At 33.5% G+C, this 144179-nt stretch overlaps 1 protein-coding gene across 1 annotated transcript; it reads right to left on the bottom strand.

Annotated features, from left to right (window-relative positions):
• Positions 1-59163: 59163 nt before the first annotated feature.
• On the bottom strand, positions 59164-128828 carry LOC149415842 (uncharacterized). Its single transcript, XM_089641739.1, has 8 exons — positions 128691-128828; positions 125580-125628; positions 71183-71335; positions 70497-70643; positions 69692-69802; positions 65154-69236; positions 64176-64700; positions 59164-59222 (listed from the first exon to the last, which is right to left on the bottom strand). Exons 3-8 carry the CDS (start codon positions 71316-71318, stop codon positions 59164-59166), a joined length of 5061 nt encoding a protein of 1686 aa, XP_089497865.1. The 5' UTR covers positions 71319-71335; positions 125580-125628; positions 128691-128828.
• Between the last annotated feature and the right edge of the window lie 15351 nt (positions 128829-144179).

Genomic DNA, 144179 nt, shown 5'->3' with positions numbered 1-144179 from the left:
ACTAGCGAGCTATGGACGACATACACACAAGGCGTCATGAACACACTCCGAGTACAGTACAACCACGCATACAGAGCGTATTGATTATTTTTATTTATTCTTTATTCATTTTATTTTTATGTATTAACCTAAATGTAAACTTTTATGGCAGGCAGAGCATTGCACACACCGCTCTGTCCAGCTGAAATTAAAAAAAAAAAAATTATGTCATTTATAGGCTTTTTCACCATATTTTGCATTTACTTCTTGAATTGTCTAGGCAAATATACAGGATGATTAATTAATTATTTTTTTGATCAATTATTTCTTTCATCCGGTAAAATTTTAATTAATGTCTTCGAAATAATATAATAAAAACAGCAAATATGACGTCTTGATTGTCTAAATGTTCCTTAAAAACCCCAAATGGATTCCTTGAATTAACCATTAGAACTTACCAATAACTATTACAACTAACACTATTCCACTCGCTAACAAAATACTCGATAAATGTAAGAAAACTGAATCCGATCTAGCCAACATACCTTCAACTGTTTATAATTGTAAAGCAGATGAGATTCAAACTACGACTAATGAAATAATGAAAATGATAGATGAACTCAAGACATCGAATGCTTGTGGGTCAGATAAAGTGTCAACAAATTTGCTAAAAGTGTTGAAACCACTTATAGCTAGTACTATTGAATTTATCTGTAATCTTAGTTTCAAATCAGGCATATTTCCGAACCACTTAAAAGAATCAATTGTCATACTGATTCACAAAAATGGAGACAAATCGGATTTACAAAATTATCGGCCTATATCTCTACTAAATTCAATCTCAAAAATTATTGAGAAAATCGTCAAAAATCGTCTTAGCCTCTACCTAGAAAAACATAAGATCCTTTCTAAGAACCAATTTGGCTTTCGACCTGGTTTAGGAACAGAAGATGCTATTGCTAAGCTGACTGATATTATTTCCAATAATATTGACCAGGGAGTTAAGTCCATCGCTCTCTTCCTTGATCTGGTAAAAGCTTTTGATACCATCTCGGATAAAATACTTCTTAAAAAACTACAGGCCATCGGCATTCAGGGACAGCTATTCAAATGGATGGATAGTTACTTAACGAACAGATATCAAAAAGTTAAAATTAATGATACTGTTAGAGATCCCGCCCTTATAGAATTTGGTGTACCGCAAGGGAGTACCCTAGGACCACTTCTGTTCAGTATTTATATAAATGATTTGTGTAACAGTAATCCCTCCAATCACATTATAACATTTGCGGATGATACTGTCTTAATATTTGAAGGAAGAAACTGGAATGCTGTACACAACAAAGCAGAAGACGGTATTAATCAGCTTAAATATTGGTTAGATTTTAATCTTTTGACTCTCAATTCAGAAAAAACAAAATTTATACGATTTAGTGCGACAGAAGCGGGCCAATCCAAAGAATTATACAATATTTTCATACATAAATGCATCGAATTAACTATCTGTAATTGCTATAAATTAGAATGCGTGAACAGTATAAAATATCTCGGTATTGTTATCGACAAACATCTTAGATGGGACGGACATATAGACCTTGTGACTACTAAGGTTAGAAAGCTGACGCATATCTTTATGCCAATTAGAAATATCCTATGTCAAAAAGATTTAAGACTCATTTACAACGCTATGTGTGGGTCACTATTAGACTATGCATCATTAGGCTGGGGTGGATGCGCAAAAATGGTTTTAGACCACTTAGCAAAGGCCCAAAAATCCTTACTAAGGGTAATCATGAAAAAACCTTTTAGGTACAACAGCGATTCACTATTTGAAGAGTTACGAGTTCTAGATGTCAGACAATTATACATGAGGAAAATAATTTTGAACACTCATAAAAAACGTCATCTCTACCCATCTATCGACCACTCTCATGACACCCGACACTCACGGAGGAATCCAATCGTACCACCCACAACCAAATCTTCACTCGCTCAAAGACATTTTTCATTCCTAGGCCCAAAACTTTACAACTTTATACCTGATGCTTGGAAAAAGGAAAGCATAGGTGCTTTTCGTAAATCGATCAGTCTGGCTTCACCAATTAGGGAGAAAAGAGTGTGAACTCACATTTTTCCAAAAATAAAACAAACGAAATATCAAACACATTAAGAAAACAAGAAAATAAACAAAACTAAACAAACCAAACAACAAGTTAACATCAGTTAACTTTATAACTTTTTGCTTTTAATCTTTTATAATAATATTTTTTTAATGTATCATTATTTTTTAGTTATACATATACAGGGTGTCCGGAAACTCGTAGTACAAGCGGGAAACTGGTGAATCTACATCACATTTGGAGTCGATTTTGTAGTATATTTTTTTTTGATTTGAGCTTTCGTTATCGAGTAAATCGAGTTAGAAGTTGATTTTTTTTTTTTAATCAAATTTTTATAAATTATTACTGAAGATCAAAGTACCCAACTAATTAAAACTATTTGAAAGTAAAACAAATGCAGAAACTCGGATTTGAAGCATTATTTTGAAATCACCCTTCATTTAATCCGGTGTAATCATAAAATATTTCTGCTCTGCAGGGTTAAAACATATGTTGTTCAACCCCAAACACCAGAAAAAACTTTAACCCTAAAATAGCCGAAAAATATATATATTTTTTTTTTGTGAAAATGCTCAAATCAAAAAAGTTTATGTTTATTTGGGTTCCCCATGTGGTGTAGATTCTCCAGTTTCCCGCTTGTACTACGATTTTCCGGACATTTTTTTTTTTTTTAGTTATGTATATATTATATTACTTTTCTTTTTTGTTTTTATTCTTACAAAATATGTATGCGTGCATGAATACTAATTCAATTTTGACTGTCCTAAAACGGGAATTCCTCCTAGTTGGGCAGTCAAAGTATTTTTTTTATGTATATGTACATGTGTCATTGTATCGGCTGCCCCAACGCTCGTAAGATTACCACGAGATCTGCTACAAAAAAGGGCAAATCGGAAGTAGACCCTCAACCTGCTACAACATATGCTTCAATGGCATCATCTGTTCCAGATCCATCGGTTCCGATGTTCGGCCCATCTAAACCGAAGAAGATGTCAACTCCCGTTGCCCAACCTACCGATACTATAACATCGAAGACTGCAGAAACCGATACAGCAGAATCCAAATCGGAAACAGAAGCCTATACCTCCACTTCGGCTAACCCCAATTGGCGCCGAGTCACGCATAGAAAAAAAGACGACCAGTACTTCATGGTACCGCGACTGAGCATAAAGGCCTCATAGCCGTTGAAAGGCGCAAGTATATTCATGCCTGGCAATTCGATGTCAACACTACGGTCGAGGATATTGTAAATTTCCTTCTCAATATAAACAAAGAAATTGTTTACGATGTTGTCAAATTGACAGCCAAAGCTGACTACGCCTCTTTCCGGATTGGAGTCCCGGAATCGAAGCTTTTATTTTTTATGGACCCGAACATATGGCCAAATCATGTTGCATTCAATGAGTGGTTTTTTCGGAGAAACGTTGCAACCAATGATAAAACGAAACACTCTAAGAGTGAGAAGTAATTCTAACCTCTCTATCTATTACCAAAACGTTCGAGGGCTAAATACGAAATTGGCAGTATTTAAAAACAACCTATTTGCTCGAGATAGCTTAGATTTAATAGCAATCACTGAATCGTGGCTGAAACCAAGTGTGCATAATTCAGAGCTATTTCCAGAAAATTATGTTGTCTTTCGTCGTGACCGCCTCACACGAGCGGGGGGTGTCGTCCTGGCTGTTCGTGCTGATTCTGTAACCCATGCTGAGAGGATTTCTTCAATGGACCTCCCCGACACTGAATCCCTGTGGGTGAAGCTATCCTTGAAATCTTCAACTGTTTTCGTATGTGTGATATATGTGCCACCTCGTTCTTCAACTTCGTTATACTACAACATGTTCGAAAAAATAGAAAGTAATTATAATCTTCTCAGTGACAAAAATATCTTAATATTAGGTGATTTGAACCTCCCTTCCTGTAACTCCAATATTGTGAACATGTTTAACTATTTTAAATGTTTCTACGGTTTGCAAGAATATAACTTGATATGTAATGATTATAATAACACTCTGGACATAGTTTTATGTAATGCCAAGGATCTTATAAAGTGTGTTGAGAAATGTCATGACCCTATTACAAACGAGGACAAGCACCACCCTGCTTTGTCTATAAGTATTAGTGAAACTCACACAGGTGTTGCAAATTCATGTCTAAACCCAAGTCCAATAGAAGTTCCCTCCTATCATGGAGCTAGAACCATAAACGCATGGAGATTCAACAAAGGAAATTTCCACTTATTATATGAATTGCTTTCTGAATGCTCATGGCAACCGGTCTGCCAAAGTTCAACAGATATAAATGCATTATGTACAAATTTTTACAATTCAATTTACAATATATTCGACAAGTGTATACCCATTTCCACACCTCGCACTACGGCACACAGAGTATATCCTAAGTGGTACACCAATAGTATTATTTCAAATATTAAAATTAAACATATTTTTCATAAGCGATGGAAAAAAACACGTCACAACTTGGACTATGCTAGTTTTTCAGCCTATCGCTCCATCGTAAAACATGAAATCAGTGAAGCTTTTAAAAATCATTTAACTTCAATGGAAGAAAAATTATCTATCGATCCCAAACAGTTTTGGAAGTACATTAAGGATCTAAAAAAATCCAACAACTCATTTAAGTCTATGATTCTTGACGGAGAGGAATTGACTACTGATGATAAAATCGCAAATAGTTTTGCGACCTTTTTTTCATCTGTTTACAAAAATGTCCAACCAACTCTCAATATTGACTCTACCCTTCACACTGTACAGATTGGGCCCTCATTCGACCTGGTCAGTATTTCAGAAAAAGATGTTAAGGAGGCACTCTCAAATTTAAAGAAACCTCACTCCATCGGTCCTGACAATATTCCAACATTTATACTAAAGGGTTGTTCCGACCTTTTAATACCACCATTATGTCATCTCTTCAATGTTTGCCTAAAAAACGGGATTCTCCCAGACATCTGGAGATTAACTAAAATAACCCCTATCTACAAGAAGGGAGATAAACGGGATATCCGGAATTATCGACCAGTTGCCGTTCTATGTTCCATCATGAAAATATTCGAGAAAATTCTACATAAATATATACTTAATCACGTTAATCCAATTCTTGATGACCGTCAATATGGTTTTAGACCCCAGATGTCAGTAACATCAAACCTCTTATGCATCTCAGATTTCTTATCACAAACTCTCGACAATCGGGGACAGGTGGATGTTGCTTATTTCGACCTGGAAAAAGCATTCGACAAGGTTGACATCGACATTCTTCTAAATAAGCTAGCTTCATTTGGTTTTTCCAAAAGACTACTCTGTTTTTTTGCTTCATATTTTCGAAATCGTAGACAGTTTGTTTATTATAAGGGTTCCAGTTCTTTGGAATTCACAGTTTTTTCTGGAGTTCCTCAGGGGTCTATCCTTGGACCACTTCTGTTTCTGATTTTTATCAACGATATTGGTTCAGTCATCACACATTCGCTGTATTTACTATTTGCAGATGACTTGAAACTATATCGTTCAATAAAAAACCATCTTGACTGTATTCTCCTTCAACGTGACATTGACTGCGTCTCAAACTGGGCCAAAATAAATGGCTTGAACTTCAGTACACCCAAGTGCAATATCGTCTCGTATACAAGATCAAAGAAACCGCATTTATTTGAATATACAATCAATGAAATTATTCTCCAACACCTAAATCAAATCAAAGATCTAGGAGTTATTTACGACAGCAAACTAACCTTTCACCAACACATCGATGATTTAATAAGCAGAGGATACAGGCTTCTCGGCTTCGTAATTAGAAACTCATATCCGTTTCGTAACACAAAAACACTGACGTTATTATATAACACACTAGTCCTAAGTGTACTTGAATCAAACTCGATCATCTGGGCTCCACATGAATTAACATACACTTTACGCATTGAAAGAGTCCATAAAAAATTTTTAAGGTTTTTATTCTCGCGGCTCTATGGACGTTACCCTTGGCTTTACCCATCGATTTATATATTAGGCATGACCAATTACCACTCCCTAGAGACACGTAGAGGTATTGCTTTGCTTAAATATTTTTTCCAACTAATAAACGGTCACTTATCTAATAATGAGATACTGGCCCAATTAAATTTTTTTGTACCAGAGTCTCACTCTCGAGGACGTCATCACAATCTTCTATATAGTAGAGCAAGCCGCACTAATTTATTAATGAACTCACCTGTGGGGAGAGCTACGTGCTTTTTGAATGCGGTAGATAAGAAATTAGATTTATTTTTTGTGTCCTATAGCGCATTTACGAGATTTTTGGCATTGCATATACACTGCATAAATGGTACAATTATAACGTCTTAGGCTTTATTACCTGTAATTGTTATAAATAAATGTACAAATTATATACATAAATAAATAAATAAATCATCACCTGTACTCAATAAAATAAATAAATAAATAAAAGTATGAGATGATAAATTAAACAACTTGGGTAAAACGGTGTTATGAAACAATATTTCAAAAGTAAAGAAATAGACTAAAAGTTATTGTTGAATTTGTAGGTAATATATTTTATAAATTTGTTTTGGATACGTTCTATACTATCTATGTAAAGTTTATTTTGTGGATTCCAAATAGGCGATGCATATTCCAGTGTACTTCTGACTAATGCGAAATATAAAATTACAATTCTAGGCGGATTATTGAATATTTTACTTACACGTAGCATGAATTTATAGTAATAGTGCATTTGAATGACAACGAATTTGTAAGCGTTTCATATGACGTTAAATTTATAAAATCTACATACTGAATAAATAATACAAATAAGTTTCGTACCTTCTTCAAATTATTAAGAAATACTCAATAGTTGAATATTCCTAATGGAGATTTGAAATCTCATAATATTTTTCCTTATTCCGTGAAGTCATTCTTCAATAGAATGAAAAATTAAAATAATCCATCCCCGCGGATATCAAAACCTGGAGACTAAACCATTACCGATTATAATATTAATATGTCTTTCACATAAAATACACACATAACCTTAAAATACATTCAACCTTAAGATTCTTTATGGAGCGCCCACTGGGTGCTTTTTCAGTACTGTAAAATGATCATTTTTTGTTCATAAATAACCTTCCCAACTTATTATTTGACAGAATGCCATTTTTTACTTATACTAAACTCTAAATGTTCCTTAAAAACGCCAAATTTATTCCATGACTTAACCATTAATATTAAGTAGTAGGCTACCTTTACACTTGTAAGTTTTTTCCTGTAAGTTGCTCACGTAAGCGACTTACGACAAATTTACCAATGTAAACGACACCATAAGTCACTTACCGTAATTTTTACCAAATTACGGAAGTTTTTCTTACGTAAGTTTTTGACAGGTCTAATCGCTCACGCGGGAATTTACGGGTCTCTCACAGCTTATCAAAACAGATTGATAAGTTGAGTCGCTTACCGTGAGTTTTGACGTCACTGTCGGGATGGTAAAACAGAAATCTGCAACATCGACAGTAAGATCCCGTTGCTCCTCGCCCCTCGGGACTTGTTTACTTGACATTTGGCATTTCGCTGTTTCACCCATTTCTAGTTCAGTTCACGTATCATAGTTGGTAATTGGTAAAAATGCCCAATAAACGAGCCGACGCGAAGAATTGGAGTAAGGACGAAACAAAGCAGCTGATAGACATTTTTGAAAGTCTTCCTCTGTTATGGGATTACCAAAGGGCAGACTATAAAGATAGGAATGCACGAAGCAATTCTCTTGCGTCAGTTGCAGAAGTGTTTTCAACAACGCCGGAAGAAGTAAATAGAAAATTACATAATTTAAAGGGACAATTTCTGCACGAACTGAGGAAGATAAAATGTAAGAAGAGTGGCAGCGGGTTAGATGATCTGTACACTTCCCCTTGGAGTTACTTCGAAATGTTGAAGTTCCTGGACATAAGCTCCGGTACACACGCAACAGACACATTGGTAAGAACATTTTTATTACATTATTTTAGTGTTTACATATTTATGTTCAAGTTTAATTCTGGGGGTTAATACTAGAAGTGCTCATGTCAGTTTTGGATTTAGGTACCAGAAAGTAGTCTAATAAAAACCTCCCTTAATTTGAATGCTATGAATATGTCAGGTGCTCTGTTTTTACGCCAAAAATCGATAAATAATCTTCATCCCTGGGCGATTAAGAAAATTGACACAGGCACTTATAGTAAAGCCCCAGAACTCTACATTGGGAAATATTCTCTGAATTCGTCGTCCACTTGTGGGTAGATGGTATAATAATTATGATATGTTAAAGTTCTTGGACAGGGATATCGGTACAGAAACAACTAACACATTGTATGGACATTTTTATTTATAAAGTTTAGTATACATATTCATGTTCACGGTTAATTATTAATCATTAATGAAGTAGACTGCGGGGAAACGGTGTGATTAGCATCTGTTAGTTATGTAGCGTAGGTTAGACACGTTGGTATTGCCATGCCAATTCTCCCTCAAGAGAAACGAAATATTCGCTAAATTCATCTCGAATTATTTGTCCACTTGCAGGTGGATTATTATTTCCATGCCTTTGTTCTAAAGGAAAAAAATGACAGTAATGAAGTCATAGACAATTTTATTTTCGTAAAGTTGACAGTAAGTATTTCAAATTAATTTACATATAGTATGTTGGTATTTTTTTGTAATCATTTCATTTGCAAGGGCTCCCGCCAGGGAGTAAATTGATAGAAGTATAAAATATATAATTATTCGAAGAAAACTTCTTCAGAAAGGTTTTCACTTTGTGATGGCATTATTTATTTTAGTAAAAAGACAAATAACTTTGTTTACATCACTTTATTTGTACACAATCAACATGTTTCGTGAACAATGTTCACTTCTTCAGGATCAAACGTATACATAACTTAAAAATTAAATATAGATTACATATGGGCGGAAAGAGAAGAGCTTAAATTTCTTAGATTTAAATTTGACATTGATAGGTTATAAAATAGATTTCAATATATTCAGTAAAGATACGTACACCGATACTGTTATACATAATTCATCAAATCATCCTTTCACTCAGATACTCGCGGCCTTTCACTCTATGGTTAATAGATTAGTTACGATTCCTTTGTCTGTTCCTAATTTTACTTTGGAATTAAATCTCACTAAACAAATAGCAGTTAATAATGGTAATTCTACTAAACTAGTGGATCAAATACTTAATAAAAAGAATAAACAGAAATTCTTAAAACTATATATCTACCCTTTTTCTAAACATAATAATAATCAATGGCGAATAATTCTATTTGTTAATAACGATATGTCGAAAATAATTAGCAAAAGCATTTCCGGTAATATACAACCAGCATTTTATGCAAATAACAAATTTAAAAAATTCATCCTTGACAACAAAGACAGCGACATCAAAACAAAAAAGTCGGGCGTTTATAAACTCGATTGTAAAGATTGTAATAGCTTTTATATAGGTAAAACAAATAGAAAGTTTGAAGTAAGGAACATCTCAGGGCATTGAATGGGAATAGCGAGTCTGAGTTCGCAGATCATTTAATAAACAATTATCATTATTTTGACAAACACCATGGACTTAAAATATTGCATACAGGCTATAAAGGATCACAGATAAATAAGTTAGGGATTTTAGAAATAATAAAAAATGTTAATAATAAGGCAGACATAATTAATAAACAGCAAATTTTTGTAAACCCTCTTTTGAACCTTTTCCAACTTAACCGTTCTTTCCCTGCTAATGGCTTTGAAATCCCTAATTGATAAACTTTCCCCACTTTTACCCCTCTCCCTCCCTTCTGTCCTTTCTGACAATATGTAATCTATATTTAATTTTTAAGTTTAGTATACGTTTGATCCCGAAGAAGTGAACATTGTTCACGAAACATGTTGATTGTGTACAAATAAAGTGATGTAAACAAAGTTATTTGTCTTTTTATTAAAATAAAATATTTCTCATAGCGATGATAGGGACTGACATACCAAGAAGAATATAATCTTTACAAAGTATTCTGCTAATAATAATTACACAAGTGCGACAATATAAGTGATGTCAGTTTATTACAAGATATGTTGAGGGGTGTGGGAGGGATGGGGGATATAGGTATAGGATAAAGAGACGTAGGACGGGAGTAGATGGGAAGGAAGATTGTGTTGTCCCTTTTGGTGATGGGCAGGACACATTAACACTATCGAAAAATTTCGACTCTTATCGTCAAAACGAATACTTAGTTATTTAATTTTTTTATTTAAAATGAACAGTAACTGATTTGAGTCCTCTGAAATAGTATCGTTGATAAATTATCTGGTTACTAGTAGATCAATTAGAATCATATTATTGTAACAATACTGTCACTAATGCTGAACAAAATTTTCTAATTTATCGCCTGCGTAGATAAAGAAATGATAATTTTGATATCAATGATGAATGAAGTCTGTTATCGTTTAAAAAATGCGTAAAAATATGTTTAACGTATAAGAATCAAAAGATTATTAATAAAGCATACTTTATTCATTATATGTATGTTTTGATATTGATAAAATCACCGTAACATTTTTTATTTGGAAAACTACAGTTTATAGATATATATGTGTAATTTCCCTGAGAAATTAATGATTGATTATATTACTACACTAACACATTATAGCTTAATTAAATAATTCTACAGAACAGCTAATACATTTTATTTAAAATAACAACTAGAATTACCCCCTTATGCATGTAGGTACTTTGGTTTATTTGTAAAAATAATAAATTTTAATCACCTTTTTAATTCACTTTAAAGGTGAACTTACGTAGGTAGTACATCAAGTTGAATATATGTTTGTAACTCACTAACACTACACAGGCTTTATATTTTTATCACAAAGAACTTTAACAAGCAATATTTTAGAGACACGAAATGATATAATTTAACTAATTTGGGGTGTCGTGGTGGACAAAAAACAAAATATTTATGTAGGGTGGAACAATACGTTCTAAAAATTATTAATAATAACAATAGTAATGAAAATAATAATTAATCTCCGTCAGTACAGGGTGTTCAAGTAGTCGAACCGATCGACAAACAGAATTACCTACCGTCTGTAGCCCTCCGCGATTCTGATAAATTCCACAATAACTTATGAAATGAGATTAGAACGACATGCCAACTATAGGGGCAGAAAGCTTGCGATTGGTTCCTGGAATGCGCGATCCCTTAACAACAAACTAGAGGTGGTGGACGATATTTTCATATGAGACCAAAAACTCCATATCCTTACTGTCACAGAAACTTGTCACAAGAACGGTGATTCGTACTCAACTAAGAGACTCCGAGCTTTAGGGTATGTGGTTCTTGAAGAAGCCCGACCTAGTGGGGACCTACCATCAAACAATATCTCACATGTGAATCACGGGGGTGTCGCGATAATAGCCCACCAGGATTACGGCTAAACAAAGTAGCTCTCTTTTTTGTTGTTTGTTTTTGGGGTGTTATGCCGTGTTGCGCTAACTCCTTCTTTAGCCGACGTTTCGGACAGCGTTGCAGTGTCCATCATCAGGGCAGATCCGGTAGATCCGAAGATTATGGAGGCAATTGAAATCTACAAAAATCCATTTAATATCAATAGAGACGACGGAGCTAAGCTCAACAGCTCTTGGTATCCGGTAATTGACGGCTACACCAAAGCTAAACGCAAATAACATGTCTAAGTATACTCCAATACCATATAATAATACAATATAAAACCATTGCATTTATACCTTGATACTGGGTACATTTAATCTAATCAATCGGTTTTCTAATTCTAGAATTCGCCACAAGATGGCGCCACTTCCGTTGGCATTTCGCACTTGGACGGGACCCAGGCTAACATAAATACTGAGCTTTCAGAATTCGCCACAAGATGTCGCCACTTCCGTTGGCATTTCGCACTTGGATGGGCCCAGGCCACAAATAAATAAGCACAAACTCGACAACCAAAATTCACACATCTTCGGATCTACCGGATCTGCCCTGATGATGGACACTGCAACGCTGTCCGAAACGTCGGCTAAAGAAGGAGTTAGCGCAACACGGCATAACACCCCAAAAACAAACAACAAAAATGCTTTTGGCCGTGAGAATCTAAAAACTTACCAAAGTAGCTCTCGGTACATTTAACACGTTTGAGTATATTGGATGCAGGGTTTCTTCTTCAGGAACGTCGTTCATGTTGTGCACCCTTTATAGGCCCGGATCGAAACCAATGTCTGTCAAATTTTATAATGAGTTTTCACAGTTTTTGGAACTTTCAGTCGGACTCTCCGACGCACTCATTATTAGAGGCGACATCAATATTCGTCTTGAGCGCGTGACATCACCAAACACTGTTAAATTCTTAGAACTATTAGCCAGCTTTGGATGCCACCAATGGGTTGACGTCCCAACTCATGATGCTGGTGGTACATTAGATGTACTAATTTAAAAAAAAACAGTGATCCACCGCTTTCAGCAGATATTCGTGATATAGGACTGTCAGACCATCAGCTTGTTTGCACTGATATATATTTTAACCCGCCTAAAGTACCATAATATACAACAATTGTATCAAAGGAATGGCGTAAATTTAGCCTTAAAGATTTTCTGGAAGAGTTAAAGACCTCTCTCTTATGTACACCCAATGTTTGGAAGAGTTACAGACCTCTCTCTTATGTACACCCAATGTTTGGGAAACAAAGAATGTTTGGGAGACAAAGGAAAGATAATGTTAAATAAGTGTTAATCTCAAGTGACCTACCAGGTAAGTATTGTACTGTATATTTTCTCCATAAGTAGTTAGTAATAACATAGATCATTGTAGAAATGTATTATAAGTTTGGACAGCGCCCTTGAGGTGATTTTGCAGAAAAACGACGCTACACAAGTCATCCAATTTTTTTTTTTTTTTTACTCTTTTCCGATTTTATGTCCGGGTTAAATTTTCCCCATAGGAAAAACTAAACCCTTCCACACACTTTTCCACAAATGATCATCTAGTCAATCAACATTATGCAAGTGCATTACATAAGCAAAATAAATACAAGAACAACACGTCAACTCACGAGAGATCAAATGGGAAAATAATTCACCGACTCCAGATATTTTCATATCAGAGGGTTCGGCTCGGTAGAACTCCTAACAGGGCCTATAAATCCTACTGATCCCTCAACATAAATATTTAAAAAATATTTCGTTATCCTACATGTATTCAAAATGACCGACTTTTGCATCTTTATAAATAAATTTTTTGATAGATCTAATACGCCTAACTTTTTAATGAGAGAGCTAGGTATAATGCCAGTAGTACATTAATATTATTAATTTCGGCGACCATGACGTTTCCCGCGTGGCCGTGAGCGAAATGTCAAACTCTAAGCCAATGAGATCTGTTATTTTTTTCTAAAAGAAAACGGAGTTGGGCGTGTCGGTTTCAAATGGGTTTCAAGGCCAGACCCATAAATAAACCACCCACTATCATCGACATCTTCGGGCTTTTTGTACGTAGCATATTGGTCTTCAAATTAACCATAAATATGTGAAGAAAAAAATTTGCGCGCAACAAAAATACGTCACACACCATCGACGAGGATAAAGGAAACTAAAAAAAGGGGCGACCACAGACAATATAATTTTCATTCGTAGCCTACCCCATTCATTATCATAAAATATTATTTAAAAATGTTTAAAATTTCGAAATATTCCATCACAACATGAAAAATCTATATGACAAAGTGCTGTCCTGCAAAAATGAGCTTTAAGTATCATTCTTTACTGCTCATTTTCACAGAACAGCGCAGGTCTGGTAAATTCTTGTTCCAAGATGAACAATAAATCTGTCTTAAAAATAATCTAAGATGACTTGAAATTTGAAATCCTCTAAATAAAGGATTTGATTTAAAATCATTTTTTAAGAAAGGGTCGTTACAAAGAATTCGAACAATTGATCAAATTTCAATGTTCATTTGAAGGTTGTGTGAAAGTCCTACTCAAATGATGTTATTATATCATTATAGCCTAGTAGCTTGACAGACAACGTGAAAATTAACTTTCAAATTTGAAGAGTTATTAAAATTCTCCGAAACAACCCGTCATTTAGATTATCAAATATGAAATATGAAGATGTGCTTTTTACGACGTAATCGAATTTTGACATTTCTCTGACTTTAACATTAAAATGAAACACACCGTATTTTTTATTTCGTTTACATTTATACGTATATATTAGGATATTATATTTAAGATCATCATTGGTGATGTATTCTTTATCAGAAAAAAGAATTTCTTGGTCCTGATAAAAAGGGAGAACGATTCTTGTATGTCTTACATAAACTATTTTACTAATGCATTTTTGTTGGTAAATGAATAATAAATACTGTACTACTACTAGGAGAAGCATACTTATCGTACACAGTAAAATTAAAGTAGAAATTATAATGTTCTTAAAAGACAAGGTTCATGAAAATTATAATAATTGTCTATGACTTCATTATTGTCTATGCATAACCTGTATATTTTCTGACAAGTGCTTTCTTCTCCGACAGTCTTTCTTCCTGTTTCCACACTCCCTGTTTATCCCGCCCTGTTAAACTTATTATACCGTGCATGTGATGGTTATTGGTAATAAATAATACTTTTAAATCCATTGCTATTCATTTTGGTAGCGGCCGTTCCCTCCAGTTTAGTTAGTGAATCATCGGGCGTTTTGTCACAGCAGAATGTTTTAAACTGTCAATATGACATCAACCTATTAAATGATAAGTATTTCAAATGCATTTTATTAAAATGATAACAAATATACGGATAACAGTTGTTTAATCACAGGTGGATTACAACGGAATGGCGCTAGAAATAGACAGTAAATAAATAAAGAGTTTTCCCAAGATAAACCACGTTTCTCTCAACCTTTGTCATAACTTCAAGGTTTTCTATTGTGAATTTTTGTTACGACTTGAGAAGCCAAATTTTAAAAACTGAATTCCGTTACAAATTTGTTCTGTTTCAGGGTTAAAGTAATTACCAAAGCAGACCATGGATCTACTGAAGCCAGATACTATATCCATCAAGACGGAACCAGGGCTCCAGGAAGAAGGTGGAGGTGAAATTGCATTTTCGGATTTAGATTTCGACCTCCCAGCTGTAACGACGGAATCCTTGCAATATGCGGAGAGTAGTTGCATTGCATACATGTAAAATATAGAACTTTAAATACGGATGTCCGAAATCCATGTCTGTTTTGAAATGTCGTGCAAACAGGACATATACTTGTTTCATTCTCTCTTTTAATGAGGTTTTTTGGGTATTTACCCTCAAATGCGTCTTTGCCGAAAACTTCCAAAATACAGCACTATTTTAAAATAACTATACAGTTCACAATAAGTTGTCGGTTGCTCTATTTTCCACTAATTTTATTGGAACATGATGTAAATAACACGTATTTTTTAAACGTTAAAAATTCATAAATATTGATTTAGAAAACACTATCCCATTGACCTACAACTCCCTACTTAAGGTGCTCTAGAGCAGGGTTTTTCTTTCTTGTTGAATCTGTCCCTCAAGTGGACGTCAGTGGTCGTTTTTATCTGATATTGACCTATAAAACTTTCATCCGAATTCCAGCTTTTATGGTATCTTTATTTGTTATAAAATAGTTTATAGTTTTTTAATTTAAAAAAAAAAATCGTTTTACATCAATGGTACGAAGATACATGGCTGTCCTTATGTGGACGCAATTGGACCAGTTCTCTTCGGGCGTCGAATACTCAACTTAACACATCGCCCTTGATATTATTTTTGATAAATACCGTGCTACAAAAAACCAAAAATCATAATTTTATTGATTACATTGATATCCACCCTTGGTGTATACTAATTAAGACTGTAAGGGCAGCCAAAATTAAACTCTCACCTGGCGCCGTTTGGTTCAGGGCTGGCCATTCAAAGATACATTCTATTTATTCTCCTTTTTTATTCCAGGAAGCATTAATGTGGAAACAGTTACCATAAACGCGGATCTTGGATCTCCACAAGATGAAGCCGGCCTTACTTATATGAAAATTGACATAGACCTGCCGGATGTTAAAGAGGAATGCTTGGAACGCTTTGGAAGAATTACCAAGGAAGCAGGTAAAACCAATATTCATCGTAAACTTGAAAAATTGGGCATTTCCTATTTTTTTAACGTTTCTACGAACTTACTTCGCTTATTTACTCTATGTTTAACTGAATCATTTTCATCCATGTTATTTTTCAAATTTGTTGACAGATCTTCGGACGAATTTTGTGGAAAAAGGATTCACTCCTCTCAACCGCAACTACTCCATCTCTCCTAAGTCAAATTTTGCCATGAATTTTCAAAAGCGAAATTCAAACGTACACATGCAGATTCACAGTGGAGATAAACCTTTTTCATGTTCCGTGTGCAACTATGCGTGTCGTCAAAAGGGTCAGCTGAAGAGGCATAAGCTGACTCACAGTGGAGAAAAAGCACTTTCATGTTCGGAGTGTGACTATGCATGTAATCAACAGGATAAACTAAAGAGACACATGCTGATTCACAGTGGAGAAAAACCTTTTTCTTGTTCCGTGTGCAACTATGCGTGTCGTCGAAAGGGTCAGCTGAAGAACCACATGCTGACTCAGAGTGGAGTTAAACCTTTTTTCATGTTCCTTGTGCAACTATGCATGTTATCAAAAAAGCAAATTAACGGGACACATGCTGACTCACAGTGAAGAAAAACCTTTTTCATGTTCCGTGTGCAAATATGCGTGCTGTCGAAAGGATCAACTAAAGATTCACATGCACACTCACAGTGGAGAAAAACCTTTTTCATGTTCCGTGTGCAACTATGCATGTTATCGAAAGAGCGACCTCACGAGCCACATGCTGACTCACAGTGGAGAAAAACCTTTTTCATGTCCCGTGTGTAACTATGCATGCTATCGAAAGAGTGACCTAACGAGCCACATGCTGACTCACAGTGGAGAAAAACCTTTTTCATGTTCCGTGTGCAACTATGCATGTTATCAAAAGTGCAACCTAACGAGCCACATGCTGACTCACAGTGAAGAAAAACCTTTTTCATGTTCCGTGTGCAACTATGCATGTTATCAAAAGTGCAACCTAACGAGCCACATGCTGACTCACAATGAAGAAAAACCTTTTTCATGTTCCGTGTGCAAATATGCGAGCTGTCGAAAGGGTCAGCTGATGAGGCACATGCTGACTCACAGTGGAGAAAAAGTATTTTCATGTTTGGAGTGTGACTATGCATGTATTCGACAGGATAAACTAAAGATACACATGCTGATTCACAGTGGAAAAAAACCTTTTTCATGTTCCGTGTGCAACTATGCTTGTTATCAAAAGTGCCACCTAACGAGCCACATGCTGACTCACAGTGAAGAAAAACCTTTTTCATGTTCTGTGTGCAAATATGCGTGCTGTCGAAAGGGTCAGCTGAAGAGGCACATGCTGACTCACAGTCAAGAAAAAGTACTTTCACGTTCGGAGTGTGATTGTGCATGTAATCAAGAGGATTAACTAAAGAGACACATTCTGATTCACAGTGGAGAAAAACCTTTTTCATGTTCCGTATGCAACTATGCATGTTATCAAAAGTGCCACCAACGAGCCACATGCTGACTCACAGTGAAGAAAAACCTTTTTCATGTCCCGTGTGTAACTATGCGTTTCGTCAAAAGGGTCAGCTGAAGAAGCACATGCTGACTCACAGTGGAGAAAAAGCACTTTCGTGTTCGGAGTTTAACTATGCAAGTAATCAACACGGTAACCTGAAGACACACATGCAGAATCACAGTACAGAAAAAGTACTTTCATGTTCGGAGTGTGACTACGCATGTAATCAACAGGATAAACTAAAGAGACATATGCTGATTCACAGTTGAGAAAAACCTTTTTTCATGTTCCGAGTGCAACTATGCATATTATCGAAAGTGCGACCTAACGAGCCACATGCTGACTCACAGTGTAGAAAAACCTTTTTCATGTTCCGTGTGCAAATATGCGTGCTGTCGTAAGGGTCATCTGAGGAGGCACATGCTGACTCACAGTGGAAAAAACCTCTGCGACTTTACAAGTTATCATCATGGTAACCTAAAGACACACATGCTGACTCACAGTGGAGAAAAACCTTTTTCACGTTCCGTGTGCAACTATGCATGTTATCGAAAGTGCGACCTAACGAGCCACATGCTGACTCACAGTGGAGGAAAACATTTTTCATGTTCAAAACGCCCATCTTTAAGGCCCACTTGCTGACTCACTGTGGCGAAAAACCTGTTTTATGTTCCTTAAGTCCACATATTAATGTTTTAAAAGGCAATCTGAAGCGCAAGCTGATTCAGTGCGGAGAAAAACCTTTTCTTGTTCCTTGTTCATCTATGGATGTTCTCAAAAAGCCACATGCTGACTCACAGTTTTTTTTTTTTTTTTTTTTTTTTTTTTTTCTTTATTCATAAAAATGTAATACAGGTTTTTTACATGCTTTTCGACTACCACACTAGACACATGCCCGTATTATGGTTGTCGAAATTTGTGTATAATTATATAAATGTAATACATGATTCATTCAGTTGTAAAATAGGTATAGGTTAGATAGGTTTAACTGAAAATAAGAAAGCGATGAAAATAAAGATAAATTAAATAATTATTTTAAAAAGAAATTTTAAACAGAATTGAAATGAAAAAAAAAGAATTATAAAGCAAATGAACTTATTTAATGATGTCAGGTATTCTTTAAAATAGTTTTTTCCCTTCATAAATAACCAATACTGAATATATAATATTATGTACATGATCACATACAGGAAAAGAATTGGAGTAGCTGAATCTTGTAAACATAAAGATAAAAATAAAAATAAGTTAGGATACAAATAAAAATAATAGATAATGCTAGGGATAATAGAAATAAAAATAAAAATAATCGCATCAGCGTAAAATAAAGTTTTTGTTGAAAGTTAATTTAGAGATAAAATTTTTACTCGAAAAATAAGGAGAAAATAGTTTCATTTTAAAATATCAGAGACAAATCGTAATCAGTCAAATCAATGGAACTTTTTCCTGTCTGCCCAGGTAGTAAGTTCTCGAGCGGTTGAAGTACCTAGTGGCTGTGTTTACCAAATAATTCTCTTAGGTACAAGGTGCGATATCCGCAAGGTAAACAAAAGAGACAATTTTCTAGAACGCACTAGTAGCTGCTGCTAAAATTCTATAGTTTGGCAGTCAATTTAGAAGTGTAATTATATGATTTGAATAAATAATAAAATTCATTATTTTACACATATTCACATATATTTTGAAATTCGTGTAAGTAGTATGACATAATTATCTTTTTTTTCACATAATTCGTACATTAAAGTTTAAAATAAATCAAATCTTTTACAATGCGATTCAGAACAAATTTACAGAAATCGAAAGGTAATAAATATTTTGACCATAACAAATTATACATCTTTTATTTACTGGAAACTCTCTGGTGAAACATCATGTCTATAACTAAAATTTATTTTGTAAATAGTTTTCGTGAAGAATGTTAACACAAGGAACAAAGAAAGTATCCAGTCTAAGAGTCTCTTCGAGAAAATGCATAAATGCATATGAAACAAACGAGTCTTCACTGTAAGTGTGCAGGTATTTGTTCAAATCTCTCTTTTGAGAACATGAATAATTGCAGCCAGAAAACGAAAAAGTTTTTTCTTAGCTGTGAGTAAGCAAGTTTCTCTTCAAGGTACACTATTGATAACTTGCAAAGTTGCACTCGGAACAAGAAAAAATGTTTTTCTCCTCTGTGGGTCAGCATGTGATCCATCAAATGTCCAATATTTCCAATAAGAGGTGTTATTTTTAATAACCCGCTATTTCGGTAGATATTACTTTTGAAGCTGTCTTTTTTGACATTTGACAGGTAGAAACTAAGCCATTAATAAAAATGGAATGATACACGCTTCAACAACGGGTCCTTGAAATGCGTGAAAATGATCCGGAATTCCATCGAAAAATCATCTTGAGTGATTAGGCCCGATTCCACTTCGGTGGCTTCGTCAACAAGCAAAATTGTCGCATCTGGGGCTCGTAAAATCCAAGAGTAATTTTTGAAAAGGCTTTCTATCTCTATCCTCAACGTGTGACTGTTTGGTGCGGTTTATAGTCCGGAGGAGTCAGTGGACCTTTTCGAAAATGAGGCTGGAGCAACAGTTACGGTGAATGGATTCCGCTATCGAGAGATGATTAATGTTTTTTAATGGCCGGAATGGGATGGTATTGAACTGGACAACGTTTACTTTCAACAATACGGCGCTACGTGCCACACAAGCAACGAAACCATTGATCTTTTACGATTAAATATCAAAATAACAACTTTTATTGGAAAACCCGTTATATCTTACACAGGGGTAAGATAGCCTTTCCTAGAAACTGAATATGTGCACTTGGAACATTAAAAAGGTATGTCGCCACTGTGAGTCAGCATGTGTGTCTTCAGGTTACCATGATGATAACTTGTAAAGTCGCAGAGGTTTTTTCCACCGTGAGTCAGCATGTGCCTCCTCAGATGACCCTTACGACAGCACGCATATTTGCACACGGAACATGAAAAAGGTTTTTCTACACAACAGAACCGACAAAATTTACCTTTTATAATTTTTTTAAATTTTTTACTTATTGAAAATTGTTGTCGAAATGCCTTCATGCAATCATAAATTTCGTTACTTTTCGTCTAACTTTACCAACCGCATTTGGCGTTGTTCGCCGTTCACTGATGGCATCGCCATTGCAATGAAAAGTTAATGTTAAATAAATTACTTTCCTTTGTTTGAGGTGATAAAATACCAAAATATGTCTTAAAAGAAAGGGTGTTTTCTGATGACCGGATATTCATCAAAATGACAACTCAACAAACATATAAAAATGGTTAGTTATGAAACAAAAACTAGGTTGAATAAGTTACATATGTAACTATATATAGGTTGCATATGTAACTATTAAGCCTTGTTATTATTTAAAGTTTATTTTAGTTATTAAAGTGTGTTGAATAGTCATTTTAAGGAGTTTTTACAAAACCATTTCTTACCAATTATTATATTGTAAGAAATAATCAATGTATAAAGAATTGGGCTTTTCAATTTACCTTCATTTCCATGATTGAATTTTTTTTTTTTTTTTTTTTTTAAAGAAAGACAAACATTCCCAGGTTACGAATAACCCAACAATGTTTGAAAATCTCCTACTACCACCACAGAAAGCCGAAAATGTTGCTTGTGTTGTGATGGAGGACTTAGCCAGCCGAGGAATCGAACACGCGACGCTCGGGTGAGACCCAAGCGCTATGCCCACTCAACCACTGACCGGTCTATTACATGATTACTCATTTGTATATTATAAAATTAAAATTAATATGTTATTTTGAAATAATAATACATAGTTGTTTAAAATATGTTAAAATAATGCCATTAATCAATAATCAAAGGATCTCTATCTTTAAACAAAACAACGAAATAATATGTTCCTCCACATCATTGAACGGATTTAAACTTATGACACACATAGTTCAATTTTAAGAAATCTTCTTGAAATTAATGTATATTGCTTACTTACATTACAGAAAATAGGAAAAAATGTAACACCCATTTGTACATGGGATTTCATCAACATATTTAAAATTGTAAATATTATAGTTTTAACTACAAATCTAACAAATCTTATTATTCTTAATTCAACTTTATGCTGTATATTTACTGTGGTACTCTGTACCTACCTACGGGCCGCGAGGTGCGGGGAGCACCTGAGCGGTAGTCTGTATTGTCATTCGGTATTCTGTAGTCTCACAGATAACAATCAATGAACGATCTCTGTAAATATTTAACCAGCCTTACGTATTGTAACCAACCCTGAATCCAAGTTCCTTTATGTGAACCTACAGGATACTACAGTGGCGACGAGGAAACTTAGTCATTAATTATAATAAAACAGTGGCGAAGTTTAAAAGAATTTACGCGGCAAGCGGGCGTGTTGTTAAAGTTGAAGAAATTCGGAAAGTTTTTTGTTGTTTGTTTTTGGGGTGTTATGCCGTGTTGCGCTAACTCCTTCTTTAGCCGACGTTTCGGACAGCGTTGCCGTGTCCATCATCAGGGCAGATCCGGTAGATCCGAAGATGTGCCCTACCGGATCTGCCCTGATGATGGACACTGCAACGCTGTCCGAAACGTCGGCTAAAGAAGGAGTTAGCGCAATACGGCATAACACCCCAAAAACAAACAACAAAAATACTTTTGGCCGTGAGAATCTAAAAACTTACCCAGATTCGGGGAGTATTCACGTAATGGCGTCAGTGCACTTTTAAATGTTACGGACGGGGAGTCTTGCAACATTGAACGAACAGGATCGTAGAATCTTTGAAAGATAAGATTGCAAAGAATTCAGCGGGGAGCTGAATTGCGAAAACTGGAATCGTAAAATTTGTACGAGATAATCACGCGGGAGCGGGGTTATCGAGAAGAGGCTAAATATTCAGAGGGGAGCTGTATTATTTTAACCCATAAGCAGCCGGGGCTGAACAAGCAGCAGTACAGCTGGGAGCTGTATTGGATCAAGGAGCAGCTGGGAGCGGATTAGTGAGTCCAGCAGGGAGCTATCCTTGGGAGCGGCCGAGAGCTATTCTTGGAAGCGGCCGAGAGCTAAGAAGGAAGATCAGCAAGCAGCAGGGAGTGGATTGTCAGAACCCTGACAAGACCAGGATCACCAGAACCAGAGCTTCAGCAACATTAGACTTGAGTTAAGTCCTTAGATTAAGTTTTGTGTGGATAATTTGTTTTTATTGTTGTAATTTTTTTTAAATCATGGCTCAAATCAAGCCATTGGAGACCTTCATTCACAAAACAGATTGTTTCGGGGCTTTTAAGGCAAGATTGGAGAATTACTTCATTTAATATGATGAGAAAATTACTGCCGAAAAGAAACGTGCTATATTTTTGAACGCTTTGAAGAAGGAAACTTTTAATTAAAAAATTAAATATTGCAATATTATTATGTCAAAACAAGGCGTGGAGAAAACAACAAAATTAGTTTTAGTTTAGCTAAATAGCTATAAAATACATGTTTTTCCATTTCCGGTAACACAAATACTTACTTCTCACTATTGTCTATCTGCTAAAAGTCTTTTGTTAATAAAATTTGAGTATTAAGTGAGTCCCTATTTTAAATATAATTAGAAACATCTGTTCATAAGCGCAGCTTCATGATAAAGTGAAGAAGTGACATTTTTTAGATCTTTGTTTTCAGTACCTCCTCGAATGAATTAATTAAAATACATTTATAGACTATGACTTATTATGTCTTTGTTATTTACACAACCTTACTTGGTGGACACACATGCTTTCGTCTTCTTTAAATCGTTTCTTTATGTTTCTAAGCGCTAATTTTACATAGCATTTAAATTTATCATCCCATATGTTGCATCCGAAACTGTTTCCGAATTACAGTTTCAGATAAACATGAATAATGGACTGTAAATGAATTTGTAAGGAAATAAATTATGTTTGTTGGAATTGGATGATCATACTTGTAGAGATGAAAGAAGAAAAAAATGGAGGCCAATCACTGCCCACGAAGAAGCATACATAATATTAATGTTAGATCAAGCACAACACAATCACATGAGTTCCACCGCGATAGCTCGATGTAATAATTGTGGCCATAACACAACGAATGCATAAGAACTTTAAATAAAGGTAAATATTATACACATCATAAACTTTAACGACTTGCTTCCAATTTTTGTTCTGGTCTTTCCCAAACAAATGCACTCGAAATTTGCAAATTGTTGATGTCATTATTCTTAATTTAAAATCCTCAATCATTAAGGAGATGGTTGGATGTGGGATCTAGGAACTGGATCTGATCTGTGAACTGACATTCCGGTAAGAACTATGCATATTGTCATTTTAATACTCAACACCATGCTTGTGATAGTTGTTGATAAGTTCTGATACAGATTGTTTATATTATGTAGTTCACAGTAAAACAACACAGATATTTTCTAGTCAATTATTTTGCATGCTGAAATACGCAACTAGATGCGCTCAAGTTATTTCATGACATAAGTTGCAATTCTAGTTTCACGTATTAACATAGTTTTATGCAACAAAACTAGAATCTAACTAGACATTATGGCACAACTCACTAATGCAACTAATTGTGTAGTGTAAAAATATGAAGCAACTAGGACAGAGTTTATTTATGCGAACTGGTGTAGTAAAAGCATGTCAGCTGAGCGGACGTATAAAGGCTATTGTTTTAAAATTTAAGCGCTAATTGTCAAAACCAGTAGATTCCTTTACCCTAGTTAGTAGATAGATGATCACTGTGCTCAATTATATTTGTATGTTTGCATAGCGCGGTTTTTATGAAAGATATTCTTAATGGTGATGTGTTAGTTTAGGTATTATCAGCCTTGGAAATTCGGCGCCTGGAGCGGACTGCTCCAATTGCGGCCGCATAGGGCCGGCCCTGCGTCTAAGTGTTTTTTTTTAATACTTAACATCATAAAGAAAATCTTTCAACACCTTCTTTAAAATGTATTTTGTGTTCATATTCTTGTATTTTTGTGCAGGGTCAAATAAATTTATCTATTCTCTAATTAGCTATTAAGTTGTCACAGTATGACAGAAATCCTGGGTTAGTTTCCCATTGCGACCGTAACTTTTTATTTTTCTGTGTCTTGTTCTGTTTCATGTTTTGTTTAGACTTATTATTATTATCTTCTACTTCAATGATAAATCAATGCTTTTAATTTTTTTTATTCGTTTATTTTTCCCAATTTTTACATTAATTACATACAATATTATATAAATCAATAATGTTTACATATTGATTTCTAGAGTTCAGGAAACTTTCTATCCACATTTAAGCATTATCTATAATTCCTATTTTGTTAAGCTTGTACAGTAGCCTGGAGCACGGATGTATGAAAAAAAAATTTGAATTCAGAGTTCTAAGAGGGGTGGATTTGTGCCTTATGTTAAAATAAAAATACGTGGGATTTTTCATTTCATTTAATTAAGATCTTCTGCCTCCGCAGTGACCCCAAAAATTGAAAATTAGGGTAAAAAAGTTAAAAGTTTATAGGGCAATACAATATGATTAATTTAGAGGTAAGTAGGTGTTAAATGATAAACAATATATATTAAGATGTTTATTAAAGCATCGCTCTAAAAAAAAATTGAAACATAATTATACATTTATTATTTAGGTTTAAAATCCTTTTAGTTTAAGATTTAGGTATTTTGTTCCGCGATTCCAGCCTGGCATCACCTAGCCGCGACTTTCTTGTACACTGAGAAATGGAAGCTTCTGTCGTAGTCTTTACAGCTCTTGAAATTTGAAACAAACTTGAAAAATTATACATTTATTATTGAGGTTTAAAATCCTTTTTAGTTTCAAATTTAGGCATTATGTTCCGCGATTCCAGCTTGGCATTTATGGCACCTAGTCGCCACTTTCTTGTGCACTGAAAAATGGAAGCTTCTGTCGTATTCTTTATAGCTCTTTCAACAGCTTGAGTATGGCAGGGAAGCCTTATAAACAATAGTTCACTTTCGCCACCAGATTCCACGATATTCTGAATTTCCTGGTCCGATAAGTTTTTCAAAATCGGTGGTTCGGTGAAGTTTTCCTGCCAATTTATTAAATCAATATATGTAGAAGCATTGAAATCTATCAATGGCACTTGAAACATTCTAGGTGTTGGAGGTTGAGCAGTACTGCGTGCCTTTAGTATGCGGCGGGCTGCCAGCTCTCTAACATGTTTTTTATCATCTGTTATCATCGCAAGTAGAATCCCTTCAGGATGCCCAAAGTAGCCGTTTCTTTGGATAACAGGATCTATAATTTTTTTGGATAACAGGAGTTTCTGGCAGGTATCTGGAGGCCTTAATGATATGGAACAGATGACGCGTGCCATCTTTGCATGATGGTTTATTTTTAATTGAGAACCAAGACGGTGCGTAAACTTTGACCACAAAAGTAGCCAGAGTTTTCAAATTTTCAGATGGTTCTTCAGTAGATACATACAAACGTAGTATTCGGTTAGCACGCGTGATCCAACGGGCATGTGATAGTTTTCCTGGAGATTTATTGCCTAGGTCTTCTGGAAATTCACCTGAAATTACCGCCGAGACAATTTTATGCAAGTACTGTTGGTCTGAACTCAGATCTTTGGCCTTTTCTGGTAGCATTTGACCTTCGATGCGTTAAAATTTTTTTAACAGGCAGCTTTTCACAGGTTTCCAGTGATTTTCCCAGTGGACCAATATAAGATTTAGGTCCCGAAGTACACCCATCGAGATGAAGAAACAGATGTCTCAAAGGCAGTTCGTTCATGTGAAGCAAACAAATTATCCACTGAAGTGGTTTTTGTAGCTTTTTCTCTAGCCGTCTTATAATTCCAGCATACTTTCCAGTATTTACATTAGTACCATCGCAACCAATTGCCATAATTCTATCTTGGGAAACTTCTTTATTTAACAGAAACCCTGTTATCGCGGTTTCTATTCCTTTTGCTGTCCCAACATCAGGTACCACGTATCCCATGTAAATGGATCCCGGCTCTTGAATTAGTGAGATATGTTCCTCCACAACCATAGTCCTGTAGCATTTACCGCCCTTTTAACAATATTCAAAGTTTTGTCTTTTTTCCCGCCAAAGTATAAGGCCAAGAGCTCTGTAATTGTTGCATTTTCCGTTATTTTTTCTCTAGTTTTAGTTCTCTCTCTTCGTAACTTGTGCCGATTAATGACCTCAACATCAGACCCAATGTCGAACAAAACAGATGATGCTATTGCTGCTGCTGCTCTGTCAGATACTCCATACCTATCACATGTCTTCGATAACGTAGGAAAATTAAGCGTCGATTTTTTTTATTTTCTTTTTAATAACGCCTTTGATCATGGAGCTATCAGATTTTTCTGTCTCTGATGATGTCGCTGAAGAAATACTAGCATTTAAATCAGCTAATGTTGAAGTGCTTAAGGATGTGTTACGGCGATTCTCTCGTTCATGGTTCTTTTTTAGAGTTTTTTACATGTTTTTTGTAGCAGTTGCGTCGATTCCGCTGATTACCATTATCCGAGACGTTCTTTGATCGGTCAAAAAACTTTGCTCTCGTTTAGGAACCTTTTTTATCCTTAGGACAGATACATTGAGCGAATTCTTTGAACTTGCATGCTGAAATATCAAAAAGTATCTTACTTCTTTGCTGAAAACTATTTGACTCGTCCGGGGAGAGCCTCTTGATAAATTTGAGTAGATTTTTGCACTTTAGATGATATGCTTTCAACATTTGAATGATCCTTGTTCGCGTCACTGTAGGAATAAATGCCGTTTGCCATATATTTTCAATTCTCGACGTTACTATGTCTGCTATCTCGCCAAAAATTGGTTCTTTTGCAGTTTCTAATTGCAATTTCAGTTGATGTCTCGTCCACTCATAGTATTTCACTACATCTTCATAAGTAGGTAGAACGTTTTCTTTCATCTCACAAACATCACCAAATAGAGGACATTTGAATACACTCCGAGTTCTTTGCATGGTTGCAACGAAAGATTATCGAACGTATTTTTAACGATAAACGAGCGTGCGACTGATCCGAGCCACGAACGATAGAGCACTGACGACGCGCGACTCGAGACGCGACAAGTGCAAGCAAGCTCAGTATCACCTCCCGCGCTTCCTCTCTCCCCTTATTTAAATTATAACACAAATTCGAACTTCTTTTTATTTTGTGTCAAATCTATATTATACCAAGTAAACTTTCTTGATAAAAATAGGTAGGTATGTTTATTCAAAAATATAGTACATAAACATTACTTCAAATTAGAGTGTAAAACCGATTATTTTCATAAATTCGATGCCGTTGCGGAGGCAGTTACCCTAAACCAAATGGTATAATATTTTACATGGCTTAAATTAAACCTAAAAGGCACCAAATTTTGACTCTTACATTACCATCCAGTGAAAAAAAAGATTTCACTCCACCCTAATGCATATATAAATAAATCACTCACGTGAGCACGTGTCTACTGTCTCCAAATATAAGGTTAGGTATACGTCAAATATAGGTTATGTAAGTAACAAAGATAATAATTAGTCATAGATTATGAAGCTTATTTCTATTATTTGATTCCAGTACAGCGTAGGGCACAATCGAAGAATCATCGATGATTAATTAACTCGATCTTTTTGATCATCGTAAAATTTCGATTCATTACGACGTAAAACACGATTCTGTCAAAAATCTTTACACAGTCTGAGACAATCGAAATTCCCTCAAAAGCGTAAATCGATTCCCAATTCGGAGAAACGTACAAAATAACTCGAATTGCTTGAAAAACGTAATATTATTCCCGTAGTACATTGTGTTACTTACTACCTATGATTTTAAATCCAACGGGAACTGAGAATTAGTGATGGGAATGATCGAAATATTTATATAATCGATTTTTTTTAACCGAAACAACAAAAGAATCGAATGATCCATTCGAATGAATCGCTCGGAGTGCGGGAGCAATAGCTACGGACAGTGGCAAAAAATTTTCCGTCGGGGGGGTGTGGGTAGGATTCGAAAATAGAAACTCGAATATCAAGACTATTCCTATCGTAAAAAAAATTGTTTGCATATTCCGGTTGTAATTTATTTTCATTAGTATAGCAATATTTTTGGTAAGCAGGTACTAGCGAAATTTCAATTACTAATTTTCATTCCTGGCAATGATTGATTCCCTTGTTGTCTGCTAGCAACATTGGTATTATTCCTGTTAGCCACGAATTTCAAATATGTATGCATATGCAATTAACATTTTTATAAATAATTAATAAGATTCGAATATCTACATACGTACAATTAAAATAAATTATTATACAAGTTTTTTAAATACAAAGAAAAATATTTTCTGAATTTCTTTACGTTATTTAGGTGGGTAGGACAGGTACTGTAAATAAGTCCGAATTATTTTTGGTTTTTGGGGAATTTCTCTTTTTTCGAAATGCACCTATCTGTCTATAAAATTATTCCAAGCTTACCCTCTTGTCACTGTTGCGTCAATATTAATAAAATCACATTATTTTATGTTATTTCACTTGAAGCTGCTATTACAACGCTGATTTATAATGAGATCTGGAAAAAAAGGTCCGTGGTGTGGGAATTCTTCACCAAATCCTCTGATAAAGTCGTATACTGTAAATTGTGTAAAAAAGACTTGAAATATTTAGGGAATACTACAAATTTAATGGAGCATTTGAAAAGAAAACATCCTTTAGGTCTTCTAAACGCGGCAGACCAAGATGATAACAACAGACCACGTTCATCATCCTCACGTTTGCCTCCTCCTGTTCCCCACACAAGTGCTGGTGCCTCTACGTCTACAAGTGCTGGTGCCTCTACGCCTACAAGTGCTGGTGCCTCTACGTCTACAAGCGATGTTTCTATTCCTACAAATGCAGCTGCTTCTACATCAACCTCATCCATTCCACAAACCTCTACGGCTAAGAGACTTAGGCAAATGCGACTCCACGGTTCCGAGAAAGAATCTGGGTTATCGGATGCAGAGAAGACGTCGATAGACAATGCCCTTATCGAAATGATAGTGGTAGACTACCAACCGCTATCCATAGTCGAAAACAGTGGTTTATTAAAGTATTCGTTCAAAATGAACCCGCTGTATGTACCTCCAAGTCGTAAGTTGCTGACTTCTACCTTACTTGTAAACCGCTATAAAGAATTTCACAATATAACTAAATCGATGATTGAAAAGGTTGACGACTTAGCAATCACAACAGATTTGTGGTCTTCCGATAGTAACAAATCGTATATTACAGTTACCGGACACTGCATCTACAGTAATAAACTATATGCTCCTGTATTAGCTACAAGAGAGGTTAGAGAAGTTCACACCGGCGAAAATATTGCAATAGAAATAACACGCATTTTGAACGAGTGGAACATTCTGGAAAAAGTTATTACCGTGGTGTCGGACAATGCGGCCAACATGAAAAATGCCATTAAAGACCATCTTAATAAATCACATCTAGGCTGTGTCGCCCATACATTAAATTTATGTGTTAAAGATGCACTGGAAGCAGATGCTTCAATAGTACAATTGTTAAAAAAATGCAAAGCATTGGTGTCATTTTTTAAACATAGTGTATTTGCTACTGATAAATTAAGAAAAATGCAGCAGCAAATGGGTCTTCCAGAACTGAAGATAAAACAAGACGTGAGTACGCGGTGGAATTCATCTCTTATTATGATAAGTATACTCAATGAGCTGAAATTGCCACTGTCAGCTGTGCTGTCGTCCCTCCCACGAGCACCTGATTCATTAGACGCCTCTGATTGGAATGTAATTAATGACCTTATACCAAATTTAAAACCAATAGAAGGCGTCACCGAAGTATTATCTGGTGAGAAATACCCCACAATTTCAATGATTATTCCACTGTACGTTGGTCTCCATCTTTCTGTATCAAGAATGACCACCACAACCTTGATTGGCTCCTCTCTGCAGATGACACTCGGTGATTCTTTAGAGAGACGTTTGGGACCAATTGAAAACAATGAATTCGTTATCAAAGCTACGTTTTTGGACCCGCGATTCAAGAAAATAGGATTTAGATCCAAACATCATGCGTTGGCTGCTCAGAAGTTGGTGGAAGGTGAGCTTCAAGTACTCATCAGATCCGGATCATCAATCGAAGCTGACATTGAGTGCGAACCAACTTCACATTAATTGATTCTGTTAACAAAGCATCCGCTTGGTCAAACTACGATACTCAAAGGGCAAGCAAAATCAATGTATTTGACCCCAGTACCTCCGGCCAAACCATTATCAGAGAGTATTTAAAAATGAAATACCCCCGCGCAACGAAAACCCGATGATATTTTGGGAAAAGGAAGAAAGATCCTTTCCAGAACTTCACCAATTACAAAAAAAGTATCTATGTATTCCTGCAACCTCAGTTCCTTCGGAACGAGTATTTTCAAAGGCCGGACGACTCACAAATCAACGGAGAAATCGTTTGTGCCCCAAAAATTTAGACAACATGATTTTCCTGAACAGCAACATAAATTTGTGTAACTAATACTATTCATCTGAAGCAATACTTGCTGCAATAATAATATATAAAATATATTATTATTGGTACATCAGTTTTCAAAAATATTTAACTTTTTTCCTAAATTTTTGTAATGTTCTTTTGAAATTATTGTTTTATTTGTTATAAAACGTTAGGTATGCTCATGTTATGTTATTAAAATGTCATATTAACACACAAAATTAAAATTAGGTACATAATATTGTACTTGTATTGTTATTTATCTTCTCTAATATGATCTATTTCAGTGTTATGTTTTGTCAATTACTAAAATGCTTTTATTGTATTGGAGTCTGTTCTTATTATGAAAAAACTGTTCCACTGTTATTTTTTTATTTTTTTTCAACCTGTGTACCTATGTAGAGCACATCAAGCTTGTTTAATGTTATATCTTATTATTGTGTGTTTGTTAAGTTTTATCTTTCAAACCAATATCTTATTATTGTGTGTTTATTAAGTTTTATCTTTCAAACCAGTACAGTCTGCAACCTGGCAGGCAACGGACGCGTCTAACTGTACGTTAGTCGCACTAACACGTTGAGACCCAAATACAAAACAGGATAAATAAAACGTTGCGATGGAGGAAGAAGTTGATCCGCATGACTACATATCCAAAGCTAAGAAAGAAATTGCTGAAATGACCGCATTATTCGATGAATCAAGAATCACAAAAGAAACAAAAATAGAAATCTCGAAAAAAATGAGCTCTATTATGGAAAATATTTCGCATATGGCGATAGACCTAGCAAAACTGAAAGAAAAAAATACAATGCTGAAGGAAATGCTAAAAACTAAAAATGAAAGAGTAACGTACGCGTCAGCAGTAAAAACCAACTATCACCAAGAAGAGATTGAAGAAAAAAACTTTCCAATTATAATAACTTCATTAAATACGAACCAAAATCAAGACCAACTTAAGGAAACAATACAAAATAAAATTAAAATATCTGCTCTGGGCATCGGAGTAAACAGCATGAAAAAAATAACTAACAACAGATTAATTATAACTTGCCCTAAAAAAGAAGATGCAACCAAACTGAAAAATGAAATAAACAAAATGTCAAAAAAGACATTACGGCAGAAGAAATACAAAGAAAAAAACCGTGTGTAATATTCAAAGGAATACAAACAAATTACACAAAAGAAGAATTTTTAACAGACTTAAGACTCCAAAATGATGACATTAAAACAATGACAGATCAAAATCCTGATATATTTCAGGTGAAAGCTATCACCGACAGCAAAATAAATAAGTCCCACAATATAATTGTCGAAAAAAATGGAAACATGAGAGATTACCTTATAAGAAAAAAACGTGTCAACTTAGGATTCTTGAGGATATATGTTGAAGACTGCTACCCTTTAACGCAATGCTACCACTGTCTAAGATTTGGCCATACTGCACATAAATGCCTAGATAAAATAAAGGATCCAAGATGTATGCACTGCGCCGGAGACCACCAATACCGGGAATGCAAATCTCTGGACTGCCCCCCCAAATGTGCCAACTGCTGGGATTCTAATCAAAAGAAACATCCCTACGGATCACCTACCAAATAGTATAGCATGTAAGTTTAGAAATTATATGTTAAAAGTTGCCAAACAAAAAATTGATTACAATGCAGAATAAATTAACTATTTTAAATAAAATCAATAATTTAAATATTCAGCCTCACGGCATAGTGTTAAACAAGCCATTTACAAATCACGAGTCACTGCCGATTGCTTATCAGCGGCGGCACTCTTATTTTAAATATATTCAGACGACAATAAACAAAAATAATAATAGAGGTGTTGCAGTACTCATTCTGACGAAATTCATTATTGTTAATATTTTAGATTACCCAATAATTCTTACAAACTGCATTCAAATTGAAATAAATATAAAAATGACATATGTAAACCTACCTTTCAATCATTACTCAAATAAATACTTAGGTATAGTAACCAGAGAGGTTGTAAGAAATTATCATATTAATAGCACAGAATTTGAACTAATTATTTTCTAAAATATTGCTGTAATTATCTAGAAGAAGATAATGAAGTAGATTTTTTAAGAACTAACGATCTACAACAGTGGATAAATATTAAAAAAAGTGATGTAGGGGAATTAATTTATATTCATGTAAATATCAGATCATTATGTAAGAATTGGGATGTTTTACATGTTTATTTAAGAAATTGTTGGGAGCGTATAGATATTTTAATGATTAGCGAAACAAATATACAAACTGACCAAATTAATATGTATGAGATTCCGGGCTATTCAAATTACAACTATTGTCGTAATAATAAATCAGGTGGGGGCATATCGCTATATATATACGTTAGGTACAGTAACGGGCTTAAACAAGTGGACTCGCTATCAGCGTGTGTAATGTGTATGCGAGATTTCCATAGCAGATCACTATATGACAGCCGTTAATATTTTTTTTTTTTTTTTTTTTTTTCTTTATTCATGAAATATTAATGTGTACAGTTTTTACATGCTTTTCGACTACCACACTAGACACACGCCCGTATTATGGTAGTCGAAATTTATATACATAGGTTTATATAATTATATAAATGTAATATTTGATAACTTGTTAATCTAAGTATTTTTTTTTTACATGCAATGTATGTGTATAATAGGTGACACTTTTACTGGTTCCCAGTTCAGTAGATTGCTCAAGTGTACATCAACCGTATTTTAAACTGTTGATATTAATGAGATAAAATGAACACAATCAGCAAATAAATAGGTTACTTTACTTGTTAAAATAATGAAAATAAAGTAGAAATTATGAAAATGAACTTATTGAAATAATGAAAATAAAGATTAATTAATTAATTATTAAACTTTTTTCTTTACAGAATTGAATGAAAAAACAAAAATGACTAATAAAGAAAATAAAATGAGCTTAATTTAATTTAATGATGGCAGGCATTCCTTGAAAAAGTTCCTTCCCTTTATAAATAACCAATTTTGAACACTTATGACATACAAATTGTGAGTTTTTGATTTTCTGATATCAATACTCAGCGAGTTGAATATTTTGGGAGCAATATAAGAAAACTGCCGCTGGGCGAAAGCTGTTTTCGTTTGGGGAATTTTACAATTTAGGTGTGACGAGTAACGGGTGTTAATTTTTTGTTGTGTTTTATTCACCAAGTCATTTTTCCGTATGTATATGAGAATGGTCTTAACATATAATTGTCGAATATCTAATATTCTGAGTTTTCTAAAAAGTGGTTCTGATGGGTTTGTTGGCTTACATTTGAATATTATCCTTAGTAACAGTTTTTGAATTAAAACCATGGGATGAAGAATCGTTTTTGCACAACCTCCCCATCCCACTATACCATATGTAGTAATTGATTGAAAAAGTGCAAAGTATACACATCTTAGTGTTTGTAGGTTAAGGATAGATCTGAGAGAGTAGAAAAAGTAGCATAATTTGCGAAGCCTTTCTGTTGTAGAATTTATATGGGCCTCCCATCGCAGTTGATTGTCTATAATGACCCCCAAGTACTTAATTTCGTTTGATATTATAAGGTTATCGCATGAACAATTTTTGTGAGGTGATGTAGCCATGTTGAATTTCTGTGAACATGAATGTATGGTAAGTTTATGATAGTTTTGAGGGAGATTAGGTTTGCGTATGGAAAAAAGTAAGTATTTAGTTTTCTCAATATTTAGAGTGAGGAGGTTGGAATCTAACCAGTGTTTTATTTCATTTATACCATGATTTGCTTTTTCAAATGTTGAATTCAAATTTTCATCTGCAAATATTATAACCGTATCATCGGCAAAAGATATTATAGTGCCACCAGTATCCAAATTGCATAACGAGTTAATGTATATTAGAAACAGAAGTGGGCCCAACACACTGCCTTGGGGCACGCCATATGTGATTGGCAAACTTGTACTTCTATACTCTTTAGCGGAGTTAATAATAGTTGACTGGGACCTATTTGTTAGATAGCTCTCAAACCATTTAAGAGGAACACCTTTTATTCCTATCTGTGAGAGTTTTTTCAAAAGTATGTGGTGAGATACAGTGTCAAAGGCTTTAGCCAGATCCAAGAATACAGCGAGGGGCTTGCGACTTTTATCGAGGTTATCAGAAATTAATTTAGTAAAAGCTGCAATTGCATCTGATGCACTAAGACCTTTGCGGAAGCCGTATTGGTTTTTTGACAGGATTTTATTTTCTTCGAGAAACTTGTAGAGCCTTTGTTTTACTGTTTTTTCGATTATTTTAGAGATTGGACTCAGTAGAGATATTGGTCTATAGTTATTGACGATTGATCTGTCCCCTGATTTAAAGATAGGAATAATTGTTGAATGTTTTAGAGTGTTTGGGAAAAGGCCAGTTCGAAAACTTAGATTTGTGATGTATACAAGGGGCTTAGCAATGATTGGTTTAAGGTGTTTAATTAGTTTAGTGGATATATTGTCAACTCCCGTGGAGTGTGTATTTTTGAGTGAATTGATGATTTCAGTGATTTCTTGTTCTGTTGTTAGTGTGAGATTGAAAGGGTCATAGCTCAGATTATCGAGAAAGATAGTATTTGCAAGATTATTTTCAGACTTGCTATTTCTTTTTAAAATATTATTTGCTAGATCCGATCCGATTGTAGAGAAGAATTGGTTGAAGTGATTTGCGATTGTTTCTGAATTTTCGGTTGCATTTAGTGTTTTATTTGTGATGGTTATTTTATTTATGGGTGTGGTAATTTTGTCGGTGTAGCATATTTCTTTGACAATGTTCCAGATTTTTTTATTATCATTCGCAGCTTCCTCTATCTGTTTCCTATAATAATCTTCTCTGGCCGTACAGGTTATTTTTTTACAGGCATTTCTGTATCTTTTATAAAATAAGAGAGATTCGTAATCAGTGGGGTTATTTTTACAATATTTATGAAGTTTATCACGTTTGCGGATACAGTGTAAAATACCAGTAGTTATCCAAGGTTTTAGTTTAATTGTACGACTACTTTGATTGTTGTGTGTGTGGGATGTGGCATTTTTCAGATGCTTATGTAGGATGTTGATGAGAGATTCACACGCTAAGTTTGGATCGCTAATTTTGTAGAAATTTGACCAGTTTTCATTGGAAACCAGTTTGAAGAGAGTGTCATAAGAAATTTTCTTTAGTTGTATAGTGGATGCTGGTAATTTTTGAATTTTATGAGAAATGGAGGTGATAGTAGCGTAGTGATCTGTCACAGTGCACTGATATATGAGAGATTTGATATTTAGCTTACATTTGACAAAGACGTGGTCTATGCAACTGGCGGATAACTCTGAGACACGAGTAGGGGCTGTAATAGCTGGGATAAATCCTTGAAGAGTTAATAAATTTATGTAGTCGTTTGCTTGGGGATGCATTGTATTTATAATATTAATATTTAGGTCACCAATAATTAGAACATTTTCATGATCTCTAATACATGCCAGAAACTGATTAAGCGAGTTTAAAAATGGTGTTATATTGGAAGTACTCGGTGATCGGTATATAGTTAGAACAGTAACGCTATTTTCTATTTCAAGTTTAAGACAATTTGAGTGAGTTATTGTGATTTCCTTTATAGAGTATTGTATATGATTTTTTATGTATATAATAACGCCATCATTTTGTAATTGGTTATTCTGAGTACTGTATTGATTATAGTTTTTTTATGTTTTTAGGAATATAGTTATCTCTGATCCAGCATTCGCTCAGAATAATCAAGTCAAAGTCTGAGTCAAGTTCTGTAAGTAGTATCATTAGTTCATTGAAATTTTTGTTCATGCTTCTGATATTCATGGAAAATATTTTTAGGTTGGATTTATTTAGGGTTTTTTGAACTTCTACAGAACTACTTGTTTCGATACAAGGAATCTGCGACAAATTGTCTAAAATATTATTTATATTATCTTCCATTTTTTAAATTGGTGTAGGGTGTTGGTAGCTAAACTTTGGATGAAGACTAGAAGCTGAACAAAACTTGGCGAGCAATTTAGAAAACAAGTTGTATGTAGAGTTTTTACTGTTGGCAATGTTAGAAAATAATGTTGATGTTTCAAAGCAATAGAAATAGGAATAGTATCTTTTACCGGATTCTTGATTCTGACACTAGTACAATATATGTGATACCTCAAAACAAGTACAATAAAAAAAAAATAATACGATACAATAAAAGTTTTACACATGATAATTTTAGAACTATAATTGTGATGAATTTGGTGAGAGTAGTGCCAGTGTCTCCGCATTAGAAACACGAATTGCAGGTGTTCCGATATCTCTACGTACGTAGATCTGCCCTGATTTGATCCACGAATACTTAAAAAAAATTTCCTTTGTAGCTTTGCGGGCCAGGTACCACAAGTGGTTAGCACGAAATGTCAGGTGTTCCGCAACGTAGACTGGTGAGCTTGGTCCGGCAATCCCTAAGTTCAGAGTGTTGAGCTTCTCCTCGGGACTGGATGCTTGTTTGTGGAAGGCTTTTATATCCGATAGTAATTGTTCTCGATCGCGATTCGAGGTCAGTTTAAAAACAATAGGTCCATTTTTGTGTTTTTGTGTCCTGTAGGACGCTTCAATGTTTGAAGTATTTACTTTTGATTGAATGGTTTGGCATATATTGTGGAATATATTTTTCAAACTTTCTCCCTTTATTTCGGGTATTCCCCTCACCTCTATATTTTTGGCTCTTGCCGACCTTTCGACATTTTCAAGCTGGCCTTCTAGTAGGTCAATTCGGGATTCTAAAGAGGAATTTTGTTTTGTTAACACCATATTTTTATCTTCTAACTCCCGCACGCGGAGGAGAATATCTTCATACTGTTTGCTCATGAAGGTTATTGTATCCAGTATTTTATTATTTTGTAAGATGATTGCATTTTGACTTTTCAGGATTTCGCTGTTCTCCGATCCAATGGGTTTATCACAACTGATATCGTAAACCGGTGACTGCGCCTGGGAAGAAGTGCCAACCGCTACGGTTGCGCACTTCTTGCATTTAATTTGAGTGCGCCGTTCCATTGTCAGTCGTCGATAAGCGGTTTCTGTGATTCCACCGCAGAGAAGATGGTATGCTCCTTTACATACTAGGCATACAAATGTAGTTCCCGTCGATTCGGGACATGCTAAGCAGTTAGGCATAGTTAGAAGATTTTTAATATTTTTAATTTATTCAATTTTCGATGGATTCTCTGGGCCTTGAACGCGCCCCGCAACTTAACAGTCGTGCGTTAGAGATTAAATAAAATAAAAATAAAATATAAAAATTTTAGTTGGTTTGGTTGGGGCTCGAACGTACGCCGTTGATATAACTTTCAGCGTGACCGATTTATCCAGTGAACCACTTCCGAGTTATGAGTAGGCGAGATAATAGATCTTCATATATTGTAATTCAGCTTGAGAGATGACAGTGCTGTTTTTGCTAAATCTTTCACTTTCAATATTTGATAGTTTTACTTTTATATTAATAGAATTGGATTTAAAACTGGGTGATTTAACACTGTTACACTTAGCAAAAAAACAAAATTGAGCACTTTTGATGTAGTTTGAACGTAATCTTGAAAACAATTAATTTTGACAGTTCCGTATTATTTAAATTCGTACACTTTTAATGGAATGCAATGTAGAATTTAACTTATTAATCACGTAGATTGTGGATTTTTAAAGTCTTTATCGTTTGATCACTTAAATATATAGGTTTGATTACTTTTTACTGCAATTTTTATAAATTTAACAGAGCTCAGCAGTTGTTGACAATAGCGTGCACTTGTCTCTGTTAGGGCAAGTCTACCAACATACGACTGATGTATTTGGTTATCCGTCCTGGTGCCGGTAGTAAGGTTTACCTCCAGCTCGTGGGATACAATCCATGTTAGGGCAAGTCTACCAATATACGACTGATGTATTAGGTTATCCGTCCTGGTGCCGGTAGTAAGGTTGACCTCCTGCTCGTGCAGAGGCGGATTAACTGTTGAGAGCGCCCTAGGCAAGCACCTCATCGGCGCCCCTCTAGCGACCACATATTATAAATTTTAACAAGTACCTAAAGTAGCCGAATTTGTAGTTAGGTGGGTTTTACGTGAAAATAAAAATTTCGTGGGAGGGGGGGGGGGGGTGGCTAGAGAATTTCAAGAAAATAAAATTTGTCCCGAAAAAAAATTCATGGGGGGGGGGGGTGGCTAGAGAATTTTTTAAAATTGATGTTTTTACGTGGAAATTATGTTTTTAACTTGACTCCCAGTCGCCTTTTAGATTTTTTCAGCGCCGATTCTCGTTCTGAGTAGCCTAAATGGCGATATATCGCCCTCGTTGGCAACACTGCCAGCTATCTTATTTTTACATACCAAGTTTCATCACAATCGGTTCAGTAGTTTTTTTGCATGAAGAAGTAACATATACCTATACAAACACACACATATACACTTTCGCAGTTATAATATTAATAGGGATAATCAATAAAACATAAAAAATTTAAATGATCAATTATTTATGTAAAGGAATAAGTACTCACTAATAAGTACCTACCTAGAAATGCCTAGGATCCCTTTTTGTTTAAATTACGAATTTTATTTTATGCACTTTTCAAATGTCACTTATGTGTTGTCTTGGTTACACTTAAACAGCATTTATTTATGAACAGCATTGTGTACTCGCTATGTGGCTGACTGAGTGACTAATAAAAATAATGTAATTTTTTAATATAAAAAAGGACGACAAATAAACTTTAAATGTCGTTTCTTTGTACTTCAGAGCAACGCATTGTTTTATTTGTCTTATAAAACGATATTTTTAGTGAAGAAAAATGGAAAAGTTACGATTCACATTTACAGTGTTAGCAGCATTGGGTGGAAAAACCGGTGTGAACTGCATAACTTCAATCGAGTCACCCGATGAACATTTATTTGATATTCCTGATGATTTGAAACTTGCAAGAAAACACACCGCCATAACAACTACGGACGTTTTTACTAAAATTCAGAATTCTCTAAAGAAAAAACATCAAACACGGAAAATATTTATTAACCGGTATTTCAATGGAAGATGCTCCAAGGAACTAGCATCATTGATCCCCTCGGCACCGGTGCATAGTCGGGAAACACACCAAACGCGCGCCCAACATATGTACTCGGTTGACATTTGTCATGTGACAAATGTCAAACGGGTTGCTTCTACGACTCGTTATTGTGTTCAACAGCTCGGCTGTGGAACGATTTGCCGGGCTCTGTGTTTCCTCCTTCCTACAACATGGGTCTCTTCAAGACCCACGTTCACTCCTTCCTCTCCTCAAAAAGACCCTCCACACAGCATCTTCAAAAATGACAGAGGCCCTGAGGGAAATTATTTTCCTCAGAGCCTCTTGTGTTGGGTTAATGTAAAAAAAATATAGGAATTACCTTAACTTTTGAGTTTTAACTTTAAGTTTTAATTTTAACTGAATTTGAGGAAAATTTACTTAGATGAAGGTGGGAATTTACAATTTGGTGAACAATACCTGGACGAAATTAAACATGATACGAGACTTTCTGAAAATAATAATAGTAAGGGTGGTGAAAATAAAAATCTAGGAAAAACAGCAGAAAGATTTTTACTCGAAAAGTTTTCAGGAAAAACATCAAGTGTTAACCAATGGATCAATGATTTATTTATTTATTGTTTGAAACACTTACAGAGTGTTAACTTATTAAATTATTACATTAATATTATTGCGTGGGAATGTGCACAGATATTAACACTCCAATTAAAAATGTTCACAGCATGCGTAAACAAGGTTCAGTTGTTACTAGGCGAAGATGCTAGTAGTGAGAAAAAACAGAAATAATAATAATCAAAAAGAAATATAAAACATGAATATAAAACATGAATATAAAACATGAAATATAAAATATAGTGAGTGTACAGAGAAAGATGAGGAAGAAAAAAAGGAGAATAATAAAGCTAATAACTGTTATTAACAAATTATAACTGTTCTCCATGACATATTATGGTAGAAGATTGTTAATTTGTTTTTTAAAATGTGCGAGACTGTTTGCGAATATATTTATAAGGTCGCATTCAACTGTGTTGTACAGACGACACATTCGAGACAGTGGATTGAAGTATGCAATATTGTTATTAATTATTTCAATATGGAATATATTTTGACTCCTTAAATTAGGTATGTCTATTAGGAACTTTAATATGTATTTATATGTATATATTTTTTTAACCTTACTTATTCACATTTCTTTGTACATATAATTTATAATAGAAAATAGTATATAATAACATAATATAAAATAACAAATTGTATGTAATAACATAATAAGAAAACAAGAAATGAAAACCCACTAAGGCACTGCCTGACTTACTTATAATACCAGTGATGTGTACATCAAATTTATGATTTTGAGAATGAATGTACACGTTTCGAGAAATTAAAGGAGACAGAAAAAATTGAGGTTTTAAAGTATTTACTTGAAAAACAGTGCCTAGATTGGTACACTCGTATGTTAATAAAATGTACATTAAACGCACGATGAGCAATATGGAAAACATTTTTTTGTGAAACATACGGAAACAAAGGTTGGTCACAAGTTAAATATGCATTTGCATTTAAATTTCAAGCAGGTTAATTACGGGAATTAAATTTAAAAATTGGTATATACTAATCACAAAAAAAATTAAACATCTCTGCGTCTACATTTTTGTTTTGCGAAGTTGTCAATAACATCGTCATAGTTTAAAGAGAGCAGTAATTTGGATTCAATGTTAAGTATGGCTAACGAATTTAATCTCCTGTCTGTCATGGTTGAGCGAAGATAATTTTTCACTCTCTTTAGACAGGAAAAACTCCGCTCGCCACTGCAATTGCTGACTGCCGTCGATACGCACATTTTTAAGGCTATGTCAATGTTTGGATAAATTGTTTCAAGTTCTTTTTTTCTTAGAACCTGTAAAATCGCTTTGGTTGTTCGGGGCAGATCTCCATCTCGAGCTATCGTTCTTAAATAAGAACGTAGATGGATACATTCATCAACAAAGCACTTTTCTAAATCACTAGAATATATTGTTACTAACATACTAGCACTATTTTGAACTTCTTCGGTGTTCAAATTGACCAAATTGCTTAAAAACGAAAATTTGGTATAAAAATTGCTGTACGCATCTCGTCTCTTTTGAAGTTCAACGACAAGTCTGTCTATAATTACTAAATATACTGTCACTCTAAATGTTTCCCGACCAGATAATGAAAAAGTAATATCTTCGGCAGATTCATCTGCTGTGAGTTTTCTCTTCCGTATCCTCTTGATGTCCTTTTCATATTCTCTGACTAATGCGAATTCTAAGGCTTGCTCTTCATATTTATTAAAATTTTCCCTTTCTGAAGAAATTATTAGAATCAGACTGTCATACATTTGAATAACTGTACAAATATCAATATCAACGGACTGTAATTTTTTATTGGTTTTATTCATGTGAACTAAAATAAAACCCCCTAAACACGATCATGAAAGCAGTTTCTAGTCGTTCTAATTTCAATCTTATGTCTTTAGCTTCACATACAACAGAACGTTTTTCCTCTGTATTGCTCTCGATAGCAATTAAAGCATTGCAAATTTCTGGAAATGACTCTTTCAAACTTTTGCAAGCATCTGCTCGAGCTGACCAGCGTGTGTCAGATGGATTTTTGACAGTAGTTTTATTTTTTTTATCATTACCTAGGATTATTTGTGCTTGTAGAGTTTGCCATCTTTGAGTTGAAGCTGTAAAAAATGTGTAGATTTCTTGAAGGAGACCAAAGAACCAACAAGCTTCTTGAGCGCATTCAGCGGCACATTCACCCACTAGGTTAAGCGAATGTGCAGAGCATGGTATATATTCTGCTAGGGGACATATTTCTTTTATTTTGGCCTGTAATCCATTGTAAATGCCTGACATATTTGCGGCATTATCATACGACTGGCCTCTACAGTCTAATATATTAATTTCAATCATGTCCAATGTTTTAATAATAGCATTTGCTATGTCTTGTGATTTGTGACCGACATTTGCGATAAACTTAAGAAAACGTTCAACGGGCGTACCGTCGGTTTGAATGTATCGGATCACGAAAGTTAATTGGTCAATGTGGGAAATATCTGGTGTTGAATCCACTATTATTGAATAATATTTTGTTATCTTGATTTCATGTTTTATTTGTGTTAATATTTTGTTTGCAATCAATTCAATAAATTCGTCACACGTTGTAGAACTTAAGTAATTGGTATATCCCTTTCCCTTGCCGCCATATTGAGCAATATGTTTACTTAAAAACGGATCAAACTCCGCTATGAGTTCCAGCGTCATTAAGTAATTTCCGTTATGAAGAGAGCCAAGTTTTTCGTCATGTCCTCTAAAAGGTAAACCACGCGATGCTAAAGATTTTACAGTGGCAACCACTCGTTTTAAAACTTCACGCCAATAAGTCATCTCTTGTAGAAATTGAGCGGCGAGCTCATGATCGACACGACCGTCAATGTTAGATCTACGTAGCAAGCTCAAAATACATGTTTTATGTTCACATGAGTTTTCGTGGCTTTCTAATCTATTCGATGCGTTCTTTCAATCATTAAAACCAACATCTTGTTTTCCAAAACTAGTTCCACCACCGAATAATAAACAAGGTCCACAATAAACTTTACCTGTGCTTGGAGAGTAAATAAGCCATTTCCTTGGAAGTTTTTCTCTATTTAACAACTTTCTTTCAAACATTGTTTTTGTTAAAAAACGTGAGATTTTATCTTCATATATTCTCTTACTCAATGAAAAATCTGCATTTTGATTTTGATTAAATCCATTAATTGCAATGTATTCTTGTGTTTCGTTATTGATATCCCACTTGACTGGGTCACATCCCACGATAAACAGTCTATTTTGCGACTGCCTCACAACTTCTACGGCTGACGGAGTAGGCAGCATGGACAAATCGTGTTGTTTAGAACTAGTAGGAATTTCACATTGAATAGACTCGGTAGAAGACGCACTGTGAATTGCGTTAGAAAATTCCGAATCATCACTTTTTAATTTAGAAAAAAATGTCTCAATATTTTTTTATTTTATTTTATTTTTATTTTTTTTATTTATTATTTAACATTATAAATGATAACAATATGCATATGTTTCGTATGCTTTATAATATTTTGATTTTTTTCTTCTTTTTCCTTAGCCTTCCTTTTATAAGCTGCACCACTAGGTTTCTTCTTCAATTCACTCATTATTTGGGTAATGAACTAAAACGCAATGTACTAATTAATTCACACAAATACCGCTGCGAGTACGTAATCAATAGAAGCGCGCGTAACCGGCGACATCCAAGCTGAAAGTGATGAGTGTGACTGTCACCCCGTCATCCGTTCGGAAGTCGGGTGCCGGCCGCTTATCCCCTGCCCCCGCTGCGCCCTTTGCCCTGCAATCTAGCAACGCCCGCGAACGAATCCACGAGCGAGCGGTCTTCTATTAAAAAATCATGCGATGGAGGCATGGAGGAAAAATCAAGAAGGCGAGTATGCTTTGGAAGCTCTGCATCTATACAGAAGTAAATAATCTTTTATATTGTGTAAGCAGGTGCATATTTACTTACAAAATTAAGTTTATATATTTTCATTTATTATTATTCAGTTACAAAGGGGCGCCCGCCGGCGCCCCTTTGTAACCTAGGCACGTGCCCCTAGGCACGTGCCTACTTTGCCTTAGGGTTAATCCGCCACTGCGCTCGTGGGATACATTCCATGTTAGGGCAAGTCTACCAATATACGACTGATGTATTAGGTTATCTCTCCTGGCTGGTGCCGGTAGTAAGGTTGACCTCCTGCTCGTGGGATACATTCCATGTTTGGGCAAGTCTACCAATATACGACTGATGTATTAGGTTATCTCTCCTGGCTGGTGCCGGTAGTAAGGTTGACCTCCAGCTCGTGGGATACATTCCATGTTAGGGCAAGTCTACCAATATACGACTGATGTATTAGGTTATCTCTCCTGGCTGGTGCCGGTAGTAAGGTTGACCTCCAGCTCGTGGGATACATTCCATGTTTGGGCAAGTCTACCAATATACGACTGATGTATTAGGTTATCTCTCCTGGCTGGTGCCGGTAGTAAGGTTGACCTCCAGCTCGTGGGATACATTCCATGTTAGGGCAAGTCTACCAATATACGACTGATGTATAAGGTTATCCGTCCTGGTGCCGGTAGTAAAGTTGACCTCCTGCTCGTGGGATACATTCCATGTTAGGGCAAGTCTACCAATATACGACTGATGTATTAGGTTATCCGTCCTGGTGCCGGTAGTAAGGTTTACCTCCAGCTCATGAGATACATTCCACGTTAGGGCAAGTCTACCAATATACGACTGATGTATTAGGTTATCCGTCCTGGTGCCGGTAGTAAAGTTGACCTCCTGCTCGTGGGATACATTCCATGTTAGGGCAAGTCTACCAATATACGACTGATGTATTAGGTTATCCGTCCTGGTGCCGGTAGTAAGGTTTACCTCCAGCTCATGAGATACATTCCATGTTAGGGCAAGTCTACCAATATACGACTGATGTATTAGGTTATCCGTCCTGGTGCCGGTAGTAAGGTTGACCTCCTGCTCGTGGGATACATTCCATGTTAGGGCAAGTCTACCAATATACGACTGATGTATTAGGTTATCCGTCCTGGTGCCGGTAGTAAGGTTTACCTCCAGCTCATGAGATACATTCCATGTTAGGGCAAGTCTACCAATATACGACTGATGTATTAGGTTATCCGTCCTGGTGCCGGTAGTAAGGTTGACCTCCTGCTCGTGGGATACATTCCATGTTAGAGCAAGTCTACCAACATACGACTGATGTATTAGGTTATCCGTCCTGGTGCCGGTAGTAAGGTTGACCTCCTGCTCGTGGGATACATTCCATGTTAGCGCAAGTCTACCAATATACGACTGATGTATTAGGTTATCTCTCCTGGCTGGTGCCGGTAGTAAGGTTTACCTCCAGCTCGTGGGATACAATCCATGTTAGGTCAAGTCTACCAATATACGACTGATGTATTAGGTTATCCGTCCTGGTGCCGGTAATAAGGTTGACCTCCAGCTCGTGGGATACATTCCATGTTAGGGCAAGTCTACCAACAAACGACTGATGTATTAGGTTATCCGTCCTGGTGCCGGTAGTAAGGTTTACCTCCAGCTCGTGGGATACATTCCATGTTAGGGCAAGTCTACCATTATACGACTGATATATTGGGTTATCCGTCCTGGTGCCGGTAGTAAGGTTGACCTCCTGCTCGTGGGATACATTCCATGTAAGGGCAATTCTACCAATATACGACTGATGTATTAGGTTATCTCTCCTGGCTGGTGCCGGTAGTAAGGTTGACCTCCAGCTCGTGGGATACATTCCATGTTAGGGCAAGTCTACCAACAAACGACTGATGTATTAGGTTATCCGTCCTGGTGCCGGTAGTAAGGTTGACCTCCTGCTCGTGGGATACATTCCATGTTAGAGCAAGTCTACCAACATACGACTGATGTATAAGGTTATCCGTCCTGGTGCCGGTAGTAAGGTTTACCTCCAGCTCGTGGGATACATTCCATGTTAGGGCAAGTCTACCAATATACGACTGATGTATTGGGTTATCCGTCTTGGTGCCGGTAGTAAGGTTAACCTCCTGCTCGTGGGATACATTCCATGTTAGGGCAAGTCTACCAATATACGACCGATGTATTAGGTTATCTCTCCTGGCTGGTGCCGGTAGTAAGGTTAACCTCCTGCTCGTGGGATACATTCCATGTTAGGGCAAGTCTACCAATATACGACTGATGTATTAGGTTATCTCTCCTGGCTGGTGCCGGTAGTAAGGTTGACCTCCTGCTCGTGAGATACATTCCATGTTAGGGCAAGTCTACCAATATACGACTGATGTATTAGGTTATCTCTCCTGGCTGGTGCCGGTAGTAAGGTTGACCTCCAGCTCGTGGGATACATTCCATGTTAGGGCAAGTCTACCAATATACGACTGATGTATTAGGTTATCTCTCCTGGCTGGTGCCGGTAGTAAGGTTGACCTCCAGCTCGTGGGATACATTCCATGTTAGGGCAAGTCTACCAACAAACGACTGATGTATTAGGTTATCCGTCCTGGTGCCGGTAGTAAGGTTGACCTCCTGCTCGTGGGATACATTCCATGTTAGAGCAAGTCTACCAACATACGACTGATGTATAAGGTTATCCGTCCTGGTGCCGGTAGTAAGGTTTACCTCCAGCTCGTGGGATACATTCCATGTTAGGGCAAGTCTACCAATATACGACTGATGTATTGGGTTATCCGTCTTGGTGCCGGTAGTAAGGTTAACCTCCTGCTCGTGGGATACATTCCATGTTAGGGCAAGTCTACCAATATACGACTGATGTATTAGGTTATCTCTCCTGGCTGGTGCCGGTAGTAAGGTTGACCTCCAGCTCGTGGGATACATTCCATGTTAGGGCAAGTCTACCAACAAACGACTGATGTATTGGGTTATCCGTCTTGGTGCCGGTAGTAAGGTTAACCTCCTGCTCGTGGGATACATTCCATGTTAGGGCAAGTCTACCAATATACGACTGATGTATTAGGTTATCTCTCCTGGCTGGTGCCGGTAGTAAGGTTGACCTCCTGCTCGTGAGATACATTCCATGTTAGGGCAAGTCTACCAATATACGACTGATGTATTGGGTTATCCGTCCTGGTGCCGGTAGTAAGGTTGACCTCCTGCTCGTGGGATACATTCCATGTTAGGGCAAGTCTACCAACATACGACTGATGTATTAGGTTATCCGTCCTGGTGCCGGTAGTAAGGTTGACCTCCAGCTCTTGGGATACATTCCATGTTAGGGCAAGTCTACCAATATACGACTGATGTATTAGGTTATCCCTCCTGGTGCCGGTAGTAAGGTTGACCTCCTGCTCGTGGGATACATTCCATGTTAGGGCAAGTCTACCAATATACGACTGATGTATTAGGTTATCCGTCCTGGTGCCGGTAGTAAGGTTGACCTCCTGCTCGTGGGATACATTCCATGTTAGGGCAAGTCTACCAACATACGACTGATGTATTAGGTTATCCGTCCTGGTGCCGGTAGTAAGGTTGACTTCCAGCTCTTGGGATACATTCCATGTTAGGGCAAGTCTACCAATATACGACTGATGTATTAGGTTATCCCTCCTGGTGCCGGTAGTAAGGTTGACCTCCAGCTCGTGGGATACATTCCATGTTAGGGCAAGTCTACCAATATACGACTGATGTATTAGGTTATCCGTCCTGGTGCCGGTAGTAAGGTTGACCTCCAGCTCTTGGGATACATTCCATGTTAGGGCAAGTCTACCAATATACGACTGATGTATTGGGTTATCCGTCCTGGTGCCGGTAGTAAGGTTGACCTCCTGCTCGTGGGATACATTCCATGTTAGGGCAAGTCTACCAACATACGACTGATGTATTAGGTTATCCGTCCTGGTGCCGGTAGTAAGGTTGACCTCCAGCTCTTGGGATACATTCCATGTCAGGGCAAGTCTACCAATATACGACTGATGTATTAGGTTATCCCTCCTGGTGCCGGTAGTAAGGTTGACCTCCTGCTCGTGGGATACATTCCATGTTAGGGCAAGTCTACCAATATACGACTGATGTATTAGGTTATCCGTCCTGGTGCCGGTAGTAAGGTTGACCTCCTGCTCGTGGGATACATTCCATGTTAGGGCAAGTCTACCAACATACGACTGATGTATTAGGTTATCCGTCCTGGTGCCGGTAGTAAGGTTGACCTCCAGCTCTTGGGATACATTCCATGTTAGGGCAAGTCTACCAATATACGACTGATGTATTAGGTTATCCCTCCTGGTGCCGGTAGTAAGGTTGACCTCCAGCTCGTGGGATACATTCCATGTTAGGGCAAGTCTACCAATATACGACTGATGTATTAGGTTATCCCTCCTGGTGCCGGTAGTAAGGTTGACCTCCAGCTCGTGGGATACATTCCATGTTAGGGCAAGTCTACCAATATACGACTGATGTATTAGGTTATCCGTCCTGGTGCCGGTAGTAAGGTTGACCTCCTGCTCGTGGGATACATTCCATGTTAGGGCAAGTCTACCAACATACGACTGATGTATTAGGTTATCCGTCCTGGTGCCGGTAGTAAGGTTGACCTCCAGCTCTTGGGATACATTCCATGTTAGGGCAAGTCTACCAATATACGACTGATGTATTGGGTTATCCGTCCTGGTGCCGGTAGTAAGGTTGACCTCCTGCTCGTGGGATACATTCCATGTTAGGGCAAGTCTACCAACATACGACTGATGTATTAGGTTATCCGTCCTGGTGCCGGTAGTAAGGTTGACCTCCAGCTCTTGGGATACATTCCATGTTAGGGCAAGTCTACCAATATACGACTGATGTATTAGGTTATCCCTCCTGGTGCCGGTAGTAAGGTTGACCTCCAACTCGTGGGATACATTCCATGTTAGGGCAAATCTACCAATTTGGATGTCTGTGGTTGCGATCTACATATTCTTAAAAAACCTGTATTTTTATCAAATGTTTTCGAAGACTGCGAATATTATGAATGAAACCGGTTCGGCAGGTTTCAGATATTATGTCTGGTTAAAACGTATTGGTTATTAGTAGAGTGAAAATAATACTCCATTATATCTTCAGGCATATTATAACTTATTCTAATTTTGAAAAAGACGATAATTTTTTTTTTAAATATTACTACTAGAATTTTCTTCACACAATCATTTTCAATACTGAAAATGACATTTAAATTCTAACCCAATTTGAGTTCCTTGAACGTGTAAATTTTCACGCAGGAATAACTAACGCACGTAAATCCAATTAGCACTGTACCATTTACTGTAAAACAATTTGATATTCTCGTTATAAACTACGTTAGGTGACTTAGCAGGGTGCCCGGGTTCACGGGGTGAGGTTTGGCTAGGTCTTACTAGGTGCACATACGTCTGCCTACTGACTGTTTGGCGAGAGACTGATTGAGGGAGACCCTTTAATCTCTCTAGCAGAACTATCTCGCCCTGCACCGCAGACAATTGGATTCATAGTCCGTCACTTCTGGTCACACTGATAGATGCCTACCCACCCTTCATATTGTTTTTCTTCTGACAATTTACTTTCCTCCTACCCTTAAAAGGAACCTCCACACAGCATCGCCAAAAGACGATGTACTTAGTGGTAATTATTTTTAAAAAATCTTGCCTTTTTTACTATGCAAATATAATGAAATATAAAATAAAAAATTCAGTTATTAAAAAAACTCTTTCGATGGGTTTAAATTTGATTTTCAAAAAAACCGATTTACGTTGAAACACAAATTCGTCGTTAATAAATTTAAAATTCCGACACAAAAAACGCCTTTTTAAAGATGTTTAATTTTTTAATTTATATTTCACCAAAACATAGAAGTATGGGAAAGATAAAATTTTTAATTATTACCATTGGCACACAAAAAATTGTCAAAGTTGTCTCTGGAATGGTGAAAATTCCACGTTTTAATGGCCTATATTATTTCCTAATTAAAACCCAAATAAATAAATCAACACATATCTGTACTAGATATTTTCTGTACCTACTAGTCTCAAGTGAACCACTAGTCTCAAGTGAACCACTAGTCTCAAGTGAACCACTAGTCTCAAGTGAACCACTAGTCTCAAGTGAACCACTAGTCTCAAGTGAACCACTAGTCTCAAGTGAACCACTAGTCTCAAGTGAACCACTAGTCTCAAGTGAACCACTAGTCTCAAGTGAACCACTAGTCTCAAGTGAACCACTAGTCTCAAGTGAACCACTAGTCTCAAGTGAACCACTAGTCTCAAGTGAACCACTAGTCTCAAGTGAACCACTAGTCTCAAGTGAACCACTAGTCTCAAGTGAACCACTAGTCTCAAGTGAACCACTAGTCTCAAGTGAACCACTAGTCTCAAGTGAACCACTAGTCTCAAGAAATACACTTTTTGATTAGAAAAATAATTAATGATTATTACATTATTTTTTTTTTAACCTTTAGTACTTATACTACATATATCTTTTTAGTAATTCTTTATTCAGAACTTTTTTACACATAATACTTTTAATATTTAAACTACAATTAAATAAATAATGTTAAAATAAACATGACTATGTATTAAGTTCCTGTGTGGGAAGTTTCGACCTATTTCTAGACTTGTAATACTGAAAGCAAATGTCTGTAATAATAATCCTGGACTAAGCATTAGTGCCATTCTGTATGTATGGCATTGAAGTCAAATCTAGGGTGAGAGGAAATTGCCTGGCAGCCATCTTGTATGACTAACTTGACGGACCGCCCGACTGCTACCGTTCACATTTGCATCGTTTATTCTCCTTACACTCCTTTCTTCGCTCATTCACTCTACATGCCTAAACCATCTAAGCGTCCCTTTCTTGACCTTACTCATTACGCTTACATCAGCCTTGCACTCTTTGCGGATCTCCACATATCTCACACATACGCCTTAGGGATCTCATTTCAACAGCATTCAGTCTACTTTAATCCTTTCTCTGCCAGTTCCATACATCAGGGTAGGTGCCAGCACTCCATTGTGGACTGCGTTCAGTCCTCCATGAATGGAGTTCCCTGCATTTCCCCTTGTTTCAATATCTCTGTCAGCCTTCCCATCTCTCTAGAACATACTTCCTAAATACACAAACTCTCCAAGTATTCCTCAGCAACAACTATATTGCACACTGTTTTCGTACTCTCTCTTTCAAACACCATGACTTTAGACTTACTTACATTCATCATTAACTGATTCTTCATACATACTTGGTTCACCCTAGACACGAGAGACTGTAGATCTTCCATACTGTTAGCAATCAGCACCGCATCATCAGCATACAACAGGCAATATACTTTCAGATTACTCAAATGAATTGTTGTTAATGCAGTTATAACGGATTATGAATTTTGGGATATTCGATGAGACAAGGATTGGGATATTATGTCATTAAAGTTGTTTAGAAGGTTTTGGCATTTTTCTCACATCTTCCCCCTCATCCCGAGGCTTCAAATTGTTCTCGAGTAGCTCCTTCCAGGGCTTTTAGATATGACCAATGCACCACCTGCCGATGTCCTTATAAGCATTTCTATTTCCTGTGAACATACTTACCTGGATACACAAACTCGTCCACTTGTTCCAAATATCTGATCAAAACAGATTTCCACTATCCAAACCTTTACCCCCAGTAGGGCTACAAGAGGTCATTAGACAGGACGTCATTAGCAATAAAACTATTTTTATTTCTCATTAAGATATTTGTTTTTATTTAATAAAACTAAAAAGCATATAATCTCATACATCTTAGATCTAGTATTATGTTTTTATTAAAAGGAATATAATCTTGTACATCTTGGATCAAGTACTACTCTTGTATTAAAATGCATATAATCTTGTACATTTGGATCAAGTACTACTCTTGTATTAAAATGCATATAATCTTGGATCAAGTACTAATTTGATATTAAAAGCTTTTGCTTGTGTAGAAGATGAGTGTACTTCATGTTATCTTTAAGGTGGTGGGATCAGTAAGGTTCACAAAGTAACAATTTATATAATATTATAATTATTAACAGGAAACGAAATGAAATTTGAATGATTTATAACTAATTTAAATTGTTAAAATCGAGGTTTAGCATTTCACTATTTTCTCCTCCAAAACCGATTTTACAATTTTTTTTCACTATATATATTAGAGAAAATTTTCCTATGTCTGTACGTTTTGCTTTTTTAAAAAATACGTTGCCAAATTTGTATACTAAATGTCTGTTGATGGCTTAAGAATGCTTTGTGTATAGGAGATTGTTTATAATACGTACTTTTATATAGTAGAAAGATATTGAAGTTTATTCGTATTATTGATATTAACACATTCGCTGCCGGGAGCTTTCGTTACATTTAAATGACATATTATGATTGGTCCGCCCATGGGAGTGATTGGCACTGAACAGGTTAAAGAGAGGCGAATCAAGGAAAAGTTAGAATTATTTATTACACAATATCAAGAGCAGAGGAAATTAACTGGCATTGTCGAAACCAAGATCTCTCTCTCTCTCTCTCTCTGAACTTAAATTATAACTAAAGAAAATAATGACAAAGCGCAGAAAAAAAGAAAGTATTAGACAAAGAAAGGTAACACAATGTTCAAACAATTTGTAAGTTATTGGCAGTTAACAATATTAATGTGCTTATAGAAGTGGTCTAAAGAATAATATAATTAGCATATGCATTACCAACAGCTGTTAATGGCAGAATTGTGGCCAGACACAAGCTTGTATTATTGGGACTATATATAATACCAAGTTGGTATCAACGATGCGTGAAAACAACATTGACTTCAGGGCTGTCCAACTGATTATTTACACTTTTAAATAACCATGCAACATCAATTTATATTCTCCTTACTTCATTAAAACAAACTCATTAAAGCAAAGCAACAATAATATAATGATAATGTAAACAAAATTACAAAATTGGAAATAAACACTTTTTTAGAAATAATTTGTTCTTAGCTCTTTCAATGGTAACTAATGTATATGATAACTAAAACAATGAAACAATGGTACCTAATGTATGTGCTGACTAAAACAATGAAACAATGGTACCTAATGTAGGTGCTGACTATAACAATGAAACAATGGTACCTAATGTATGTGCTGACTAAAACGATGAAACAATGGTACCTAATGTAGGTGCTGACTATAACAATGAAACAATGGTACCTAATGTAGGTGCTGACTATAACAATGAAACAATGGTACCTAATGTATGTGCTGACTATAATGATGAAACAATGGTACCTAATATATGTGCTGACTATAACAATGAAACAATGGTACCTAATGTATGTGCTGACTATAATAATGAAACAATGGTACCTAATATATGTGCTGACTATAACAATGAAACAATGGTACCTAATGTAGGTGCTGACTATAACAATGAAACAATGGTACCTAATGTATGTGCTGACTATAATAATGAAACAATGGTACCTAATATATGTGCTGACTATAACAATGAAACAATGGTACCTAATGTATGTGCTGACTATAATAATGAAACAATGGTACCTAATATATGTGCTGACTATAACAATGAAACAATGGTACCTAATGTATGTGCTGACTATAATTCAAGCTTTAGACAAAGACACTACCAATACCATGTTATTAAAGCATTCAACAGTGTAAAACTTGAAATCAAAATTGAGGAAAATAAAAATAAATTCACACACAAAATTACAAAATGGATTAAAGAACAAAAAAGACAATATTACCAAAATGTCATAGCATAAAATAAAAATAAAACCTACACGTAACATACAAAACCAATATAAACACACATCACTCACAAACACACAAGATTAGGTATATTTTAAATGTATTATTTTCTCTATGTATTATGTAGATTATATGTTCATATTATAAAATGAAGGCCTCAGCACGGGCAAGCCACCCAGTGAGGTCAACATTACTGGAAAACTTACCAAATAAAATAGAATAAAATAAACAATGAAACAATGGTACCTTATGTATGTGCTGACTATAACAATGAAACAATAGTACCTTATGTATGTGCTGACTATAACAATGAAACAATGGTACCTTATGTATGTGCTGACTATAACAATGAAACAATAGTACCTTATGTATGTGCTGACTATAACAATGAAACAATGGTACCTTATGTATGTGCTGACTATAACAATGAAACAATGGTACCTTATGTATGTGCTGACTATAACAATGAAACAATGGTACCTTATGTATGTGCTGACAATAACAATGAAACAATGGTACCTTATGTATGTGCTGACTATAACAATGAAACAATGGTACCTTATGTATTTGCTGACTATAACAATGATCCTATTTTTTTATTATACATATGACTCTATTACTAACTATTGTAATTGAGTTACATAATTATATAACTCTATTACAATAATATAAGCATTTCAAGAAAAAAAATTCTGTCAATAGTATTTACGTTTCAATAATATTATTTCCGTTTTAGGGTCATATTTGACCGGGAATCCATAGTTTATAAAAGTATTTATATATTGTTTCTATAATGCGGAAATGCTTTTGCATCAGTAGTTCGATAAAGGATGAGGGCACCGGTAAAGGCCCTATTATTACCTTTTATCCAAATTATAATGTTCTTTTTGAAATTTATTTTAGTATCACATTTTTTTTGTTTTCTCGAAAAGTATTGTACAATCTTGTTGCAAAGTACCTAAAATTTATTTTTCCGAAAGCAATGCATTACAGGAATTTGGAGTAAATATTTGCTATTGTTTCAAGTACAGCGAGTATTTAAAATTGTTGTGTAGTATTTATGTTGGTATTATTAATTCTTATTTCGCGCCGCTATCATAACAATCGTTTTTACTTTATAATACATAGTAAAAAAATAAGAAAGAAAATCATCGGAACCCGTGAAGTCCAGCCAACACTTGGGCAATGACTGAAGGTAGCTCTGTCCCTCCACTTAGTAGATGACGTTTAAGTGTGAAATCTCACTAATTCCACATATTTACCCAAGTAATTACTTCTTGATTGCTCACAAAATAGAAAGACAATCTTAGTGAACTTAATATAAAAAGTGTGATATCACCGGGAATGTCAAACGATGTTATTGTCATTTGCTCTAAATAAATAAACACTAGAAACTTTATGCTGTGAACAGGAATCAAACAATTTAATCCTTTGCCATTACTTGTTCATATCTTTGCGTAAATAATTATACAAAAACACTGTCGAAATCATCCGCAATGATGGAATGCAATCATGCAAGACCCAAATACATGACAACGAAAATTTATACTGCAAGACATGTAATTTTTATTTCTTTTGTTGTCATATAACTGAAATCAATTTTCGCAAGATGAATAAAAACTATAAACAAAGTTTCAAGTGCCCATCTTGCAAAGAAAATAATAAAACTTCTCAACAAACAAATGAGCTGACAGAGACATCTGTGAACGAAACCCTACAACATAATGAAATACCGGACGGTAACGATAAAATTAATTTAATAACTAACCAATTAAACAAAAACTTCAAAAGCTTCCAAGAGATGTCTCTAAAAATTTATTCACTACTCGAAAATTTTCAACAAGAAATTAAAAGTCAAATTAGAAACGTAGATAAAAACATTAATGAACTTAAGCATGTAACAAAAAAAGTGGAGAATTCCTTAACAAATTTAACACCTTTAAACAGTAATCAATCCTTATGGAGCCTAAACAAATCAACTTCCCATAGTGAAAAGTAACATTTCTTTACATCAACAAGCAGATCTCGTAATGCAATCGAAAACAAATCTAAAATACTCATTTTAGGAGATTAGAGTGGAAGACAAATGAGACGAAGTATTGAAAGAAAAAAAATTCAGCTTGACTAAAGACTTTAATCTGTTCCTCCACAGCCTGCGTCAAGTCCTTCCTCAGCCACCGCATCAGCTTCTTCAAGCGCTTGCAGAGTTCCGCCAATGATTCTCCAGACTCACATGTTATTGTTCGGTTGTAATGATTCAAATTTAAATTGGGGAACAGTTTGGTACTCTCCACTTTAAGCCTATTCTTTTGGATAAATTTCTTTAGCGAGGTCAATTCACACTAATTCTCTTGTAGTATTTGCATCCTGAAAAGCATCTTTAATTCGATTTCCGAAAAACCTCTAAAAGAACATTTAAAAACAATGGCAGCATTTTCTGGTTACTCTAGTTTGTTCACCTTATACCGAAAGATCTTTTTAAGGTCGTCTTGATTATTAACTTGTTCATGAACATGATAATTATTGTTCCAGTTTAAGAATTTAAAAAGATTACTAAATTCTTTGCCGCTTTTGGCCCAATCCGTAACTCCTCCTATATTTTCACTTGCATCATTAATCAAGGCTTATGAAAATATCCTTGCAAATAATTATTTAATAAAATGTAAAGATGACGTAACAAGAGAAGTTATAGTTCAACACAAAATAAATATTAAATCAAATAAAACACTTTGTTTATTAACCACGACTTTTTTATTATTACATCTACCGGTTTCGCTACGGTCGAGCTTCATCAGGATGTGAAATATAACTAAAAACTAAGACAGAGGTGATGCATATTTATAGGAAAACAGAGGGAGACAGAATATAATACATTATAAAAGTGGGAGGAGTCAAATATTACATAGGCATAGTGAATTAAAGATATATAAATTACAAAAAAACATTTTTACATTAATTATACATATAATAATACATTTTAAAGACATAAGAATAAACATAAACATATTATTAAGGAGTGGAATGGATTGTGGGAAACAAGTTAAATATAGGACTATAGAATGTGTTTTTTTGAAAGTTTGTTGCCTGTTGTATGCTGATGATGCGGTGTTGATTGCTAACAGTATGGAAGATCTACAGTCTCTCGTGTCTAGGATGAACCAAGTATGTATGAAGAATGAGTTAATGATGAATGTAAGTAAGTCTAAAGTCACGGTGTTTGAAAGAGAGAGTAGGAAAACAGTGTGCAATATAGTTGTTGCTGAGGAATACTTGTCGCAGGTGGATGAGTTTGTGTATTTAGGAAGTATGTTCTAGAGAGATGGGAAGGCTGACAGAGATATTGAAACAAGGGGAAATGCAGGGAACTCCATTCATGGAGGACTGAACGCAGTTGGCGCTAACTAAACATTGTCCAAAGAAGCCAAGCTAGCAGTCCGCAATGGAGTGCTGGTACCTACCCTGATGTATGGAACTGGCAGAGAAAGGATTAAAGTAGACTGAATGCTGAGAAATGAGATCCCTGAGGCGTATGAGTGGTAAAACCATGTATGATCATATGAGAAATGTGGATATCCGCAAAGAGTGCAAGGCTGATGCAAGTGTAATGAGTAAGATTAAGAAAAGGACGCTTATGGGTATGTAGAGCGAATGAGCAAAGAAAGGAGTCTAAGGAGAATATATGATGCGAATGGTAGCAGAAGTCGGGGTCGCCCGAGGAAGACACGGCACGATCAAGTGAATCAGATACTCGAGTCGGGCCATGTCAAGCAGAATAATAGAAGAGTATGTATGAATGTAGTTTATACCGTCTCCCTGGAATGTCACCGACTTCTTCTGAATTGTATATCCTCCCCTTTCTTCATACATTGGCTGAACATTCCCAAATGTGATAATCTGAGTGTCCCTTTCTCTATCTTATTCATCGGCCTACCATTCCTTTGTGATATGCGCACGTCTCAGTGATCAACATGTGCCACGTCACTCTCTACATGCCCGAACCATCAACACCAGTATTACCAAGAATAACACCAGAATGATGTGTTTCATCCCTCCCGCAACATTGGGGCCAACAGGTCAGTTTTATTTGAAATGGGTGTAGGTCACATTTCTAGAGATCATATTGTGTTCAGTGTGCTATGCTGTGTTTTTATTGCTAAATAAATGTCTTATTAAATATGGGAACTGCAATTGTTAGACCTTCGTAGCAGAGCGGTAAACTCTTTGGCTCCGACCCGGCGTGAACAAATACAATACTTTCCAGAGTTGCTGGAGCCATTTCAAGCAATGTTTCACCAGGGCGATACTGAGAGTATCTACCGCTCTGCGAGGTACAACTTATGTTTATTTTTAATGAATTCATTTCTTTAAATAGATCCACTTTCTGATCTCTTCTAATTGTAAATGAAATTATTTTTAAAATACACGTTTAGTTACCTTTATTGTCAATATTACTTCATGTTTGTATATTAAATATAATTATTATATTTGTGTCTGTGGATTTAATTTGACTATAATTTTATTTAGTTAGCCAAGTTGTCCAAAGCTGTGGTTGCCCGTCCCAGTCCCAGTGTGTTCCTCTATTCCTGGATATCATCATTGGATACTGATGTATTGAATAGCATGCTCCCCAAGCACTTATGTCGCCTTTGGGGATGCTGTGTGGAGGCTTGACCACCTGCTCCACTCTCACGTGACGCCTGTGCTCCAAAGATTACAATTCCATTAGAGGTACTACAAGACTACAGTAACTTACATGACTGTTATACAGTAACTTACATGACTGTAGTCTTGTATTGGAAAACGGGATTAACAAAGGCACAACTTGCACCAAATACATAAATGTAATAAAACACACATTTCTATTTATTCATGAATATGTATTAAAGAACAGGCATTACAACAGTTACAGTAATACATAACAAACATAAGTATAAACAAGTTACAAACTAAACAGAAATGAGTTATTACAAACATCAATAATGATGTGGTTTTTTTTATTTTATTTATTTTTTATTAAAACATAGATACTTTATTTATTTATTTATTAACACTCTTTATCGGGGCTTTTACATAAGAATATTATTAATTGTACATAACTGAATTGCTTCATTAACAACATTTTATATTTGTTTAAAGATAAATTGAAGATGTCCACTGACTTGGTATAATTGTTACCCTGCATTAGTATTCTGGGCAACGAGGAATACATGTGGTAGTTAGTCCCAGAATTTCTGCACTGAAATAAATCCTGACTTCTAGTATTACGTTGTGGAATTATCAATTCTAGCAATACCGGACTATCAACTAAATCATTTAGAATTTTATATAGAAATACCAAGTCAGTGAAAATTCTTCTGTCTGACAATTTGAGAATATTCATATAATTTAACAGAGTGTTGTAGTTCAACATAATTGCTGGAAAACCCATTTTAAAATTTATAAAACATAAGAATTTGTTTTGTATTCTTTCAACAGCTTGTACATGTATATTATAATGTGGGTTCCAGACAGGAGAATTGTACCCAAGTTGACTTCTTATTGACTTGAAAAGAAAATGATGAAAACATAAATAACATTTTGAAAAGTCTTAGAATAATATATAATTGTAAGTTAATACAAATGAATTGTTTCAGTGCGCCAAGTCTTCAGTAAGTTCACCAATTGTTTGTTTTGGGCACAGTTTTTAATTTCAGCAGGTAACATATTAAAACAACTGGGAATCATATACTTTAACGTTCTTTGTCCATATTTATTTGTATGCTTAGGTACAATAAGTCCTTCATTAAAGTTAAAACGAGTATTATGATTGTGTTCTAGCCTGTTTATTAATAAAGGGTTATTTCTGTGCTGAAATATAATTTTGTACCACAGAATTGCTCTCACTGAAACAATTTTGAGAATTATGGAATATTATTCCTTTCTTTGTATAAATTTTTTTCAGCTAATAATTTAACCAATGAATTTAGCACGGATTGAACATGGTCCATATTAGTTTTACAGGAAAATCTGTTATTCCATACCTTATAACAGATTCAGCTAGAGATAAATAAATTATTCAAAGTGTTGTTAGTTGTGAACAAACTTTGTTTATTTGTATATCTCACTTGAAAAAGCAATCAATATTGACACCTAAATAAACATATTCTTTAACTAGTTCCATATTTTCACATGTACACATTGCAGGAATACCATCGTGTAAGCAATCTGAGGTATGGGTCTTTATTTCAGGTATAAAATATACCTTAACATTAGGGGATCTTATTTGTAACCATTTAGTTTTTTTGGCATTTATGATTAAGCCAGAGTCATGAGACCATTTTAAGAGTTCAATGTAGTCTTTTTGTAAAAGGTCTATACAAGTTTGCAAATCACTGCTAGAAATCACTAAAGCAGAATCATCCGCATATACAAAGTGCTTTACATGTCTGAAAATGTATTTAATAAAAGATACGTAAATAATGTACAGAATTGGACCCAATATGGAACCTTGAGGAACGCCGGCTAAAACTTTTTTTTTTGCTTAAAGAGTTTAAGAGATTTAATTTCATGCATCGGTTGTTTAAGTAATTTTCAAAAAGTTTTAGTAATTTTCCTCTTATTCCTATAATTTGTAGTATTTGAAGTAATTTAGCATGATCAATAGTATTTGAGTAATCTATAAATAAGACTATTTACAGTTGAATGCATTATTTAGCAATTCTTTTGAAACGATTAGTATCTATTATAGAAACGATTAGTAATTTCCTAGTGATGGTAAGACACTAATTGGTCTGTAGTTACCCAATACAGAATATATATATAGGTCTTATAATACTACATCTTAAGTGATGGGGAATTGATTCTATTTATTAAATGGGTTATCTAAGATTAAAATATGTTTTTTAATATCTTTCATCGTGATATTATCAATTCCTGGAGAAGAACTCTTCATTTAATACTTTCTATATCCACCGCTGTTGGCCTCGGTTGCTTTGAGGCATCTTTTCTGGTTCAAATTCAATTGGTTGGAAGAATATCATTATCAAGAATTCAACGGGCGATTTAGCCATTTGAGAAGTGTCTGTTGTGTTTGCATTACAGAGACTATACTGTTACTGAAACTAAATTTAAGTTATTAAATACAATTTGCCTCAATAATAATATTCACATCAGATGTAGGATAGGTACTCTTATAAAGATACAGATCCATTCATGTATTGAACAAATACAAATAAACAACATAAATCAATAAATAGTTTTCATAGAACAATAGTATTAACAGAAGAGGGACTAATATAATACATTATATAAAACACCTGTTGTCTGTGTGTGTGTCTGTGCTTTACCTACCAATAATACTTGTGTGTTTTGCTTGCTCAAATAACGCATCCATACCAAGTACTTATAACTTATAACAAGGGTTCTTACGTCTGTTTGAATTCAATTGTTTCAACTTATTAAGTCGTGTCGCGGTCTCTCAGCGAACACAAACAGTGTTAATCACGGTGCGATCATTCAAATCAATAAAAGTGAAAGAAAACAACAAGAAACGCTCAAATTACCTCACGATGGTGAAGTGCAAGAAATAAGGACAGTGAATTATACAGCGACTGTGGTTTCCACAAATTGCCATAACATTCCTGTAGGTAAGGAATGGATTTGTGCTAACTGCCACCGAGATAATAATGCAAATATAAACATCACTCAAGAGCACAAGACGAGCAGCAAGAAAATATTACAGAAATTAAGCAAATTCTAAATTAACATTATAAGACATGGAGACACTGACTTATCTAACAAATGGGATGAACTACATATAGAGTTAGGGAAAAAACTAAAAGAAAATAAACTTAACTAAAATACCTAGAATACCGGATACAAGAGATTGAACAAGCGGACAAAAATTGTAACGTCGAAATATTTGGTCTTGAGATGAAAAAACACGAAAATATTGGAAAAACCGTCAAAAGAATGGCAGAGAAATTGAACTTAAATAATGAAAACATTGAAAAAGTGTGGAGACTTTACGAAAGAACAAACTCCAAAGCAGCAAACGTAATTATTAAATCGAGACGAATGGAAAACTCCACTGACGAACAATGACAAAATGGAAATAACGGCAGAATATGAAAAGTGATATAAAGGAATATATTTAATATAAATAACAAAACACGTTTCAAGTCTATTTGATCAGTTATTAAATCCACGCCATGGAAGATTCAACACTATTTGAAACACATACAATTGTCAACCAAATGTATTGTTCCATTAACATAAACATATTGGATAGTAAAAAGAGTGTAATTACAGAATATCTAAATGTACTCAGTGAAAATGCTTTAGAAAGTGTGACTCATATTGCAATACGTAACCGCTACAACACTATTGTAACTAATCAAATCATTATGTAACAATAGGTACTTCAAAAAGATTTACACTCAATTAATACCTTTGTATATTGAAAAATTGTAAAAATTACAGATTTCTTACAATCAAACTGAATAAAGGTCTGTCTGTAACTCTGCTTCAATGAACTCTACAACTCGGATTTGCTTTGAATTTAGGTGTCATTTTCTAAATTGGAACTCATTGTGTACCATTTTAGTATCACCCTGGCGAAAGAGCACCATTCAACATCGAAACTTTGCTTGAAATGGCTTTAGCTGTGTTTGGTGACCAGACCTGAATGCTATAATATACTTCCCCTCCCCACTATACTCTCACTGTTGGGACTCTTGTGCGATACTCACTTGATTATAATTACCATAACTGACTACCAAAAAAAACTAAACTTTCATGCACACAAAACAGCGCGTTTTATAAAGGGCAAAAACTTTATAATAACCTACCAAATGTCATAAAGGAATCCACAAGCCTTAGCACTTTTCGTAGGACATGTGCTTTATATGTAAAAAATAATTTTTGATTGTTGAACTCACCAATATTATTTTAGTCACCTAGATATCTTATATAATATAATTTTGTGTATTTATCTTTTTCTTTTAAAATGTAATTGTTTTTTGTATTTTTTTTATATTTTTTTTTTTTTTTTTTTTTTTTTAAAAGAAAGACAAACATTCCCGGGTTACGAATAACCCAACAATGTTTGAAAATCTCCTACTACCACCACAGAAAGCCGAAAATGTTGCTTGTGTTGTGATGGAGGACTTAGCCAGCCGAGGAATCGAACACGCGACACTCGGGTGAGACCCAAGCGCTTTGCCCACTCAACCACTGACCGGTCATGAAAAAAATTGCGTACATCTAAATAAAGATTCAAAAACAAAAACAAAATAACACGGGCATTAGCCTAGTATGACTACCATAACACAGGCATTAGCCTAGTATGGTAGTTGAAAATTGTAATGTTTAAAAAAAAAATCTGTAAAATATTTTAAAAAAATGTTATTCTTCTTTAAATTTGAAATTCGGATATTTTTTTTTAAATTCGGATAAATTTTTCTCTATTAGACTTTCTTTAACGGTTGCTCCTTTATTTACTAAAACCTCCACTACAGACCAATAACCCCACCTAATAGCCGCACTAAGACCTATACCACCATCTGCATTAACATCCACTCCCCACTCCAGCAGCAGCTGCACCTTATCCAAGTTCTCTCTCCACAATGCCTTAGTTAGTGCCGTCTCTCCCATCCAGTCTACCCTGTGAGGGTCCGCCCCCTGCTGCAGGAGGTATTCTACTACCTCGAAAGATCCCCATGCTGCCGCCTCAAGTAGTGCAGTCTCATCCTTCCTAGTTGTATAGTGGATGTCAGCACCCTTTTCAACGAGATATTTTACAGTTGGTAAGTCTCTACCCCGGGCCGCATGCATCAGAACAGACCTGTTGTATCTATTGCCTGTAGGAATTTCTGCTCCGCGCTCCTCCACCAAGTACTTTACTGTATTCAGATTACCCCCCCTAGCAGCTCTATGTAAAGGAGTCATCTCCTCCCTATCCCTCTGTTCCATCCATTCAGTAAAGGGAACAACAGTTTGCTCCACGAGTACTTTAACCATATCGAGGTGGCAAAACTCTGCAGCATGGTGAAGGGCAGTTTCCCTATTAAAACTATATCCGCCTATGTTCAATAATAAACAATAACGTTCAACATTATTTTCTAATTCCTCTAACAATATTTTTTTAACTAATTCAATATTTTTTCGCATAACAGCATAACCAAATTGTTTAATTACTGATTTAACTTTTTTTACTCTATTAATTATTCCTGAGATAAAACTTGAGGTAATAACTTGACAAAATAAATTAATAACATTGGGTTCTATCTCGATTTCTTCATTTAATTTGATACAAAATAATTTTGTTAAAAATAACTCTACCACAGTTTCATGAGAATTTTCAATATCCGGATTAAATACATATGTTTCAACAATATCTAAAAAACCTCGGTTAAATAAACTTGCAAAAAAGATCTGTTCCTTAGTTTCATTAGAACAAGTTAAATACTTGTGTAAAACATTTTTTGTTATTTCGTCCAATACTAACTTATCTCCACTAAAATAACGTTCACTACTTGTATTTAACAAATTCAGTGCTGTTTTGTTCTCAAAGTCATAATGTGTCATAAAAGAGGCCAAGGCTTCTTGTGTACTGAATCCACTGATTAGAAATGTGATAATGTGTTCGTTTTTTTCTATAACTGCAATGTGCAGAGCTGTTTGGTGTTCCTCGTTCATAAATACCGTTCTGTCTTCAAGCCACAGTTGACTAATGCATTTGGCGTTTAATTCAAGTGCAGTCTCTGACATTGGTGTTTCATTTAATAGCGCATTCATGAAATATCTGATGATCCTGCTGTCAGGATGAAGCAGTATTTCAGGGAAAAGTATTTGTTTGAATAGTTCATACCTGCAATGGAGCGTTCGCTGATGGAGCCAGTTGACCACCATTACCGCGCAGCAGTACTCCGCGTAAGTACGGTGGACAAATTGGAAATCTCCCTCACCATTTGTTTGAACCAAACCGACTCTGTTTAATTTATTTAGCCACTTGTCTTCAATGGCGTCAAAGTACTTAACATAGAAATCCGGAAAGAATGTTTTAAATCCAAGTTTACCGTGCATTTCGGTTATACCGTCAATTAAATAATTTATTATAAGTTCATCCGCCGCTGCTCCTAGACATGTTTTATCATTAAAGTAAATTTCATATCTTAACGAAACAAACTTATTATACAGATTTGACACAGTTTTAATGTTGATTTGTTTAAATAAAACTTCCCGAGACTGATGCAACATATCCCCTGTCGGCCTGAATACTTCCGTTAACATCCTCAGCTGCAGGGGAACCCCCATGAAGCTGGTTGTGTCTGAACCGAGAACTAGCTTTGCTTGCCGTAGCACCTCTCCGGCGTAGTCCTTTAGTTGTCCCTCTCTCACTTCGTTATATTCCAGCTCAAGAGAGAGACAGGAACGCCAAATCATAACTAAAAAGTTCTGTTGCTCTTCTTCATTAAACGGTACAAATAACGTACAAAAATTACATAAGTCCTTTTCTAATGAACTTGCCAGATATTTACGAGCTGTCAAGAATATTTGGACTGTTGGTATATTTTTTAAGAAAATAAGGAGCTTGATTATCTTCTGTTTGGCACTCGCTTTGTCTTTATCTTTAACATAATCATCCAGCTCATCAAACCCGTCTAACAGTATTACGACCCGCTTGGAATGTTTCTTAGTTACTAACAAATACTCTAATAAACTGACAGCCTCAGAGCGACACTTGCTTAACAGAAACTTTGCTACGCTTTCAGGAGTCAGCGGATCTGATAATTTATCTCTTATATGCTCTTGGAAGTGTTTTAATTCTAAATAGATAACCCATGGTGCATCCACGAGTCTTGACAAGTTGGCGAGGGAAGTTGTTTTCCCCATACCTGGTTCATCAGCTATGATTACCAAGTTTCTATCTGTTTTGCTCAAATCTGTTTCAGTTACCGGCTCACGGGGGTCTGTGTACATACGGGGTATCAGGCTCTCCACAGACCCGTGGGAATATCGCCACTTTAGTTTATAGCTTTCCTCGCTTTGACAAATTTTTACAAAATGGATACGTTTACTAACATAGTTTTGAATAACACTAACCTCTTCTTCTAGGGACGCAACAAGTATATTATCTGTGAACTCTTCTTTTTTAACGCAATTCTCTACCAATTCTATGAGTAACTTCTTGTTTACCTCAGTGTCAATAACAAACATGTCATCGGCATGTTCAGTTTCTGCAAACTCCTTCACGTCAATAAATGCTCTATGAAGAAATTTCCTGTCTAAATAAAAACGTTTATCAAATATTTCCTTGCAGTACACATCTCTGCCTAACACTTCTAACAGGTAAATGCATTTACCCTGGTTCTTCTTGCAGATATCTCTATAGAAAAGTAGCGCATCTCCCTCGGTGAGGATGATGTCCATCCCCTTGAGCTGGTCCCAGCCGGACTCAGTCTCCAACCCACTCTTCACCACCAGGATGTTACTGTTGGGTGACTTTACACAACTCGCAAAGAATTCCTTACTAATTTTTATGTTTAATTTAAAGAAAGGCATCTGTATATCGCCGAGGGTGGGACGCGTGTCATCTAAGTCAATAGTATAGTTTTCGATTGTTGCAAATTTTTTCAAAGTGTCTGAACTTAAAATCTGATCTATTTTACAAACTGAACGTTCTTCTCCTAGGAAACTTTCAAAACTATACTCTTTACCCCCCATAGTTATAACATTATCTCGATTATACATTACTGTTTGTGAGTCAGGAGTTAGATCCGAAAAATTAATTTCGCTGGAAAAGTTAACTGTTTTAGGGAATTTAGATGAATCGGATGTGTCCATTGACTCTGACACAATCAATACAAGTTTCAGTGATTTGGAATATACGTCTTTAATTAATTGTTCACATTCAGTAATGGAGGAAGAAGTGCAGTCTACCACCATCAAATAGTCTTTCTCAACGGGCCAACCATAAGTTAGAAGTTTTTGCAGCTGGGACCATCCTATAAATGTGTATAGTTTCTTACTAATACATTTGCTTCTTCCTTCTCCGTCGCTGATTTGATGAAGGATGTTCCGAATTCGAGACATCTTGAATGCAACATCTTCACTACTTGTGACTAGGCAAAGAACGCGCTCCTCATCGGAAACTAGGAATTTGTTGAAACCGTCGGAACCCGTAAAGTCCAGCCAACACTTGGGCAACGAATCGAGGTAGCTCTGTCCCTCCACGTAATAGATGAAGTCTGTATATTGCTTTAACTCTTTAATCTGATCCTCTACAGCCTGCGTGAAGTCATCCTTTAGCCAGCGCATCAGCTGCTTCAGGCGCCTGCACAGTTCCGCAAAAGACGCGCAACTTATTGTTCTGTTATAATAATCCAAAATAAAATTGGAGAGCAATTTGGTGCTCTCATTATAACCAAGATTTTCGACAAATGTATTTAGAATATTCAATTCGCTACTCTGTTCCTGTAATATATTCATTCTGTAAAGCATTTTCAATTCGACTTCTGAAAACACTGTAAAATAATTAACCTTTTCTTGGGTTGTGACTTCTGCTACCGTATACCGCAAATCTTTTTTTAGGGCTTTATAATTAGTAACTTGTGCTTGTCCGTGGTAATTATTCTCCCACTTCAAGTTCTTAAAAAGTTTCTTGTGTTCATTATAGCATTTAGCCCAATCCAACACTTCCCCAATAATAAATTTATCATTTTTAAAGCCATTGACAAAATTACTCATTGAATGAGACTTATAAGTATATGTAATGATCTTAGAAATCCACGTGTACTTGGATACATCGTTACGAACGCGATAAATCCTTCCGAGATGGACACCGCAGGTGTTGATATGGTTGGGGGCCGACAGGTAGAGAGTTATGTCCAGCCCATCTAAGCGGGGTACATTCATCCCATACCTGTCGTAAAGATCATTTAGTACTCGGGCCAACATGTCCCGGGCCCCCGGACTATCGAAACCAACGGTCTTCGCGTGTATACCGACCCCGGGGTCCTTGTTTAAGCGGGTTTGACTTTCTTCACGTGCAATGGCTAAATACTTGACAGAGAAAGCAGTTATCTGAGCAAGCCACGCCCCCAGGGAGTGGCCCGTAAGTGTGAGTGTGTAGTGTGAGTGTATATTGTTTGCTATGAGAATAACTTGACGTATCGAATCTACAAAGGTTATAGCGGAATTCATACACGATGTATATTCTGTGAGGAAGATTCCTTTAATGTCTGTCCACATTGCTCCCAAGGAATTGGTTCCGCGATGGGCCACCACGACTTGCTGCAAACCGGTGTGATAAAAGGCAGCACCGCTGTAACCATTGGTACAACTGGAATCGGTGGCGGTCGTCAGAAGTCTCCAGCCATCTAACTTACCCGACAGTATCCTAGCCCCGTAGTCTGCATCTTTTTCTCCGCTATTCTTCTTGGTGTAGATGAGGTCGGCAAACATAGCCAGGGTTTCGTTGCTCGGGTGTGGCTCCACATTCAGTAGGTCATCTGGACATGGCTGCAAGGAATCGAGGAGGGCAACTACCAGTTGTACCAATCGCGAAGATGTCAACAGCATTTTTTTGTCAATGTTTATAATGGCTTCTCCTGTTCCTGAAACACATAGTATTACCATGCATTAGATACATCATGATAGTAAACTTTTATCTTTAAAAAACCTACATTTAATAAAAGCGTCATTACTTTTAATGTTAACGTCTATTTCTAGTTCGAAAAACGTATATGTAAAAAACGTATATATATATACATAGACGCACAACTTCATAGCCTGCGCTTCGACCGTATATCACAAAGATGCCTTCACTGCGCTAAAGAACATATAATACATGTTCATGCAGTGGAGCCTAATGGAGTAAACCACTAGTGCTATTCTACCGTGGTAAGTAAATACACAATGTCTTGCTTGAGACTAAAGACGGTTTAAAGGCCTCGTCTGATGGAGCATCCTTCTTGCCATCTGTAGCTTACAAGTATCTGTACATGGTAGGTACAAACAAACAAACAAACATACCTTCAAGAGACCCCTTCTGATAATGAGAGTAACTAACCTTCCAAGTTCTTGTCCGATCCTCGCGCCTCGTCTGACACAGCATCCTTCTCGACAGCCTTGAACACCTCTTGAACCCTGCGTTTTATGATTTCGAACATTTCATCGGACCCTGAAACATAACAAAAAATGTACAACTAGAACTGAAACTCTAGCTTTCAATTAACATATGAAAACTCAATAAGCCCTTCCTCTAATTCCATCGTACTCGAGGGGTAAGGCTCTTGACTAGTAATCTGGAGGTCGCAGATTCAAATCCAGGTGTGCGCAAGTCAATTTAATTCTATTGATTTGTGATATTTCACAATTTAATCTTTTAAAATCATTTAAGGTACTTGATTTCAGTAGCATCCTGTTACCTGGATGCGTTAAATTCAATGTAGCACCCAACAATATGAAATGCGATAAATTCAAAGATAAATTCTACTATCTGGAAGGCGATAAGTTGAAAGTAGCATCCTTCATATGTACATGCAGTGGAGCCTAATGGAGTAAACCACTAGTGCTATTCTACCGTGGTAAGTAAATACACAATGTCTTGCTTGAGACTAAAGACGGTTTAAAGGCCTCGTCTGATGGAGCATCCTTCTTGCCATCTGTAGCTTACAAGTATCTGTACATGGTAGGTACAAACAAACAAACAAACATACCTTCAAGAGACCCCTTCTGGTTAGCAGACTCACTTCCTTCCAAGTTCTTGTCCGATCCTTGCGCCTCGTCTGACACAGCATCCTTCTTGCCATCTGTAGCTTACAGGTATCTGCGGGCTCTGTTCATGGTAGGTACTTCCAAACAAACAAACATACCTTCAAGAGACCCCTTCTGGTTAGCAGAGTCACGTCCTTCCAAGATCTTGTACAATTTTCTCGCCTCGTCTGACACAGCATCCTTCTCGCCAGCCTTGAACACCTCTTGAACCCTGCGTTTTATGATTTCGAACTTTTCATCGGACCCTGAAACATAACAAAAAAATGTACAACTAGAACTGAAACTTTAGCTTTCAATCAACAGATGAAAACTCAATAAGCCCTTCCTCTAATTCCATCGTACTCGAGAGGTAAGGCTTTTGACTAGTAATCTGGAGGTCGCAGATTCAAATCCCGGCGTGCGCAAGTCAATTTAACTCTACTGATTTGTGATATTTCACAATTTAATCTTTTAAAATCATTTAAGGTACTTGATTTCAGTAGCATCCTGTTACCTGGATGCGTTAAATTCAATGTAGCACCTAACAATATGAAATGCGATAAATTCAAAGATAAATTCTACTATCTGGAAGGCGATAAGTTGAAAGTAGCATCCTTCATACGTACATGCACTGGAGCCTAATGGAGTAAAGCACTAGTGCTATTCTACCGTGGTAAGTAAATACACAATGTCTTCCTTGAGACTAAAGATGGTTTAAAGGCCTCGTCTGATGGAGCATCCTTCTTGCCATCTGTAGCTTACAAGTATCTGTACATGGTAGGTACAAACAAACAAACAAACATACCTTCAAGAGACCCCTTCTGGTTAGCAGAGTCACTTCCTTCCAAGTTCTTGTCCGATCCTCTCGCCTCGTCTGACACAGCATCCATCTCGCCAGCCTTGACCACTTCTTGAAGCTTGGGTTTGATAGATTGGGACATTTCCTCGGCTTTGGTCACTGAAATATAACAAGAAATGTACAATTTAAACTAAAAGTTTAGCTTTCAATTAGCACAAGAAAAGTCAGTAATGCCTTCCTATAAGTCCTCCGTGGTGGAGGAGTAAGGCTCTCGACTAGCAATCTGGAGGTCGCAGATTCAAATCCTGGCGTGCTCAACTAAATTTTATTTTATTAACTTGTGATATTTCAATGGCAGATTCGCTGTCTGTCAGTATCGCCCTAGTGTAAGATCACCATACCACTATTGACACGTTGCGTGAAATACATGTTCGGTGACTAGATCTGAGTAGCCAGGTACTCCCCCACCACCTTCACCATCACAACACACCCCGCATGGGGATGTCATAGTCTACCTGGCTGCAGACGGTTGTGAGCAGTTGGAACTCTTTAAAGAGATCAAGTAAATGGGGGAAGAGAACCTATCTCTTGGTACGACTGACACTTGAACACTCCGATATCCGTGCTTACGTACATTTAACCTTGCACCTTTCAGGCCTCTGGCATATACTGTCAGGGTGTGTGTGTATTTCTTATATATAAATAGAGGATTACATTTTACTATTGTAAATAAACACAATTTTGGAAAACTTTGAAATTTTTAATGCAAACTTAATTATTTTTTTTTAAATGCTCGTCTGAAGACTGAACTTAATTAACTGATAACCAAAAAGAACTTACACTCACATTTCTTTAAAAGTGCGGTCAGAACCTTTGGTTTATAGAGGTGGACAATTTAATTCTAATGTAGTGAACGCCTAGATTTGAATATGAACCGTGGGATTTTCTCTTTCTAAAACCTTTGAAATCATATTTCTCACCATAAGTGTAAGGGAGACACAACGATAATACCAACTGTTCACAAATTAGCCCGAGAGGTTAATATTAAGGTTGTCTGTAATATTTTGGAGTATCTTTCATGAAATTATCTAAACGAAATAAGACCAATAATTCCTAATATAAAACCATGGACAAAACAAATATATAAAGAAAGCGAAATTTCAAAGTAGCACCTTACTAACTGGACTGGGATTAAATCAGATAAGCATCCTTTTAACTGGAATGCGGTTAATTCGTAAGAAGCATCATACTAACTGGAATACGATAAATTCAATGAAATACCTTACATTCTGGAAAGAGATAAATTCAAATTTTAACCAAATTCACTAGACTGTGATCAATTAAAAGGAGCATCTTACTTCCTATCACTTAACTGGAAGGCGATAAATTCAAAGTTAAATCCAACTAACTATTAACAAACTGGAAGACGATATTTTCAAAGTAGAACTTTTTTCTCTGGTATGCGGCAAGTGGAGATTTCTCATAACAATAAGTACAATTCGAATGAGCATCTAACTTTAAAGAATGCTGTTAATTCGAAGTAGCATCTTACTTCCTATCAATTGATTGGAAGGCGATAAATTCAAAGTAGCACTTTACTGTCTGAAATGCGGCAAGTGGAGATTTCTCATAACAATAAGTACAATTCGAAGGAGTATCTAACTTTAAAGAATGCTTTTAATTCGAAGTAGCATCCTACTTCCTATCAATTGACTGGAAGGCGATAAATTCAAAGTAGCACTTTACTGTCTGAAATGTGGCAAGTGGAGATTTCTTGTATGAATAAGTTCAATTTGAAGGAGTATCTAACTTTAAAAAATACTGTAAATTCGAAGTAGCATCCTACTTCCTATCAATTGGCTGGAAGGCGATAAATTCAAAGTAGCACTTTACTGTCTGAAATGCGGCAAGTGGAGATTTCTTATATGTATAAGTTTAATTTGAAGGAGCATCTAACTTTAAAGAATGCTGTTAATTCGAAGTAGCATCCTACTTCCTATTAATTGACTGGAAGGCGATAAATTCAAAGTAGCACTTTACTGTCTCAAATGTGGCAAGTGGAGATTTCTTGTATGAATAAGTTCAATTTGAAGGAGTATCTAACTTTAAAAAATGCTGTAAATTCGAAGTAGCATCCTACTTCCTATCAATTGGCTGGAAGGCGATAAATTCAAAGTAGCACTTTACTGTCTGAAATGCGGCAAGTGAAGATTTCTTATATGTATAAGTTTAATTTGAAGGAGCATCTAACTTTAAAGAATGCTGTTAATTCGAAGTAGCAACTTACTTCCTATCAATTGATTGGAAGGCGATAAATTCAAAGTAGCACTTTACAGTCTGAAATGCGGCAAATGGAGATTTCTCATAACAATAAATACAATTCGAAGGAGCATCTTACTTTAAAGAATACTTTAAATTCGAAGTAGCATCCTACTTCCTATCAATTGACTGGAAGGCGATAAATTCAAAGTAGCACTTGACTGTCTGAAATGCGACAAGTGGAGATTTCTAATGACAATAAGTACAATTTGAACGATTATCTAACTTTAAAGAATGCTGTTTATTCGAAGTATCATCCTACTTCCTATCAATTAACTGAAAGGCGATAAATTCAAAGAAGCACTTTACTGTCTAAAATGCGACAAGTGGAAATTTCTTATAAGAATAAGTTTTATTCGAAGGAAAATCTAACTTTAAAGAATGTTGTAAATTCGAAGTAGCATCCTACTTCCTATCAATTAACTGTCTGCGATATATTCAAAGTAGAACTTTACTCTCTGGTATGCGACAAGTGGAGATTTCTCATAACAATAAGTACAATTCAAAAGAGCATCTAACTTAAAAAATGCTGTAAATTCTAAGTAGCATCCTACTTCCTATCAATTGACTGGATGGCGATAAATTCAAAGTAGCACTTTAGTGTCTGAAATGCGGCAAGTGGAGATTTCTTATATGAATAAGTTCAATTTGAAGGAGCATCTAACTTTAAAAAATGCTGTGAATTCGAAGTAGCATCCTACTTCCTATCAATTGACTGGAAGGTGATAAATTCAAAGTAGTACTTTACTGTCTGAAATGTGGCAAGTGGAGATTTCTTATATGAATAAGTTCAATTTGAAGGAGTATCTAACTTTAAAAAATGCTGTAAATTCGAAGTAGCATCCTACTTCCTATCAATTGACTGGAAGGCGATAAATTCATAGTAGCACTTTACTGTCTGAAATGCGACAAGTGGAGATTTCTTATAAGAATGAGTACAATTTAAATGAACATCTAACATTAAAGAATGCTGTAAATTGGAAGTAGCATCCTACTTCCAATCAATTGACTGGAAGGCGATAAATTCAAAGTAAAATCCTACTTACTAATTAACAAACTGGAAGACGATATATTCAAAGTAGAAATTTACTGTCTGAAATGCGACAAGTGGAGATTTCTCATAACAATAAGTACAATTCGAAGGAGCATCTAGCTTTAAGGAATGCTTTTAATTCGAAGTAGCATCCTACTTTCTATCAATTGACTGGAAGGCGATAAATTCAAAGTAGCACTCGACTGTCTGAAATGCGACAAGTGGAGATTTCTCATAACAATAAGTACAATTCGAAGGAGCATCTAACTTTAAGGAATGCTTTTAAATCGAAGTAGCATCCTACTTCCTATCAATTGAGTGGAAGGCGATAAATTCAAAGTAGCACTTGACTGTCTGAAATGCGACAAGTGGAGATTTCTTATGACAATAAGTACAATTTGAACGATTATCTAACTTTAAAGAATGCTGTTTATTCGAAGTATCATCCTTCTTCCTATGAATTAACTGAAAGGCGATAAATTCAAAGTAGCACTTTACTAGCTAAAATGCGACAAGTGGAGATTTCTTATAAGAATAAGTTTTATTCGAAGGAAAATCTAACTTAAAGAATGTTGTAAATTCGAAGTAGCATCCTACTTCCTATCAATTAACTGTCTGCGATATATTCAAAGTAGAACTTTACTCTCTGGTATGCGACAAGTGGAGATTTCTCATAACAATAAGTACAATTCAAAGGAGCATCCTACTTTTAAAAATGCTGTTAATTCGAAGTAGCATCCTACTTCCAATCAATTGACTGGAAGGCGATAAATTCAAAGTAGCACTTTACTGTCTGAAATGTGGCATGTGGAGATTTCTTATATGAATAAGTTCAATTTGAAGGAGTATCTAACTTTAAAGAATGTTGTAAATTCGAAGTAGCATCCTACTTCCTATCAATTAACTGTCTGCGATATATTCAAAGTAGAACTTTACTCTCTGGTATGCGACAAGTGGAGATTTCTCATAACAATAAGTACAATTCAAAGGAGCATCTTACTTTTAAAAATGCTGTTAATTCGAAGTAGCATCCTACTTCCTATCAATTGACTGGAAGGCGATAAATTCAAAGTAGCACTTGACTGTCTGAAATGCGGCAAGTGGAGATTTCTCATAACAATAAGTACAATTCGAAGGAGCATCTAACTTTAAAGAATGCTGTTAATTCGAAGTAGCATCTTACTTCCTATCAATTGATTGGAAGGCGATAAATTCAAAGTAGCACTTTACTGTCTGAAATGCGGCAAGTGGAGATTTCTCATAACAATAAGTACAATTCGAAGGAGTATCTAACTTTAAAGAATGCTTTTAATTCGAAGTAGCATCCTACTTCCTATCAATTGACTGGAAGGCGTTAAATTCAAAGTAGCACTTGACTGTCTGAAATGCGACAAGTGGAGATTTCTAATGACAATAAGTACAGTTTGAACGATTATCTAACTTTAAAGAATGCTGTTTATTCGATGTATCATCCTACTTCCTATCAATTAACTGAAAGGCGATAAATTCAAAGTAGCACTTTACTGTCTAAAATGCGACAAGTGGAGATTTCTTATAAGAATAAGTTTTATTCGAGGGAAAATCTAACTTTAAAGAATGTTGTAAATTCGAAGTAGCATCCTACTTCCTATCAATTAACTGTCTGCGATATATTCAAAGAAGAACTTTACTGTCTGAAATGCGACAAGTGGAGATTTCTAATAAGAATAAGAACAATTCGAAGGAGCATCTAACCTGAAAGAATGCTGTTATTTCGAAGTAGCATCCTACTTACTATCAATTGGCTGGAAGGCGATAAATTCAAAGTAGCACTTTACTGTCTGAAATGCGGCAAGTGGAGATTTCTTATATGTATAAGTTTAATTTGAAGGAGCATCTAACTTTAAAGAATGCTGTTAATTCGAAGTAGCATCTTACTTCCTATCAATTGATTGGAAGGCGATAAATTCAAAGTAGCACTTTACTGTCTGAAATGCGGCAAATGGAGATTTCTCATAACAATAAATACAATTTGAAGGAGCATCTTACTTTAAAGAATACTTTTAATTCGAAGTAGCATCCTACTTCCTATCAATTGACTGGAAGGCGATAAATTCAAAGTAGCACTTGACTGTCTGAAATGCGACAAGTGGAGATTTCTAATGACAATAAATACAATTTGAACGATTATCTAACTTTAAAGAATGCTGTTTATTCGAAGTATCATCCTACTTCCTATCAATTAACTGAAAGGCGATAAATTCAAAGTAGCACTTTACTGTCTAAAATGCGACAAGTGGAGATTTCTTATAAGAATTAGTTTTATTCGAAGGAAAATCTAACTTTAAAGAATGTTGTAAATTCGAAGTAGCATCCTACTTCCCATCAATTAACTGTCTGCGATATATTCAAAGTAGAACTTTACTCTCTGGTATGCGACAAGTGGAGATTTCTCATAACAATAAGTACAATTCAAAGGAGCATCTAACTTTGAAAAATGCTATAAATTCGAAGTAGCATCCTACTTCCTATCAATTGACTGGAAGGCGATAAATTCATAGTAGCACTTTACTGTCTGAAATGCGACAAGTGGAGATTTCTTATAAGAATTAGTACAATTTTAATGAACATCTAACATTAAAGAATGCTGTAAATTCGAAGTAGCATCTTACTTCCTATCAATTGACTGGAAGGCGATAAATTCAAAGTAAAATCCTACTTACTAATTAACAAACTGGAAGACGATATGTTCAAAGTAGAACTTTACTCTCTGAAATGCGACAAGTGGAGATTTCTCATAAGAATAAGTACAATTCGAAGGAGCATCTAGCTTTAAGGAATGCTTTTAATTCGAAGTAGCATCCTACTTTCTATCAATTGACTGGAAGGCGATAAATTCAAAGTAGCACTCGACTGTCTGAAATGCGACAAGTGGAGATTTCTAATGACAATAAGTACAATTTGAACGATTATCTAACTTTAAAGAATGCTGTTTATTCGAAGAATCATCCTACTTCCTATCAATTAACTGAAAGGCGATAAATTCAAAGTAGCACTTTACTGTCTAAAATGCGACAAGTGGAGATTTCTCATAACAATAAGTACAATTCGAAGGAGCATCTAACTTTAAAGAATGCTTTTAATTCGAAGTTGCATCCTACTTCCTATCGATTGACTGGAAGGCGATAAATTCAAAGTGGCACTTGACTGTCTGAAATGCGGCAAGTGGAGATTTCTCATAACAATAAGTACAATTCGAAGGAGCATCTAACTTTAAAGAATGCTTTTAATTCGAAGTAGCATCTTACTTCCTATCAATCGATTGGAAGGCGATAAATTCAAAGTAGCACTTTACTGTCTGAAATGCGGCAAGTGGAGATTTCTCATAACAATAGGTACAATTAGAAGGAGCATCTTACTTTAAAGAATGCTGTTAATTCGAAGTAGCATCTAACTTTCTATCAATTGATTGGAAGGCGATAAATTCAAAGTAGCACTTTACTGTCTGAAATGCGGCAAGTGGAGATTTCTCATAACAATAAGTACAATTCGAAGGAGTATCTAACTTTAAAGAATGCTTTTAATTCGAAGTAGCATCCTACTTCCTATCAATTGACTGGAAGGCGATAAATTCAAAGTAGCACTTGACTGTCTGAAATGCGACAAGTGGAGATTTATAATGACAATAAGTACAGTTTGAACGATTATCTAACTTTAAAGAATGCTGTTTATTCGATGTATCATCCTACTTCCTATCAATTAACTGAAAGGCGATAAATTCAAAGTAGCATTTTACTGTCTAAAATGCGACAAGTGGAGATTTCTTATAAGAATAAGTTTTATTCGAAGGAAAATCTAACTTTAAAGAATGTTGTAAATTCGAAGTAGCATCCTACTTCCTATCAATTAACTGTCTGCGATATATTCAAAGTAGAACTTTACTGTCTGAAATGCGACAAGTGGAGATTTCTAATAAGAATAAGAACAATTCGAAGGAGCATCTAACCTGAAAGAATGCTGTTATTTCGAAGTAGCATCCTACTTACTATTAAAAAACTGGAAGGCGATAAATTCAAAGTAGCACTTTACTGTCTGAAATGCGGCAAGTGGAGATTTCTTATATGTATAAGTTTAATTTGAAGGAGCATCTAACTTTAAAGAATGCTGTTAATTCGAAGTAGCATCTTACTTCCTATCAATTGATTGGAAGGCGATAAATTCAAAGTAGCACTTTACTGTCTGAAATGCGGCAAATGGAGATTTCTCATAACAATAAATACAATTCGAAGGAGCATCTTACTTTAAAGAATACTTTTAATTCGAAGTAGCATCCTACTTCCTATCAATTGACTGGAAGGCGATAAATTCAAAGTAGAACTGTCTGAAATACGACAAGTGGAGATTTCTAATAAGAATAAGTACAATTCGAAGGAGCATCTAACCTGAAAGAATGCTGTTAATTCGAAGTAGCATCCTACTTACTATCAATTGACTGGAAGTCGATAAATTCAAAGTAAAATCCTACTTACTATTAACAAACTGGAAGACGATATATTCAAAGTAGCACTTTACCGTCTGAAATGTGACAAGTGGAGATTTCTAACAAGAATAAGTTCAATTCGAAGGAGCATCTAACTTTTAATAATGCTGTAAATTCGAAGTAGCATCCTACTTCCTATCAATTGACTGGAAGGCGATAAATTCATAGTAAAATCCTACAACTAATTAACAAACTGCAAGACGATATATTAAAAGTAGAACTTTACTCTCTGGTATGCGACAAGTGGAGATTTCTCATAACAATAAGTACAATTCAAAGGAGCATCTCACTTTAAAAAATGCTGTAAATTCGAAGTAGCATCCTACTTCCTATTAATTGACTGGAAGGCGATAAATTCAAAGTAGCACTTTACTGTCTGAAATGTGGCAAGTGGAGATTTCTTGTATGAATAAGTTCAATTTGAAGGAGTATCTAACTTTAAAAAATACTGTAAATTCGAAGTAGCATCCTACTTCCTATCAATTGGCTGGAAGGCAATAAATTCAAAGTAGCACTTTACTGTCTGAAATGCGGCAAGTGGAGATTTCTTATATGTATAAGTTTAATTTGAAGGAGCATCTAACTTTAAAGAATGCTGTTAATTCGAAGTAGCAACTTACTTCCTATCAATTGATTGGAAGGCGATAAATTCAAAGTAGCACTTTACAGTCTGAAATGCGGCAAATGGAGATTTCTCATAACAATAAATACAATTCGAAGGAGCATCTTACTTCAAAGAATACTTTTAATTCGAAGTAGCATCCTACTTCCTATCAATTGACTGGAAGGCGATAAATTCAAAGTAGCACTTGACTGTCTGAAATGCGACAAGTGGAGATTTCTAATGACAATAAGTACAATTTGAACGATTATCTAACTTTAAAGAATGCTGTTTATTCGAAGTATCATCCTACTTCCTATCAATTAACTGAAAGGCGATAAATTCAAAGAAGCACTTTACTGTCTAAAATGCGACAAGTGGAAATTTCTTATAAGAATAAGTTTTATTCGAAGGAAAATCTAACTTTAAAGAATGTTGTAAATTCGAAGTAGCATCCTACTTCCTATCAATTAACTGTCTGCGATATATTCAAAGTAGAACTTTACTCTCTGGTATGCGACAAGTGGAGATTTCTCATAACAATAAGTACAATTCAAAGGAGCATCTTACTTTTAAAAATGCTGTTAATTCGAAGTAGCATCCTACTTCCAATCAATTGACTGGAAGGCGATAAATTCAAAGTAGCACTTTACTGTCTGAAATGCGGCAAGTGGAGATTTCTTATATGAATAAGTTCAATTTGAAGGAGCATCTAACTTTAAAAAATGCTGTGAATTCGAAGTAGCATCCTACTTCCTATCAATTGACTGGAAGGCGATAAATTCAAAGTAGCACCTTACTGTCTGAAATGTGGGATGTGGAGATTTCTTATATGAATAAGTTCAATTTGAAGGAGTATCTAACTTTAAAGAATGTTGTAAATTCGAAGTAGCATCCTACTTCCTATCAATTAACTGTCTGCGATATATTCAAAGTAGAACTTTACTCTCTGGTATGCGACAAGTGGAGATTTCTCATAACAATAAGTACAATTCAAAGGAGCATCTTACTTTTAAAAATGCTGTTAATTCGAAGTAGCATCCTACTTCCTATCAATTGACTGGAAGGCGATAAATTCAAAGTAGCACTTTACTGTCTGAAATGCGGCAAGTGGAGATTTCTTATATGAATAAGTTCAATTTGAAGGAGCATCTAACTTTAAAAAATGCTGTGAATTCGAAGTAGCATCCTACTTCCTATCAATTGACTGGAAGGCGATAAATTCAAAGTAGCACCTTACTGTCTGAAATGTGGGATGTGGAGATTTCTTATATGAATAAGTTCAATTTGAAGGAGTATCTAACTTTAAAGAATGTTGTAAATTCGAAGTAGCATCCTACTTCCTATCAATTAACTGTCTGCGATATATTCAAAGTAGAACTTTACTCTCTGGTATGCGACAAGTGGAGATTTCTCATAACAATAAGTACAATTCAAAGGAGCATCTTACTTTTAAAAATGCTGTTAATTCGAAGTAGCATCCTACTTCCAATCAATTGACTGGAAGGCGATAAATTCAAAGTAGCACTTTACTGTCTGAAATGCGGCAAGTGGAGATTTCTTATATGAATAAGTTCAATTTGAAGGAGCATCTAACTTTAAAAAATGCTGTGAATTCGAAGTAGCATCCTACTTCCTATCAATTGACTGGAAGGCGATAAATTCAAAGTAGCACCTTACTGTCTGAAATGTGGGATGTGGAGATTTCTTATATGAATAAGTTCAATTTGAAGGAGTATCTAACTTTAAAGAATGTTGTAAATTCGAAGTAGCATCCTACTTCCTATCAATTAACTGTCTGCGATATATTCAAAGTAGAACTTTACTCTCTGGTATGCGACAAGTGGAGATTTCTCATAACAATAAGTACAATTCAAAGGAGCATCTTACTTTTAAAAATGCTGTTAATTCGAAGTAGCATCCTACTTCCTATCAATTGACTGGAAGGCGATAAATTCATAGTAGCACTTTACTGTCTGAAATGCGACAAGTGGAGATTTCTTATAAGAATTAGTACAATTTGAATGAACATCTAACATTAAAGAATGCTGTAAATTCGAAGTAGCATCTTACTTCCTATCACTTAACTGGAAGGCGATAAATTCAAAGTTAAATCCAACTAACTATTAACAAACTGGAAGACGATATTTTCAAAGTAGAACTTTTTTCTCTGGTATGCGGCAAGTGGAGATTTCTCATAACAATAAGTACAATTCGAATGAGCATCTAACTTTAAAGAATGCTGTTAATTCGAAGTAGCATCTTACTTCCTATCAATTGATTGGAAGGCGATAAATTCAAAGTAGCACTTTACTGTCTGAAATGCGGCAAGTGGAGATTTCTCATAACAATAAGTACAATTCGAAGGAGTATCTAACTTTAAAGAATGCTTTTAATTCGAAGTAGCATCCTACTTCCTATCAATTGACTGGAAGGCGATAAATTCAAAGTAGCACTTTACTGTCTGAAATGTGGCAAGTGGAGATTTCTTGTATGAATAAGTTCAATTTGAAGGAGTATCTAACTTTAAAAAATACTGTAAATTCGAAGTAGCATCCTACTTCCTATCAATTGGCTGGAAGGCGATAAATTCAAAGTAGCACTTTACTGTCTGAAATGCGGCAAGTGGAGATTTCTTATATGTATAAGTTTAATTTGAAGGAGCATCTAACTTTAAAGAATGCTGTTAATTCGAAGTAGCAACTTACTTCCTATCAATTGATTGGAAGGCGATAAATTCAAAGTAGCACTTTACTCTCTGAAATGCGACAAGTGGAGATTTCTCATAACAATAAGTACAATTCGAAGGAGCATCTAACTTTAAGGAATGCTTTTAATTCGAAGTAGCATCCTACTTCCTATCAATTGACTGGAAGGCGATAAATTCAAAGTAAAATCCTACTTACTAATTAACAAACTGGAAGACGATATGGTAAGTTTTTAGATTCTCACGGCCAAAAGCATTTTTGTTGTTTGTTTTTGGGGTGTTATGCCGTGTTGCGCTAACTCCTTCTTTAGCCGACGTTTCGGACAGCGTTGCAGTGTCCATCATCAGGGCAGATCCGGTAGATCCGAAGATGTGTAATTTTTGGTTGTCAAGTTTGTGCTTATTTATTTGTGGCCTGGGAAGACGATATATTTAAAGTAGAACTTTACTCTCTGAAATGCGACAAGTGGAGATTTCTCATAACAATAAGTACAATTCGAAGGAGCATCTAACTTTAAGGAATGCTTTTAATTCGAAGTAGCATCCTACTTTCTATCAATTGACTGGAAGGCGATAAATTCAAAGTAGCACTTGACTGTCTGAAATGCGACAAGTGGAGATTTCTCATAACAATAAGTACAATTCGAAGGAGCATCTAACTTTAAGGAATGCTTTTAATTCGAAGTAGCATCCTACTTTCTATCAATTGACTGGAAGGCGATAAATTCAAAGTAGCACTTGACTGTCTGAAATGCGACAAGTAGAGATTTCTAATGACAATAAGTACAATTTGAACGATTATCTAACTTTAAAGAATGCTGTTTATTCGAAGTATCATCCTACTTCCTATCAATTAACTGAAAGGCGATAAATTCAAAGTAGCTTTTTACTGTCTAAAATGCGACAAGTGGAGATTTCTTATAAGAATAAGTTTTATTCGAAGGAAAATCTAACTTTAAAGAATGTTGTAAATTCGAAGTAGCATCCTACTTCCTATCAATTAACTGTCTGCGATATATTCAAAGTAGAACTTTACTGTCTGAAATGCGACAAGTGGAGATTTCTAATAAGAATAAGTACAATTCGAAGGAGCATCTAACCTGAAAGAATGCTGTTAATTCGAAGTAGCATCCTACTTACTATCAATTGACTGGAAGGCGATAAATTCAAAGTAAAATCCTACTTACTATTAACAAACTGGAAGACGATATATTCAAAGTAGCACTTTACCGTCTGAAATGTGACAAGTGGAGATTTCTAACAAGAATAAGTTCAATTCGAAGGAGCATCTAACTTTTATTAATGCTGTAAATTCGAAGTAGCATCCTACTTCCTATCAATTGACTGGAAGGCGATAAATTCATAGTAGCACTTTACTGTCTGAAATGCGACAAGTGGAGATGTCTTATAAGAATTAGTACAATTTGAATGAACATCTAACATTAAAGAATGCTGTAAATTCGAAGTAGCATCCTACATCCTATCAATTGACTGGAAGGCCATAAATTCAAAGTAAAATCCTACTTACTATTAACAAACTGGAAGACGATAAATTCAAAGTAGCACTTTACTGTCTGAAATGCGGCAAGTGGAGATTTCTCATTACAATAAATACAATTCGAAGGAGCATCTAACTTTAAAGAATGCTGTTAATTCGAAGTAGTATCTTACTTCCTATCAATTGATTGGAAGGCGATAAATTCAAAGTAGCACTTTACTGTCTGAAATGTGGCAAGTGGAGATTTCTCTTATGAATAAGTTCAAATTGAAGGAGCATCTAACTTTAAAAAATGCTGTGAATTCGAAGTAGCATCCTACTTCCTATCAATCAACTAGAAGGCGATAAATTCAAAGTAAAATCCTACTTACTATTAACAAACTGGAAGACGATAAATTCAAAGTATCACTTTACTGTCTGAAATGCGGCAAGTGGAGATTTCTCATAACAATAAGTACAATTCGAAGGAGCATCTTACTTTAAAGAATGCTGTTAATTCGAAGTAGCATCTTACTTCCTATCAATTGATTGGAAGGCGATAAATTCAAAGTAGCACTTTACTGTCTGAAATGCGACAAGTGGAGATTTCTTATTTGAATAAGTGCAATTTGAAGGAGCATCTAACTTGAAATAATGCTGTAAATTCGAAGTAGCTTCCTACTTCCTATAAATTGACTGGAATGCGATAAATTCAAAGTAGCATCCTACTTTCTATAGAAAAACTGGAAGGCGATATATTTAAGTAGCATTTAAGAGATTAGTACAATTCGAAGGAGCATGTTACTTGAAAGAATGCTGTCAATTCGAAATAACATCTTACTTCCTATCAATTAACTGGAAGGCGATAAATTCAAAGTAGCATCCTACTAATAATAATTTAATAAGATGCCTGCAACGGGTATAAATGCTTGTCGTTCAAAATAGTTTATTTCTTGTATTCGTCTACTTTTTCAGGATTTATTATACATATTTGCTATTATACTGTGTGTCCTGCTTCTATACACTATTCACTATACAATAAATACTATACGCTATCCTGTTTAACAAACACACTGTAGCTAAGAGTAAAATACAATTTATATACAAATTCGCAAAAGTCCACTAGGGCAATAGGTCGTCAAATAATAAATAAATTTAGTTACCTTTACTGCTGACTTAGAACTTGCTTCTGGGGGAGCCCAAGGTGGAGACCTTTAAAGAGAAAATAATTTAAATATTATCTATGAAAAATAACACAGTATGCAAAACATATTTTTACGAACTTTAAACTCTCTTTTACAATATATTAAATATGCTTATATCAGACATATGTAAATATCTGAAGGATTTCTCATTAATCCTTTTTAACGGGCGTTAATATATTATTATTTTTTTAACTATACACTAATGTTTATAAGACAAGGTTTAGATGCAAAGCCCAAACTATAACAAATTATTTTAAGCATTAATTACACGCCTGAAACATCCATACAAATATAAAATATCTCCGAAGTATAAATAAATGCCGCCGACAGGAATTGAACCCGCACCTTCTGATGTCCGTCCAGGTGCTCTGGACCACTGAGCTACGTCGGCTTATTCCTAACTCGCCGATGGGTCGAGAGACCAGTTAGAGAGGTCAAAGAGTCGCCCAAAAATTTCTAGCTTAACTATCGGCAAATATAAAAATAAAAGAAGAGACACTTCTTCGACTTCAGAGGATTTATATACATCATATTCCAATCCTTATAACATCTTAACACATTCATCAAAACATAAATATCCTCACTTATTAGAATGAGGATTGGACATTGTTCCGTTCCTTCTCACCATTTCACAATTCACGTTCTTGACTCCTCAGATTGTACATTCTGTGCTCTAGAAGTGGGAACTTTAGATCACATTGGATCACATTGGTTGTCCCTCTCTAAACAAATATCAATCTGGCATATGATTTTGGACTTTACCAATTAAATAAAATGAATATTTAAAATAAATTCCCACTCTCCATAATTTTTAATGACGTCCTTGACCACCCTTGAAGGGTGAAAGCCAGAAACCTTTGAAACAAAACATCTGAACACAACTTCAACGAACCAGCATTCACCAAAATAATGATTTTAAACTGAATTCTTCCCCTGGATATGAAAATAAAAAATCGACTCATTTTGTAAACGACTAGCACACATCATAAACACAAGTTTCAAAAACAACAACTTTCCCATAAATTACAAAAAAAACTATTATTACTCATATATTTAAATCTGTTGACCCCAATCTAAGCCACATCGCCAAAATATTTGACAGAATTATGATAAAACAATTGCTCAAATTTATAAAATAAAATTATATTTTATACTCAAATCAATAAGGATTTAAAAATATTTGAGTACCAAAGATGCTATCATAGATGTAACATTTGAGGACTGAAGATGCTATAATAGATACAACATTTGACAACTTATAGATTTAAAATCTGAAATATTTTATTTAAATATTGAAGAAAATATTAGTGATTTCTTAACGAAAATCTGAAACAGAAAAATCAGAAAAGGATACGGTCACATCTAGGACACGAACTAGGTTGAAATATTATATATTATACATCTTCACGTAATACAAAAATGCACTTGAATATTTGTCGACTTAAGAAAAGCTTTTGACAGTTTATCAGATTTTAAGCTTATATTCAATTTGGCGAACATTGCTATAACGAAATACTGCTTAAACGTAGAGAGCAATTTTTGAAGTTAAACCCCTTTCTGAGCGGTTCGCAGAGCAGGGATTTTGGCATCCCACAGGGAACTACCTAACTGGGACTATTTTATTTATTATGTAAGTCATCGACATTTTTAAAATCCATATTAAATAAAAAGTAATTTGACATGCCGATGAAAAAGCAAAATAAACTAACGACGGGTTGTTTCTCAAAATTTAAACAATACTTTATATTTTATCGAAGGAAACAAACACTTTGTGATGTGACATTATATATTAAATGAAAAAAATACACTTTGTAAAACACCACTTTTATTATGAATTAATATTAACAGCCAACCAGGTTTCGCTTAGTTCACTTCACTTTAGTCCAGTTGATATAATAAGCCCTGACGAAGCTTGAGCTAAGCGAAACCTGGTTGGCTGTTAATATTAATTCATAATAAAAGTGGTGTTTTACAAAGTGCATTTTTTTTCATTTAATATAATACTTTAAATATTTGATTATGAAGTTCTGTAAAGTGAAGTTATGTGAAGGTTCTATTCAAGATCTTTTAATATTTTAGTTTTGTGAAACAACTGACTGATAATGATAGAATAACAGAACTGGAATAGAATCTTCACAGAACTTAAAATCATCAATGAAATTTGATGAATTGATCAAATTTTTGGCATAAACTCACTAATAACAGATGGGTATATGTACAATCTAATAAAACCAGATTGATTGTACCGACAAACAGTTCACAGAATAAGAATTATTAGGAACAGGAATACTGACCATAGACAAAGGTAAGGTAATGTTTGTAACCACAGATCGACCTTAGCATAATTCTATAAATATGTCTCCGAAAAAATATAACAAAGCCTTGCCACTAAAGAACTCCATCAAATAAAGAATGAGAGTCATACTGAACTGTTAAAATATAACAAAGCCTTGCCACTAAAGAACTCCATCAAATAAAGAATGAGAGTCATATTGTAACTGTTAAAATATAACAAAGCCTTGCCACTAAAGAACTCCATTAAATAAAGAATGAGAGTCATATTGTACTGTTAAAATATAACAAAGCCTTGCCACTAAAGAACTCCATCAAATAAAGAATGAGAGTCATATTGTAACTGTTAAAATATAACAAAGCCTTGCCACTAAAGAACTCCATCAAATAAAGAATGAGAGTCATATTGTAACTGTTAAAATATAACAAAGCCTTGCCACTAAAGAACTCCATCAAATAAAGAATGAGAGTCATATTGTAACTGTTAAAATATAACAAAGCCTTGCCACTAAAGAACTCCATTAAATAAAGAATGAGAGTCATATTGTACTGTTATAATATAACAAAGCCTTGCCACTAAAGAACTCCATCAAATAAAGAATGAGAGTCATACTGAACTGTTAAAATATAACAAAGCCTTGCCACTAAAGAACTCCATCAAATAAAGAATGAGAGTCATATTGTAACTGTTAAAATATAACAAAGCCTTGCCACTAAAGAACTCCATTAAATAAAGAATGAGAGTCATATTGTACTGTTAAAATATACCAAAGCCTTGCCACTAAAGAACTCCATCAAATAAAGAATGAGAGTCATACTGAACTGTTAAAATATAACAAAGCCTTGCCACTAAAGAACTCCATCAAATAAAGAATGAGAGTCATATTGTAACTGTTAAAATATAACAAAGCCTTGCCACTAAAGAACTCCATTAAATAAAGAATGAGAGTCATATTGTACTGTTAAAATATAACAAAGCCTTGCCACTAAAGAACTCCATCAAATAAAGAATGAGAGTCATACTGAACTGTTAAAATATAACAAAGCCTTGCCACTAAAGAACTCCATTAAATAAAGAATGAGAGTCATATTGTACTGTTAAAATATAACAAAGCCTTGCCACTAAAGAACTCCATTAAATAAAGAATGAGAGTCATATTGAACTGTTAAAATATAACAAAGCCTTGCCACTAAAGAACTCCATTAAATAAAGAATGAGAGTCATATTGTACTGTTAAAATATAACAAAGCCTTGCCACTAAAGAACTCCATCAAATAAAGAATGAGAGTCATATTGTACTGTTAAAATATAACAAAGCCTTGCCACTAAAGTACTCCATCAAATAATGAATGAGAGTCAAATTGTACTGTTAAATATTCAAGTTACTTTGGTACAACAATGTACTTATTAATCGGAATAATCGTGACTTACATGTCTTCCCGAATAGATAAAAGGACAAAAAGAAATTGCTGTAGTCAAGATGGAATTTGTTTAAAAATATACAATCAGTGTAATACAACTGGAACTACGAGGATCTATCCAGCTCATTCATTTAACAGTCTAACAAATAACAGAGAAAGTGTAGACATAAGTACTTCCGAGGAAAATATACCAATAGCTTCGGAAAGACTTCGGAGAGAAAATACTTACACATTAAATTAAATTAAATTCTCAGTCTTTTCAAAATGTACACTCGTTATATTATAACCACGCTTAAGTAATGATAAACAACTACTGACAAAAATTGTCAAAACGTTCTACTTTACCATGTTTATTGGATGTATGTATATTTTTAATACGAAAAGCCATTATCTTTAGAGTATTCAAAAGGCTTATCAATATAAAATATGTTAAAAAATATTATTGTGCAATAATACAACATTATTGTATCATTTCATAAAAGATACGGACAAAATAATCCTATCGCAATTATAAAAAGGATGAAAACTAAAAGGCTTCTTATTCCTTAAGTTTAATGCTAAATCACTATATTGATTAATCTTTATAACGAATTGGTGTACATTGTGAATAACAAAATTATGCTTTAGATAAATAGAAGGTTTTCCTATCGTTTTGCTTGAGTAGAATATAAATAAAATAAATAAAAATTACTCAATAACAAATATAAATATAAACTACTATTTTTTTTTCAATAGAAATGTATGAACGCGTAAAGGAAACTTTATAACAGTACAGTATAATATCTAAGATTATCTGTGACAGTTTCACTAGATTAACTTTTTTACATTCTTATAAAATTATTTACAAAATAAATAAACACCACTTTGTGCTTGAAATCGAACGTATCTAGACTCCGTTTGTCAAGCGATTTTAATGCCTATTACCTACAATATAAGGTTTACCAAGAATATACATATTTTTGGCTTGTAGCTTCCTCTTAAAAATGCTAAACCACAAGTCTTTGGTAACCGGACCCATTGACAATATATGAAATTCTATTAATAATGTAAAATTTTATAGAAATTAATCATTCTTTTTTATATAAATTATTCATTCTAATTTATAGAAAATTAAATTATTCAACTAAGAAGATGTAATAATTTTAAATTCAAGTCCTATAAAATTAAAATGTAACGAATAAAATTTCCACAGTAGTAGGTACAGTAGTTTATGTCAGACAATTTATCTTATTTGAAAAACATCGCTTTTAAAAAAACAGTATGTAACTGAAATTTTAGAATATAAATCAAATTATATTAGATTTCTTTTTAGAGGGGAGGTGTTATGTACCCCGACATGTACCAATGCATCTTGCTCGATTACATATAATAAGGTAATGAAAGTATACGATAATAATTAATAAAAATGTTCAAACCTAAAAACCAAAATGGACTTACGAACTACATACTGGAAACAAGCGGACAATTAAGGACGCACCTCATCGAAAGGGAAAAAAATAATATTGGATAACAGAACACGTGTAGAAGATACTAACCCTATAACGCAGTGTTTCCATTGTCTTAAGTTTGGACATACGGCAATCAAATGCTTCAATAAAGAAAAAAGTGCAACGTGTTTGCATTGCGCAAAGGACCATGAATGGAAGGAATGTACAAATAAAGTGCAACGTGTTTGCATTGCGCTAAGGACCATGAATGGAAGAAATGTACAAATAAAGTGCAACGTGTTTGCATTGCGCAAAGGACCATGAATGGAAGGAATGTACAAATAAAGTGCAACGTGTTTGCATTGCGCAAAGGACCATGAATGGAAGGAATGTACAAATAAAGTGCAACGTGTTTGCATTGCGCAAAGGACCATGAATGGAAGGAATGTACAAATAAAGTGCAACGTGTTTGCATTGCGCAAAGGACCATGAATGGAAGGAATGTACAAATAAAGTGCAACGTGTTTGCATTGCGCAAAGGACCATGAATGGAAGGAATGTACAAATAAAGTGCAACGTGTTTGCATTGCGCAAAGGACCATGAATGGAAGGAATGTACAACGTGTTTGCATTGCGCAAAGGACCATGAATGGAAGGAATGTACAAATAAAGTGCAACGTGTTTGCATTGCGCAAAGGACCATGAATGGAAGGAATGTACAAATAAAAATGAAGAAGAAAAGTGCAGCAATTGTGTCTTCCAAAACAAAAATCTCAAGATGAACCTAAATACTAACCATAAAGCAAATAACCCAACCTGCCCCTACTTCAACAAGATGATGTTTATCGCCCAAAGTCGTATAGAATATGACTAGGTATGTTAGTACTTTAAAAAAAAATAAAAAAAAAATATATATTTAAATGAAAATAATGTTAATAACTATTATTTTATATTACTACTTCTTATCACCTTCTCTTAAAAATAATAATTTTTATATTTTACTTCTCAAGTACAAACTTTTCATATCCATGCGAAAATTACCACTAAACATATATATAAATGTATTGTCCTATTACCAAAGTGTTAACAAGAGCATACTGAAATTTATTCTAATGCTCCAATATACTTATTGTACTCATATATGTAGTGTAGAGGTATTATATTCATGGTCCTACTTCATGTTTATCTACTTATATGTTTATTTAAATCCTTACAGCATGTTTATAAATTATTGCTGCAATTTAAAATATTATTTAAAATGGCGAGTTAAACGGAGAATTTGACATCTCTGAAATCGCTTATGAACGCACGCGAAAACATGTATCAGGAAATAATAATTTAACTGCAATCAACTTAAATATTCGATCCTTATCAAAATATTGGGATACGTTTCTTGTCGTTATCTCTAGCTCTCTGAGTAATATTAATATAATCACGCTTTGTGAAACGTCGATTAATGAAAATGATATACATCTATACAAAATATTGGGTATTTTATTTATTGTTTTTGTGTTTAATTCGTAGAACTCCATTTAATTTTTTTTTTATAAATTTAATTTAGATTAAATTTGATAATATTATTATTAAGTTCTGCAAGTGTTTTAGTTTTTTATTATTGTGACAGCTGTTTCGGCTTACAAGGCCATTTTCAAACTGTGGTTAGTCCACATTGAGACGACGTTTTTATACTATTTCAAATGTAAATTTTGAAGGTGCATACATTGATTTATTACTGGTTACACCGATGACATGATCTATTGTTGGTTAAACCAATCTATGTTTTCCCCTCAGTAAATGGTAATGGGTTCTTAATTATTTACTAATGACTTTATTGCTATGAATTATTTGGGTGCATTATACTGCTTGGGTTTTGTGAAAATACTAAGAAGTGGTGAGTAAATTATTTTCCGTTTAACAGCTGTCACAATAATAAAAAACTAAAACACTTGCAGAACTTAATAATAATATTATCAAATTTAATCTAAATTAAATTTATAAAAAAAAATTAAATGGAGTTCTACGAATTAAACACAAAAACAATAAATAAATTAAAGGTAGTTGATATAGCTACCCTTGTGATCTTATATAGACGACTTAAACTCAAACATCGAAAAATAGTTCAAAATTTGTGGTTTAACCAAGAGTGCTTGAAGTGTAATGTGATTCCGAAGTTCGTGCAGATCTCCATCAAAAGTACATCTACGGCAGCCATAGCCACTGTGGTGAGAGCACAGAGGATATGGCTGAAGGAAGAAACAAAGGAGTGCTGTCGGAAACGGGACACATTGCTTCACCACATAAAGGTGATCCATTCAGAATTAACATTTAAACTTCACGCATGGGAATTTGATACCCTAGATTTTGATACACGTGAACATATTAACGGAATTATATTTGAAAAATTTAAAACACAACAAAATAAACTTCAAAATTTGATTGATAACAAAAATAAAAGTTCGAAAATAACTAAGATTCCCACCAGGAAAAATATAGAATTTTATAAAAAAACTGTGAATTTGTCAAACACTGCATTTGAAACGGATGAAAATAATTTATTAGATAAAGGCTTTAAATATAAAATCCCTAGCGAAGTAACACCCAAACAAATAGAATCATTAGCTATCGACACTGAAATTTCTCTACGTAAAGTGGAAAATAATAATTTAACAAAACACGTCACGGCAGTTATTTTAGAAAAAACACTAAAATCGATAAACAATAAAAATAAATATGCTGTCAGTACAGAAACCCGAACATTGAAAGAAATTAGAGATAAAATTAAAAATAATAATCTAACTATAACCAAAGCTGACAAAGGTAACTCAATCGTTATTTTAGATAGAATTGATTACATCAGTAAGGTGGAAGACTTCTTGTTACCAGAAGATTTTAAAATTTTAACTAAGGATCCAACCAATAAAATTGTCAATAACGTCAACATCCTTATAAATAATTGCAATGCCATATTTCCCACCGAATGGTCAAAGAAAAACGTAAGGGTCATGAACCCAAGAGCCCCAGCTCTGTATGGCCAACCTAAGCTCCATAAAGCGAATAATCCAATAAGGCCCGTAGTATCTTTTATTAACGCCCCTACATCAAACCTGGCTAAAAGACTTAACTTCATCTTCAAAAAATTAACAAATTTTTCACCACGTTACAGTGTCAAAAACTCGATAGAACTAGTTAATAAAATAAAAAATTTTAATCTCCCGCATAACTGTAAATTCATTTCTCTAGACGTAAAATCCCTATTTACCAACATCCCCATTAAAGAATGCCTAATAATAATTGAAAATATCTTGGAAAAATGCAATATCAATCCGGTAATACGAAAAGAGTTATTCCAGCTCATAAAAATCTGCGTAGATACAAATTATTTCCTTTTCAATGATATATATTACCAACAACATGATGGTCTCCCCATGGGGTCACCATTAAGTCCACTTCTAGCGGAGATATTTATGGATTATATTGAAAATATAATTCTTAAATCTCCCTTAGCTAAACATATAGTATATTATGTCCGATACGTAGACGACATCCTTATATGTTGGAATGGTACCAACCGACAGTTAGATATCTTTACTAATTGGGCCAACACCGTTAATAATAAAATCTGCTTCACAGTTGAACATGAGATTGAAGGTAAAATAAACTTTTTAGATCTGACAATTGGTAAAAGTAATAATAAACATACCTTTGAAATATTTAGAAAACCAACTTTTACAGATACAACAATAAATTCAAATTCAAATCATCCTTGGTCTCATAAATTATCAGCGTACCATTCAATGGTACATAGACTCATTAACATTCCCTTAGACAATAAAGCTTATGTAAAAGAAAAGGAAACGATAAAAACGATCGCGATTAATAACGGCTATGAGGCAAATAACATTGAAAAAATAATAAAAAATAAGAAATATAAAAATAAAATCAATTTAATATATCCGGTAAATAACAAAAATATAGAAAAATTTGCATGTCTCGAATTCCTCGGCCCAATATCTGAAAAAATTGCAAAAGAAATTAAAAAATGTGGTTTAAATATAGCTTTTCGAACAAACAATAATTTAGGAACAAGCCTTAAAAACTCTAAAAGTAAAATCCCTATACTCAATAACAGTGGCATATATGAATTAAAATGTGACCACGCCGATTGTAACGCCACTTACATCGGACAAACGGGGAGGGCATTCTCAACTAGATTCCAAGAACATATACGATGTTATAATAATAAAAACACATCCTCAAAATTCGCAGAACATCTCTTGGTGAATAATCATACCCCACTTAACAACAAGGGTCCTAAACCATTGCATATAGAAAAAAAGGGCATTAGATTAAATTTACTTGAACAATTAGAAATCAATAAACGAACGAATGACCCAAATTTAACACTAATTAATAAAGTACGGAAAATAATTTACTCACCACTTCTTAGTATTTTCACAAAACCCAAGCAGTATAATGCACCCAAATAATTCATAGCAATAAAGTCATTAGTAAATAATTAAGAACCCATTACCATTTACTGAGGGGAAAACATAGATTGGTTTAACCAACAATAGATCATGTCATCGGTGTAACCAGTAATAAATCAATGTATGCACCTTCAAAATTTACATTTGAAATAGTATAAAAACGTCGTCTCAATGTGGACTAACCACAGTTTGAAAATGGCCTTGTAAGCCGAAACAGCTGTCACAATAATAAAAAACTAAAACACTTGCAGAACTTAATAATAATATTATCAAATTTAATCTAAATTAAATTTATAAAAAAAAAACAAAATATTGGGATTTAGTTCTCATTACTTTTGTCGAAAAAACAAATCGGGAGGCGGGATTATTTTATATGTGAAAGATCACCTAACGTTTGAACAAATTAACATAATGCCAACTAAATTTGAATGTGTTTACGGAACTATTTCTGTCAAAAAACACCACCTAATTCAAATAAAAAAATATTTCTCGAAGAGCTGGATGAAATATTGAAATTAAAGAATTCGTTATGGTACTTAGGGATACGAACATAAACTTATTAAATTATCAGGAACCTATTGTAATGCAATATGAAAACATTATGGCTAAATTTTGAATTTAAAAATGTATTAATGACGTGACCCGTGAAGCCATACTGACTAACTATGTAACGGCTACATGTCTAGATCATATCTATGTAAGAGAGAGAGAGACAAATGAAATCAGCTCATGTGTATGTGAAACTATAATAGCGGATCACTACCTTATTGCAACAACGATGCGTTTCTCTACCTCTGAGGCAGGTACCACCAATAAATCGCACCATACGAAATATACTGTAATATCGGAAAAAAAGTCGACCTACTTATTGAAATCACTGATTGGAATGAAATACTAAACATAACGGAACCCAACTTAATATTTGAAGAAATTAAATCGAAATTCAAATATATTTACGAAAAAAGTACTGAAACAAAATCAAATACAAATAAACAGCGTAACAACCAAAAGGTCTACTTAAATGGTCTCATGATGTAGGACTAATTATTAATGTCAAAAAAACTAAATGCATGTATATAAGATCACCGAGCTTGAAAATGTATAACTTACCTAAAATAACTACACATAATTTTGAATGTATACATAAAAAATGGATAATATTTGCTGTTGTGAAAAAATTGATTTTACAAACGAATATATTGGCATAATAGTAGACAATAACTTTAAATGAGAAAAAAGTGTGACCAAAATTTGTAACCAGCTCCGACGTTTGGCGAGTAATTTAAAAAAAATTAAAATTTGTATTGCCTCGATGTACTCTCAAACTTATATATCATTCTATGGTCGAATCAATACTTAGATATGATATTCAAACTTGGGGACACTCGAGTAATATTAATATTAAATACATTCAAAATTTACAAACTGCTATAATTAAAAAAAATTGTTAAACCTTGCATTTACAAACCAAGAAACAACTTAAAATTACTGTATGGCTCTGAGGGCCTACTCCCAATTAAAGGGCTTCTCTGGTTTATTATAATTATGGATAATGCGGGAGAAAATGCGTACAAAAAGCCATTGGTGCATAGTCACAAAACAAGATTTACTGAAAAAGAGGCCTAAAAATTCCACTAATATTAAATAAGTGTGGTAGCAGAACACTTGACTATTTGATACCTGTGATTTATAACAAATTTAACGAAAACTTTAACTTAAAACATTATTAGGAACCCTGCCCTAAACTGCCAAAAAGTGGTTAGTAAATTAACGAAACGTTTATCTATGGTAAACATTATATTTGGTATTAATATTTAAACTTAAGCTAATGTGTATTATGTTATAACATTAAATGGTAGAACCTACAGACAAGCTGATTGTCACAGCTTTGTGGGACTACCCATATCTTATATTGTATTAAATGTAATTATATTCAATTTAATAAATAAATAAAAAAATAAAAAAAGAGTTATATTCAAAGTAGCATCTTACTTGGAATTATTTGAAATGTGGTAACTTAAAAAAAAACACTTCTTGTTTCATTCACATTCAAAGATCAAATCATGAATATAAAAGTAAGCACGCACTCCTTGCTTCATCCACATTCAAACATTATATCACTCTCTATTTTTTTTAATTAGTTGTCTGCAACGGATAAAAAGCTAGTCGTTCAAAATAGTTTATTTAATGCATTCGTCTACTATTTCAGGATTAATTATTCATATTTGCTATTATGCTGTGTGTCCTGCTTCTATACACTATTCACGATACGATAAATTCTATACACTATCCTGTTTAACTAACACTGTAGCTAAAAGTAAAATACAATTTATATACAAATTCGCAAAAGTCCACTAGGGCAATAGGTCGTCAAATAATAAATAAATTTAGTTACCTTTACTGCTGACTTAGAACTTGCTTCTGGGGGAGCCCAAGGTGGAGACCTTTAAAGAGAAAATAATTTAATTATTAACTATGAAAAATAACACATTATGCAAAACACATTTTTAGAACTTTGAACATTCTTTTATAATATATTAAATATGTTTATATCAAACATATGTAATTATCTGAAGGATTTCTCACTAATCCTTTTTAACGGGCGTTAATATATATAATTATTTTTTTATTATTAGCATTAATTACACGCCTGAAATATCCATTCAAATTGAAAATATCTCCGAAGTATAAATAAATGTCACCGACGGGAATTGAACCCGCACCTTCTGATGTCCGTTCAGGTGCTCTGGACCACTGAGCTACGTCGGCTTATTCCTAACCCGCCGATGGGTCGAGAGACCAGTTAGAGAGGTCAAAGAGTCGCCCAAAACTATCGGCAAATATAAAAATAAAAGAAGAGACACAAAGCTTCGACTTCAGAGGATTTATATACATCATATTCCAATCCTTATAACATCTTAACACATTCATCAAAACATAAATATCCTGACTTATTCGAATGAGGATTGGACATTGTTCCGTTCCTTCTCACCATTTCAAAATTCAAGTTCTTGACTCCTCAGATTGTACATTCTGTGCTCTAGAAGTGGGAACTCTAGATCATTTTTTTTCCTCTCTAAACAAATATCCTTTCTTCTCTCAAGCCTTATCTAAAATTGCCTCCCTCCGTTACCTCAATTACCATTTTTAAGTTTGTTATAGTTAAACGCACTTGAAGTGAAATGACACTAAACAGCGTTATATAAATTCCATATTATTATTATTATTATTAATACAAGGTGTCCGGGGAGCAAAGTGCAATAACGGGAGGCGTTCGATACATAAAAAGATGAAAAATAATTTTTGAAATTCCAACATTTTTAGATAGTTTTCAGGTTAAAAAAATAAAAATGGTAAGTATGGATAAAAAAATATTTTCGTATTTAAAAAACAATTAAAATCCTAAAATAGTACATATTTTTAACTTCTACAATCATCTAGAATCCCGAAATGAATGCACTTTACCCCCCGGACACCTACTAACGGACACGACAAATAATATAAAAAAAAGGAAATTAGTTTTATTCCGACAGTAATAATATTAAATGCTTTATCGTTTTCCTTTTTTGTAACATATGGACATAATTATATCCTCACCGGGATCTCCTGTGCTGAGGAATTCATTTAAATATTTTATTTATATGTAGTATGGTTAATATGAAGAATTTATAAATATGTATACTATAAATATTATGATGTGCTTAATAGCAATTATCTGATGTATTGATTAACAAACTAACCAATCATCATGACGTTTCCCGAAGGGGTCGGCAGATAAAATTAAAACGTCACACAACTCTGTCTTGACATACACTGTTCTTTATATTACTAAATTTACATATCAAAACTACAAAATGGTATTTTTAAAATTAAATTGTAATGATTGAGCAAATGAGATACGCAAATAAATGTACCTTTCATATTTTCCACAAAACAGTTGTACACAAATATAATATTACAGAAAAGATCATAAATTTAGAACACAAAATTACAGTAAATGATCAATGGTAAAAAAGTCAGGTGTAAATGAGTGTTGAAATGTGAAATATTCCAGAGTAAAATTATTCACGATCCATGAACTCTAATTTGCTTTGAATTTAAGTGTCATATTCATAATTGGAACTGGTTGTGTGAAGAACATTTCTGATAAGCGATAAAGTAAGTTCATACTCATAATATAATATTTCCACAGAAGATTATTTTTTCATAATTAGAATAATCTATTCTATTGGAATAATCTTAGGAAGGCAGTTGAACTACAAATATACTGAAATTAGAAAGCTTTGTTTAAACTAAAACACAGTATTACTTGAAAAGCGAATTATTATTTTTGAATGATAAACTAATGTTTATAAGACAAGGTTTTATGCATAGCACAAAGGATAACAAATAATTATAGGCAATAATTAGTCGCCCGAAATATTAATACAAATTGAAAATGTCTCCAGAGTAAAAATAAATGCCGCCAACGGGAATTGAACCCGTGCCTTTATATTATTACCGAAAAGATTATAAATTTAGAACACAAAATTACAGTAAATAATAAATAAATCAGGTGTAAATGAGTGTCGAATTGTGAAATACTTCAGAGTAAAATTAATCATGACCCATGAACTCAAAATTGCTTTGAATGATCACGAAATTTTACATTTTCACTATCAGCTGGGATCATTTGTCTAGTTTTAGTGATGGGGCGGATCATTATCGTAATTTGTCTAGTTTTAGTGATGGGGCGGATCATTATCGTAATTTGTCTAGTTTTAGTGATGGGGCGGATCATTATCGTAATTTGTCTAGTTTTAGTGATGGGGCGGATCATTATCGTAATTTGTCTAGTTTTAGTGATGGGGCGGATCATTATCGTAATTTGTCTAGTTTTAGTGATGGGGCGGATCATTATCGTAATTTGTCTAGTTTTAGTTATGTGGCGGATCATTATACTAATTTGTCTAGTTTTAGTGATGGGGCGGATCATTATCGTAATTTGTCTAGTTTTAGTGATGGGGCGGATCATTATCGTAATTTGTCTAGTTTTAGTGATGGGGCGGATCATTATCGTAATTTGTCTAGTTTTAGTGATGGGGCGGATCATTATCGTAATTTGTCTAGTTTTAGTGATGGGGCGGATCATTATCGTAATTTGTCTAGTTTTAGTGATGGGGCGGATCATTATCGTAATTTGTCTAGTTTTAGTGATGGGGCGGATCATTATCGTAATTTGTCTAGTTTTAGTGATGGGGCGGATCATTATCGTAATTTGTCTAGTTTTAGTGATGGGGCGGATCATTATCGTAATTTGTCTAGTTTTAGTGATGGGGCGGATCATTATCGTAATTTGTCTAGTTTTAGTGATGGGGCGGATCATTATCGTAATTTGTCTAGTTTTAGTGATGGGGCGGATCATTATCGTAATTTGTCTAGTTTTAGTTATGTGGCGGATCATTATACTAATTTGTCTAATTTTAGTGATGGGGCGGATCATTATCGTAATTTGTAACTCGAAATTCGGTCACAATCTAAAAATGTATTGAAATAAAATTTTATTTTTTAACATTTTAAAATAATATTTATTTCTACAGACTTAAAAAATATGTTAAGCAAAAATTTACCTAGTATAAAAATATAAATCTTCAGTTTTTATGACAGCTTTTCAAGTAATACTGTGTTTTAGTTTAAACAAAGCTATCTAATTTCAGTATATTTGTAGTTCAACTGCCTTCCTAAGATTATTCCAATAGAATAGATTATTCTAATAATCTTCTGTGGAAATATTATATTATGGGTATGAACTAACTTTATCGCTTATCAGAAATGTTCTTCACACAACCAGTTCCAATTATGAATATGACACTTAAATTCAAAGCAATTTTGAGATCATGGATTATGAATAATTTTACTCAGGAATATTTCACATTTCAACACTCATTTACACATGATTTTTTTTACCATTTTTATCATTTACTGTACTTTTGTGTTCTAAATTTATAATCTTTTCTGTAATATTATATTTGTGTACAACTGTTTAGTGGAGAATATGAAAGAAACATTTATTTGCGTATCTCATGTGCTCAATCATTACAAATTTACTACTAAAAATACCATTTTGTAGTTTTGATATGTAAATTTTTTTAATATAATATTCATGAATGTTCTTGAAGCGAACAGTTTATATCAAGACAGAGTTGTGTGACGTTTAAATTTTATCTGCCGACCCCTTCGGGAAACGGCGTGATGATTGGTTAATTTGTTAATCAATACCTCAAATAATTGCTGCTAAGCACGTCATAATTTTTATAAATATATATATTTGTAATTACTTCATATTATCTACACTAGATTTTTTAAAAATTATTTAAATGAATTCCTCAGCACGGGAGATCCCAGTGAAGATATCATTCTATTTATGTATTACAAAAAGGGAAGATAATAAAACATTTAATATTAATTCTGTCGGATTATAACTTAAGCCACATTGATAAAATTCATCACCCCATTTGATGGAAATAAGAAAGGGCTAACGCCATTTTTATTAGACTGTGAAAGAGCGACTCAACTGGATCAAGAAAACCAAAATAACTTTTACTCTTCTGTATTTTAATAACAAGGCAAAAACGACATGTTCTAATAGAATAATTTAAAATTTTGATCAACTAAAAGAATTCTTAAAAACTAATTTCTGAGAATCAAAAAGTCAAACACACCTGCTAATAGAATTATAAAATTGTAAACAAAGGCATGGAGAAGATATGGCAACATATATGTTCAGAATAGAAACATGTGTCAAGATATTAAAAACTTCCATCAATCACTCGACCATTAATTGAGACGAATTGGAAGGAAGATGCGCCAGTACAAATGACTTGGCTTTACAAACATTCATTATTCTTATTAATACAAACATTTAAGGGAGCGGATGCCTAAAAATCTAAATGCCTTTCAAATAGCACTTGAAGAAGAAAGATTGACTTCACTTTTAAATAGTACTCAAAAATTAAATTTTAACATTGTAATCATTGCAATGAGGATGGACACATACGTGCAAATTCTTATCGAAGAAATAACAATAAAAATCCTAATAAAGTGTACAACTTTGTACCACGCAATAAAACTTTGATAAAAGAAAAAACCTTAACTTGCTCGAATAAACATTCTGTAAAAAGAAAGGACATCTGGTAGATAACTGTTTATTGAAAGATCCAAGTAAAAGGAAAAACCTTAAAAGAGGAACACCCTCAACTTCTCATGCGATTTATCATTTAAACGCGTACGGATCCACGTCATGCATCGCGACGTTGGAATAAAGAACATGACCGATGCCAAACCAACAATTACAACTAACCCTAATAAACCCAATGTACAAGATGGTTATGATATATGCTGTAAAATATATAATAATAACAATATTGGACAATTTTTATAGCGCCGCTTTTGTGAGTTATCGCCTCAGTGGAGCGTGTTGTAAACATTAACAAAAAAAGACTATTAAATCTGCCATATGTTAAAATACCCTTTGGTATTAATAATACCAATTTTAGTCTCTAAATAGACACAGGCGCTGCAATATCACTCATAAAAAGAGATGTAATTGATAAAAATAGTGATAGCTAAATAAACATTAAAAACGGAGAAACCGAATCCGACTGCGAAACAGAACGGAACTATTGAACTTAAATTTAATGAAAAAATAAATTACGTTTTTCACGTTATATCTAACATTAACATAGAATATGATTGGATAGTAGAAAACGACTTCCTTACAAAAAATAAAACAAAGGGAAATTATGAAACAAACCAATCGATTCTTTTAAATAAAATAACAATCCACATGCATAACAGAATTGTTCTGAACACGCTTCATCGAAGATCAGAGACGTTTCTCAAGGTTAAAGTTAAAAATAGAAATATCAAAGAAGGCATTTTACTAGACTTTGAAGTAATTAAAGGAGTGAAAATTTCTAACACACCCACTAATAACTATAAACTTCGTCTACACGAAGTTAGAAAAGCATTGATATCGATATTAAACATAAGGGAAAATACTGTGAATAATAACTGTAGATTACTTCTTACAGGAATGCGATAATTAATTTAAAATAAGCACATTACTAACAAGAATGAGTTTGATTCAAAGTAGCTTCTTACTTGAAATTATTTGAAATTCGATAACTTAAAAAGTATCACCCTACAAACTGGAATGCGAAAAGAAGGCATAAATTTCTTGCTTCATTCATATTTAAGATCAAATCAAGAATACAATAGTAAGTCCATACTCATTGGTTCATCCACATTCAAACATTTAATCACTCTCTATTTTTTTTAATTAGTTGCCTGCAACGGGTAAAAAGCTAGTCGAACAAAATAGTTTATTTCATGCATTCGTCTACTATTTCAGGATTTATTATACATATTTGCTATTATGCTGTGTGTCCTGCTTCTATACACTATTCACTATACAATAAATACTATACACTATCCTGTTTAACTAACACACTGTAGCTAAGAGTAAAATACATTTTATATAGTAAGGCAAGAGGTCGTCAAATAATAAATAAATTTAGTTACCTTTTCTGTTGACTTAGGACTTGCTTCTGGGGAAGCCCAAGGTGGAGACCTTTAAAGAGAAAATAATTTAAATATTAACTATGAAAAATAACACATTATGCAAAACACATTTTAAGAACTTTAAACTTTCTTTTACAATATATTAAATATGTATATATCAGACATATGTAATTATCTGAAGGATTTCTCATTATTCCTTTTTAATGGGCGTTAATATATAATTATTTTTTTAACTATTCACTAATGTTTATAAGACAAGGTTTTGATGCAAAGCACAAATGATAACAAATTATTATAAGCATTAATTACACACTTGAAACATCCATACAAATTGAAAATATCTCCCAAGTATAAATAAGTGTCGCCGACGGGAATTGAACCCGCTCCTTCTGATGTCCGTTCAGGTGCTCTGGACCACTGAGCTACGTCGGCTTATTCCTAACCCACCGATGGGTCGAGAGACCAGTTGGAGAGGTCAAAGGGTCGCCCCAAAATTTCTAGCTTAACTATCGGTAAATATAAAAACAAAAGAACAGATACATCTTCGACTTCAGAGGATTTATATACATCATATTCCAATTCTAATAACATCTTAACACATTCATCAAAACATAAATATCCTCACTTATTCGAATGAGAATTCGACATTGTTCCGTTCCTTCTCACCTTTTCAAAATTCAAGTTCTTGACTCCTCAGATTGTACATTCTGTGCTCTAGAAGTGGGAACTCTAGATCACTTTTTTCCCTCTCTAAACAAATATTCTCTCTTCTCTCAAGCCTTATCTAAAATTGCCTCCCTCCGTTCAACGTCTCATCTCTTTTAAGTCTGAACTCGATTACAGTCTTGCATATGGTTTTGAAATTTGCCAATTAAATAAAATGAACATATAAAATACCTTCTCTATCTCCATAATATGAAATGATGTCCTAAAACACCCTTGAAGGGTGAAATCCAGAGACATTTAAACAAAACATCTGAACACAACTTCAACGAACCAGCATTCATCAAAATAAAGATTTAAAACTGAATTCTTCCCCTGGATATGAAAATAAAAAATCGACTCATTTTGTAAACGACTAGCACACATCATAAACACAAGTTTCGAAAGCGACAACTTTCCCATAAATTACAAAAAAAAACTATTATTACTCCTATACTTAAATCTGTTGACCCCAATCTAAGCCACAACGCCAAAATATTAAACAAAATTATTTATTTATTTATTAACGCCCTATCGGGCGTTAGACATAGTAAGTTGACAGTATATGTATATAAGTGTAACATGTACATGGATATAATAGCTAAATATAATTTACTCATAAGGTAATTAGAAAATAATATGGTAAAGTAAATCAAAGTATGAAGGCAAGACAAAGATAAAACAATTGCTCAAATTTATAAAAAAATATATATTTTAAACTCAAATCAATAAGGATTTATAAAGATTTGACTATCATTTTACTGAGGACTAAAGATGCTATCATAGATGTTACATTCCAGGACTAAAGATGCTATCATAGATATAAAATTTCAGGGCTAAAGATGCTATAATAGATGTAACATTTCCAGACTAAAGATGATATCATAGATGTAACATTTCAGGACTAAAGATGCTATCATTGATTTAACATTTGAGGACTAAAAATGCTATCATAGATTTAACATTATAGGACTCAGGACGCTATCAAAGATGAAACTATAATTTAAATTGAGGATTCAAGATGCTATCATAGATGTAGAATTTCAGGACTAAAGATGATATAATTGATGTAACATTTGAAACCAAAGATGCTATACTAGATGTAACAATTCAGGACTAAAGATGCTATCATTGATTTAACATTTGAGGACTTAAGATGCTATCATAGATTTAACATTATAGGACTCAGGACGCTATCAAAGATGAAACTATAATTTAAATTGAGGATTCAAGATGCTATCATAGATCTAGAATTTCAGGACTAAAGATGATATAATTGGTGTAACATTTGAAACCAAAGATGCTATACTAGATGTAATAATTCAGGACTAAAGATGCTATCATTGATTTAACACTTGAGGACTAAAGATGCTATAATAGATTTAACATTATAGGACTCAGGACGCTTTCAAAGATGAAACTATAATTTAAATTGAGGATTCAAGATGCTATCATAGATGTAGAATTTCAGGACTAAAGATGATATAATTGATGTAACATTTGAAACCAAAGATGCTATACTAGATGTAACAATTCAGGACTAAAGATGCTATCATTGATTTAACATTTGAGGACTTAAGATGCTATCATAGATTTAACATTATAGGACTCAGGACGCTATCAAAGATGAAACTATAATTTAAATTGAGGATTCAAGATGCTATCATAGATGTAGAATTTCAGGACTAAAGATGATATAATATGTATCATTTGAAACTAAAGATGCTATACTAGATTTAACAATTCAGGGCTAAAGATGCTATCATAGATGTAACATTTGATTTAACATTAACTTATAGATTTAACAATAGGTACAAAAACCTATAAACTTGTAATGTCAAATATATAAATTGAGAAAAAATAAAGGAAAAAAAAAAAAAAACTAAAAACAAAAAAAAAAACATCTGAAATATTATATATGGTACAACCTCACGTAATACAAAAATGCACTGGAATATTTGTCGACTTAAGAAAAGCTTTTGACTGTTTATCAGATTTTAAGCTTTAATTCAAACTGGCGAACATTGCTATATCGAAATAGTGCTTAAAAGTAGATCAAAAATGATATGTTTTGATAGACAGCAAGTTAAACGTCTTTCTGAGCGGTTCGCAGACCACGGATTTTGGCATCCCACAGGGAACTAACTGCATTAGGACCTATCTTATTTATTATGTAAGTCAACGACAATTTTAAAACCAATATTAAATCAAAAGTTATTTGACATGCCGATGACAAAGCAAAATTAACTAACGACGGGTTTTTTCACAAAATTTGAACAATGCTTCGAATGGTTGATTTTCAAGTTCTGTGAAGGTTCAGATTTTATATTGATATCAAATCCTACTTCAGACACCAATGGTGAGATGTCTAGATTAGTGAAGTCTAGTTAATATTAGCTCCTTCTTCAAATATCTCCTGATATTAGTTAGATATCGTAGGTGAAGAGGCTGCTTTCGGGATTATCTTCAGATGGTGAATGCACAATAAGTCAGTTTTATTTACAATATAATCAAGTAATTAATTTAACCATTCAGTATTTTAAATGTGTTCTCATATAAGTCCAAAAGGACATTGAAATTGCCATGAAATTTAAGTATATTTCCGAGGTATTTTAAATTCAATATAGATTTCTTATTTTTACAGTTGAAACATCGATATTTATTATCAATAAAATTTAAATAACTAACATGAAAAATGTTTTTGAAAAAACTTACTTAGAAACGTCAATAATATGTAGGTAATAATTCCCTTTGCTTAGAAAATTAAGAAGAGAACAATCATATATATTCAAAAATGCACACTCTTTATGAATTATTTTCCAACAAAGAAAACGTCCAAAAATATTTTAGGATCTTGAACTCATTTTTGTTTTCAAAACAAATATTAATAGAGGAAAAACAAGTTCACAGATATATTCCTACATAAGGCATCAATATTATTTATAAACATCGCTGTGACGAATTGCTTTATAAATATAATAATTTAATTACACAATTAACCAGAGATGTGCTTTATTTCAAATAAATCCATTTCAAATGGAAATGCAAAATGGGTATTTTCCATTTTGCATTTTAAATGCTTTTCTAAAAACCATTTTGCATTTTACATTTTAAATGCTTTTCTGAATGCATTTTCCATTTTAAATGCTTTTTCAACATTATTTCTATTATCTCCACTCATCTTTTTTTCATAGGCCCCGAATATCAGTCGGTCCTCAACCTCGCTATGAGAGATCATTTACTCTGTCTCATAAATATACCACTCTCTAGATCGATATCTTCGGGCTTTTTGTATGTAACGGAATTATACAGTACTTAACCACAGATATACAAGCAGCATACAAGCAGTACCTACCGTGCGGAGCAGAGCAGTAGACAAGGTAGAGGAAACTCAAGGCCATTTAAAAAAAGATGCGACCATAGACAACATAATTGCTGTCGGCCTACTCTATTCATTCACTAGCCCAAAAAAACTATTATAAAAATAAAAATGTCCTTGAAGCAGAAAAATGTCGAAATGTTTTCCAAGGGCAAGGTTCATCTGACTAAGAAAATAAACTTTTACAGTGCATTTCCTTAAGATGAAACTTGTTAATCTGAGAAGAAGAAACCCAAAATGACAAGAAATTTGCAAAAACACTGAAGAAAATTTCCAAAACATGATTGTCCGACAGTACGACGAAAAATTCCGACATTTTTCAGCCTCATGAACTCATGGTTACATATGTTTAAAAATCTTTAATTTCACCAAAACAATAAGATAATACAGGATAACACTAATCAATAACATGAATAAGTTTATCGATATAATAAATAACATTTATACGTTGTGGAGGAAGACATATGTCAAGTATGAAGCATTGTTCAAAAAACCGAACGAATAACCTAAAACTGTTAATTCACTTTAAACTTGAACTTACGTAGGTAGGTTGAATATAATATGTTTGTAACTCGCTAACACTATACTGGCTTATATTGTATTTTTATCACGAACAACTTTAACACGCAATATTTTCGACGGAAATGATAGTATTTCGGCAGAAAATGACAACCCGCGTGTATAAATAAACCACTCTCATTTTGTTTGAATGATTTGAAACTGTCAAACGGAAAAATTCCGTCATCTCTTTCTGTTACACGAGTCATTATGGTAGAGAGCGAGAGATCAAACCAATCCTTCTGTTCTCACCAATGAGATCTGAGCTTTAGCCATATTATTCGTTTTCTATAAGAATTTTGAGGTGGGCGTGGCGGTTTCAAATGAGTTTCAAGGCCAAAGCTTAGTTAAATGCCCCTGCTCTGTCTGTCAAGATGCTCCCTGGTAGGAGCTCTGGCAATTGAGTGATACCATTACAAAAAAATACTAATTTAAATACTTAACATGGGGCCATGACGCTTATTTTCTATTTTTTTACGTTGGCAACATTAGTCCCGCGCAAATTTTGTGGTTTCATAATCTGTCACATTCTGTAATTAATATTATTATATCGAACTATCTACCAATGCACGCTTCCTAAAGAAAACCAATATATTATGCTAGAATTGTAGAATGCTATGTTAGTATATTCAGTAGTTTAAAGAATTTAAATACAATCGCAGGCCAATGGTACAAGTAAAGACCAGTTTAGATGGATAATTTGTATGGCATTGCTTTTCTTATTTCATTATATACGTATATGTACGAACTGCATTTAAACTAAATACTCCATATTTTTTCTTTCAGGGATGTGAGGGATGTCAATATATTACCACATATATTATGTATTTGCTTCAAAGATGTTACCACCATTGGCAGCATTGAGAATGGAAATGTTTCCGCCACTTGCTTAACTTGTTCCAAGGTTTTAAAAGGAAGCATGGTCGCTACTACAAACTGTTTAAATCATTTAAAGGTATGTAAATTTTAAGGTTCTGTATATATAATATCTCAATTCCTTTCTCTTTCAATTAATTAATGAAACACTTGTGTTGCTTTGCATAAAACAGAATTAATTATCTTTTTTTTAACAATCTATAATATCTTTTAGTAACATATGAAAATCGCCATCTTGTATTATTTTTGTTTTATTCAAATTAAACATTTGAATTCTAACTGTAGAGCTCTGCTTTACCGGCCATGTGGCAACGCGGAAAGTTGCCATATTCAAAATTTAAAGGTTATATAATATAGTTCCTTGTTATGTATTATATATCATTGTATTCATTATTCCATTAGCTATGTAACAAACTAAAAAACATATTGTAAAAAACGAGAGTAATTTAAAAAAAAAAAATTGTTTATAGCGGGAAAATATTTTGACATTTGACGTCTGTCTTTGAAAAAATATGTTATGAATGGAATGCATTGAAAATTATACGCATATATTTACCTTTATTAACCTAACTCTACGTTATTCTCTTTTTTTTCATCAACTCCATATAATATATATCATCTTAGCGGATTTTGTATAGAAGGGTCTTTTTGGGGAGAGGAAGGAGTGAACATAGGTCTTGAAGAGACCCATGTTGTAGGAGGGGGAAACACAGAGGCCAGCAAATCATTCCACAGCCGAGCTGTTGAACTCAAGAACGAGTCGTAGAAGCGTCCCGTTCTCATGTGACAAATGTCAACTGTGTACATATGTTGGGCTATAGGTACACTTATAAGAATCACAGCTTTAGTGCGCCGCGCCAATATTAAAATGGTTTCTTTTTTTTTCAGACCAAAGGACATGCTGAAGCACTAAAGAATTACGAAGCTCGAAAAGTTTCTATTAAAAGAAGCAGAGATATTGAAACAAAAACTCAAACTTCAAAGTTAAAACAATTGAAACTGCAGATGCCAGGAGAAAATGACAACCTAGACACACTGATATTAAAATTTGTCATCGAGACTATGTCTCCTCTTTCTATTATGGAATATAGCTCTTTTCAAAATTTAATACATGGAGCAAGTAAGGTGTCTAAACCGATAAAAATTTTAGGAAGACGTTCGCTAACGCAAAAACTCGACCGTGAATATGAGAAAATAAAAAAAAAAATAATAGAATCTCTTCATGTCGCTGACTATGTATGTACTACTGCGGATGTGTGGTCGTCATCGAAAAGGAGCTATCTGGGAATGACAGTTCACTGGATTGATAAAGTGAGTTTGGAAAGGAAGAGCGCTTCCTTGGCCTGCAAGAGATTTAAGGGGGCTCACACCTTTGACAGAGTTGCCGAAATGATGACAGAAATACATTCTGACTTTAACTTGAAGCTTAGCAAAATCACCAAAACCATAACGGATAATGGCTCTAATATGGTAAAAGCTTTTAAAGTATTTGGGCAGGATGAAAATATAAAGCAAAGTGGATCATCCACTTGCGAAGAAAATGATGATGACGTTGATGGTGACGATGACTTTTTTCCAAGAGAATTTCCTAACGTAGACGAAGATAACTATAGCTTGGATTATGAACTTCCTTCGCATGAGCGGTGCGCTACACACACACTACATTTAGTGGCTGCTGTGGATACAAAAAATATTGAAATATCAACTTACAAGAAAATACGCAATGCTGCTTTGGGGAAATGCCAGGCATTTTGGAATAATTGTTCAAAGTCTCCAAAATCTTGCGAATTATTCTTGGAAATTACGGGCAAATCCGCATCATCGCCGTGTGCCACTAGATGGAATTCCTATTACAATGCTATTATGGATATTCTCGCAGTACAGGAAAAAATAAACGATGCCATGAAAGCTCTGAAACTGACTATATTCAAAGATGCAGACTTAGCCTTCCTAAAAGAATATACAATATGTCTAAAACCTTTTGCAGATGCCATTCAAAGTCTACAGGGTGAAAAACAAACATACTATGGGGTACTCCTCCCTGAATTGCAAAGAATTCACAAAATTTTAATTTCGTTAAGATTAGAAAACCTTATATACTCTAGAGCTCTTTGTGAAAAATTGGAAGAAAGCTTAACAAAACGATTTCAAAGGTTTTTTATTCTAGATTCCAGTGCAATGATGCAATTTGCGCTACAGTGTCGCATCCATTTTTTAAAATGAAGTGGACACCTAAAGAACAGAAGGACAGAGTCCATTCAGTGTTTTTACTACAAATAAGGAAATTAAAAGAAAGTACCAAAAAATCTCATGTAAATCTACAAAGTGGAAGTAATAGTCTTGTACAGGATGAATCTTATTTTCTTTTTGAAGATAATGAAGATTCATCTGATTCTTCCGCAGCAACAGCAGGTTCTCTGCATTTAGAAGCCTTGCAATACCTTCGAGACAAAAGAACAGATTTTGAAATGTTGCATGACTACCCTACTGTTAGGCACATGTTTATAAAATTCAATACTTGTCTTCCGAGTTCAGCACCAGTTGAACGTCTCTTTTCGTATGGAGGTATGATCATGAGACCTCATAGAAGAAAGATGAGTGATGATGTTTTTGAGAAGCTCATTCTTCTCAAATCTAATAATGGCTAAGGCTTCTCTGGCCAAGACCACTTACTAGGTAAACAAAGTTAAGATAATACAAAAAAACTTTTATGCTGTATATATACATGCATAAAATATACGAACATAATATAGACAATATATTTGGTTTTCTTAAAGTTGTATTTTATTATCTCTGGGTTTTCCAGTGCACCTGCTTGGAGTTTTCTGTGACAATCTATGGTCAAATAATGGGTGCGCACAAGAAAACAACATTTTATATTGTCTGATTGTCTCACTGTCCTGTATTTTTTTACTGTTCACAGATGGATGTCCCCTCACTATAGAGTTAATACACAAATAATGATGGCCCTAAGAAAAATTCATTAAAAATGACAATATTTAGTTAATAATAGATACTATTATATTCCACTCAAATTCAATTGTTTTTACACAGTATATATGAGTATGATTTGTACTATTTTAAATCTCTTATAATCTTTGTATTATTTTTTTATATTTTGTAAAATTATTAACCTCAACACAGGCTTGTCCTAGTGAGGTTAAAAATTCTAACTTTAAAAAAAAGACACAATGTAAAGAAACGATAAATAAATGTATTATTTATTATTCCACAAGTTGTTTGTTCTACATTTATGTCCATTATTAAATGACAAACTTGTTTAAAAATTCAATAATTATTTTTATTGTTTGACTAGAGAAACCATTTTGCATTTTCAATGCATTTTGAAAATAGGTATTTTGCATTTTGCATTTTAAATGCTTTTCTAAAAACCATTTTGCATTTTGCATTTTCAAATGGAAAAGTTTTGACCCATTTCCATTTTGCATTTCAAATGGTTTTTGGTACCCATTTTGCACATCTCTGCAATTAACACATCCCATGTGAAATAACCAACTTTTTAGCGTCGACTAAAATCAGATTTTTTCAATCACGAATGCATGACAGGAAGAAACCTTTACATATTTCTATTGATAGAGCCCATAACTACACAAATCATTAAAAAATCGAAGTTAAAAGCACAAAATAACTATTAAAAAGGATAAATGAAAACCGTAACTATTAACTAGAACTACCATAATAGCATGTAGTGAATGTGTTTCAAATTCACGCGAAAAAGTGTGAGGTTTCGTATTGATTTTGCAGTGTTTGGTTTATATATATGTGAATATCGTGAAAGTGTATATTATTTATTAATTTTTATTCAAGAAAAACATGGTGTTCGTTCAACAAATTAAAGTTTTACTTTTTAATTTTTGTGAATGATCACGAAATTTTACGATTTCACCATCAGCTGGGGTCATTTGTCTAGTTTTAGTGATGGGGCGGATCATTATCGTAATTTGTCTAGTTTTAGTGATGGGGCGGATCATTATCGTAATTTGAAACTCGAAATTCGGTCACAATCTTAAAATGTATTGAAATAAAATTTTATTTTTTAACATTGTAAAATAATGTTTATTTCTACAGACTTAAAAAAAAATGTTAAGCAAAAAGAAATCTGGTATAAAAATGAAAAATCTTCAGTTTTTATGACAGCTTTTCAAATAATACTGTGTTTTAGTTTAAACAAAGCTATCTAATTTCAGTATATTTGTAGTTCAACTGCCTTCCTATGATTATTCCAATAGAATAGATTATTCTATTTATGAAATAAATTGAATTATTTAATTAAATTAACATATTATTGACGTTTCTAAGTAAGTTTTTTTAAAAACATTTTTCATGTTAGTTAAGTACTTAAATTTTATTGATAGTAAATATCGATGTTTCAACTGTAAAAATAAGAAATCTATATTGAATTTAAAATACCTCGGAAATATACTTAAATTTCATGGCAATTTCAGTGTCGTTTGGGACTTATATGAGAACATATTTAAAATACTGAAGGGTTTAATAAATTACTTGATTATATTCTAAATAAAACTGACTTATTGTGCATTCACCACCTGAAGATAATCCCGAAAGCAGCCTCTTCACCTACGATATCTAACTAATATCAGGAGATATTTGAAGAAGGAGCTAAAATAATCTAGACATCTCAACATTGGTGTCTGTCAATTTTTACGAATTGAAAAGTACAAACCGAAAAGACTGTGTCCACGGATACGAAAACATCAAATCGAATTGCTTAATTTCACCACTAGAAGAAAGAAAGTATTTCGAAAAAAGTAAACACTTCCAACAAAAATAAAATTATTTGTAATCATTTAAAAAAAAAAAAAAATTTTTCGAATTTTTTTCGAATTTTTTTTTTTTAAACAGAACGAAATGGAAGCCGACTCTGCTGTAAAAGGAAGAGAAGCCAGTTAAGCCATATTGATGAAATTCATCTCCACATTTGATGGAAATAAGAAAGGGCTAACGCCATTTTTATTAAACTGTGAAAGAGTGACTCAACTGGATCAAGAAAACCAAAAATAACTTTTACTCTTCTGTATTTTAATAACAAGGCAAAAACGACATGTTCTAATAGAATAATAGAAAATTTTGATCAACTAAAAGAATTCTTAAAAACTAATTTCGGAGAGTCAAAAAGTCAAAGACACCTGCTAATAGAATTACAACGTTGTAAACAAAAACATGGAGAAGGTACCGCAACATAATATATGTTCAGAATAGAAACACGTGTCAAGAAAATAATAACTTCTATTATTCACTCGACCATTAATTGAGACGAATTGGAAGGAAGATGCGCCAGTACAAATGACTTGACTTTACAAACATTCATTATTGGTATAAATACAAACATTTAAGGGAGCGGATGCCTAAAAATCTGATTGACGCCTTTGCCGAAGAACGATTAATTGTTATAGAAGAAATAACAATAAAAATCCTAATAAAGTGTACAACTTTGTACCACGCAATACAACTTTTAATAAAAGGAAAAACCTTAACTTGTTAACAATTACAACTAACCCTACTAAACCCAATGTACAAGATGGTTATGATATATGCTGTCAAATATATGTGTTGTAAACATTAACAGAGAAAGACTATTAAATCTGCCATTTGTTAAAATACCCTTTGGTAATAATAATACCAATTTTAGTCTCTTAATAGACACAGGCGCAGCAATATCACTCATAAAAAGAGATGTAATTGATAAAAATAGTGATCGCTAAATAAACATTAAAAACGGAGAAACCGAATCCGACTGCGAAACAGAACGGAACTATTAAACTTAAATTTAATGAAAAAATAAATTAGGTTTTTCACGTTATATCTAACATTAACATAGAATATGATTGGATAGTAGAAAACGACTTCCTTACAAAAAATAAAACAAAGAGAAATTATAAAACAAACCAATCGATTCTTTTAAATAAAATAACAATCGACATGCATAACAGAATTGTTCTGAACACGCTTCATCGAAGATCAGAGACGTTTCACAAGGTTAAAGTTAAAAATAGAAATATCAAAGAAGGCATTTTACTAGACTTTGAAGTAATTAAAGGAGTGAAAATTTCTAACACACCCACTAATAACTATAAACTTCGTCTACACGAAGTTAGAAAAGCATTGATATCGATATTAAACATAAGGGAAAATACTGTGAATAATAACTGTAGATTCCTTCTTACAGGAATGCGATAATTAAATTAAAATAAGCACATTACTAACAAGAATGAGTTTAATTCAAAGTAGCTTCTTACTTGGAATTATTTGAAATGCGATAACTTAAAATGGAGCACCCTACAAACTGGAATTCGAAAAGGGACCATACACTGTCTTGTTTCGTACAAAATAGTTTATTTCATGCATTCGTCTACTATTTCAGGATTTATCATACATATTTGCTACTATGCTGTGTGTCCTGCTTCTATACACTATTCACTATACAATAAATACCATACACTATCCTGTTTAACTAACACACTGTAGCTAAGAGTAAAATACAATTTATATACAAAGTCCACTAGGGCAATAGGTCGTCAAATAATAAATAAATTTAGTTACCTTTCCTGTTGACTTAGAACTTGCTTCTGGGGGAGCACAAGGTGGAGACCTTTAAAGAGAAAATAATTCAAATATTAACTATGAAAAATAACACATTATGTAAAACACGTTTATAAAACGTTTTTAAGTATGTTTATATCAGGCATATGTACTTATCTAAACGACTGTTCATTAATCCCTTTAAACGGGTGTTGATATATAATTATTTTTTTATTCATACACTAATGTTTATAAGACAAGGTTTTGATGCAAAGCACAAATGATAACAAATTATTATAAGCATTAATTACACGCATGAAATATCCATACAAATTGTAAGTTTAAATAAATGTCGCCGACGGGAATTGAACCCGTACCTTCTGATGTCCGTTCAGGTGCTCTGGACCACTGAACTACGTCGGCTTATTCCCAACCCGCCAAATAATTCATTGTCTTAGGAAATTCAACACTAACACAGCCTTTCCTACAAAAGTAAATTTGTTTGTTAACAGGTGAAAAAATATAATAAGCAGTAATTTTCGATTGAAATACTTCTATGTATTGAATTATTTGGCGGTTTGGGAATAAGCCAACGTAGCTCAGTGGACCAGAGCACCTGAACGGACATCAGAAGGTGCGGGTTCAATTCCCGTCGGCGACATTTATTTATACTTACAATTTGTATGGATATTTCAGGCGTGTAATTAATGCTTATAATAATTTGTTATCATTTGTGCTATGCATAAAAACCTTAACATATTTAAATAATTGGACTAACGTACTGTTATGTCTCCCAACTTGTACCAATGCATCTTGCTTTCATTATCTCCTAATATTTAATATATTAATAATTAATGTTAACTTTTCCGGAAACTATAGAACATATTATATCGGGATGTTCTGTATTGGCACCGTCCGAGTATACATTTAGACACAATCAACTTTTAATAAAAATTTACCAAAGTTTGGTATTTAAACATAACTTGATTGATTACCGTAATATAGTACCATATTATGAATATTGACTAGATGATCATTTGTGGAAAAGTGTGTGGAAGGGTTTAGTTTTTCCTGTGAGGAAGATTTAACCCGGACATAAGGTCAGAAAAAATAAAAAGTAAGGTTTTTCCCTGTACAATATTGAAGTGAGCTACAAACCCAAGGTAATTAGGTTTTTCCCTGTACAATATTGAAGTGAGCTACAAACCCAAGGTAATTAGGTTTTTCCCTGTACAATATTGAAGTGAGCTACAAACCCGAGGTAATTAGGTTTTTCCCTGTACAATATTGAAGTGACCTACAAACCCAAGCTAATTAGGTTTTTCCCTGTACAATATTGAAGTGAGCTACAAACCCAAGGTAATTAGGGTTTTCCCTGTTCAATATTGAAGTGAGCTACAAACCCAGTCTGAAGATGGCTTTAACGAGCTGAAACCGGTTACGGTCAATTAGTACCAGTCTGAAGATGGATTTAACGAGCTGAAAACGGTTACGGTCAATTAGTACCAGTCTGAAGATGGCTTTAACGAGCTGAAACCGGTTACGGTCAATTAGTACCAGTCTGAAGATAGCTTTAACGAGCTGAAACCGGTTACGGTCAATTAGTACCAGTCTGAAGATGGCTTTAACGAGCTGAAACCGGTTACGGTCAATTAAATTAAAGTGGAAAATAGTTTTATATTTATTTTATTATAATATATTAAATTACGATAATTACTGGACTCACGTTCGAACTTTATTAATCGAATATTTAAATGTAAATTACTTTAAGGTGGTGACAGTTTTTTTCAAAAATGCAAAGGGAGTTTGTTACAATATTTTTCTCTATTACGATAATCTGAATGTCGCCATTTCTGCTATAAATCAACTTAAGGGCGCTGTACAATTTACCAGAAGCATAGAACTTTGAAAATCATTTTCTGTGGGGGTATTTTGAAGTCTGTTTTCCCCACATTAATGTTATCTTAATTGTATAATAATGATGTAGCAGTTATTAATTTATTTAAATGTGTTATATTGTTTAGGTTTTGTGAACATACTTAGAAGCGGGGAATAAATAATTTTCCTTGCTTTATTAATTAATGTTGCTGAAACTGGTTACGGTTATGTTGCAAATTGTTGTTCAATTAACACACTGTAGCTAAGAGTAAAATACAATTTTTATACAAATTCGCAAAAGCCCACTAGGGCAATAGGTCGTCAAATAATAAATAAATTTAGTTACCTTTACTGCTGACTTAGAACTTGCTTCTGGGGGAGCCCAAGGTGGAGACCTTTAAAGAGAAAATAATTTAAATATTAACTATGAAAAATAACACATTATGCAAAACACATTTTTAAGAACTTTGAACTTTCTTTTACAATATATTAAATATGTTTATAACAAACATATGTAATTATCTGAAGGATTTCTCATTAATCCTTTTTAACGGGCGTTAATATATTATTATGTTTTTTAACTATACACTAATGTTTATAAGACAAGGTTTTGATGCAAAGCACAAATGATAACAAATTATTATAAGCATTAATTTCACGCCTGAAACATCCATACAAATTGAAAATATCTCCGAAGCAAAAATAAATGTCGCCGACAGGAATTGAACCCGCACCTTCTGATGTCCGTTCAGGTGCTCTGGACCACTGAGCTACGTCGGCTTATTCCTAACCCGCCGATGGGTCAAGATACCAGTTGGAGAGGTCAAAGAGTCGCCGCAAAAAATTTCAAACTTAACTATCGGCAAATATAAAAATAAAAGAACAGACACATCTTCGACTTCAGAGGATTTATATACATCATATTCCAATCCTTATAACATCTTAACACATTCAACAAAACATAAATATCCTCACTTGTTCGAATGAGGATTGGACATTGTTCCGTTCCTTCTCAGATTGTACATTCTGTGCTCTAAAAGTGGGAACTTTAGATCACTTTTTATTGTCCCTCTCTAAACAAATATCCTCTCTTCTTTATAACCTTATTTAAAATTGCCTCTCTCCGTTCAACGTCTCATCTCTTCTAAGACTGAACGCGATTTCAATCTTGCATATGATTTTGAAATTTGCCAATTAAACAAAATGACTATATAAAATACTTTCCCTCTCTCCATAAAGTGAAATGATGTCCTAGAACACCCATGAAGGGTGAAAGCCAGAAACATTTTAAGCAAAACATCTGAACACAATTTCAACGAACCAGCATTCATCACAATAATTATTTAAAACTGAATTCTTCCCCTGGATGTGAAAATTTATAAAAAATAACGACTCATTTTGTAAACGACTAGCACACATCATAAACACAAGTTTCCAAAACGAAAACTTTCCCATAAATTACAAAAAAACTATTATTACTCCTATATTTAAATATGTTGACCCCAATCTAAGCCAAATTATGATAAAACAATTGTTCAAATTTATAATAATGATATATTTAATAACACAATTAACACATCCCATATTAAGGGCGACTTGCACCAACTATCGCAATTTTTATCTTAAATTGTATTTAACTAAACGTATTTAAGACCCTAAATACATTTAACTTAAATGCGTTTAGTTGCGTCCTGCACCACGCAGTTCGGTGGCAATTTTAGTTAAACGCGTTTAACGCGTCGGTAAAACAGTTACCGCGTGGTTACCGCCATTAACGCGTAAATAAAACAGCTACGATGTTTCATTTTACTTGAAGTGTCAAAATATTTTGTGATTGTGTGTGTGGTTTAATAGTGTGTTCATTTATTTTATGAAGAAAAAGTTAAAGCAAATAGACATAATGATGAAATAAGACAAAAAGAGCTTCTGTTGTTGGAATTAAAAATAAAACAATTATCCGAGTAATTTTGTTTTTTATTTCTTTTACATACTATATTGTTTTAAAGTATTATAAGAATGCTGTAGGTATGATTAGAAGTTTACAACCTTGCAAAGTACTCCTCGATAAGGAGCGTTAGCTCCAAGTGACGAGTACCTCGCTGATGTTTTTATTGGCGTTGAATTTTAACTGAGGTTCAATTTCTTGCACTAATAATGATGTCGTTTCTTTACTGAGACGAAATCTTCTTTGAAACTTCTTGGCACTGAGTGTTTCAAATCAATTTGTTCTTGTGTTTACTTCTCTGACTATATTATAATTTATTTATAATTTCTATAATATAATTTCTTCATGATCGTCAGAATACAAATCCCAAATGTTCATTGTGAATACAAATTAAAATGAGATAGATTTTAACCACAATCAGAAATCGAAGAGATAACCTAAACAAAATTTGACAGTACTGCTTAGAGTAGGGCTAAACACGTTTAACTCGGTTAAACGGCCGCTTTTGGGTATTTAACTTTGACAGTTCTTTAAACGCATTTAACGACTTAAATTTTGTGGTGCAAGACGCCAAGTCGACTTAAATCAAATAATGTGTTTAAAATTATATTTAAATCAAATTTAACTTATGGTGCAAGCCGCCCTTAATAACACAACTTTTTAGCGTTGGCTAAAATCAGATTTATTCAATCACGACAGGAAGAAACCTTTACATATTTCTATTTATAGAGTCCATAATCGAAATTAAACGCCCGAATTAACTATAAAAAAGGATAAATAAAAACCGTAAATATTAACTAGAACGCTTTGGTTTCTTTGGCTAACGGTCACATACCATAACAACAATGGCGGACAAATAGTGTTGAGGTACAATTAAATTAGATTTTTCATAAATCTCGAAACTCGAGCGTAAACGGAGTCAGTTGTATATCAAATTAAAATGAATTTATAAACACGTTTTCTAATGTTTTAATATCAATTATTATAGACACTTTTATAATAACTTATACATATTAACACGTGCTATTTGCTGTAAATAATACATGTGTAGCTTTTTGTGTTGCATGAATTAGGTAACTAGGATTGTAGTTATTTCGTCGATTGAAGATCAGTTGACAGAAATAAGGGAGGTGAGTTAAAAAGTAGTTTTTAAAAAAGATTTATTTTAATCCATTCAACTAACGCAGCATTATTTATTTATTCCATTAGTAATAATGCAGAAATATAGGTAAGATAGTAGAATCTCCAGAATTTGGCTGAATTTAAACGGATGTAGGACATCCATCATAAAAGTTTTTTTATATATTTTTTTATAATGCGGAGATATGTGATTGCTGTTAAAATAATTATAAATAAAAAAAAATAATTATTCTTCTAAGTTTTTCTATAAAATTTATACTCAATTCCAAGGAAAAAAACCTAAAAAACAACAAAGTGCATGATTACAAATTGGCGGAATTATTCCGTTGACCGTTAAAGAATTGTGTTTTAGGTAATTATTTCTAAAAAAATGTCAATGTTAAATATTGTTTTATTATAATTCAATATATGAACGACTTATGTGTGTTCTTTTTGGTTTGTTTTGACGAAATAATAGCATGTTTAAAGTGAATGTGTTACAAAGTCACGCGAAAAAGTGTGAGGTTTCGTAATGAATTTGCACTGTTTGGTTTATATTTATGTGAAAATCGTGAAAGCATACATTATTTATTAATCATTAATCAAGAAAAAAACATGGTGCTCGTTCAACAAATTAAAGTCAGAGAAATTAATTTTTATGAATGATTAAAAATTTTTACGATTTCAGCTGGGATCATTTGTCTAGTTTTAGTGATGGGGCGGATCATTATCGTAATTTGTCTAGTTTTAGTGATGGGGCGGATCATTATCGTAATTTGTCTAGTTTTAGTGATGGGGCGGATCATTATCGTAATTTGTCTAGTTTTAGTGATGGGGCGGATCATTATCGTAATTTGTCTAGTTTTAGTGATGGGGCGGATCATTATCGTAATTTGAAACTCGAAATTCGGTCACAATTTAAAAATTTATTGAAATAATTATTTATTTTTTAACATTGTAAAATAATATTTATATATAAAGACTAAAAAATTTATTTCTACAGACTTAAAAAAATAAACAAAAATCAAAAAATAAATCTAGTGTAAAAATGAACAATCATCAGTTTTTAAGACAGCTTTCAAGTAATACTGTGTTTTAGTTTAAACAAAGCTATCTAATTTCAGTATATTTGTAGTTCAACTGCCTTCCTAAGATTATTCCAATAGAAAAAATAATTCAAATAATTTTCTTTCGAAATATTATATTATGAGTATGAACTTTTTTTATCGTTTATCTGAAATGTTCTTCACACAACTAGTTCCAATTATGAATATGAGACTTAAATTCAAAGCAAATTTGGGTTCATGGATCATGAATAATTTTACTCTGGAGTATTTCACATTTAAACACTCATTTACACCTGATTTTTATTATTATTTATTATTTACTGTAATTTTGTGTTCTAAATTTATAATCTTTTCTGTAATATTATATTTGTGTACAACTGTTTTGTAGAGAATATGAAAGATACATTTTTTTGCGTATCTCATGTGCTCAATCATTACAATAAACTGTTAAAAATACCATTTTGTAGTTTTTATATGTAAATTTAGTAATATAAAGAACAGTGAATGTCAAGACAGAGTTGTGTGACGTTTTAATTTTATCTGCCGACCCCTTCGGGAAACGGGTGATGATTGGTTAGTTCATTAATCAATAAATCAAATAATTGCTGCTAAGCACGTCATAATTTTTATAATATGTATTTATAATTACTTCATATTATCCATACTAGATTTTATTAAAATTATTTAAATGAAATCCTCTGCACAGGAGATCCCAGTGAGGATACCATTATATGTAAATGTTACAAAAAGGAAGATAATAAAACATTTAATATTATTACTGTCGGAATAAAACAAACATCCTTTTTCATATTATTCGTCTTAAACAAGATGTCCGGGGGGTAAAGTGCATTCATTTCGGGATTCTAGATGATTGTAGAAGTAAAAAACATTAACTATTTTAGAAATAGAAATTTAATTGTTTTTAGATACGAAAATATTTTATTCATCCAAGTTTTTTTTACCATACAAACCATTTTTATTTTTTTAACCTATCTTAAAATGTTGGAATTTCGAAAAATGTTTTTCATCTTTTTATGTGTACAACACTTCCCGTTAGTGCACTTTTCTCCCCGGACACCTTGTATTTCTACTATCTTACCTATATTTTTTCATTAGATATTACGAATGGATTAAATAAATAATGCTGCGTTAGTTGAATGGATTAAAAAAAATAATTTTAAAAACTACTTTTTAACTCACCTCCCTTATTCCTTTCAACTGACCTTCAATCGACGAAATAACTACAATCCTAGTTACCTAATTAATGCAATACGAAAAGCTACACATGTATTATTTAACTACAACATTATACGTGTTAATATAAGTTATTTTAAAAGTGTTAAATTCATTTTAATTTGATATTCAACTGACTCCGTTTACCCTCGAGTTTCGAGATTTTGTGAAAATTCGAATTTAATTGTACCTCATCACTATTTGTCCGCCATTGTTGTTCTGGTATGTGACCGTTAGCCAAACAAACCAAAGCGTTCTGGTTAATAGTTACGGATTTTATTTATCTTTTTTCATAGTTATTTTGTGCCATTTAACTTCGATTTAATGATTTGTGTATTTATGGACTCTATAAATGGAAATATGTAAAGGTTTCTTCCTATCCGTGCATTCGTGATTGAAAAAATCTGATTTTAGTTTACGCTTAAAAGATGAGTTATTTCATATGGAATGCGTTAATTTTGTTATAAAATTACTATATTTATAAAGCAATTCGTCACAGCGATGTTAATAAATAATATTGATGCCTTATGTAGGAATATATCAGTGAACTTGTTTTTACGATACTTATTAATATTTGTTTTGATACAAAAATGAGTTCAAAATCTGTAAATATATTTTGGACGTTTTCTTTGTTGGAAAATAATTCATAAAAAGTATACATTTTTGAAGATATATAATTGTTCTCTTCTTAATTTTGTAAACAAAGGGAAATGTTTTCTAAATATGGTATTACCTACATATTATAGACGTTTCTTAGTAAGTTTTTTCAAAAACATTTTTCATGTTAGTTATTTAAATTTTATTGATAAGAAATATCGATGTTTCAACTAAAAAATAGGAAATCTATATTGAATTTAAAATACCTCGGAAATCTTCTTAAATTTTATAGCAATTTCAATGTCGTTTGGGATTATATGAGAACATATTTTAAATACTGAAGGGTTAAATAAATTACTTAATTATATTCTTAAAAAAACTGACATATTGTGCATTCACCATCTGAAGATAATCCCGAAAGCAGCCTCTTCACCTACGATATCTAACTAATATCAGGAGATATTTGAAGAAGGAGCTAAAATAATCTAAACATCTCAACATTGGTGTCTGTAAATTTTTACAAATTGCAAAGTACAAACCGAAAAGACTGTCCACGGATACGAAAACATCAAATCGAATTGCTTAATTTCACCACTAGAAGAAAGAACATATTTAGAAAAAAGTGAATCACTTCCGACATAAATAAAATTATTTGTAATCATTTAAAAAAATATATTTAAATTTTTTTTTTTTAATTTTTAGAATTTTTTTTTAAGCAAAACGAAATGGAAGCCGACTCCGCTGTAAAAGGAAGAGAAGAAAGTTAAGCCATATTGAAATTCATCTCCACATTTGATGGAAAAAAGAAAGGGCTAACGCCATTTTTATTAAACTGTGAAAGAGCGACTCAACTGGATCAAGAAATCCAAAAATAACTTTTACTCTTCTGTATTTTAATAACAAGGCAAAAACGACATGTTCTAATAGAATAATAGATAATTTTGATCACTTAAAATAATTCTTAAAAACTAAGTTCTGAGATTCAAAAAGTCAAACACACCTGCTAATAGAATTACAAAGCTGTAAACAAAAGCATGGAGAAGATATGGCAACATATATGTTCAGAATAGAAACATGTGTCAAGAAATTATAAACTTCCATCAATCACTCGACCTTCCTTCCAATTCGTCTCGATTAATATCGTGACGAATTGGAAGGAAGATGCGCCAGTACAAATGACTTGACTTTACAAACATTCATTATTGGTATAAATACAAACATTTAAGGGAGCGGATGCCTAAAAATCTGATTGACGCCTTTGCCGAAGAACGATTAATTGTTATAGAAGAAATAACAATAAAAATCCTAATAAAGTGTACAACTTTGTACCACGCAATACAACTTTTAATAAAAGGAAAAACCTTAACTTGTTAACAATTACAACTAACCCTACTAAACCCAATGTACAAGATGGTTTTAATATATGCTGTCAAATATATGTGTTGTAAACATTAACAGAGAAAGAATATTAAATCTGCAATATGTTAAAATACCCTTTGGTAATAATAATACCAATTTTAGTCTCTTAATAGACACAGGCGCAGCAATATCACTCATAAAAAGAGATATACTTGATAAAAATAATGATCGCTAAATAAACATTAAAAACGGAGAAACCGAATCCGACTGCGAAACAGAACGGAACTATTGAACTTAAATTTAATGAAAAAATAAATTACGTTCTTCACGTTATATCTAACATTAACATAGAATATGATTGGATAGTAGAAAACGACTTCCTTACAAAAAATAAAACAAAGAGAAATTATAAAACAAACCAATCGATTCTTTTAAATAAAATAACAATCGACATGCATAACAAAATTGTTCTGAACACGCTGCATCGAAGATCAGAGACGTTTCTCAAGGTTAAAGTTTAAAATAGAAATATCAAAGAAGGCATTTTACTAGACTTTGAAGTAATTAAAGGAGTGAAAATTTCTAACACACCCACTAATAACTATAAACTTCGTCTACACGAAGTTAGAAAAGCATTGATATCGATATTAAACATAAGGGAAAATACTGTGAATAATAACTGTAGATTCCTTCTTACAGGAATGCGATAATTAATTTAAAATAAGCACATTACTAACAAGAATGAGTTTAATTATTAAAAGTAGCTTCTTACTTGGAATTATTTGAAAAGCGATAACTTAAAAAAAGTGGCTCCCTATAAACTGAAATGCGAAAATGGACCATACACTGTCTTGCTTCGTACAAAATGGTTTATTTCATGCATTCGTCTACTATTTCAGGATTTATCATACATATTTGCTATTATGCTGTGTGTCCTGCTTCTGTACACTATTTACTATACAATAAATATTATGCACTATCCTGTTTAACTAACACACTGTAGCTAAGAGTAAAATACAATTTATATACAAAGTCCACTAGGGCAATAGGTCGTCAAATAATAAATAAATTTAGTTACCTTTACTGCTGACTTAGAACTTGCTTCTGGGGGAGCCCAAGGTGGAGACCTTTAAAGAGAAAATAATTTAAATATTAACTATGAAAAATAACACATTATGCAAAACACATTTTTAAGAACTTTAAACATTCTTTTACAATATATTAAATATGTTTAAATCAGACATATTATGTAATTATCTGAAGGATTTCTCATTAATCCTTTTTAATGGGCGTTAATACATAATTATTTTTTTTAACTATACACTAATGTTTAAAAGACAAGGTTTTGATGCAAAGCACAAATGATAACAAATTATTATAACCATTAATTACACGCCTGAAACATCCATACAACTTTAAAATATTTCCCAAGTATAAATAAATGTCGCCGACGGGAATTGAACCCGCACCTTCTGATATTCTGATGTCCGTTCAGGTGCTCTGGACCACTGAGCTACGTCGGCTTATTCCCAACCCGTCAAATAATTAATTCTCGTAGGAAATTCAGCAATAACAAAGCCTTTCCTTTAAAAATAAATTTGTTTGTTAACAGGTGAAAAAATATAATAATATAATTGTCGATTGTAGTACTTGTATATATTGAATTATTTGGCGGTTTGGGAATAAGCCGACGTAGCTCAGTGGTCCAGAGCACATGACTGGACATCTGAAGGTGCGGGTTCAATTCCCGTCGGCGACATTTATTTATACTTACAATTTGTATGGATATTTCAGGCGTGTAATTAATGCTTATAATAATTTGTTATCATTTGTGCTTTGCATAAAAACCTTAACATATTTAAATAATTGGACTTACGTACTGTTATGTACCCCAACTTGTACCAATGCATCTTGCTTTCATTACCTCATTATATGTAATATAATAATAATTAATGTTAACTTTTCCGGAAACTATAGAACATATTATATCGGGATGTTCTGTATTAGCACCGTCCGAGTATACATTTAGGCACAATCAACTTTTAATAAGAATTCACCAAAGTTTGGTAATTAAACATAACTTGATTGACTGCCGTTATATAATAACATATCATGAATACGAATCAATTTCATTTTTAGAAAACGAATTTTATAAAATGTATTATGATAAAACTATACTAACAGACCGAACGAAGCTAGCAGTCCACAATGGAGTGCTGGTACCTACCCTGATGTATGGAACTGGCAGAGAAAGGATTAAAGTAGACTGAATGCTGTTGAAATGAGATCCCTGAGGCGTATGTGTGTAAAACCACGTGTGATTGCGTGAGAAATGTGGAGATCCGCAAAGAATGCAACGCTGATGTAAGCGTAATGAGTAAGATTAAGAAAGGGACGCTTAGATGATTTGGGCATCTAGTGCGAATGAGCGAAGAAAGGAGTGTAAGGAGAATATATAACAGAAATGTGAATGGTAGCAGAAGTCGGGGACGCCCGAGGAAGACATGGCACGATCAAGCGAATCAGATACTTGAGTCGGGCCATGTCATGAGTCAGAATAATAGAAGAGTATGTAAGAGACGATGTATGAATGTGAATGAGGCGTGTGAAACGGATGTTAAAAAGTTAGTTAAAAACACCTTTGTAAAAGGTTACTTCAAGTGGTTCGTCAACAAAATTTAAATTTAAAAAATAATATCGTTTTCCAAAAAGTTTCATATTTCAAAAAATATTGCAAATTGAATAAAAATTACAATTTTCTAAAAAATTACAATTTTCTAAAAAAATTCAAATTTCAAAAAAATTTCATATTTTCAAAAATAATTCAAATAAAAAAAATCAAATTTCAAAAAAATTTCTAATTTCAAAAAAATTCGAATTTAAAAAAAATCTAATTTTACTTTTCAATAAATTCATATTACCAAAAACTTCAAATTGTTCCCTGCTTTATCATTATTAGTTGCCTGCAACGGGCAAAAAGCTAGTTATTATTAATTAACAAAACCGTTCCCAAATTAATATTTTAAAATTTTAGAAACAATAAATTAACAGACCCAGAATTCTATTTTATTTATTGAATTACTGACAAACATTTGTTAACTTATTTTTAAAAAAAAATTACTGTTTCCGATAAATACCTGAAAATTAATGGAATAGCTAATTTCATAAAAAAAACTTTCTAACTGTCCCAGGGCTGTCACAAGCATATAGTTAGTGTCCGCGAAGGCGATATAAGGTCTACAATGTAAATCATATTTAAATTGTTTTATTGAATGTGTTAAAGTAAAACATAAAACTGAACTTAATTGAAAAATTCTACAAATTAAATATTAAATAATTAATTACAGCAACCAGGTTTAGGTTGAGATGTTACCGCAATTCAAATGTTACTGTTTCATCAATGTTACAATTTCATCAAATTTTACAGTTTCATAAAATTTTACGATTTCATCAAAAGTTTTAACTTCATCAATTTTACAATTACATCAAATGGAATAATTAAAAAAACATGCCTTTCTCTAACACCTTGCTACTCGCATATGCAAATGTTCAGTATGAACAAATAATTGTAGTGTAAATGCGCAGCCCTGATAAGTATAATGACATCATTGTGGCACTCCTTAAAAGCATGCGTCACTGGTTAGCTGCCTTTCTTATCTCTACATACTCCGTTACGAGATAATCACTACGGGTGTTATCTGTCCCTACCCATTTCAAAGTAAACTGATATCCTAAAGTTACATAAGACGCCACTCCTAGTTACACAAATAAACCGTTTAAGAAAATATTTTGTTCAATTTCAAATGAAGTAAGGAAAAATGGAAATAACTCAAAACACACACCTGTATCCGCTTATATCTCCTCAGTGCTGTCTATGTGTTGAGTTATACCCACACGTACATATATAGAGTGTTAAAGGACGCCCTTGACTTACATTAACCAATGATTCTTACTCGTTTTTTTTTTATTTATTTAGTTTTTCAAAATAATTTTTTCACAAATAATAAAATAAAAAATTGTTCCACATATCGTCAGCCGAGTAACTGCCCAAGCCCTCCCACCGACCCTATATCTGTCATTCCTAGTTAGTAATAGGATCATGATAATATCAGGAATTAGTTGTTAAAGTAAGTCAAGTACGTTCCTTAACACCCTGTATGTATTCATAAATAAACAAATAAAAACTCACCTCAAATAATATCGGACACGAATTAGTCTTCCAAAGTAATAAATGGATCACTTCTGATCTGCCACAGGAACACACTGAATTTGAAATAGAATTGAATCACAAATCAAAAGGAACAAGTTGGTTGGAGATAATGCAACAAGACAGTTCTGTAAGGAAAGAATGCTCAAAGTGATTTGCGAACCCATTTTATAAATCCGTTATCTTTCTTATCTCCTTATCGATATTACAGGGCCGGTTCCACGATATGAACGCGTCCAATGCAGTCACTTCCATTTATGTTTTTAGAATATCTAAAAATAAAGCTTAAAAATAAGACAAACGTTATTGGCTGCAACAACATCAATGATGTAATTTTCTGATAAAGTTAGCACTCTAGTATACCCAAAAGTCACGAGCTTCCACTGGAAGTAAGTACATTGCAGTGAGAAAGTAAAAATATACATGCATAAGTCATTAGTAATAAACATAACATATTATGTATAAATTTGGAAAAAAAATAAATAAATTAGAAATACGTTATTTTTCAAATAAATTCTGGAGAAACTTTTTTTGTTGAAGAAAATGGTAAATAAATGAAATATTGGTTATTTTTCAGATTAATATTGAGAAAATGTTAAATGAATGAGAAATCGGATACTTTTTAGATTAATTCAAGAAGAAACAGATTTTTGGTGAAGAAAATGGTAAATAAATGAGAAATTGGTTATTTTTTCAGATAAATTCAAGTAGAAACAGATTTTTGTAAAAACAAATCGTAGATAAATGAAAAATAGGTTATTTTCAGATAAATTCAAGAAGAAGCAGACTTTTTAAATGAAAATTATAAAAAAATGAAAAACAGGTAATTTTTCAGATAAATTTCATTAGAAACAGTTTTTGGAAAAAATTATAAATACACAAGATATTGGTAATTTCTCAGATTAATATTAAGAAAATGGTAGATGAATGAGAAATTTGTTGATTTTCAGATTAATTCAAGAAGTAACATAATTTTGGAAAAGACAATAAGGTAAAGGTGGTTTTTCAGATTTATTCAAGTAAAAACAGATTTTTGGTGAAGAAAATGTTAAATAAATGAGAAATAGGTTACTTTTAAGATTTATTTGAGTTGAAACAGATTTTTGGCGAAGGAAATTACCGACATTGAGAAGTTGGTTTAGTTTAAAGAGGAATTTAATTAACATATATTCCTCAAATATTGATGGTTTTGTGACATATAATATGTACTTACATTTAAAGATCCATTGTTTTCCAATGAGTGTAATGAGTATATGTTTCTAATACTATTAGCACACACGACGATGTAAGATAACTTAAAATTAATTTTAAAAAAAAAACATTTTAAACCGTAAATAAATGAGATACAAGTTATTTTTCAGATTGATTCTAGATGAAACCATTTTTGTTAAAGAAAATGGTACATAAATGAGTAATAGTTTATTTTTCAGATTAATGAAAGAAGAAACAGATCCTTTCAAAAATATTTAATCGAAAACAAACTATGGTTTGCTAGGTAACAGTAACAGTGGGTATAATAAATGACAATAAAATTATACTGAAAAAGAAAAGATAAAAGATTTTATGAGTAACTTGGACTAGATTCTGGCTTAGGGTTTGCAATCCCGCAATTCCGTATCCAGCAATTTCTACAATATTTAATCCCGAGGATTAGAGAGATTTGTTTGTGCGGCATTTGCGGAATTGAATTTTAAACCAAACTGTTTTGGTTTACTGTTTATGTATGGGTGACAGGACTCTCCATAGGTAGTCGTTATTTTTACGATATCATTTTTAATCGAAGTCTTCCAAAAATACTTATCATGTTACTTTTAAACATATTTTTATAATATTATTAACTCATAAGATGATGAAAAGATGACAAAAAAACTTCTTAAATGACTTCCACTGTCACATTGTCTATGTATTTTTATAATGTTCTGGTATAAAAGATAATTTATACCAAATAAAGAAAAATGTAAAGAAATGTTGGCATTATATAAAAATCTCGCAGGATATCACAGGATTTCTAAATTATATCCCGCAATCCCGCGGGTTTTTAAAAAGGTGAGGGTTTTTCAAACCCTAGTCTGGATCTGCCGGATATTCGATGAAGCAAAAATGGTTGCCACAAACGGAACAAAATTACAAGATTTAACATTTTCAAAGAATAAAAATTGAATTAAAACAAAGTCACTTGACGACCTCAGTTGTCAGATCCTAGACTACAAATCAAGAGAAAGCGGGTTTAGGTTTTGGCGCAAATACATTTTATTTATTGAAGAAGAAGATAAAACTAATGAATTTTAACGAAATATGAAACAGAACAACACAGAAAATAAATATGTAACTCAGCTGGGAATCGAACCCTCGAATCGAATCGTTGTCTTACCACTCGGCTATTGGAACCTAATTATTATACGTCATTTAGCTGTACCCCGCCAATCGTTGTTGTGGCTCAGTCTGTCTGTGCAGATAGAGAAACAATAGCGCGTGTTGTTTTTCGTCCAATAGATGGCGCTGTTTTAAAAACACATGTTTTTCCCTCTCACAGGTGACATCTACATACATAGGTATATAAAGACATACGCTTATTCAAATGCAACGTTTTGTGAAAATTTCAAAGCAATTTGTGAATAGCTTTCGTAGATTTAAGATTTTGAAGAAACGAACTTTTACATTAACATTTTTACATATATAGATAAGACAAAGATCCTGGGTTTGATTCCCAGTTGAGATCGTCAACTATTTAATTTTCTGTGTCTTGTTCTGTTTCGTTTATGTTTATCAGTATTATCTTCTTTTTCAATAATTTAAAACGTATAATCCAAATAACCATCAAAGTTATTCCAATAAAATTGAACATTTAATTGATTACAAATAACATGTACAATGTACGTTAGGGTGGAACACTTTTGTATAAATTTTTTTTTTTTCGAAATTCGAATTGGAATACCAGGTAAAAGTTGCTTTATGTAATTGTAAATAACACTTCTCAATTTGGAAGTTCTAGCTCGACAGCTTGAGGTCCCGCCATAAACTTGAAATTTTATTTTTTAAGGTTTTATAGACGTTTTGTATTAAACACCCTATAAACAAAATAAAAAGTAAATATAATAAATTATGCAAAAAATGATAAAATAAAAGTATATTTTAATTAATAAAATCATTTATTTCAAAAAACACAGTTTCAGAAAGTTATGTTGGTATGAATAAAATCATTTTTATAGCAAAAATCGTTTTTCGGCTCAAACTTTGGCATGAGTTTTCGAGATGCTAATTTAGATTTTATGAATCCCTCTCGTCTTGTCTTGTCGAATACAATTAGAGCTGCTTCTGTCACAACTTTTACAGATATTTCCACAATCTGGGTGTGGTCTCATAAACTCCAACACTGTATCTTCTCCATTTTCAGTAAGATCTTGTAACTGCTCATCGGAAATATTCATCAGTATTGTGGGTTTGAATATATTTTGTTGCCAGTCAATCATGTCTATGTAAGAACATGCATTTAAGTCCACTTTTGTCACCTCAAACATGCGCGAAACAGAATTTGTATTAACTTGACGAGCCTTTAAAATGCGTCTTGCAACGAGTTCTCTAATGGGAATCTGTTATCATACCCAAAAACAAGTTTTCTGGATGAGCAAAGTAACTGTTTCGGATTATAACAGTGTCCACTATCGCTAACAACTCGTTGGACAAATATCTAGTGCTGTTAATGAGCTTCCATAAATGATTTGAACCATCTTTGCAGGATGAATGTGTTTTGATAGCAAACCAGACAGGGGGTATGATAACACGACAAACGTTGCTAAAGTCAAAAGATTTTGTTGTGGATTTTCTTTAGAAATATACAAATGCAGTATGCGATTAGCTCTTGTCAACCAGCGAGCATGAGGTAGTTTAACTGGGATTCTATGTAATAAATCAGGAGACAAGGATCCATTTATGACAGCAGTAGTAATTTCTTGTAAATATTTCTGGTCTGTACTGAGATCTGTGGATATTTGTGGAGGTATTTCACCTTCTATCTTCTCAAAGTTGTCCAACGGCAGCGTCTCGCATATCTCTAATGCTTTACCAATTTGACCTGCAAATGATTTAGGTCCTGCAGTAGGGCCATCCAAATAGGTAAACAAATATCTCAATGGTAACTCATTGGCGTGTAAGAGACAAATTATCCATTGCAATGGACGAGATAGTCTGTTTTCCAAAAGACGAATCACGCCTCCCCCTTTCCCTGTATTTGTGTTTGTTCCATCACAGCCAACAACCATTAAACCCTATAGTGATACCTTTTCAGTCGTTAAAAAGCTGTGGATAGCTCTTTCAATATGTTTTGCACTGCCCGATGTTGGAACCCCTTACCCAACATAAACAGTACCTGGTTCTTTTATAATCGAAATATGTTCCTTTTGTACAATCACCCTAAGCCTCTTCGATCTTTTTCTTGTCTTTCCTTCCATTGAAATATAATGAAGGAATTTCTGTTACTCTTTCTTCGGTTAAAATTTGCTCGCGTACTTTCTGTCTTATTCTTCTTAGTTTCATCCTATCTATTATGCCTCATTTCTTGTTTTAGAGTACGTAATCTTCTATTCAGCAATATTTTACTCTGGATAAGATCCGTTCTTCCTAAAGCCATTAGTCAGTTAGTGCGTTGGTCTTCTAAAAACATTTGTTCCTCCGTTGGCACGTTTTTTTTCTCTCAAACAAGTACAACTTACAAATTCTTTACATTTACTTGCACCTATGTGAAAAATCTTTCTACTTTTTACTCTTAACCCTTCTAACTTTTCTTCCTTAAGTTTCTTCTTTTTCAAAATATAACACTTCGAGTGATAACTTTTTAGTAACTGTAAGATTCGTTTGTGTGTGACAAATTTTCGTTCAAACTATTTCGGCAATTTCCAAAAACAGAGTTTTTTTTGTTGTGTTTTTCCTTACTTCTAAGTCTTATCGAACCCATTCGTAGAATTTCATTACTTTTTCATACGTAGGTAGGATATTCTCTTTCAACTCTGCAATTACACCAAATATCGGACATTTAAAATTTTGTCTTCTAGAAGTTATGTTAATTCACTTAAAAAACGTTTATCAATAAGTACTCGTGAATATGATTGACGCGCGACCTTTCACCTTGAGACAATTATCGACACTAGTTTAAACAAAACACTGCATTTCGTAGATTGTCAGGTGCCGCCCCCCGCTTCGTCCCGCACTTTGCTCCTCTGTAACAGCGCCAAAATATATTAAAATAAAGAAATATTTGATTGCAATAGCTAGTTAACTATATTTGAATATGTTATTAAAAAAAATAAACCTATTTTAATAAATTCTGTACTATTTTGAAAGCCGCGCAATAGCCCCTAAACTGTCGTTTTTGCAAATGTTCGATATCTGCGGGCTTTTACCATTGTCTGATATATTTTTTTATATTTTTAATTGAGGTAATTGATGGCAATTGGCAACTTAATCGTTCCGCCCTAATGTACATGGTAGGTACATAATCAAATATGAAATGTTACCAAGTGCTAAATATACACGATACTATCAGCGAATGGTTCCATTGTACCTTATCAACTTATCAATATTGATTTTATTCCTTCAATGGATATTTGTTTGGAGTCCAAAGTCAATGTGGCAATAATTATTATTATACTAGTATTCTTGTTAAATGAAACGTTTGAAATTTACCAAAAATGATGATGGACATTTAAAAAATCAAACTGTTAAAAAAAAAGAAGTTTTTTTTCGCTTTAATTTTACTGTTTTTATTAATAAAAATGTTTAAAAATGGTTTAACTGAGGATTAAACCTTCCTCCCCGGGGACTGGAGTCAGCCGCGCTGACAATTGAGCCAGATCCCAATTTGGAAGGACCGACATTTATTGCTTATATTAACTGTTGTAATGTAATAATAAATGCGTGTATGTCCACGTGTGTGAATTGCCATTAAAATGTATTATCATCGGCAAAGAGTCCATCTGCCGAGTTTCAGCTCGATTCGGTGTCGGATAGTGGGTTAATTTTCACTTCCAAGAATCCACTTCATTCATTCATTCATTCAAGAAAATGAATTTCAAATAGCTGTATTTAAAAAGTATAATATTTTGGTCACGAAAAATACAAATATCAGAAAAAACACAAACTTCAACAAAAACAAAACACAAACCTTCACCGTTCTTTGCCACTTCAAAAATACAATATTTGGGTCTAGAAATGTTTGACGTAAGCGCCAGAGTGGTTTTTATTTATTTTGTGAATTATTTAATAAGAACGAAAAAAAGTTAATCGAGGGAAACAGTCGCAAATAAATGTAGCCATAAAAGAGTATTTTTTAAGTTGTTTCTTATATCAGTTCATATTAAACTCATGAAAAAACATTTAGTAGTTTGCGAGAATATTTTTCATGGCGTAATTAACCATTTTATTTTAATTCTGATCAACAGAAACGATAGAACAAGCTTCAATGTATCCATATCATATTTTTTTGTATTTATAACCTATACCGATTCGTTGTAAAGATTAATCTAAATAGTGATTTCACTATAGCTTCTCCTTAATTTTAATATCCAAGTGCCGCTTGACTTAAATATTTATTTATTATTAATACTTCTTATTGTTCCAAAATTATGACGACCCTCAGGGCAATAAATATTTTCATCATTGTGTAATTAATGATGACTCTAAGTATACATTTTTGAAATTTCTGAGACAATAAATAATTTTATAACAGAATTTAGCAGAATGACCAAAATAATGACATGAACTGCATTTGACATTAACAGCTGGACATTTGAAGCGATGACGTTGAACAAATCTTCCACAGGGAATATCATTACCCTTTGACGTTGACTGGAATTATGACGATGATGGTGAGTTAACCACGCTAATAACTGAGCCAAATCCCAATTTGGTAAGACCGAAATTTATAGCGTATATTAACTGCTGTAATTTTTATTTATTTAACAATATATTTCTTTTATATAAAAACATAAATATGTTAAACTAAAAAAAAACTAATTACAATAAAAAGGTTTTCTTTTTAACGTAACTACCCAATTCAATAGAGAAAAACGTTTCTCGTGTTTGATTTGGGGAGTAGTGCCATTATAATATATTATATTGGATAAAGAAAAGATAGAAAGTTTTTATTTACAAAGTAAGAAATAAACAAAATGTATAAAACATGATAACAAAAGTATAGATAATGAAAATAGACTACAATAGCTGTTACTAAATAAGATACATAGTTAATGTGAATAAATATAAGAATATATTTATTTACATTGAACATTAATTTAAGAATAAAAATAAAATAAAAATAATATTATTACATTTCGATTAATAAGTAGGTAGCGGGAGGTATAAGTACATGGAGTTATTTTATTCATTTGGAGTAAACAGAGCTGATAATATTGCAAGCAAAGGTACATAATAAATTACGGCAATAATCTGTTGGTGGCTCGAATACTGATATAATATTTTAAGAGGATATGGTAAAAGAAGAAAAAAATATTTTTTTTCTTAATAATATTTTATGAAATTAAATAGTTAATTATATACTGAGTATGTACCATTAAAATTTGAATTTGATCAATTACTACTAATATGTACCTGTAATCAGAAGATATGTAAAAAAACAAATTAAAACTTATAATTATTATTTAGTTGATCAAGAAGTTGTTCCAATTTCAGATAACTGCACATATGTCCACTTTTGTGCCTCCAAAATGCATTATCTTTCGACAACGAGTCAATCTGCCGAGTTTCAGCTCGATTGGATGACGGGTGGTGGCTTAATTTCCACTTCCAAAAATCCACTTCATTGATCCATTCTCTCAAGAAAACGAAAGTGAATTTCAAATAGATGTATTGAGAAGGTATAATATTTTGGTCACGAAAAATAATAATAACTCAAAAAACATGACTGGAATTATGACGATGATGGTGAGTTAACCACGCTAATAACTGAGCCAAATCCCAATTTGGTAAGACCGAAATTTATAGCGTATATTAACTGCTGTAATTTTTATTTATTTAACAATATATTTCTTTTATATAAAAACATAAATATGTTAAACTAAAAAAAAACTAATTACAATAAAAAGGTTTTCTTTTTAACGTAACTACCCAATTCAATAGAGAAAAACGTTTCTCGTGTTTGATTTGGGGAGTAGTGCCATTATAATATATTATATTGGATAAAGAAAAGATAGAAAGTTTTTATTTACAAAGTAAGAAATAAACAAAATGTATAAAACATGATAACAAAAGTATAGATAATGAAAATAGACTACAATAGCTGTTACTAAATAAGATACATAGTTAATGTGAATAAATATAAGAATATATTTATTTACATTGAACATTAATTTAAGAATAAAAATAAAATAAAAATAATATTATTACATTTCGATTAATAAGTAGGTAGCGGGAGGTATAAGTACATGGAGTTATTTTATTCATTTGGAGTAAACAGAGCTGATAATATTGCAAGCAAAGGTACATAATAAATTACGGCAATAATCTGTTGGTGGCTCGAATACTGATATAATATTTTAAGAGGATATGGTAAAAGAAGAAAAAAATATTTTTTTTCTTAATAATATTTTATGAAATTAAATAGTTAATTATATACTGAGTATGTACCATTAAAATTTGAATTTGATCAATTACTACTAATATGTACCTGTAATCAGAAGATATGTAAAAAAACAAATTAAAACTTATAATTATTATTTAGTTGATCAAGAAGTTGTTCCAATTTCAGATAACTGCACATATGTCCACTTTTGTGCCTCCAAAATGCATTATCTTTCGACAACGAGTCAATCTGCCGAGTTTCAGCTCGATTGGATGACGGGTGGTGGCTTAATTTCCACTTCCAAAAATCCACTTCATTGATCCATTCTCTCAAGAAAACGAAAGTGAATTTCAAATAGATGTATTGAGAAGGTATAATATTTTGGTCACGAAAAATAATAATAACTCAAAAAACACAAGCTTATCCTCACGGTTTGAGAACTAAAAATGCTCCTAGACAAAGTTATGTCAACACGGAAAAAACCGTTAAAAAACTGGCAAAGATCTAACGTCTGTTCGTTGCCACTCTCCGCGGGCTTCTAAAAACAGAAATACTAGAATTTAATACAATGTTTCAGTCAAAAAATGGTTGTCGTAAGCGCCAAAGCGGTTTTTAATTATTTTGTGAATAATTAAATAGCAACGGAAAAAACTTAATCAAGTCAAGTGGTAGCAAATAAACATAAAACAGTATTTTTTTAAAATTGTTCCTTACAAGAGTTCATAGTAAACTGATAATAATGGTTTTTATTTATTTTGTGGATAATTTAATAAGAACGAAAAAAGTTAATCAAGGGAAATAGTCGCAAATAAACTTAGCCATAAAAAAGTAATTTTTTAAAGTTTTTTCTTATATCAGATTATATTAAACTCATGAAAAAACATTTAGTAGTTTGCGACAATATTTTTCATGGCGCAATTAACAATTTTATTTTAATTCTGATCAACAGAAACGATACAACAAGCATGTATCGTTTTATAATCAAATATATCGTTTCAAAAATATGACATGTATCCATGTCATATTTTTGGTATTTATAACCTATACCGATTCGTAGTGAAGATTAATCTAAATAGTGATTTCACTTATATCTTCACCTTAATGACAACTGTCTGTACGATCTTTAAAGTGTATTTTTACAAATGTATATATATTTTTAACATATAAACATATGAGAAATAATACAATAAAAGATAAATTGTCCCAATAAACTAGTTTGAAGTAGTTTGTCAAAGGGTGCTTTGAACGATGAAAAGAAAACAAAACTTATTTTACAAAGATAACAAAATTAAATCGTTGAGGTCAACAAACGAAAAATACTGGCGCATCTGGAACTTTCGCTCAAGACCTTCGTCTTGCCCTTCTCTACCAGCTGCTAATATTGTCTTCAATTATTAAATGTTACAATTTGAGGTTTTACTCAATAAGTTATTCCAAATATAAAATAAAAATATTAATTTTACAATAATCATTGGGTCATTGAATGAATTAAACAGGCGAGACAATTGATTGATTGCCGAAATGATCCAAAAATAACAATTTGTAAATCTGTGATAAAATTATTATCTCTGCGGATTACAAAATTATACGAATAAAATGGGGCCGCTTTAATCCAGCATTTCTTTGCACAACTGAAAACGTTTCAACAATAATAAAGTCAAAATAAGTCTTGGATCAATCATTTTATTATCTCGAGACGTTTTCTAGTAATCCAATAATACAGGTGGCCTTGGCCGGTATTTTTAACAATTATTTATGTAATATTAATTGAATGAACTTTATACCCTTCAACGTAATATGATTAGAAGAAAATGTGTCAATATATAAAAATGTCGTTTCACTGTGTTCCCAATGAGTCAAAAAACTCATTGTAGGACGGGAGGAATTTACAATACTTATTGGTATTTTGATATCAAAATGATATGTTTCACATACCAAACAGTACAAACATAGAAAAAGGAGGTTAAGTAGAGAAAACAGAAAGGGAAACAGACAGGGATATACACATAAGCACAAAGCCAAGGTAGGAATTTACAAACATGTACTTAAATTATTATAGGCAATAATTAGTCACCGCGCCTTCTGATGTCCGGTCAGGTGCTCTGGACCACTGAGCCACTTCGGCTTATTCCCAACCCGCCAAATAATCCAACATCAGATAGATTCTTCTGCGGGTAGCCAGAGAGGATGGAGCGCCAAACAAGGCGGTCTGGACATACTCCAGGCTTCAATCACATTCATAGATCGTCTTATACATACAAGTCTATAGGTACCTACACTATGTCATTCATGGCAATAGACTATAATACCATCAGATAGATTCTTCTGCGGGTAGCCAGAGAGGATGGAGCGCCAAACAAGGCGGTCTGGACATACTCCAGGCTTCAATCACATTCATAGATCCTCTTATACATACAAGTCTATAGGTACCTACACTATGTCATTCATGGCAATAGACTATAATACCATCAGATAGAGTCTTCTGCGGGTAGCCAGAGAGGATGGAGCGCCAAACAAGGCGGTCTGGACATACTCCAGGCTTCAATCACATTCATAGATCGTCTTATACATACAAGTCTATAGGTACCTACACTATGTCATTAATGGCAATAGACTATAATACCATCAGATAGATTCTTCTGCGGGTAGCCAGAGAGGATGGAGCGCCAAACAAGGCGGTCTGGACATACTCCAGGCTTCAATCACATTCATAGATCGTCTTATACATACAAGTCTATAGGTACCTACACTATGTCATTCATGGCAATAGACTATAATACCATCAGATAGAGTCTTCTGCGGGTAGCCAGAGAGGATGGAGCGCCAAACAAGGCGGTCTGGACATACTCCAGGCTTCAATCACATTCATAGATCGTCTTATACATACAAGTCTATAGGTACCTACACTATGTCATTAATGGCAATAGACTATAATACCATCAGATAGATTCTTCTGCGGGTAGCCAGAGAGGATGGAGCGCCAAACAAGGCGGTCTGGACATACTCCAGGCTTCAATCACATTCATAGATCGTCTTATACATACAAGTCTATAGGTACCTACACTATGTCATTCATGGCAATAGACTATTATACCATCAGATAGATTCTTCTGCGGGTAGCCAGAGAGGATGGAGCGCCAAACAAGGCGGTCTGGACATACTCCAGGCTTCAATCACATTCATAGATCGTCTTATACATACAAGTCTATAGGTACCTACACTATGTCATTCATGGCAATAGACTATTATACCATCAGATAGATTCTTCTGCGGGTAGCCAGAGAGGATGGAGCGCCAAACAAGGCGGTCTGGACATACTCCAGGCTTCAATCACATTCATAGATCGTCTTATACATACAAGTCTATAGGTACCTACACTATGTCATTCATGGCAATAGACTATTATACCATCAGATAGATTCTTCTGCGGGTAGCCAGAGAGGATGGAGCGCCAAACAATGCGGTCTGGACATACTCCAGGCTTCAATCACATTCATAGATCGTCTTATTTATTTATACCTATGTTAATGGCACAAAATTTGCCATTAACATAGGTATAAAGTTACAAAGTATATAAGGTGTAATAAAATTTAAAAATAAAAAAGGCAAGAGATAAAAATGCCAATCTGTACAAAGCCATAAAAACCGTTATACCAAATTACCGGTGACTCTATAAAATTACCACTTGTTTTGTTTGGTTCAAGAAAAGACAAAAAGAAAAATGTTGAATTGTAAGAAAATCAATAATCCCTTAAGTGAGAACTTTAGTATGGGAAAATATAAATGTAACACAATCATATAATAAACAAGGCAATAAAATACCTGGATCAAAAACAACAAATACAAAAGGCTTCACAAACATTGTCATTTCAAATAAACTATACTTTGCATATGCATGAAGTAAGAGTATGCATCGACTATGTCGGTTTCTTCTATGCATTATATATTAAAATATAATATATAATATTAATAAAATAGAATCTAATCAGAAAGTAAATCTTGAAATACATTTCTTACAAATCGCACAATTGATCTTTTATTTAATTTTCTTGTTGCAGCTTTGTTTTTACCAAAATTTGATTCATTGAGTATACGTAAACAATTTGATGATATAATTTTATAAAATTATTGTTGACATTGTCACATCCATCATATTTGTCCACTTATATCAATATGTTTTAATCTATAATCTGTGGGTGCGCCTATCTGCTTTTCAGAACTGAACATATTTTCCAACGGGCACATGACTAATCCCATTCGCGCACTTTACGTATGATTATATCTAGTGTGGATTCCGTATTTTGAGATAATTGTTTCAAAAGTACATTCGTATATATTTTTTGTACATTTGGTACATCAAAACTATTGAAATGTTCAATCAAAAGCGTTATTTAGGTTATGTATGTACTTAGATATAGCAGATCCCCCAACGGGCAGTTATTTAGGTTATGTATGTACTTAGATATAGCAGATCCCCCAACGGGCAGTTATTTAGGTTATGTATGTACTTAGATATAGCAGATCCCCCAACGGGCAGTTATTTAGGTTATGTATGTACTTAGATATAGCAGATCCCCCAACGGGCAGTTATTTAGGTTATGTATGTACTTAGATATAGCAGATCCCCCAACGGGCAGTTATTTAGGTTATGTATGTACTTAGATATAGCAGATCCCCCAACGGGCAGTACATTTTTGACGCTAGCGAAGTATGAATGAGAGTCCATTTCTCTTACCGAAAACGCGGACCTGAAATTTTCGGATGCATATATTTTCTACAAATTAATTAATCTTAATTTATCCAACCAAATACTCTCTCCTGTCTTCGGATGAAGTCGACAGAGGATTGATTGGATAAAACTACTACTTCTAACAAGTTGGGTTGATATTGAACAACGATCAGCAATAAGAAATGATAAAGGCTCATTTATGCATGGATACTGAATGTCGCACAAGAGATTCAAGGAATATATATAGTCGGTGGATGTTATATAGTCGACACATTGGCACAAGAGGTTTGGAGAAGGTTAAGTTGGTTCTTTGGAAAGGAATATGGAAAGTTTCGGTTTAATAAACAATAAAAACAACAACGTATTGAACCGCTCGACCAATGGGACCTTATTATTATGCCTCACTTTTGTCGATCTTATATTTCAATTTCAAATTAACAATATCATCTTGCAATTAATTAAAAATTAAGTGTTGTCCCGGTAACACAGAAATCCGTCCCAGTGACAAGAGATTTAAACATTAGTTTACCAAAAAAAATAATAATTAATATTTGACAAGTTCAAGTATCTTCACCAAAAAATGTAGACAATTTGTCTCGACGCCATCTAGTGAGAGAGTTAGCACTTACAATGCCTTTCTCATATAAAATAAAGTAGGTTGTTTTCAGGTGAATAAATGTAATAAGCAGTAATTGTTGAATGAAACACTAGTATATGTTGAATTATTTTGCGGATAAGAGATAAGCCGCCATAGCTCAGTGGTCAGAGCTATCGACCGGAAATCGAAAGGACACGGGTTCAAGTCCCGTTGGCGTCATGTATCTTTTATCAGGAGATTTTTCAATGTGGATGAGTGTTTCAGGCTAATAATTATTGCTTATAAAAATAATCGTTATATTTTTATTTTTCTGTGTCTTTATTGGTATTTTCTTCCTTTCCAGTAATAAAATAATCATTTCGGTTTATTAAATACAAATATAAAATGCCTCATTGAAGACAATATTAACACACATAATTGTTAATTGGTTTACGTTTGAGAGATGTTCATATTGTCTTCAATGATTTAATTTTACAATTTGACGTTTTAATAAATAAGTAATTCCACTTTAAAAATACTAATAATATACTAATCTAAGAGATCTACATCGGGGGTTAGATGCACAATCAGTATATTGATCGATGGATAGGTGCGCCTATCTTACTGTGCGTCAACATTGATAAATACCCACTTAATAATTGTTATCTAACTTTATTATAACAGATTATTGCAGAAAAATGAAAAAATATTTTATTCACAACTTGACGATAAACAAAATATTATTTCGAATAATAATATTCCGTTGCCATCTGAATCAGATATGCGCGATTTTTTTACTAAAATTTGGAGTAAAGATATAAAACATAACGAGTCAAGTCCGATAGAAAATTAAGAACTTACTTATTCAAATATTGAACAAATGAGTTTTTCTAATATATCGGTTGAATTGTTAGTCAAATTTATTATAAATACTCATAATTCGAAAGCCACGGGTTGCGATTGGATACATGATTTTTGGTACAAACGTTTGACTACTTTACATCCTCTTTTAGCAAAAAATCTTTCAAAATTTGTCAGACAACCTCAAAACTTTCCAAATTTTCTAACTAAGGGCATTACTTATATGTTGCCCAAAAGCGAAAATATTAATAATCCCTCTTAGTACATGTTTACCGACAATATACAAAATTTGAACCTCTTGCTAGACAGATTTAATATATACTCATTTAGATGAATTTATTTAATCAGTATAAAGGTTGTCGCAGAAAACATGTGGGATGTAAAGAACAATTAGTTATTGATTCTGTAATTCTAAAACACATTCAAACTCAAAAGCGTAATTTACATACTTGCTATATAGACTACCAAAAGGCTTTCGATAGTGTCCCGCACTCGTGGCTGATCAAAGTATTAAATATATATAAAATTAACCCCATTATTATTAGCTTTTTGGAAAATATTATGTCCTTTTGGAATACCAATTTACTTATCAATTTAAAAGGTAAGAAAATAGTAATACCGGGCATTTCAATTAAAAGAGGGATTTTTCAAGGAGACTCATTGAGTCCTTTTTGGTTTTGCTTAGCATTGAATCCTCTATCTAAAATTTTAATTAAAAGCAAGTTTGGAATA

This window comes from Hesperophylax consimilis, chromosome 17 (assembly GCF_061612785.1).
Source record: "Hesperophylax consimilis isolate HC1 chromosome 17, BYU_Hcon_1.0, whole genome shotgun sequence".
Classification (NCBI taxonomy): domain Eukaryota; kingdom Metazoa; phylum Arthropoda; class Insecta; order Trichoptera; family Limnephilidae; genus Hesperophylax; species Hesperophylax consimilis.
The sequence above is the reverse complement of the archived record's forward strand: the minus strand, read 5'-3'. Positions and strand labels throughout refer to the sequence as shown.

What these genes read in the sequence shown, in the direction of transcription:
- LOC149415842 (XM_089641739.1), bottom strand. Translation starts at nt 71,318, where the DNA reads ATGTCCCAATCTATCAAACCCAAGCTTCAAGAAGTGGTCAAGGCTGGC. An exon ending in ATCGGACAAGAACTTGGAAG is followed by an intron (nt 69,237 to 69,691) that starts GTTAGTTACTCT and finishes TATGTGTTTCAG; the next exon opens with GAACAGGAGAAGCCATTATA. An exon ending in ACTGAATTTGTTAAATACAA is followed by an intron (nt 64,701 to 65,153) that starts GTAGTGAACGTT and finishes TATTGAACATAG; the next exon opens with GCGGATATAGTTTTAATAGG.